At 35.4% G+C, this 144,179-nt stretch overlaps 1 protein-coding gene across 4 annotated transcripts; it reads left to right on the forward strand.

Annotated features, from left to right (window-relative positions):
* The first annotated feature begins 2,240 nt into the window (after window positions 1–2,240).
* On the forward strand, window positions 2,241–112,524 carry LOC145692940 (uncharacterized). Of its 4 annotated transcripts, none has more exons than XM_081768520.1 (4): window positions 2,241–2,777; window positions 88,953–89,137; window positions 93,547–93,728; window positions 104,835–112,524. In XM_081768520.1, the coding sequence occupies exons 1-4, from the start codon at window positions 2,699–2,701 to the stop codon at window positions 106,072–106,074; spliced, it is 1,686 nt and encodes a 561-aa protein (XP_081624646.1). In that variant the 5' UTR covers window positions 2,241–2,698; the 3' UTR covers window positions 106,075–112,524. The 4 variants fall into 4 exon arrangements, with proteins under 4 accessions (XP_081624646.1, XP_081624647.1, XP_081624650.1 ...); XM_081768521.1 differs by lacking the exon at window positions 2,241–2,777 and adding an exon at window positions 33,107–33,127; XM_081768524.1 differs by lacking the exon at window positions 2,241–2,777 and adding an exon at window positions 44,121–44,171.
* The last annotated feature ends 31,655 nt before the right edge of the window (window positions 112,525–144,179 follow it).

Consider the following 144,179-nt stretch of genomic DNA (forward strand, 5'->3'; position numbering starts at 1 on the left):
CGTCTCTTGTATACAAAAAAAAAAAAAAAAAAAATAGAGCTATCAATAGCAATAGTCTACGTTATTTTTATCTATTAAAACGCCAAAATTTGCACGTAAATCTGGAAACACGGGGGCATAACAAGGACGATTTTATTTATGTTTTCATACGTTAATTCCGCTATCCAGAGTTTTCCGAAAGCCTTTCTCACATTTCAGTTTGCTTTAAGTTTGTAAAGATCAGAGATTTCAGTAAAATAATGTTTGTATTCTACAGCACTCTTCAGTTTTACTGGAAACACTGCATGGTTGTCATCCTCATCGTCATTGCTTCAGTTGAACACCATTCACATTGATTTTCATCCTGAAACCCATGATAGCTTTAAGACACGGGCGTCTGTGGCGGGGGGACGAGAGGGACGCGTCCCCCTAAATATTTTGAAGTACAAAATATTCAATATTTTATTTTAATTTAATTTAGTTACTAACGACAGAATATCATATAAATAATAACTATTATATTTATTTGGAATATAATATTCAGGCTGTGAAATGATTGTAATCGAGTTCTTGATATACCTTAGGGGATCCGTGAACGTAAGCAGAAATATAACAAATGGAATCGAAGTTAATAAACAGGTTGGGCTAAGTAGTACCATTTAAACCACTTTCTTTGATGTCCCCCCTCCCCCCCAAAAAAAATTACATGTCATAGACGCCAGCGCTTTAAGATTATTAAAAGAAATCAATTTGCTTGTGCTTGGACAACCCTGCGGAAAAGTTGTGGCTGGCCTTTTACGATATAAATCGCTGGTAATGTCAGTATCGTGTTTCTAGGAGCAAATACGGAATTTAGCATAACGCGTTGATCAAACTCTAAGTAGACGGAACAACGACCCTGTATAGGGTTGTTAATGTTTCTGCTATAATATAATAATAAAATAGTCCAGTTTGATACATATCTAAAATATTTGTAATGATAGAATATTATAGATGACTTTTAATGTATTTTATACTGGAAGAATAGGTCTTATTAATACCTTTTTTATATAAATACAAGAAGTGATTTAATCTCTTGTCATTTGCTTTTTATTATTCCACTAAACTTATTTGTAGGCTTAGTTTACAGTAAGAAACTACAGTATAAAAACACTCCCTGAAGCTTTCAATTCGACTCAGAGAGGGGACCCAATATTTGACGTCACGCCAAACAACCTGTTTCTGTGACCGTGACGTAAGCAGCAACTTTTGCGTTGTTTGAAGCGTTATTTCCCCGTAACTAAGAAATGTTTTCTGAGATTTTTTGGTATGTGCTATGTTGAAGACTAGTTCTACACGACAGAATCATTAAAATTAAAACTTTTGGTCAGAATGGAAATGCCCATTGTTTGAATTCTAACATTATACCTTGTGTGAACAGGAGTTATAAAGTACTAGCCTACCTATAATAAAACACAAAAGGTTACGTTAGTTATTTACACCCATTTCCCAAAACTGTCTAATGCAGTGGTTCTCAACTGATGTGTCGCGACATACTGGTGTGTCATGAAGTCCCCTAAGGTGTGTCGCGAAATTTTAAAATTTAAAAATCATCAAGAATTTAATAATAATCAGTTAAAATTGAGACAGACTGTACCAGTCAACACCTCCAGCGGTAGCAATAATAAGAGTCATTACAAAAACTAATTAGTTTCATTATTATTATTATTATTATTATTATTATTATTATTATTATTATTAATATCAAACATAAGGTGTATCGCGAGTCCTGGACGTTCAGTAAGTGTGTCGTCAGTAAAAAAAGGTTGATAACCACTAGTTTAATAGATAACATATAGTTGGATGTATGATGGAAGCAAACAATATTTAAAGCTCTTCTGGTATATCTACCTTCGTAACATATTTGTTACATTATCTTCTCCTCTTGTAATGTTATTTATTTTAGATACTACAAAATATACACAAAAAGTGTCAATAAAACATATAAAATGTACATGAATGTTAATGTGGCAATTATCTATTTTTTTCATTTTTTTTAATAATGATGATGACAACTTGAGACTTCAACCGTTATCGAGAAAGTAAAGAGAAGAGATAAAATTACATACTCCTGCTGCGTCTTGTTCTTTTTATAAGTTTGTATACTGTTATCACTTGTGAACTATTTCCAATAGGCTAAGCAGTTGTCATATACTGGATGGCTCTTCTACGAACAGCATTGGACTGATACACATTTTGAAACAAAAAAACAAAGGTTAAAGTTTATGTCAATTGTAGATATAGTGAGTCGCAGTTCAGGAAAATGGTGCCTTAGCTGTCAGATGTGTTCAAATGGAATTCGGAAAGAAGGAAAATTGCTCTTGAAAAAAAGGTTAAACAAATTGTGATAAGTGTATTGCTGTGTCTTCCTTACGACACTTTGTTTTCAGTTTGTACTTTTTTAGTGTTGTATCATGCAAATGTTTCAAGTAAAAATGAAACACCATATTATCAATGAATTCAGAATTATATTTTTTTCTTCAAATTCAGCTACTAAAACAGTGAAAAGGCAATACTTTCTTTATGTTAAATGTTCATCTTGATTTTTTTCTTTTTTAAATTTCAAACTGACTACTCTTTGCTATTAGTGGTCCGAAGTGTTAGTGAATCGTTTTCTCCTTCGTTTGTTTGATTTCATTTTCAAAAATTTAGACAAGTATACTTCGATACTTTATTCAAGATGCAGCGACCATCAGTTAATCCAGGCCAGTTCGAGCAAGTCATCTATTATTATAATTCATCTCTCTCAGATGTTGATAGTAAGTAAATATTATCTATTATATTTGTAGTAAGTAATTTTATAACTATACGTTTTCTAATCTATCTTTTATTTGTTGCGTTGTGAAAAAGTAGTTCAAATATATTAAATGTGGGGAGTTTTTTTTTTTTTTTAGTGTACCAGCTTCTAAAATTGAAATAAGTGTTTGCAAATATGATATCTCAATGTGAGAATCGTATATAATTATAGGATCCCGATGGGATTGCCTAAATTTTGAGGTATTGATGGAAGTATTAATTTCCTATGTATTTAAAATATTTGTTACTACTAAACTAAGTTCTTCAAAAGTTAATACACACCATTTCACCTTTCGTATTTTTCATTTCTTTATTTTAAACTAGTAGAATGCTCTTTTTCGCACGGGGAGAACGAGTTTCATTTTGGATATAAAAGGCATCAAAACTGTCACCAATCAACTTAGGGACCCCAAAAACTATGAATTTGACACTAATATTGGTCATTTTCAATTATTTTTACATGTCACCATCCCCCAAAATGGAGCATGAATTTGGATTTACTCGGCATTGGAAGTGTCACTGTTCGTCTCAGCGACCCCGAAAGCTATGAATTCGACACGAATATCGGTCATTTTCGATCGTTTTTATGTACTTCCCCCTTCCCATTCCCCAAGTTGCGGGGATGAATTTGGATTTAAACGGCATCGGAAGTATCACTGTTCATCTCAGCGACCTGAAAACTACTGATTTGACACTAATATCAGTAATTTTTGATCATTATATATATATATATATATATATATATATATATATATATATATATATATATATATATATATATATATATATATATATATATATATACCCTCCCCCTCTCTATGTTGCACTGTCTAAGTAAAATGATAACCATCCTAGTCCCGAAACTCATCTATCTTGAAAATTTGATCGAGATCGGTCGGGTGGTTCAAAAGTTATTAATCACCGCTGTTTGGAGTTGTAATGGGATGAGTAATGGTGAATCCAGTACAGTGGTCCGTAGCTGCATAAAATTATTGGAAACCTTCGGGATCGCTGGGTATTAGCTTTCCCGCTAGGTCCAAAGAAAAGGTTTCAAATAGGCCTGACTGAGGAAAACGCTGAATTGTGGGGTTATTAGGCATGTAATTGCGTTTAAAGATGGCGCAGCCTTTACATGATTTAAGTTTCTGAGCTAGCCATGATTTTAGGCGCGGAAAGAAATACTTGTATCGCAACATCCAATACATCTTGGTGAAACCTATGTGAGTCATTGAGTCATGATACTCATCGAATAAAGCTGATTTAAGACTGTCGGGTACGCAGAGCAGTAATCGAGAGTTAGGTACTCGGTACAGTTTTTTGTAAAGTATGCCTTTCTGAATAACGTATTGTTTGTTGAGACGTTGGAATGAAGGACCTGTCTCGTCTCGTTTGTTAAGAGTCTCGATAATTTTAGAGAAGAATTTATCTTCACCCTGTAGGCGAGATAGGTCCAAGATGTTATCGATAGTTAGAAGTACAGAATCAGGCACAACTTCATTGTCCATGTCGATCGTGTCTTGCGTAAGAGGAGCAGGATGCCTACTAAGATAATCAGCTATGGGGTTCTGATGGCTTTTTGCATGTTTGATTGTAAAGTCAAATGTATTAATGTAATTTAACCATCTCAAAATTTTTGGGGATGGAACAATTGTTTTCCGAACAGCAAGAAGAGAAATATTGTCAGTAACTAGGGTGAAATGGTGGCCTAACAAATATTTTTCTAATTTCCGGAGAGAAAAGTACACTGCATATAATTCTTGATGGAAGATTGGAAGGGGGGAAACGGTTTTGGGATGTCTGGAAGAGACATAGCAAACAGGTTGCACAACGTTAGTAGTGAGATCTTTCTGTAATAACGCCGCCCCGACGCCTACTGATGCGGCGTCTGTCATGAGAATGTGGTGTGTATTGCGGGTGGAATATAGAGTAAGTACGGGGGGTGAGGTTAGAAGTTTCTGCATTGTCTCAAACGCTTGAACGCGCTCAGGAGTCCAGATGAGCTTTTTAGGATTGTTTGACAGAGCCTGATAAAGGGGTGCAAGAATGATGGAAAAATTTTTGAAAAAAAACGTCGGAAAAAATTTGCACTGGCTAACCAGCTTTTGAGGCTTTTGAGAGTGGCCGGTCTGGGTGCCTGAGCTAAAGCTGAAATCTTATCAGGGTCAGGTTGTAGAGTGTGATTGTCAATAATATGGCCTAAACATTTAATTCTTTTTGATCCGAAAACTGATTTTTTAATGTTAAAGAGCAGAGAATGTTTGGCGGCTTGCTGAAAGAAGGCACGAAGCACAATCATCATCTGATCGAATGAATCTGCGTGGACATACATGTCGTCAACGAATGATGTAATATTGTTGGGGAAGATGTCCCTATAAATGGTTTGAAGAGCTTGTTGAAGTAAAATGGAGGCATTTTTGAAACCCTGAGGAACAGATGTCAACTGAAGGTGATTGAAAGGGAGAGAAAGACCCTTAATGGAGAACGCAGTGGCCGGTCTGTCCTTGGGATCTAAGTCTAATTGATAGAAACTGGAGTGTAAATCAAAGGAGTTGAACCAAACTGAGTCAGAAAGAGACTCTAGAACGTCCTGTATATCTTCTAAAGGAGAAGCTATTGTTCTGGAACGGGAATTAAGGCCCCTGAGATCAAAAACGGCCCTTAGCTCAGTTTTGGAATTTGGTTTTAAAACAAATAATATGTTATTTCTATACTGAGAATCTGATTGTTCAAACACTCCTTGATTAATGAGGCGCAGGACGAGTTCTCTTGCTCGCGGTCTAAGTCTGTGTGGAATGACGAATTGGGGGGACTGAAAGGGAACGTCTGATTCTAAGTCTAACGTGGCCGAAAAGGTGGGTATTTTTGTAAAATCATTGTCGTGCCATTGAAAAAGAAAAGCATATTCAGAAAGTAGCGCCTTCATTTGAGCAGTTTGATGTTCGTTCATGTCAGGAGAAAAGTGAAATTTGTTAATGTCAATGAGATGACCGATTTCTTTAAAGCGTTGTGCTTTGTGTCGTGAAGCGTCCTCGTCCGTGGGAAAATGAACCTGTCTGATGGTGTAAGCGTTAGTGGTTTGTTCCGGTGGTGAAAATATGGAACCAATAACAATGGGAGCATTGGCCTTTATAATCTGGGGACGAGACGAGACGTTTGCAAGGGGCAAAACAAGGTTATCTATGGAAACAACAGCATGCGTCATATAGCAGTGACTTAAGTTTCGTAAGATAGGAGTATGTAGCCGGAAGGATGTATTTGGAAAGTGACCGTTAACCTTGAGAGGAACTGCTTTAGCTGAACGGGGTGGTATGACAAGTCTTCTACGTGCTTGAAAAACAATGTGAGGAGTGGGATGTTTTTTGAAAAAGTGAAATGTGTTTGTATTAACGCTGTGTATTGCATTATCGGCTGGAGGCATGCGACCTAGATGACGTAATGATAGGATGCCTTTGTCAAAATCAAGGGTTGCTTGATGGTCTTGAAGAAATTTACTGGAAAGGATAGCAGGAAAGTTTTTGAAAGGAACCAAACGAAAAAGTACAGAGTATTGATGACCATTAAAATTCAAGTTGAGAATGGTGGCACGGGAGAGATGTACCGGAGATGATGAAAGACCATTTAGAACCGTGTGAAGCTTAAAAGTACGAACCGAAGGGTCGAGCTGGTCGGCTGGAAAGAGACTGACTTCAGCACCAGAGTCAAGGCAAAAGAAAACATCCTTGGTCATGCAACGGGCTTTTACGTAAGGTAATTTGCCTTTGAAATGCAACGGTAATTGGAGGTAATCTGAGGAAGAGGGAGGGGAAGAAGGGGATGAGAAAGAATTAAGCGCGAGGAGACTGGTGCGCTCTCGCGCTAATTTTGGGCGTTTTTTGGTTTATTGGTACGAGAGTTTGTGGAGACAGGGGAAGGGGAGGGGAGGGAGGGTAGGTGGGTAGAGGTAGGATATTGAAAAAAGGGATGATAGAATGGATATGGGGGAATGGGTATGGTTGGCTGTTGTGTAGTATAGACGTTTTGGGGTTGGGAAGAATGCTTAGTATTAAAACGCTTATTGTTCTTGCCTTTACGAGAGCCGTTATTGTGATCATTTCGTGGAGTGTTACGGGTTGGGGGAGACTGAGGGACAGTTTGACAATGAGAGGAGGCGGTACATTGACAACAATGAGATGGGTGTGTGGAGCAATGAGTACACGAGTTAGAAGAAGAAGAGGTGGGATTGGTGGAATGAGAATGTTGGAGACAGGAGGACGGCGGATGGGGTGAGAGGGACCGTAGAAAGGGAAGGGATTTATGGTTAGGAGAGAGGGTGTTGTGATTGTGAGGACTAGGAGAACGAGAACGGGTAGGAGCGAAATGAACAGAGGTAGGTTGAGAATTTGAAAGGGTGTTGAGATGAAGCTGTAACTGTGAAACTTGATGAGTTAGTTCTTGAATGGCGCTAGAAGTTGGGACATCTGAAGTTTGGCGTGAAAAGGAAGAGTCGGTTTCTCGCTTTTGGGCCATGAGCTGAGTGCGTTCTAAGGTTGTAACCTCATCAATAAATGTGGGATAGTCAGATATGGTGCGAGTGCCAAACCAACATATGTTCTCGGGTGTCATACTCGACACGCATTCTAAAAGAAACTCCTGAAAATCTAATTGCGTGTATGCCTGATCTGCCAGAAATTTCTTTGCGAAAACGTAATGAGAAAGTGGTTCATTAGGGAGTTGAACTCGAGCCCTATACCGATGGATGCGAGATCGTGGAACCTGCTCGTCGCCAAATTGTTTTAGGAATTTTTGTTGGACGTTTGACCAGGGAAGGGTAGAGAGATTTTGGGTGGAGAACCAATGTTGAGCGGGTCCAGAAAGGGACTTTTCGAAAATCTTTATGCATTTTGAGTCATCCCAGTTATTGACCAGTGCGATCTTCAAAAAATTTTGTAAAAATAAATCCGCGCTTTGTTCCTTGGACGCACTGTATATATCGGGAATGATGGAAGAAATGCCTGCCATATTGTTGGAATTTTGAACTTGAGGTGTGTTTAAGGGAATGAAAGAAGCCTGACTGCGAGTCGTGGGCATGACAAGAGAATGTGAGAAATGAAATGACCACAATGGAGTTAACAAAGCAAAAAGTGCCTTATATGTGTGAAAAGAGGAACACAAACACTAAGAACCACACGAGAGAGATTCCTCTGGGGGAGCCATAATATGTTACTATATGTTGTTACTGAATATAGCAACAATCAATTGTCACGTTAAGTAATTAGAATACTAATTAAAAGGACAAGTGTCATACATTTGTGGTATTTATTAAAACCGTCACCATAAATGCAAACGATATAGATACAAACAATATTTACAAAATCATGATGTGAAATATAAGTAGTACAATGGTTGGGGTCTATCAAGGAGAAATCCCTGATACTCTCGTGTGTTTTTAATGTCACGTAGTCCTCCCTTCACGACATTTATGTCATGCAAAAGTTCATCAGCGCAAAGCTTATACTCACAAACACAGGTCTTCCATCACCGCTGTCAGTCCTGGGTGTTTCCTCTGGATGCAGAATGAATATACCATACACACTCTTAGCAGGTGTAGGTCGAATGATAATAATTTTTAAAAATGCCTGGTTTTATAGTATCACAAAAACTGTTTTAGTTTTAGCAAGGCACTGTTTATGCTGGAAAATATGTTTTTTCAATTTAAAATAGACACCTTGAAAGATTTTAACTTATATGTTTTGACACCATCACCTTGAATAAGCTTGATATTATCACTTTGAAGGTTTTTATGTTTTGATGCCACTGAAAAATCCGTTTGCGTAGGACGTGTTGTTTTTCGTGGTTGTATCGTATTGTTAATCTTGATCTTAAATAGAATTTTTACAAGGAGAAAACACGAAGTATATGAGTGTTTAATAATTTTAAACTTTTCATCGTTTAATGATTTTGGGAATATAATATATATATATATATATATATATATATATATATATATATATATATATATATATAACGGTAGTACAGTTTATAGTGGGTGCCTTTAATACAGGGGCACCATTTGGGGAAGGCAGGGGAGACCCCTGAGGTTAAGAAACACACACACACACACACACACACATATATATATATATATATATATATATATAGATAGATAGATAGATAGATAGATAGATAGATAGATAGATAGATAGATAGATAGATAGATAGATAGATAGATAGATATAGATATAGATATAGATATAGATAAGTTGTGTAGTAACATACTAATAAAAAAAAACGAAACTCATATCGGTAAACAATGTTGCCCCCGTCACATGGCAAAATCTAGAATAATGCTACTGCTTTAACACTCATACTTACCTCAAATATATTTTAAGGATCATATTATGCAAAATGTAAATTTTATACTGTTTACAGAAGTTATATTCATAACACAGATGGACTTTAGATATGGTTAATGGATCACTCTACTTGTATGAACAGTAAAAATGAAATGAAATCTTTGAGTTTTACGTCCCAGGGTATTGTATGAATAGTAGTTACCTTCTAAAGATATATGGGAACATACATCATTTTGCATAATATAATGATTAAAATGAATTTTTCAGCTTTACGTACCACGCTTGTGCCGTATAGGCTAAAGAAGGTGGAGATGATGAGAAATGAATGAAATGATGGAATGAACAAAGGAGGAAACGGGAGAACTCCGAGTAAACCAACACACACGGTGTTTGTTCACCACAAAGTTCACTTGGCTTGAGCGGGGATCGAACTAAGACCCCACGCACCAGAGGTGAACGTTCTACCACTTTTTTTTAATACGTTCCAAATGGGATATTGTTCGCCATGGGCATCTCACGTAGTTTCTATGTAATCCGAACACGACAGGAACACGAACACAGAAATAACAAGGGTAGTTAAAGGTCTGACCATGCTCTTCAGAGGGATTCAAACACCCAATGGGCTTCACCTCACAATCGTCAGACTAACGCCTCGCACTGCTCGGCTACAACCACCGGCTACCACTGAGCCACTGCAGCCCGATATAATGATTAAACAATGTAAAATATTCTGGCGTGCAAAACTTAAGGACGAACGTTAAGTTTCGCGTGCTGTGTCACGCCCAAGTGGTATAGATTGGTTAAACTTGAATCCTAAATAGAAAGTGGTCTACTCCTTTCGCCTAACCGGCATAGTCGTGGGACGTAAAACTTACAGATTTCATTTTTTCATTTTCTCCTCGTCTGTATATTGTTACAGTTACGAGCATTGTGCAGGAGCATTCTGACTTCTTTACAGTGTAAGAAATCAAGAGTATTTTATATCGGAAGAATATTAAGGCAAGTGTAATGGTTCGACTCTCACCAATAGATTGCACATCTTTCTAATGCATTACCAATCATTTCAAGAGAAATTCAAGCTTTATCCAAAGACAAGTTGAAAAAATAGTCAGAAATTAACCGTGTAGTGTTTTGATATTTTGTTTCTTTCATTGAGAGAATTTCATTTCTGAACAGTAAAATTATGTGCTCTCAATAATGAAAGAAACAAAATAGCCTCTTAAAATATTGCATGAATTATATTAAAGTTGTCTTTGGACAAAGTGTGAACATTTATCTCATGGATTTGATAGAAACTTTTTTTTTTTTTTTTTTGATATTGTTGCTCCCTACAAAATACAATGGAAAGATAAGGCGCACGTGCTGCCATCTATTCATTATTAGCGCTCCTTTAAACTCATCTTAATTGACATATACAAGCGACTAGCCTTGTAATGAAACAGTAATTACACTGTTCTCTAATGCTGATAAACTTATGTCTAATTGCCAATCTATTCCTCTACTCCAGCTCCTAATTATCCTAACAGTTTGCCATAACTCGTTTAAAAAAAACAAATAGGAAAGAAACTGGCAATCCTACTCCTGTCTAAAGATCTTAATGGCTCCGTCTAAATATGTTAGAATAATTGGGCTAGAACCAGGAACACCCGCAGGATATTTTCCAAGGAGGGGCAAAAGACCGATTTCAAGGAGAAGGGGAAAGCGATACACAAGCACAGTCGTGAATATACACACATAGTTTGATGCACACGAGGACATAATACGTGGTAGAAACAATTGAAAATGAAATGAAATGAAGTCTTTCAGTTTAACGTCCAAGGGTTATGTCATTTAGGCTAAGAGATAGAAAAAATGGTGGAATGAGAAAGTGGAAGGAAACAGAAGTATCCAGAGAAAATCCACGGACATGATGACTTACTTGGGCGGAGATCGAACCAAGGACCCCACGCACTAGATGTAAGCATTCTACCACTGAGCCACCGTGCCCCCTAGAAAACGACAATTATTTACCCATATATCCTTATTAGCTACAGTAAATAAACTATAGTACTGTATATTATTTAATATACGTAAATATATCAAGTACTGTAGCTGGGAAAGCAAATTAGTATGTTTTGACAGGTACTGTATTTCCAAGAACTGAATAACATTCGAAAATCCAGGGAGGGGATTTGCCTCCCCACTGCGGAAGGCTATTGCTAGTACCTACTTTTGAGAAGAGCCCAGAAACAAATGTCATGAATATGCGTTTCAAAAATGGCAGTAAAAGATATGTCAACAAGTTTCGCATTTTATTGTTTGACCTTTAACATTCACACACAAAAGAGAGAAAGACGAGAGAGAGAGAGAGAGAGAGAGAGAAAACAATGACGTGCCTCACTCAGTGGATGCAGTTCCTACAAATAGTTAGATATTCCTGTTATTCATTTTCGCAATTTAGAAGCATTCATGAGAAGTTGATAAGAATAACATTTTACTTAACTCATGAACTGTTTCTCATAACTGTTTTTTATACACAAAAATATGAATAGATTTAATTCCAAATAACTTATTAATTTTTAAATTAATTATACTTAGAAACAATTGCTTTTCCAACGCAAACCCTATTCTTCACTTTAAAAGACTAATAAAATCGCGAAAGTTTGCAAAGTTCGAAGTACAAGGTCTTCCGTTCGCATTGCTTTGTTTTACTGGCATCAACTTTTTTCCCCTTTTTTTCTTCTTTTTTTTCCATTTCTTCAAGGCGGAAGAGAAGCTTGTCAACAATTCTCAATATCATAAATTACAGAACCTCTGATATTTTTGTTTCTGATAACAAACAATTCTAGCCCGTCTTATATCCTTGGTCCTATGTACGTATACCAATTGTACATATACGTACTAGGGATGGCCAAAAATTTTCGGATCCGGATATCCCGGATCCAGTGAGATCCGGATCCGGATCTTGCCGGATCCGGACCTAGATCCGGATCTCGGATCCGAATCTCATATCCGGATCTCGGATCCGAATCTCAGATCCGGATCTCGGATCCGGATCCGAAATTGGATCTCGGATCTGCATCCGAAACTCGGATCTCGGATCTGGGTCCGGATCTCGGATCTGGGTCCGGATCTCGGATCTGGATCCGAAACTCGGATCTCGGATCTGGGTCCGGATCTCGGATCTCGGATCTGGGTCCGGATCTCGGATCTCGGATCTGGATCCGAAATTCGAATCTCAGATCTTGATTCGTACCCAAACCTGCATCTGAAATTGTGATGATAAAATTGAATATCTAAAATTCGTCAAAACTTTTTTCAGATTCACTAATGTAGTAGGTTGCTGTGCTTTTAAATGTTTCCATAACACGTTTGTGCTACCTTTGTTCTTTATTTTATTTTGACCTTGCAATATTTACATCGAAGTCTCTTTAGTAAAATATTTCCAAGTTTGCCTTCTTCCCATTTCAGAGTATACTGAATTGTCTGAAAACTGATCTAAATGGTAACAAATTCTTCTGTTTAGCTCCTCTTCGAAACTTAATGTTAACTTCACATTGAAAATATTTATTTTATTCTTAGAAAATAAACTTTCTTATTTTCTCATACACAAATGAAATATCTTTTAGATAGACCCTTCTAATCGCAGGAATACTGGACAAAACAAACTCTTTATTAATAGTAGTTTCTGACTCACTAGAGTCCATCAACAAATGTAATAATGAATGTCTTTCACTTCGAAGGTACAGCAAAAAATATAGACTGGTTGGCGTGGAACAACAGTAGATTTGTAAACATACACACGAGAATTTCAGAAGAGCGATATGGTTGTGTAGTATTATTAGTACTAATAAAAGTGTTCGTTGTATGACTTTATTACCTAACTTATCGCTTGCCCTTCTGAGGTCAGGAGTTTGTTGAAGGAGTAAATATAAAAGAGATTTCTGTTATTTTTTCTTTACCCTCCAGGTTTCTTTAATTATACATTGCAGGACGTTACCAAAACATATCCATGCATCGTATCATTGAATCATTTTGTGTTTTGTATATTAAAGTGTTCAAAAATATTTAACATATTCGTTTTCTTCATGTGATCTCAGGTTTAATTCTCGGTAGAACATACATGAGAAAATTGAAAGCAGAAACAATATGAAAATAGTATTTAAAAGTCAGGAAATTGATATTAAAACTTTAGCTATCTATTGGGACTGTAAGGCCGTAGTTAAATTAACCCACACGTTTCGTGAAGATATATTACGTCGTTATTGTTTATTTACTATAAGCTACCAGATACATCCTCAGAGGCCACTTTACACTGTAGTAATCAACAGATGAAAACATTGGAAAAGGAATGGAAGAAAGGTGTCCAGAGCCTTAGATCAAGGTACTAACCTAGCATTTGCCCAGTATAACTGAGGAACAACTCTGGAAAATCCTCAGTCAGATGGCTGGTCTCCGAATTCGAACCCGGTATTATCCAATTGCGAAGCAAGAATCCTAACAAGTAGCCTGAGCTCGCTCCGTATTATTATTATTATTATTTAATTAACGTGATGTTCTAAAATTAGTGCAAATTAAACCCCACTTTCTTTATTGCTGATGTTATAGTTAATAAGCCTACATGAGACATCAGTCCCCCATCAAGAAAGAATACTAGAACTGGAATTCAGGAAGCGGGGGTGAAGAGATTAATGAGGATGAGGAAACTATGTACGATGCAAAAACTGAGTAATTATGACTTCATTACAAATATATTCACTTACGTCAATTAATATTTCTCTGATACAGGGCACTCTTACTTTCTATAGTAGCAGGAAAGTGGCCCGCTCTTGTAAAGGAACACACTAAGCATGTGCATATAGGCTCAATGTCCGTGCAAAGAAACATAGGTAAAACTAAAAAAAAAGAAAGAAAAAAAAAGAATAGGGTAAGCGAGGGGAAATGATAAACCGCCCTTCAACTTGAAAAAAAAAAGAAAACTAAAAATAACTAAACTTAAAGCTATGAAAGACGCGAGGCGAATTTTATTGAAAAGATTGTTTTTCCTTAGTGATTAGTTGTGCTAACTATGAACAAGAATTAAAAGGAAAACAAGTAGCTAGCTCTGAATCTCCCAAACTAGTTGAAAAGAAAATATTGAATAAAATTTAATAATAAAGCAGGCATTTATGATAATTAAAAGAAACTAAATTCTTGGCACGACAGTCCTTTGGTTCCTACCAGCGGACTTACGTTCAAACTGGGAAGGTGTAGTCAACGCATCGACACCCAAAGTACCTAATGCCGGCTTTCTAGTCTGGAGTCCGCTACCTCTTACTTAAGATAACTCCTCAATTGTCCTCACGATGCTGGGTCAACATCGAAATTGTTGAGTGCCTCTCCGGAAATTGAACCCATGACCACGGGCACCGAAGGCACGCGCTAACCACTGTTTTTTTATATATAAAAAGGTAACAGCTTTTTATCAGATTATTTAACCTGTTGAACGCTTTGCACGGATTACACTGTAACCATTACGACACTACACAGACATAGAAGTAAACGAAGACAGTTAAAAACACCTATGCCCAAAGTGGGATTTGAATCCAAGACATTCACAGTAAACGATCCACAGCCTAATGCCGCAGACCACTCGACTATGGCTGTCGGGTTTTATCGGCTAATCTGTAGTACATTTAAAGTAACTGATTATTTTAAAAGTTGCTCCTAAACACTGACAATCTAAGTCTTATGTATCAAATATTTCCTGCGATAATACCATACACTCTCCGACTTTTATAGACGAAAAGCCATAGTTACCCATATTATCTAATACAGAAATAAGTTCTCATTCTCTAGTAGCTGCTGATGGTGATAGTCAAGGTTCACCGAAGCATGATCCCAAACCCAAACTGAGATATTGATGTCACTGGAATGCCTGAAAAGTCATTGTGGGTAAGTGAATTGCTCACTTGTCAGGATGAAGGGCGATGGTGATGTGAAATGCGGGGCTGTCAGAGGTACTACTTATGATAATTGGATTTATAATATTCTATGTTTCCGTAAACCCTCTTCAAGAAGATAACTGTTAATCTTAGCTTTGAAAATGTTACATAAAGAGTTTTATTGCTATCATTAGGTTGCATATAAATCTCTTTATTCTGGAATTATCGGATTTACTTTAACGCTTAACTTTCATATTTTTTCTGATTTACGAATATTTAAATCACGATTATCCCCTTAAGGTCAATTAGTGATATTTTAACTCATTTCGAACCAACTATATATATAGTTAGTCTTGTTATATAGGAATAATTGAGACCAGAAGCAGTCTACAGGCTAAGTTCAAATGAATCTTGGCCGACCTCCTGATAAACCACGTCTTTCAGCAAGGTGAATTGCGGCAATCCGATGCCCACATGAGGAAATCTTCCAGTTCAAGTGAAAGCTTCCATAAGAATCAGCACCCTAATTAGTGGAATGTGTCTTGCTAATTTTTCCCCAATGTGAAAGTACCTAACTTTATTGTTAAAAATGAAAAGGCCTTTATTTTAAACAAGTCGCCATTAGAGTTTTCATATTTGAACACAACACTCATGAAAAATCATGTTAAAGCGCGACTTACCCCTGAAAAAGAATATTTATCTGTTTTTAGTTTCTCGTGTTCCCCAAACTACAGCGGAATTATTGCATGTGCTTTCCGCTCGCATTACCTGGGTACAAACAGCTACGATCTTGGTACTAGCATATGTTTCGGTTTCCAAATCTCAAATATTTATATTTCAGCCTGATTCTATGTCTGAATCCGAAATTTCAAATCTAGATAAGGGGCACCAAAATTCATAGTTTATTCTCGGTGCTCATATTGTGATTTACTAAATAATTATTAAATCTAATTGTAAAATATACATTTGATATTTTGAGCAGACTGAGCAAGATAAATATACGTAAAAACTAGTCAATACTTGTCTTAACTGTTTATATTTTCTTAACTGTCAATGAAATAGGTGTATTGAGGAATTTTAAATATTAGAGTTTTGTACTCCGGTTTCAAATATATATATATATATATTTAAAGTAAGCCAAGCATTTGATCTTTAGAGTAGAACGAAGGAAACAAATAGACTTGCCAATATTCGTCTTAATTTTCTATTCTCTTCTTCACTGTAAGGACTTCGTGAAATTACTTTCGGCGAATTTTAGATATTCAAGTTTATCATAATTTGGGTGGGAAGTGGGTTTGGATAAGAATAAAAATCTGAGATCCGGATTTCGGATCCAGATCCGAATTTCGAACCCAGATCCAAGATCCGAATCCAGATTCGAGATTCGAGATTCGGATCCAGATCCGAGATTCGAGATCCGGATCCAGATCCGAGATTCGAGATCCGGATCCAGATCCGAGATTCAAGATCCGGATCCGGATCCAGATCCGAGATCCGGATCCAGATCCGAGATCCGGATCCAGATCCGAAATCTGAGATCCGGATCCAGATCAGAGATCCGGATCCAGATCCGAGATCCGGATCCAGATCCGAAATCCGAGATCCGGATCCAGATCCGAAATGTGAGATCCGGATCCAGATCCGGATCCAGATCCGAGATCCGGATCCGGATCCAAAGGATCCGGACCGAATCAGATCCGGATCTTCGGATCCGGCCAGATCCGGATCCGGCCATCCCTAATACGTACTAGCATATACGTACTTTCTGCCGATGACCGAACATGAGGATACGTGTAATGTTTTATTTACAACAGCAGTAGGGATTAAATAAACTGCATAAGTTTATTGTTTTTGTTATTATTATTATTGAACATTGATAAACGTTCCTTCTCCCAAATGACATATTACTTAACCCTTAACGGTTCACTATATTTTCTGTTTCCGGCACTGCTTGCAAAACAATATATCCACAGACTACCTTCCGCGTAAAATTTACCAGAGTTGTCACCAGGAAGCAATAGCTTCTCTGGATCGCGGAAAACATGTACACAAATAACCACAAGGAACAATACCTAAAAATAATAGTCTTCAAACGCAATAGGCAAGATCAAAACATGTGTAACCAAATGGTTACGAAAACTCGTTAAGGGTTAAACACATATACGCACAAAAGTTCTTTAATTCAATCAAGGAGTTTAGGATTAAGAACTCCTGCACGCGTCTCGTAAGAGATAGAGAGAAAAAATGGCCTTGTGGATTTAAGATAAAAGATAAAATTATGACAGTAGTAGTATTAGAGTAATGTAAGCATTATCCTCGTATCAGTCTTTAAAAAGCATCTAACAAAATTCAAATCAAGAGATACTGGTGGATTCTATTTGTAGGAATGAGCGACGCACAAATATACGAATATGTGTATATTTGAAATTAGAATGGAACAATGGTATCTCATAGCTAGATAAATATATATTTTTCAATCTACTTGTATAATCTGTGTGGTATGATTATCCCTTCTAAAGTATGAATTAATGTGTATCTCTAAGTGTTTAATTAATAAAATACAGATTTCATAAAAGTAACACTTTGCTTTTCATGGGAGTATACTCTATGAAATTAATACGAGTACTTTTCTTTTCAAAAATGAAATACTTTTGTATTTTCCATAAAGATATTCTATATTCTACCGAAAGTAATTCTTTTGCAGTTTCCGTAAACATATATTTTTTTAAAAGTACTGTAACTATACACTAAAATAATTGTACTGACATGTTCGTTCTACATTAAATATTATTCCTTTAAGAACTAATAATGCATTTTAGAACTCCTTATTTTATTTATCTCTTCATATGGCCGATACTTGTGTATAGTTTAGACACAAGAGCCATGGGGAACAGAAAAGGTATAACGAAAGAAATAAAATACTACTAAATTAACATGGTTATAAACTTGATAGTCCGTTGATAGATTAATATCTTAATGTTCAAAGAGATAGTTACAAGCAGTGTGTGCGTAAAGAGTGAGTGTGTGTTAGTGCTGTCGAAATCGGTTTTTGAAAAAACCGAAAACCGGTTTTTGAAAAAAGTGAAATTTCATAAAACCGAAATGTCGGTTTTGAAAATCGGTTTTGCGGTTTCGGTTTTGAAAACCGCATTTGCGGTTTCGGTTTTGAAAACCGCATTTGCGGTTTCGGTTTTGAAAACCGCATTTGCGGTTTCGGTTTTGAAAACCGCTTTTGCGGTTTCGGTTTTGAAAACCGCATTTGCGGTTTCGGTTTTGAAAACCGCTTTTGCGGTTTCGGTTTTGAAAACCGCATTTGCGGTTTTCGGTTTTCAGAAAACCGGTTTTCTCAAAAACCGAAAACCGCAAATGTCACAAAAATTCAACAGCACTAGTGTGTGTGTAACGATTAGGAAAAGATAACAATCTGCTAGTCAACAGTGTATTTTGCTATGTAGTATTATGGATAGTATGGATAATGTAAATACTTAATACTTTTCTGACCAAAGTATGTAGTTATTTATTAAGATTAAAATAAGTCGTAACAGTTTCAATAATTTAATGTTATCTTCATCAGAACGTCTGATGAACATAACGTTAATTTATTGAAACTGTTACGACTTATTTTGACTTTAATAAATAACTACATACTCTGGTCAGAAAAGTATTAAGTATTTAAGTAATAGTTTCAGTATCAAAATGGATGAAGTTAAAAGTATGGATAATAAATAATATCTTTTTTTTCGGCAAAATGAGAACTAACTATTATTATTGGCTACGAACAATATTTTTTTGGTATCACAAAAGATTTTTCTTTCTTCGATTTTCTCGAAAACTGCACATGATAATTTGCCCTCAAACATGCTATTTTATTCAAGTCGATGCGATCTATCGACTGACATTTCGTCGATCCAATGCCAAAACCGCGAAAGTGCTAACTATGACTGAGTTATAAGGATTTTAATATTCAAGTTACCCGGAAAAATCAGTATATACATTTAAGTACATGTTTTAGGAATTGACGATAACTTCTAATACACTCATATTTCACAAATGGGACTTTGGTATTGGGATCTGTGTGCCACAAATAACATTGTATTTGAACAAAGAATTAAAATTTAAGCGTTTACGGTAACTGAAGTCTCTATCTCATTAAGCATACTACGTACTGTCGTCTTGTTAATATCATAACAAAGACCTTAATGAAATATATTAGACTTCCAAACTATGCTATGCGTAAGTGTCGGAACTCTTATAGAACGGCCTTGTCCGTCCGTCCGTTGATAGATATCAAAGCAAGAACGGCTAGAGATGTGGTTTTATGTAATCGATTCATTATTCCAACAATAGGTTCCTACTTCTTAACTAACCCTCTATTAAAATCAGAAGTAGTTGAAATTGACTATTTATGATTTCAATGTTTATCGCCATAGAACAAAATGATATTAGATAGCGGCAAATGGTTTTCTGCAAACGGTTCGGGATCTCGACAGAACATACCATCCCAACTCGCAACATGCTACCAAAACCGGAAGTGGTTGAAAGTTACTACTTCCAGTTTCAATATTGATTTCTATAGAGCAAAAATGATAAGAGATATTGAAATGCGGGTTTTCTGCAATTGATTTTGCTTCCTAAGAATAGCTTTCATCTTCTCCATTAACCATCTATTTAAACCTGAAGTGGTTCAAATTAACGATTTCCGGTTTCGTCAACATACCATAGATCAAAATGCCATAAATATAATGAAAGCAATTTTCTACAATCGATTCAGGCTGTCGAGAGACCATACTATCACAACCCGCAACACTGTACCAAAAGTGAAAGTGGTTAAAATTTACTTTTAGTTCCGATTTGAATACTGATTTCCGTAGAACAAAACCAGTAAGAGATATCGAGATGCAGTTTTTTGGCAATCGATTCAGCTTCTCAAGAGAAAAACTCCATCTCTTTCATTCACCATCTATTCAATTCGGAATTGTTTCAAATTAACCATTTCCAGTTTCAACCTTTAGTACCATAGAACAAACAACAGTAAAACATAGCGAATAATGACTTTTTGATATGTGTTCAGCGTCCGAGGAACAGGTTCTATCTTCGATCTCATTAATCTATTGCAATCTGTAGTTTTAGATGCACTAGCCCACTTGAAATTTGAGTATTGAATTGAAAGTTTTACTGTAGTTTTACACTGTGAAACGAAACTCACGTGTTTTATTATCAATTTCATCTTAAAAATAGTGACATGGTTCTGGTGGGCCTACATCATCAATGTTTTAGATTTACAAATGTTTTTCTCTGTTTTCTCGAGAACTGCGCATGAGCTTTTTATACTCACATACATAATTTTGTTTAGATACGGCCTAACCAGAGCAGATAAAATTCCTTTAATGAAATTATCAATAATGGTCTTCTGAGGTCACTGCACTATACATTTCAACAAGGAGGAATCTTGTGTTTACTTTTGGACCAAGATGATAAGTAAATACATAATAATGATCCTATTTTAGTGACAATGCTCATATTTAATTTACCAGTTCAAAGCAAATTGTCTTTGTTTTTGATTGACACTATCTAACTAACGTGTTGCCAATTCTCTCCTTTAAACAAGGCAAATGATGATGATGTTTTATAGTATTGTTAAATAGTATTATCAGATTTGGTGATTCCTTATGAACTTGTATGGGTAAATACGTAATATATAGACCCTATATATATATTACCGAGCGAAGTAGCTCAAGTGGTAGAGCGTTGGCTTCGCATTCGGGAGGTCGCGGGTTCGAATCCCGCTGCCGACCATCCGACTGAGGCTTTCCAGGGTTTCCCTCAGTCCTACCAGGCAAATGCCGGGATGGTACCTACTAAACAGGCCCTGATCGATACCTTCCCAAATCCTTTCCATTGTTATTGTTGTTGTTGGATATCCAGTGTAAAATGGCCTCTGAGCTGTATCTGGTGATTGTTAAATAAATAAATAAATATAATATTTAAGAAAAGTGAATACCACGCGTTTTAACAATAATTAAACAAGTAGAATAACATGGGAGTACTTAGTATTGCAGCCCTAAAGTTTTCATACAGTTTTCATATTGTTTTGTGAATATCTATGATCAGCATAAACATATATAAGAACAGAGAAGTTATTTTTTATATGAATAATATAAAACGCATGTTATAATAATTTCAATAAAATATAAAGGGTATGATATTGTTTTATGGTCTGAAAGCATTTTATGCTGTTTTCTTGATGATAATCCTTAGTTAAATCACTTCCTTAATAAAATATGTGGATATTTGTACGCAAAAGGAACCAACCAACCAACCAAGGAACCAAGTAGAAAATACGAATATCATAAGCTTTCAACTGATCCACACAACAACTTGGATAAGAGACAGCGCTGATGTAATCTTTCCATTCTCTTTGGTGATTGCACAGTAGTCAGATTTCTTTTCTTTCTCTCTTTCTTTCTTTTCTTTTCTTTTTCTTTTTCTTTTCTTTTCTTTTTTTTTTTTTTGCATGATCGATGTACTTGAACAGAGGCTAAAAATAGAATAGAAAAGAAGGTAATACAGTGACTTTACCACTGGAGTCATGATTCAAATTAATAAGTAAACAAATATAAACGAAACAAAACCACTATACGCCTTGAAGCAGAAGATACAATGATCACGAAGTGAATTAGAGACACCTATCTAATACCGTCTAGCATCACTTTTTGCTCTGATAACGGCAGCTACCCGCCTCGGCATGGACTCCACGAGACGCCTGAAGTGTTATTGTGACATTTCAATCCATATATACTGCAAAGTCTCCCACAGAGCTCGCAGGTTAGTCGGAAGAGGGTCCACATCCCAAAGGCGTCGTTGCATGGCGTTCCAGATGTGTTCGATGGGATTGAGGTCCGGTGACCATGATTGCCAGGGAAGTGTTGTCACATCAAAGGAATGCTCATCAAACCAGTCTGCTGCCATCTTAGAGTGGTGGGCCGACGCATTATCCTGCTCAAAGATGAGATCACCATTCGGATGCTGCAGCCGAGCAAATGATAAACTTAGTACATGATCTTCTAGGAAATCGCGGTAGCAATTACCTGTGAGGAACCTGTCACAAGTGTTAGGGGACCCATTTCAGTTCACATAAACATGTTCCAGATGAGAATGCCACCACCACTGACCCGCACAGTTCCCTGCTGGCACAATGGATCAGTTGGCGACACACTCGTACCCGTCTATCGGCATGTACCAATGTGAAACGTGACTCATCTGTCCAGTGAACCTTTTTCCACATTTGCACAGTCAGTGTTTCTTTGCCCATGCTAGACGTTGTGTCCTGTGATGTACAGTTAGCAGGGATACTCACGTGGGCCGATGGCTTCTGTACCCCATGGCGAGTAGGTAGTTGTAGATCGTGTGGTTGCTAACATGGCGTTGTTGTCCTGAATTGAACCTCTCCGCGATTTGACCCAATATGGTCCGTCAGTCGATTGTTACGATGCGAGCCAGTCGGCTCCTACCCCGTCGTCGACACGCCCGTGACAGCGGCAGTTTGCCTGTGCGGGTGCCGTTTTACCAGAAGCCTGGTACACGTGATACACCCTTGATACAGTTCCCTTTGAAAATTCAAGTACCACAGTCCAGTACCGAGATCGATCCACCCAGTAGTCTGGTCCATATGACTTGACCACGATTAAATGTACTCAGGTCCTTCGTCTTGCCCACCACACACTACACTGACACGGATACTGAGAGAAAAAGCACTCGGCAGCCAGTACACGTGCGATGCGTTTCATGCACATGCACTGGTGGAGCTTCTGCAGAGTGCTTTCTGCAACTGTCCTACTGTCTCTAATTCAACTGATGATCAGTGTATACTCTAATAATTAATATTAAGCAGAGGGTGTGCGGTGTATACCCTCGACTACAATTCTAGAAATATTTGACTGTAATATCCTTAAAATCTTTATAATGGGTTTCATCATTGACGTATAAAGGTAACAAAGGAAGTTCTGTCGCTTTTTGTGGAGGTCTGTGTTCAATTGGTCCTCACACCGTGAGTTGAATGTGAATGGAGATGAGGCAAAAGTCAGTTGTTGATATGGGTATATCCTGGTTGTGGCAGTTCAGTTACACCGTGAACTTGCGTAAGGACAGAGTGAACATATGACCTCCTCAGAGCGCCATAAGGGCGTGTGTGCTGTATGAGTTCAAACTGGAGAAAGAAGCAGCGCTACGGTGTTCTTTCAATATATATTGTTAGTACTAATATACCCTATATTATTAGTAAAATCCCAGCTCGTGTAATGAACTAGTACTAATAATAGTATTATTCGTCAGTGATCAGTTAAACCTTTTATTTATTAAGAATAATGAGTTAGTAAAGGCATCACACTCTATTCAAAATCCTTCTTCTGTGTACCCATTGTATATTGTAATAAGCGTGCATTTTTTATCCGTCGTCTCGTCTAAATGGTTTTACCCTTTATTCGAATAAGTGCTTCATATCACAACTGAAATTAAGATTACATGCATGGGCGGCGATTAGGGGGGGGGGCAAAGGGGGACAGTTGCCCCCCACTTTTTTTGAAGTGACCCATTGATGTATTAGTTTCATTTGGAAATGTAAAGTTATTGTATATATATTATTGGTTCATAGAAGAGAATGATACCATATATTTGCCGTTGCGTGAGATGTATTGGTTATTTCTCTTCTGATGGTGTTAAGAAAGCTACAGGATGTTTTAATTACCAGGGAAAATGGTCCAAAATTTATCCTATTGGGATGCAATAATTCCAGCGTACTTTCAGTTCTTCGTACAATGTTAGTCAGCCGCTTTGAAACTAATTGAGATAACACTTCGAAAAAAAGTCTTTCACAAGTTATTCTTTAATTGCATAAAAATTGACAGTTCCTAAATGAATTTTCTTTTTTCCAATAGCAAGGAATATTGGTTAAAAAAAAGAGTAATAAGGAACAATTTCTACATTTTCCATTGTTTTACAATGTAATATACGAGTGAAGTGGTGTGTTTAGGGGTGTACTAGTGAATATGCAATTAAATTTAGTGAATTCAACATACAGTAATTCTAGATTTCAGGATTATTTTGTATAACTGGAGTGTGGAGTGATTCTAAGTATTGTTAAGTTTAGATGTCTTCCAAGAAAATGAAAACTGCACCTAATGGCAACGAACATGTTTCGGGAAGCTGCAAAAGGTTTACTTTTTTAAGATGTCGTAGCATTGCTCATAATATTTACTGTCTTTCTAAGAGTAATAACGTACATTTAATAGCATGTGTGGAATTAAAAATATGTTTTCAATAATCCTCGGTTTCAATGTAACTTTTGCAAAACAAACATCATTATTCATTATTATGATTAATATTATCCTTTCGATTTATTTGTTTTGCAAATTTGTTATTAAATAATCTAATCACACAATTTTCCAACAGAATTTTAAGATGTTCATGAGCAAGAAATCAAAACAAATCTTACACTTCTTACACGTTGCTAGTACCTACCTCCGTTGCTCTTGTCAATTTACTTAATAAAATATGAAATACGATATACGGTATTTTAACTGAAAAAAAAAAATAGTGCCTTGTTAGTTATACAACTTTTCGTTAAACATAGTGTTAGCATCAACCAGGTAAACTAATATTGATATACAAATATTCAGATCATGTCTTGCCCCCCACTTTTAACGTCCAATCGCCGCCACTGATTACATGTAAATGTAGATGGTCTTAGAGGCAAATTTTTCTTTATTAGTTGATTGCAATAAGCATACATACATTGAGGTGATGGTGAGAATAATGATGTTATATACTTGATAGTAAGCATATTATGATAGGAATCCACTAGGTTACAAATTAACAGGTCTAACATGCATGCGCGCCGAATACGTGGGTACTCCGGGGCTCAAGCACCCACACAAATAATCTTGTGAGTACGCCGCACCCACACAATTTAAAAAAAAATAAAATAAAATAAATATTTTTTACTTGTCATTATCAAAATTTAATAAGCAATTAAAACATTGAGATGGAAGTTAAAATTTCTAACTTTTAAAACATAAGTGTTTCAAAAGTGTTTGTGCAAAGGCAACCAAGCAATACGCTCCCTCTTTCCTTACCTATCTCTGGTGTAGTCAAAACCAGTCCCCGCAATAAAAAATAAAACTATTTGTGAATAGAATCGAGCATAACCCTTTGTGACAGTGTTCATAAAATATTTTAAGTAAAATGAAATCTTTAAGTTTTACGTCCTACGATTATGCCGGTTAGGCTAAAGGAGACGGTGATAATGAGTAATGAATGTTGGAATGAATGAAGTGGGAGGAAACGGGAGAACCCGAGAAAACCCACGAGCACGGTGTTTGTCCACCACAAAGTCCACACGGTGCGAGCTGGAATCGAACCAGAAACCCCAAGCACCGGAGGTGAACGCTCTACCACTGAGCCACCGCGCCCCCTAAAATACTTTAACTAAAAGGAAATCAATCAAAAAAATATCGAGACTCCCCTGCAAACATCCCTAACAGCACAAGATGTGCTAGACATGTGCCATTTATTGGGGACGCGGCAGAAGTCCTAAAAGGCACAAGACCTAAACGGCATTAGACCTGAAATGCACAAGTCCTAAATATTATTTCGCGGCATAAGTCCTAAAAGTCAGAAGTTCTAAAAGGCACAAGTCCTAAAAATCATATCACGGCACAAGTCCTAAACGGCAGAAGTCCTAAAAATCATTTCGCGGCACAAGTCCTAAACGGCAGAAGTCCTAAACTGCAGAAGTCCTAAAAATCTCTTGTGGCGCTACCATCGCGTCCGTAAGAAGAATACTGTCAATCTGTTAGTCAAAGTTTTAGATATACTGTTTCATATTACAGAACCTTAGTTCTTACAAGTTATTTCTATAAATACATATTCTATCGTTCTGAAATAATAAATAAATAAAGCCTATTGTCCTTTTCTTGCCCTTTCCATGATATATTTCTATGTTGACAAAATTTTAACTTCCTACCAAATGTGATTCCCAGATCTTTCATAATGTCTATTATTCTCTATTTCCACACCATTGACCTCATATTAGTAACATAATATTGTGTTTTAGTTATGTACGTCATAAATTTTGCTTTCCTTGTGTTGAAGTAAATTATTTTTACACATATATTTCTTGTACAGAAGTCTTTCTGTAGCAAATAATTGTCATACTCGTAATTAACTACTACTTACTCGTTATCATTATTAATAATAATTTTAGTATTACTAACATAGTTGTTACCGTTGGAATTAAATACGTTCATATTGGTATTGTGGCAACTACTTACTACTGAAATGCTTTATTGAATATTTAAGTCTGTAGTTTGTAGCAGGGTGGCCATAAAAGTTAATGGCTTATAGCCCATGGTGCGTCACTGAAATTTTAGAGGATCTTTGAAAAGCAACTTAATTGAAATTAATGAGAAAGATATATTTAAAATAAATTTATTTAATACAAGAACATTACTTTAATCAATTCCGCAACCATGGTTGAGGAAGGGATGTATTAAAGTACGAACCATTGAAATATTGCAGAAGCAATAGCTGAGTTTTATATATATATATATATATATATATATATATATATATATATATATATATATATAAATGAAAGTAACTATATTTGTAACTTAACAACACTTAAACCAACAGACTGATCTCGACAAAAACTTTCAACATAGATGAGGTTCGGGCCTGAGATGGTTTTATCATTTCACTTTGAAGGTACAACTTGGAGGAAGGAAGTGAAGTGCAGGTATATATTAAAAATTATCGATCTTAGTGTCGAACCCATACTTTTCGGGGTTGCTGAGATGAACACTGACATTTCCGCTGAAGCTTAAATTCTAATTCAGCACTGCAATTAGGGGAAGGAGAGGAAGATGTATAAAATGATCGTAAATGACCGCTATAAGTGCCATAGTTTTTGCGGTCACTGAGGTGAACAGTTTCGATGCCGTTTAAATTCAAATTTACTCCCGCAAATTGAGGGAGGTATATAAAAATGATGAAAAACATTTTTTTTATTTTTTATTTATTTATTTATTTTTGTTTTAGGTATTTGTCTTGGGATTCTCGTATCTCCATTCTAAAGAAACGAACTTCTTAACTAATTATGTAATTAATTCTTAGAACGAAATAGGTTGTATTATGTAATTCGTGTATAAGTGCAGAACAGATAGTGATAATAATAATCTTAGTAGTACAAATATAGCTGTTACTGTTGGAATTAGCTACGTTCGTAACATTATTGCCAACTAGTTGCTGCATCGTCGCAATTTCGTGTGGTGGTGGCGAATTTCAGAACTAAGGCAAGCGAATGAAAAAGGCACAAGACCTAAACGGTACAAGTACTAAAAGGCAGAAGTCCTAAACGCCAGAAATCCTAAAAGTAATATCGCGGCACAAGTCCTAAAAATCATACCGCGGCACAAGTCCTAAACGGCAGAAGTCCTAAGCTGCAGAAGTCCTAAAATTTAGGTCTAGTGCCTATATTATTAGGACTTCTGCCGTTTAGGACTTCTGGATGTCACCCCCATTTATGTGTCCCAGCTACTTTTTAGGTATTTGATACTTGGCACATATGATATTCATGAGCTAAGTATGCACTTCAGCTACCTACAGTTTTAGGTACTTGTTACACCTAATTGATATTTGCAAGTATATACCACAAATATAGCATTTATATACCTGGCTTAGTTTCGCACTCTAACAGTCATTTGTTTTTATGTCGTTACTTGGGATATATATCTGTCATGTTCTGGGTACGTCCTTTAGGTACACTGTTTCAGATACTCTAACAACACAAAATGTGCTAGCCATGCTACATTTAGGTGTTCTAAATTCATCTCCCACATTTGATGCATTTGTAGCTTCTTTTTCTAAGCGATTGTGTACTAGAAGCAAGAAACGCATCAACTTTATTAGATGGCAATTGTCGCTGATCATTCGAAAGTGAATATGGAAGAAACATGAAATAAAGTAAATAGACACTCGTCAATTTGTTATAAAATTACATGGCGAGCAGATTTTATCTGATCCCAAACAGTTATAGTCGAATATATGCGGTTAATGGAGCACACTGATTAGCCGAATACAAAAGACCTCAATAATTTCTCTCTCTACAAGCGACATTGTCTTCATCGCCTCTGTGGCCAAGTCAGAAGAGCACGCGGCTAGTAATCCAAAGTAGCATTCTTAGCCAATAGTAGCATTCTTGGCGTAAATATGATAATGAATTAGCAACATTTTTAGAGAGAGTAAATGGCGTATGGAACTAATTGCATGGCAGAAAGTCTTCGGGGCTTCGCACCAGAAAGGTCTAGATTAGTTAAGGCATCGTGTCCGAGTCAAAGTTCTAATTCCCCCAACTCTAGCGCAGCTATAACAGGGCCAACAAGATATGGTCTCTGACGTGTCTTTCCACATGCGGGGGGGGGGGGGGGGAGGGAATGCAGCCCCTACTTTGGTACTAATGCCACCAACCCCGGTCACTGTCTTACACCATTAATTAAGTTGCCATTATAGATGCACCGAAAAAAGGCTTGACACGTGAGTAGTGGCAACGTCACTGGGATCTGTCAGAGACCTCTTGCTGGCTCCCCTTTAGCGCTTGTCAAGGTAAGAAAAGAGAATGAAAATGGGAACTATGCAACCAAACTAGTGCCTGGTGCTTGAATGAAAATCGGACTTCATAGATTCGAATTCTCATGGAAATTTTTCTTCTTGCTTTTTTTTTTTTTTTTTTTTTTTTGCCACAATTCTCCACCGTATTGGAGATAAATATTAGTACGATATATACGTTATTATACTTGTAAAACACTCATCACAGTTTCAAGGGAATTGATACGGATATTTTGTCTTACGAACATAAGAAATTAGTGCTGACTTTATGCGGTAATTATTACTACACTGTTTCAGTAGTCAAGGCGTAGCAAGACGAGGAATCAATAGGACTTCCACTACTTCCAAAGCAAAATTTGTGATTAATTGCATTTACGAGCAATCGTAAAGTATCATTTTGGCACATTTACAGTTGTTATCTGTCTGATTATTTCTAAATAATACCTTTTTTATACCTAAATATTACTAATAAATTAAAAAGTATTTTTAATTAAGTATGTTGTGTCAAGAGCCATGATGTTATAAAATTTAAATTAACATGTCTTCTCGATCAATATTTAGGGCTATGAGCTCAACTGGTGCTTGAATGAAAATCCCGGAGTCAGGGCCGTCGCGTCAGGGGGGCGCCGGGACGACAAGTCAACAAAATTCAAGGAATTCAGATTATGTTGGTAAATGTTTTTTTAAAAGGAAAATAATGTTAAATTCAAATATTTTAATAATGATCAGGCAACGGCTAAGTAAAATTACTGATAATGTACAACATCGTCTGGGATTATTCAAATAGAACTCTCTCCAGCCTTCTGTGAGAAGAGTTTTTTTTTTTTTATCTTGGATAACTGACAGAGATCTGCTAGCACTTACTTCTTATCCGTATGAGTTTGGTTGAGTGGCGTAGCACACTTTTGCGGGCCCCTCCGCAAAGTATAGAGAAGGGGCCCTAGTTGTAAAGCCGATAGAAGTAAGGTTGAAGTTCTACTTCTTTAAATCTTTATTCATCGCAAGACTTCGGGGCCCCCCGCACTGCGGAGGTTGCGGGGGCAGCTGCTACGCCACTGGTTTGGTTCAAACTGAAGATACTTCAGTAGAATTCAATAACATTTCTTTATTCCTATTCTATCCAAGAAATGCTTAAGTAATACCACCATAACTGCATTACTACAATTATCTGCTTAGTTTGATACCACTTGATAGTAACCAGTTAATAGGCCTATCACAAATGCAACTTTGCATGTAGTTTCCAATCAATAACAGAATAAACTACTTTTGCAGTTCTTCAATTCTGTACTAGAGAGAACTCAACGGTTCCTCCCTACTAAATTTGAAAAAAATAATTACAATGCAATTTTAAGGTTTATTTTTTTAACAAAAAGTTTCGAGAGGTACCTCGGGTACTTGGAGGTGGGGTATTCCCAGACCCCCTTTTCCGGTGTGCCTGAGTCGATATACTGGCTACGTCCTTATCAACCATTACAATGTCAACAATACATATCGCTGTCGTGCCCAACAAACATTAAAAAAAATATATATATTTTCCATTCATTTTAAAATGTTGACATAATGTCAACTTCTTTTATCTTACGTTCCATATTTAAATCTAGGAGTACAGAATAAACTCGGGTTGTTTCTCATAACACACTGGGGGGGGGGGACGCCTGGGAATTTTCGCCCCGGGCGCCTACAACCCACGCGACGGCCCTGCCCGGAGTTCTCATGATTGAAAGTTTTGCTAGCTCTCTTCTTATAATATACACAGTGCAAATAATAATAATAATAATAATAAACTGGAAATTACAAACTTATTTGTCCAATTACAGTTTCTATAAAATAAAAATAAAAATACATACGAATGGTGAAAATAAAGGTAATGTAGAAATGGATACAATTAAGACACGCACAAAAAAGGATCACAGAAATCATATATAAATCAAATCTTATATAACAAAAGGAAGGTAATACTCTCACCCAGTACCGTGCCGTGAAGGGGCGAGCGGGGCGACGCACAGTGGTCGGAAACTTGTAAAAAGCGGACAAAAATAGTTTATTCCGAAATAATAGAAGTTGACGGACGTCTCTCTATCGTTCTATACGTAATTGTCCTTTCTAAATCGATTGCAACTACTGCGAAAGTGATTCGAAAAACTCCTGTTGCAATACGTGCAGTTATATATACAGGGTCATCCAAAAGTGTGGTAAGCCCTCGCATAAATGTCAAATACTGCAAAATATAATCAAAGGAACAATGTAGGGGAGTAATAAAGTTGAGGAAAAATTGGGGAGGATACAGAACAATGAAAGCCGCCATCTTTAAATCCACCATCGTGAATCATACATGCAGTTTATAAATTGAAAACGTAACATGTTGATGCCTTATGTGAATTGGACATCCTTAGCCAGTACCAAATTATGACAGATATTAATATGCATCCAAGAAGCGGTTACAGGTTGAATTTGCTCTCCCTCTAATTGTATGTGCAGCTAATAAAAAGACGATTTAAAATAAACGTGTGTTTGACCTTAGGATACAAAATTAAAGTTCGCGGTTTTTCACCCGCACCGTCTTCGAAGAAACACTAATACTTATTGGAATGTAATTTAGTTCAAGATTACGTTGTTTCGGTCAGATTAAAAGATTCAGTATAGAATCTTCTTATATACTACTGCACTGACGTGTAATATACAGCAGCTCCACATGACTAATAGTTCATCACTGCAATATGTATGATGCTTTCACTACACCTTTGACACAGGAACGAAGGGCAACCCAAATTACGTACAAAACAATATGCCTTTTCCCTTCGTAGGGCTCAGATAGCGGACTCGATTGTGACCACAACATTACTCATCACGCATTTCGAGTCAAATGGGGCTGAGTCCTTCAGCTGCTACTTCCGATGCCTAACCTTTGTACTACTCATGGTCAACTCAATAAACCTTATTTTGCAGATAAGCAAGGATAAGCTTAGACTGCAGAGCTACTAACATAAGCATATATGTAACTTTTCGGTAACACTAACAAGGCTATCATATAAATGATATCAGAATGGATAGCAAATAAAACTCTTCACAAAACACAGTATTTGAGTCCAATGTACTATTCAACCGCTTTCATCGACCTCAGAATTAGTTTATTTTTTACTTATTTTTCGGCGCTTTTATTTGTTCATGTTTACATGCATTTTATGGACAGCGAAAATATGTCCTGAAATTCCGGGTTTAGAAGCAGAAGAGATACTTGTAATCAAATATCAATACCAATTTCATAGGCGGTGAAGTTGACAAAATCAATTTTTGACCTCTTTTTCCCAGTTTTCGACCACTGTGTAATGGCCCCGAAAGAAGAAAGGGCATTGAAGAAAGGGGGCGGAAAATTCGGGATAAAAAAGGAAAAAGAGGAAAAATACTTGGAATATATGCATGGGGCGCCGTCGTATACTCTCGCCCCGGGCGCTGGTTTTCCACGGCATGGCACTGCTCTCAGCTGCTTATAAAATAAGAATACAAATGCCTTTAAATAATACTGAAATTCTGTTCAAAAATGTCAATAATATTAGCAAGATCATTAGCCGTTGACAGAGATTTATATATGGGTACGTCATTGAGCCAGTGAATGATTTAAAATTTTGGGATTTCTTATATGATAGCTAATTACATGCAAAGTTACCATTGACAATAAATTCAAATTATCATGAAGAATTGAGTGCAACATTTTGAAATCAACAACAATCCTTCTTTCGGACAACTTCAACATACCCAATGATAATCTAACTTCACTAATAATAATAATAATAATAATAATAATAATAATAATAATAATAATAATAATAATAATAATAATAATAATAATAATAATAATAGTGATCTATATACATTTGACGAATAATATCAAAAAGTAATATTAATAATAAACAACTTTAGTCTCTCTGTAATGACCCTTGTAAAGTTCATCGTTGTTTGTTATTAGCGTAAAATGGTCCGTCTATTTTAATAATTATTATTATTACTGTTTCCGGTACAATCACATGTAATATAAAACGGAAGACTACACTGATAGCCTGTGATCTCAAGGTTGTACTTTTCACGTGTTCACAAACCAACATATTATTGATTGTGTCCACTAAACTAACGAAATGTGCGAGACTTGCTTGTTAAAGTTTGTTTAACGTCTGCGAAGACGTAACTTAACCGCTTCAAGAAAATAGTTTTTCTTCTTCTTCTTCTTCTTCTTCTTTCTCAAGTATAATCTTCGCCTTCTTATCAGAAATGTGCTTTTAAATCTGAGATATCTATCATCAGGCACGCACTGAGTGATCGAAACAGCTCAATACAGTGTATTTATTTTTTTAGTGTTTTTGTGGGGTTTCCATAAAGATCAGGAGTACATAATGACGTTTACAACCCAATTACAACATGAAGGTAAGGGTGCATATTTTAAGGAGCACTAAGTGCGAAGGTTTTTGTTTCTTATCGAAATAAATTGTTTAGTAGACTCAGACACATGATATAATATAGAAATAGGTCACAGCTTTCACACACACAAACACACACACACACACACACACACACACACACACACACACACACACACACACACACACACACTTGTTGGTTACAGTTTTGTGCATGTGTGTCTGTTTGCGTGTGTGAAATGCTGGGCTCGTTTATATAATGTCTGGAGTAAGTAGGAAAACTGGTAAACAGTGGATTACTTTAGAGTCAATGTGTTTCATGATACATCATACGCCATTTTAGATATCTCAGCAGACTTCCACAAGTGTTCCGTATTTCTTTGATCTATTTTCAGCTTACGAGAATGTATAGCAGTTAATGTTGTAATTATCTTCTCTAAGAAATTCTCCAGAATCCAGAGCTCTGATTTTCACAACATATACTTCAGATTTCAAAATTCCCCATGATATTGGGCTCCCAGACTTTCCAGTTTAGGCTAGACAACCTCAGATTTACATATTTTGCCTCAAGGAATAGTTCTTAACCAGGGATAAAAGTGGATCTGAAAAAGTAAGGGGGCGCATGACGTCATGCCGTCCCCCGTGCCTATCTTTGTCCGTTGTAACTTTTTAGGAAGTGGGGACGCCATAGTTATTTTGGAAATTGGGGAACGACATTCTTCCCCCTTCCTCCCCACTTTACCCCTGTTCTTATCTCCAAATGTTTCGGTTTCTCTCCGAAATATAAGTCAATGTAATTTTTGTGATATTTAAAAAGATCCCACTTTTATTAGTCACCAATAGAAATAATCTACTTTCTGTCCTATTATTTAATTAATTCTGATTTTTTAGCAAGAAGTACATACACAATCACATATACAGCTCATATAACTGAAAATATACAGTGTGAGCCAAAAGTTAAGTGACAGTAATGTAACAGAAAAGTCTGTTGGGCATAGATGATGAGTGAGGGTGGTGAACATAACAAACACACGTGACCACGACCGCTGTCTTGAAGTCCACCATTTTGAATATAATTTTATTTATTTATTTTTTTTAATTGGAAGGTAGGGATGTGGCATATGTTGTAACACTGTAAGCTGACTTTTGGCTCGCCCTGTACTGTAAATTTTCATGGGGTGAGCCGGTCTTTTAGTCTAGGAAATATAAAAACCATACCGATATATCAAAATGCATGGGATTGAGGTTAGGTGACTGTAGTGACCATCCTGCGGGCCAATTTCTTTCCAATCTGCACCATTCGTTCAATCTTTAGGCTAGCCGTACATTAACCAGATGACAGGACGGCCAAACAGAAGTTCAGTACTATGAGTAATGCAACAAACCCTCGTATCACTTAGATTTGGCTAAGTCAGGTAGAGTAATAAAATATTAGAACTGTTCAAAGGAGTTTATACTGTAAAATATACGTTGGCAAGTGTCAAAAACATTTAAAAGAAAATATTCAACAATTTAAAATATCTTCAAAACAAAATACACATTAAAAAAAATATTATTACATATTGCGGAGTGAGACTCCGCGTGTGTGACTTGATGTTACAATTAAGTACGCGTGCGATGGAGGGTTAAAGTGAGATTTGAATCTGATGTTAAAGTGAGATTTGAGATTTAGTAGACTCTCGCATCGAGAGTCTACCCAGGGACCTTCTACATCAAAGGCAGACGAGTAGGTCAATAGATCAGCAAAAACATTTAATAGAATCTTCTATAATGATTAAGCGTACCTCCACTTTCTCTCAATGTTTTTTTAAATTATGTATTTATTTTATTTTATCATGACTTTTCCTCTATTTTTTTTTCAGTTGAGAGCGCTGTGATTGGAGTATTTCCTTTGAGTCTGAGTATCTTAATCTTATCATCTACAAACTCTACTATCACTACTTTTCTCGGATAGCCATCCAAAAATTAAAACCTCGCCCATCTTCCCCTCCGCCCTCATTATCTGTTTAAAACATCCTACATCTTATCCGTCGTTTTTTCCCCTTCTCACCTAAGTTCTCAAATTCCTACCAAATGTAGATTACTGTATATATTTTTGTTTCAGTACTTCCTTGAGATTTTCTAATTTTTTTTGACCGTGTAGCATATTCTTTATGTTATTCTTACTTTCCTTTCTGCCCTAGCTATCTTTCTTACATTGCTGTGCTTAGTCAATAGTTACTCGCAAGACATTCTCCTCCAAGATATCCAAATAGGGGGATATTTGAACACAGATTAAGGAATTGATCCTTAACACAAATTAAGGATCTGATCCTTCATCTATGATTCTAATTCCAGGATCTTATACCTTGCGAAAGGCCATCATGCTTTTTCTCTTTTCTTTTTCAGCAAACTAGGATAAACAATAGGTTAGTAGTTTGGCGTTGTTTTCAACATCGCAAGTTTCTAAGCGTTAAGTTATCCTGATCACGTCAGGAATTGATGTTGAGTTGCCATATAATCAGCAATATTTTGTTTTTTGCCAACTTGGCTGCAGGACGAACTGCTTTGTCTGGTAACTTGGTATACCCTTCTGGTATAATATATAATCAATACAGCTCTAAATGTTAGTATAAGAGGAAAATTACACGATAGAAGTGTCCACTTCTGCGGTTTCGGTTTCAGAAACCGCCTTTGCGGTTTCGGTTTTAAAAACCGCATTTGCGTTTTCGGTTCGGTTTTCTCAAAAACCGAAAACCGCAAATGTCACAAAAATTCGACAACACTGGAAAGAAAAAGGAGATGTTTAGAAGCTTTTAAAGTCGTATTTGTAGTAATTGTGATGAACACACCTTCATGTATTTGATGCTAATTTTATTGCTGCTTTAAATATCATTCCGCTTCGGGTGCTTACATGCTTTAGAATTGCAGTCTTAGTGTGAAGTTTTTTTTTCAATTTTTGTCGTAATGGCTACGCAAATATCATAACTCAATGAACATGTTATAATCAAATACAACACCTTCAAAATGTAAGTTTATAAACACCCTTTCTTGAAATTGCGATGGCTTTATATGATGGTTTTTTTATAGTCTGCTCATATTTCATTGTTATTTTCTGACATTTCCACTTCGTATGACGTCATCAATATGGATGCAATTAGTAACAAAATCAAAATGATTTTTTAGTACTTGCATAGCCTATAAGAATATCTTTATTTACGAAATTTTATTTTTTACCTCTCTCTCTCTCTCTCTCTCTCTCTCTCTCTATATATATATATATATATATATCCCTTTCCCCCCTCAGCATTGTTGAGCAACGATAGAAGCAAAAAAAAAATTTATACACTCTAATATACCCTCAATTTACTATAATTTAATATTATATCAAATTATAGCAAGAAAAATATAGGGTAAGTTTGGGTGAATCTAGACAGTTCTGATGTTTCTTTCTTTTACTACTACCCCTCTTAACGAAAATATCCAATACTTCGTCATATTATTTAATGATATGTTGGTATGCATGTACAACTGAAATAGTTTTCCTGGAATGGCATGTTAAGAAATAAAAAATAATTTTCTGAAAGTTGATGAAATCTTTGATTTGCAAATTTGGAAGGGTGAATCCGGACAGTAGGTTGGCGATTCCGGACACTGAACTTGGAAGGAAGATATATACATGATAGGTATATTTTAGCTTACTATCTTGCTACAATAACATTCTAACACGATAAGTACAGAATATATATACACATATATGATAAATACATACAAATTACGAAAATATAGTAATTTCTATACTAATTTCTTTAGTGTTGAAATTGTAAGCTAAACGCGCAGTAGTGTAACTAATAGCGTTTAATCATTAAACATAGTAATCACATTTGTTTCCATTAGAACTACATTGTACTACTATTTTTTTTTTTTTGCAAGTAACAACTAGATTATTACCAAAATGTATAATATGTGTGCACTGAGACTAGCATTTATTATTATTATTATTATTATTATTATTATTATTATTATTATTATTATTATTATTATTATTATTATTATTGCGTTAATGACGTCTGCCAGTTTCGTGAAGCACTAGTCATAATTCAGACACATCATCCACAGATAAAATACAGTTCCTTATCACCTGCAACACATCTTTCATGAAACCAGGTCTTACACACAGTACAGCACACCCAGGAACCGTATTTGCTTGATGATGGTGCATAATAATAATTCTTCCCACAAAATCCACAGTTGTTTTCATCCATACCTTCCATTGTGTTTGAGGATACAATTTGAAACAAACTGCAATTCGTGACACTTCATCTTTTTGCAACGTCTGGCCTTTCGGATGTGGGTTTCGAAGAAGCAATAGCAGGAAAAGATATGAATTGTTTAACTGAGGACTCTGAAGGCGATTGAGACGTGTTTGAGGATAAGTCTGATGACAGAAGAGGAATTGTTTCCAGCTACTGGCGGATCATGTTCATTCGACAAAAGAAATTCGTGTTTCCGAACTTGTTGCGAATCAAATGGGAATATACCTGATGATGTGGCCATTCAGTAGTGTAGAATTTTTAAGCACCTTATGATTAACATTTTGTAATTTACTTGTGTTTGTAGTTCCTAAGATAATTTTATAGCTTTTTCTGGTAATTCCTCGGAGTCCATTTATGGCAAAAATTAATAGACGCTACATATAAGCAATAGACCTCACGTACTATTTCACACTCATAAACGTGAAAAGCGAGAGAAGAGAGAGTGTTCTGAATCCTCTTAGTTCAATTAATCACATTGTCCGGATTCAGCTTACGTAATAAACATGTCCGAATTCACCCTTCACTAAACGTCCGGATTCGCCCGTTTTGAGCACTGTACACTTGAGCACGCGTTGAGCAGGCACTCGCAAAGTAATAGAATTCTTCCAATATGCAACGAGTAAAGTAGGGTCTTCGCTTCGATATATGTCTTACTTAACCATTTGCTGACAACCACTTCTGTGTAAAACCTTAACATATTCCATTAAAAAGTTACATCAGGTCAAAAAAACGTGCATGAACTTTTCTATTTCTTCTTCTTTCCCCCACCGCCGAAATTACGTATAACACTCTTTGCACTTCCTACTCAACACTGAACTGATGGAAGGTGCGGTGCTTCGAATAGGCATCACAACAAGTCTCCACATTACACATGAGAGGGGACAGTATTATCGTAAGCTTAGGATGTCCGGATTCAGCGACTGTCCGGAATTACTCAAACTTACTTTAAGTCGTCAGAAAAGGGTTAAAATCTTTCGACGATTAAAACTGTATGGAAATACTTTCGACGCGTCTTAGAATTTTGTTTTACATGGTGATAATAGTTAGAAAATTTTTCCGAGGTGGTAGAGTGTGAACTTGCCAGATGCCTACCAGTGGTGCCGATTAAACATTTTGTGTTCTACAATTTCATATTGTGTGTGTTCAATGTGAGTTTCGTACAAAACTTCGTAAATAACAACCATCAAAGGATAACAATTTACGATAACAGGATGCATTTGCAAGGGAAAACCGTCTAGTAGGCCTTCCACGTCTGAAGCAGATGTCGAGAAAATTCGACCTTGTTTTCACCGCAACCCTCTAAAGTCTGCAGCGAGAATTGGTCGAAAAAACTTCAAATATCTCGAACAACTGTGTAGTGCGCATACGTTTATAGATGTATCCCTGTCGAGCACAGTTATTACAACATGTAGCACAACCCCTTTCTTGGCAAGAAGACTTGCGATGTTCAGAAAAAAATACCGCATGTCAAATAGTTGTAAAATAAGACATAATTGCACATTTTAGTTACATGTTTTATTTAGACAAGGCTGTGATGTAATATATCCTATAGGATTCATTGCCAAGAATAGATAGTCACAAAGTAACAAAAATATTCAGAAAAATTATGTATCCCTAAGGATACATTGCCAATTGGAGGGTTAATGAGGATAGAAGTTTGTGAGTCATTCGAAGAGTTGTGCAGTGTCGATGATATTTTGAACAAACTGTGTTTCAGTGATAAGACTACTTCGCATATGATGGCAAGAGTAATCAAACAGTATCTGGGGGACTAAGAACTTTCATAAAATCGTAAGTTATGCGTAATTCACCAAAACCAAGTATGGTTTGCGTCATTTCAGCTTTCAAAGTGTACCGCCTGTGCTTCTTCACCGAAGAAACTGAGTTTTAGAGAAACATTTCTACATGTGCTTATTACGTGGCTTATGAAACAGCTTGAACATGACAGTATAAACTCTATCAAAACTGGATGGATCTCCTCGCCACTTTTACGAATTATCTTAATGAGAGACTGCCGCACCACTGAGTTGGGCGGGCTACTCACCGTGATCACAGCTTTTACTTTGGTCACCAAGATTGCTGGACTTAAATTCCTTGGATTTTTCTCTGTGAGACATCTCAAAGATATTGTGTACAAACCAACCTTAACCAGAGATATCCATAAACTCCAAGTGCAAACTCTTGATGAAAACATGCGGAAACGGATCTGAGAGGAATTGAATTACCGAATTAATGTATGTACGGTTGATGTATATATATATATATATATATATATATATATATATATATATATATATATATATATATATATATATATATACACCCAAATGCAAATATCCTCTGGAATTAGAAGAATACTCAAATCGTTATACATGTCCAACTATCTTTCATTTCAATAAAAAGACCCGCTCCATCTCCTCGCCTCGCCTGGATAAATATATGCTGCGGTCCATTTAGATTCTTATTATAAAAGCGAAATACTTCAGTCCGTTAGTCATGCTCCTAATAGTTCGCAAGCGTGCTAATAGATGTCACCAGCATGCAGATAATTTGCAGACTAGTCGAAGGCTTGAAGGAAGGAGAGCAATTAATTTTCTTTACATTTAAAAGTAATGTCTCCATGCCGTAAACGTCGCCAACACCTAGTGGTCCACTTGTCGGTAAATGTGGATCGACGCTATAGCGACGCGTTGAAGCATTGCCGCTAGTTTGCCACTGGTGGCAGGGTTTCGTCGAGTCGAAAGAGATATCTAGAGTCGGAATGTTGAAGTTGCCACCGCGTAGCACCCAGGACTTCATTTCGGACCGCACTCCTTCGATTCGTCTCAGGAAATCGCGAAGGGACCAACACGGACTATCGCCAGTCATGTACAAGCGGTTATTAATGTATATTATTTTTTCCTGACAAACTGTTCCTAAAATGAGCTCCAGGAATCAAGAGTAACCCCTGTGCCCTGTCTCTACATCATGAAGTGAAAAATCTTGAGATGAGTGCGTATAACTTTACGACTTTAGATGGCAACTGTCGCAGATCATTGGATAGTGAATATGGGAGAACAATGAAATAAAGTAAATAGACGCGCGTCATTTTGTTGTAAAATTACAAGGCGAGCGGATTTTATCTGATCCCAAGCGGTTATCGTCGAATATACACGGTTAGCCAAATTAGAAAGACGTCAACGGTTTATCTCTCTACAAGCTTCGTTTCCTTCGTTGCCTCCGTGGCCAAATCGAAAGAGCACGCACCTAGTTATCCAAAACTTAGTGGTTCGCGCCTATCTCGTGGTAATTTGTTTTTTACTTTTTGTTAGTGTTTTTTAGACTCACCTCAATGTAACAAATTACGCATATAGGCGATTTAACATATTTTGGGGGAGTAATTTTGTTGTTCATTGGCGTTTCGTCGCGCCTCTGCCGCTGGTGATATAATTTTCAAAACGGAAGTGGGACCACCGCGGATCGTCGCTGCTGGGCCGCCAATTTTTGGCGAGATATCGCTAGTTGCCCATCTGTGATCCACCTACGCTTACGGCATGGGGGTGATGCCATAGTATACAGGGTGGTTGTAAACTTAGTACTTATTTGTAACAATGAGTATTTCAAAAAGTACACAACCTATTACAGTTTTATTTTCGTTGGTTACATTATTAAGGTGTACCATTTATTTATTAAATTACATTCTAACATATGCATCCACATTTTCCACATACTTCTGGAATCTTTTAGGAACAGAACCCACGGCTCTTCTTAGCATGTCAACTGGATCATTTGCAAACACTTCACAGATATTTTGTTCAAGACTGTTAATATCCCTTTGTTTTAACTTGTACACTTGTTCCTATGCCCAACCCCAAAGGAAGAAGTCGCATGAGGTAGATCGGGACTGCATGCAGGCCATTCTTTCGGTCCCCGGCGGTCAATTCATCTGCCAGGGAAATTGTCATCAAGCCATTCTCTCACTGGAATTACGTAGTGGGGCGGAGCTCCATCTTGCATGAACAGCAGTTCCCTTCCACTTTTCCCATTCTTGAACCACAGGCCATATATACGTTCGAAGCATCTCTAAGTATCATTCACCATTCATGGTGTTGCGTAGCAAGTATGGACTAATGAATCTGGTAGACGTCATTCCAAACCAGACAGTTACCTTTGGTCTTGATTGCATTTTTTCCACCGTTACATTTGGATCGAAATGTGACCAATAATGACAATTGTGACGGTTCACAAAACCTGCGACGTGAAACACCGTTTCATCAGACCACAAGATATTGTAGTACAAATCTGGATAAACATCTCCCCAACCAAGCATAATCAGACAAAATTCCGTTCGCAGTCCTCATCAAAGTTCATGAACGTAATGTGGCTTCCAAGGTCGAAAATGTAATTTATTTTTTAAAATGGTCATTACCGTGTGATTTGACAATCCCGTTTCCCTATCAGCTTGTCTTGTGGACTTCGAAAGGCTACGCTCAGACATATCTTGAACAACATTCACATTGTCTTCCGATTTGGATATTGAGGGCCGTACAGATCGACTTGCATCTAACACATTGTCATTAATTTCTTATACTGTAATAGTTTTTTTTTTAATTATTATTTATTATTGCCTTAAGGTTAAGCGTTGCATTCTTACCTCGCTCTTGCCTTCTCCATCTCTCCACTTGCGCCACTGACCTCCAAACTTCATACGTGGCGGCAATTTTACTCTGTCTTCTACAGTGTATATACCAGCCATTTTGTGTTTTCCACTGGATCAACTTCTGATCATTTGCAAATGGTAAAGTTCACATTAGTAAACAGCCAGCTAGAGCTGATAGTTTCTAGGATATTCTAAATTAAAAATATGCATTGAATTTACAACCATCCTGTATATAACACTCCTCCACACAAAGAGTTGCTCAAGCTCCAAATTTTAAGAAAATAAAAATCCTTTCTATTACCTGAGTATATGAAAAACTGAGAGGGGGTTTCAGCCTCCACCAACCCATCTTCAATACGCTACTGCTCTCAAGTTATTCACTAGAAATTGAGAAGTTACCATTCACGATGCTTCTTCGCTGATCTCTTCATGTTTAATATAACAGATGAATAGGGTCCCTGGTTCACTCCCAGCTCGCGCCAAATGATTTTGTGATGGACAATTATCGTGTGCCTGGTTTTTTTCGGAGTTCTCCCGTCTCGTTCTACTTTCTCCATTTCATACAATATAATCACTGTCTCCTTTAGCCTCGTGCATAAAAATTAGGACGTTTCATCAGAAATTTCATTTCATTTTGATCCCCTACCATGCGAGCTTTTGGTGGATTATCTAGGGGTTCTCCCGTATCTTCCAACATTGTCATTCCATTAAAAATTTCATAACTTTTAAATGTAGTTACTTCTCTCTCCTTTAACATAAAGGGCATAAGTGTAAGACGTAAAACTATAAATTACATTTCGTCATTTTGGAAATGAAAAGGGACGCGTTAGTTGCATAGTCCTTGCGTTCATTGAAAGTTGTTTCTCGATTTGTGTCACCTTGTAACTCCAGCACCAGTAACTGTTTTATGTATACTATAAGGAAAGTAGTGTGGCGACTCTTTAGGTCACATCGGTAAAACTTAACAATTTATCAGCCCAAGCCAAGGGAAGAAAATTTAAAATATGTACTAATTGTTGTATACATCTTGCAGCACTAAAATGTGTACTAATATCCGTAATTTGTAGCAATAAAATGTTAATTTTTACTGATATGACTTCCCTCAAGAGCCGACACTGGCGTTGATTTTTTTGGATAATGAGCTCGCGGATTGCTTTTTTTATTGATTAAGTGATAATTAATTTACGCCTTTTTTAATGCAGCAGTAGTACATGACAAGATCTACAACTGAAATACGGATCTGAACAACTGGAGCGCGTTCGATTCGAAGCTCTCCCACTTGGATTCGAATCGAGATCTTACGCACCAAAACCAAGCGAGGTTAAACATATAGATATAAATGATAAGAAAGAAAGAAAGAAAAAAAGAAGAAGAATTTAGATTAAATCAGAGTAGCTTTCAACTGTGAGGGTATATGAAACGTAAATCTACAGCTTAACGTGGGATCCCTACTACATGAGCTCCCACTAGGAATCGAACCCAGGTCTCAGTAGCATAACTAAAGATGCGTGCATCATCCCCCCGCGAAAATATCAAAAGGCTTTCCTCTTCTCCCATTCATGAAGGCACTAAAATGTATACAGCTATAGAAAACTTTACTTTGGGTGTTCCATCTAGTCAGTATATTCTCATACCGGTACTATACAGAAATTTCATTTTACTGTATGGTTTCCAGCTTGAGTTTGTTCTCATTGTTACCCAGCAACCAAGTAAAATTTAATTCACTCTCAGTTGAAAATTCTTGAATAATGTCAAATCCTTTCTATGTATTATTCAAGAAGATACAGTGTGTCAGCATTGCAACTAATCTTTGAAGCTGAAATAGGCCCCGCTTTGGCCTGGGGTCCCTGCAGTGCGGGCCCGCTAGTTACCCCAAAGGCGCACTCGCTAACTGTAAACCTATAGAAACGAGAGAGCTCTAAAGAAGAAAAAAAGCAGATTTAAATGGGTTATCAGTTTATTTAAATTAAAACTGTGACTGATAATAGAAAACTATTTTTTGAATGAACTGGCACCACGTAAGCGTGAATGACTCAATCTTGATACTAACTTACGCAATGCAACCATTGAGTTCTTGCTTGAGTGATGTTAAAATTTGTTTTCCTCTCTGGTTTCAGGTAAAATTTTCTTTATTTTTTGTGTCAATTTCGATACATTAACAAATGTACTCATTAAATTGGTCTTATAAGCTTGTAACTTGTTATTCGATAGAATAGTTAATCTGGCTAACCAACCTAAATCTCACAGGACCTTGGATACTGTTCACATGCGAAGTAGATGTGTGTATTCAACCAGTTAGCACTGGCCTGAATCATGTCAATCGCTGAAGGTCAAACGAAAATTATGTGTGCTGTACGCATATACAGTACATCTAAAGCTCATATTCATTTGGTGACATATGATTTGTTCAGAAACTGGAAATTGATAGTTATACTTTATTACATTTGATAACTTAGACACTTATTTTCCAATCTTAAATTATTTTATTTACTTAGAATAAATATGAATCTTTAATTTTTTGTAAAGAAAATGCTGTGAAAACAACAATAAAATCAAGGCCGTATTAGAAAGGTGTCTTCCCACTTGCGACAGTCCTATAAGCGACAGGAACTGTTAACTGTCCTATGAGCGACCGATTCGATCTATTAACTGCCCTATGAGTCACCGATTCGTTCATACTAAGATAATGGAAGAAGATAAGGTTCTCTCTTCTTTAACTTGTTTTATGCTAATGTGATTTAGAACCTAATGAAATGTACTATGAAAAATGTCGCTCTACCTCAATTTAATACGTTAGAATGCTCTCATTATATTAACAATCTTTTATACATTTTTCCTAATATTATATTTTTGAATTAATTTATATGAATACATTGACTCTATCAAGGGGAAAATTGACTAAATATTTAGAGTAGCTTCGCCTTTGTCTATGATTCTAATATAATTAAAAATGCCATGTTAAAATGATACGGAGCATAAGTTTAGATTGAATATGTTTATGGCATAAAAAAGAAATCAGAAAGAGGTATGGGCGCCCGAAGAAAATTTTCTAGGGAGGGGCATCTCCAAGGTTGCTATCACGTCTGGTATATCTGGTATTTAATATACGTGGTTTGCTATATTACGTATACATTTTTGTGAGCCAGGGGGGGCGACCCTGCATTCCCATCGGGTGCCCATGGAAAAAGGTGTTCACCATTTGAGGATATCAAAGAAATCTAAAAACACGGTGCATTCGAAGAAATTATTACACAAGTTACAAATCTCTCGCAGGACTTAACAGTTCATCTAGTTATAAGGGATTATTTCAGATTGCTTCACGACAAGCTTTTATGTATAAGTCAAAACAAGGGAGGAAGGCAAAGTAAGTAATTAGTTTACGTTTTAGTAGCTTACAATAGGGAGAGGGGGTAGTTTAAAGAGTTTGTGTACCTTTTGCATTGTTTTACCTTTAGGAATATACTTTTCATGGAAATATCCCTGTTGTTTCGTTAAGTTATTTGATATGTTTATGTCAAATCTAACTCAAAATTAAAATAAGTTTTATTTGCGCTCACAGTAGAGGAAAAATATATTTGACGAACAGTATCGCTGGCACTATATTTCATACCAAGGTTGTTCGGGCGCTAATAACGCCAGAGGCAAACATATTTTGCGAGATGGAATCATATCATCTTCCATCATCTCAATGTAAATGAATCGGTCGCTCATAGAACAGATAACAGTTCCTGTCGCTAATAGGACTGTCGCTTCTGGGACTAATTCTCTTATATTGGATAAAATAATATTTGAATTCATCTTGAAGTTCCTCTAAGAGTTTTTTTTTCCTTAGACAAACTCCCTCCAGTTATTTTTTTCTGAGTAGGCTAGGGCTACAACTTTGTCCATTAGTTTTTGCTGATAAGATAAAGTACTGGGGATACTCTAAAAATTTGCAGCCTTTGGACATAAAATGTTACCAATATAGAAGTTTAAACATGTAGTTTCATTTCGATGTAAGAAATACCTTTAAATAACAACGGAATGCTTGTAATTATAAATAGTCGTTTGTGTAAAAGAAAAGTCAGAAAGATGTTTTCAAAATAAGGCAATACGTAAAACTCATTAAGACGGTAGAGTTTATCTCTGATCTGAGAACTTAATACATAAAAATTAATGGAAACGAAAGAATTTGTTAGAAACTGTATTCTTCACGTGCTTCTCTTGCCATTGTACTGTTTTGTGAGATAAATAAAATGTTACAAGCTTCTTAATAATAATAGATGTATAAAAAATATTGGCTTCTATATCTGTATGAGTGATATTCATCTGGTACAGACACCTTTGAAAATGGATCTTTCTAACACCACTACAGTTGTGAAATAGATATAAATAACTAAAAAAAAAAAAAAACTAACGGCGTTTCTAACAGGTGTTTCAGCAGCTTTGGAGACCTAGTGACCTTCAAGTTTCTTATTCACATAACTCCCCAGTTTGCTGGTTGGACGCCGAAAATTAGGAAGCCCTGGCCGATTTCTTGGGAAACGTCGGCCGGAAATCGAACCTGGGACCATGTGGATGTGGGTTCAACGCTCTAACCACTAGTACGGAGTCTTCTTATGTAAATGATTCTCAAGCATTATTTTTTTAAAACGAATACAGGATTTAGGATTTATACAGCATACTTATCTAATAATAAAATACGAGAATTAATAAAAATTTGTTTCCACCCCGTTGAAGTCACAATACCTCAACTACTTCATCAGTGTGTCTAACAAAATAAAACTTTAGCTGGTATGAAGGTCTAAACCTGGTACCAGCTTACATAAGCAAATAGGGATGCGCACGAGTCGAGACATGTCTCGAATCTCGATTCGAGTCGAGATTCGAGTCGAGACACACTTTGTAAAATTCGAGACGAGTCGAGAAAAACGTATTTCTCGACTCGAATTTTCGAGTCGAGACATGAGTCGATTCGAGACAGCTCGTAAAAATCTCAACTCGACTCGAATGTCTCGAAAATCTTTCTATAGTTTTTAATATTATTTTGAAGAAAGTACTCATATTCAGAAACACTCGGCACGAGAATTTCGGAAACTGCAGGACTTGTCAGGTGTTCGAGGAGTGCTGTGGTGAGTGTCTTCAACAAGTGGTGAAACCAAGGGGAAACGACTCCAAACGTCGAGGTGTTGAGAGCCCCCACCTCATTACACAATGTCGGACGTTGTAGGCTGAGCAGACTGGTAAAACAGGACAGGCAGCGAACTGCGTCGGAACTAACATCAGAGTTTAATGCTGGGCCAAGTACAAGTGTGTCTGAATTAGTGTTGTAAAATTTCCGGAAATTTTGAACCTGTTGGTAAAAACCCGTTTTTTCTATTTCTTTCCGGAAAAATTGGAAACATTGAAAAATTTTTTTAAATGTTTGTATTTGGTTAATTTTACTAGTTATATCATCTTTTTTTTTCAAACGCGTGAAAAATATAAGTTCAAAAATTTCAATATTGCGCCAGTTTGGGGTCCCTCGTTCGATCCCAGCTAGCGCCGTGTGGGCTTTGTGGTGGAAAAACACCTCGCTCGTGAGTTTTCTCGGGATTCTCCCGTTTCCCTCCATTTTCTTCATTCCACTATTTCATTCATTTCTCATCACCGTCTCCTTTAGCCTAACCAGCATAGACGTGGGACGTAAAACTTAAAGATTTTGTTTAATTTTTCTTCCGAAAAAATTGCTGCGTACGTGCATATATTTCAATTATCTTTTATGAAAATGCTGTTCTACTCAAAAGTGTAGGGTTTGAAGTCTGAACATTGGGAGCTAATTGTGCTTGTGCTCATTATTATTATTATTAAAAAAACTATATATATACAGGGGTGTAGCCAGCAGGTTTGTGTAGGGGGGCCCGTCATTTTTGAGGGAGGGCTAGCTACAATGTACGAAGCCAAAAAAAAAAAGTGTTGCTGCTAGTGTTTTTGAGGTCTGAAAGAAAGGAAAATTTTGGTTTTCTTCTGGAAAACTAAAAACACTATTTTAGCTTTTATTATTATTATTATTATTATTATTATTATTATTATTATTATTATTATTATCCATAAATTATATTCAAGATAATTTTTATTATGCTTGATTAAAAACTACTGCCCGGGACCAAACGCTATACTTTTGTGCATAACTATAAAGGTAACCAAGAAAGTTATGTCCCTTTTCGTGGAAGTCTGTGTTCAATTGGACCTCACACCGTGAGTTGAATGCGAGTGGAGATAAGGCGAACGTCAGTTGTGGTGTGGGTATATCCAACATACTACCTGGTTGTGGCAATTCAGACACACCGTGAACTTGCGTAAAGACAGAGGGAACATGGGACATCCACAGAGCGTCATAAGAGCATGTATGCTGAACGAGTTCAAATGGAGGTCAAACGCCGCTGTAGCCGGACAGACGATATGCCAGGCCTTTGGTGAGGGTGTCGTGACGACGGGGACATTGCAGCGATGGTTTAACAAGTTTAAGGACGATGACGAAACACCCGAAAACACCACGTGCCAGAAGACCAATACATGTACAAAGAGGAACTGGGACTACAATTCAGTGTGCGGAGAAACCATTCGGCAGCAATCCATCAACTTGTGAAGCACTACAAGTTGGGTCAATGGGTCTCACTCCGGGCGAGAAGGCAACGCGGCAGTCGCCTGTGTTTATTTACTGTTTCGGAGCCATTTCTGGACAGGGCGTTGACATGTGATAAAAAGTGTCCTATAGGAAGCTCCACGGCGCCGTCATCATTGGTTAGCATCCCATGAACCGATTTCAAAACAGCCGAAACCAGCACTGTACCAGAATAAGGTCCTTCTGTGTGTTTGGTATATCGTGCATCGGGAACTGCTACCAGCTGGTCAGAGTATCAATGCAACTGTGTAGTGTCAGCAGTTGAGCTGTGCTCAACAAAAACTCAAAACTCTGGAGCCATCGCTTCTGAATTGCAAATGGGTCCTCGTTAGTAGGAAAGCCGCTTCTTCTACACTCGAAAGGAAGAATGTTAACGGTACATTTCGTAATAATTATGTTCTTACATCCTCCTTTAATGGATGTTGTCAGAGGGTTGTGATGTATGTCATTATGGGTTGATGACCTGCTTACGTGTGTTTGGAAAGTTCTTATGTTTCTTTTTTTAGTTGTGCTGACATGGAAAGGTCATGTGGTCTTTTTCGAGTCTGTATGCGTGTCTGTACAGACTTTATACTGGATATTTTTAAAAATAATAATGGAAATTTGAATTAAATCTGTTGATATGATGATACGTCATTCTGTATCACTTACTTCCGTAGTAGTGATTAAATTAATAATATTGAGTGTATTGACATTGATATATATATATATATATATATATATATATATATATATATATATATATATATATATATATAATTTGTTCGTTTGTTTTACAAACTCGTTGTTAAAAATAAGGTGTTGAATCTCATATTATACAAATGGATTTGACTAATAGAAACTTACATTGAGAAATATATAATTTGGGAAAATGAAATATTTGAGTCCCACCATTATGCCTGTTTTTTATTTTTATATTCTCCTAATAAATTAGTCGTAGCAACTTGCAAAATAAATCGTTTGCTGTGCAAACTCGTTGTTAAAAATAAGAAGCTCAGAACACTTGTAGTGTGTGAACCTACAAATAATTTCGAAAATATTTTAAAATAAGAAGCTGAGAACACTTATAATGTGTAAAAGTATATGTGATACGTACTGGGATCGAACCCGGGACCCTTAACACCATTAGTGAACGCTGCATTGTACTGAAAATGAACCTGGTACCCTTAACACCAGAGGTGAACGTTGTATTGTACGGGGATTGAACCTGGGACCCCCAAGCACCAGAGGTGAATGCTGTATTGTACTGAGAATTATTGCAATCCTCACATGTAAATTGGTGAGAAAAAAAACATGGGAAATAGGAAGTGTGTGTGTGTGTATGATTTGAATAGTTTATTTATTTATTTATTTTGTTAATATTCATCGTTTTATTGATTTGTTTATTCCTTATAGTTAACTCCGTGTTTACAGCCATGTTTTAACTTTGAAATACGGAGTGACTGAATTGTTCTTCCGTCTCTCACAGAAGGCTGTCTTAGAATGAACAGAGTTTTATTTTTGTAAATGCCATTACTTCCGGGTATACGCGTTTCCCTTTTGCTTACGTTAGAAGTTTGAGTGCTGACACAGATATAGTGTGTCAATGCACTTTTTAATTTTATTTCTGCTTGTCAATATGTACTGAAATATCCTTAGACGCTTTCCCCTTGACCGTGAGAACTCTGACTGGTGACATACTGAAATATTTTTCCATTAACTATGATTGTCACTGCGATACTTATCGGTAGTGATGAAGACAGATAGAAATTTTATGTTTCTTCCCTTTTACAAGATATTTTGGGACAAACACGAAAATGTATTTTTGTGGCAATATCTGATTTTGGCAGAATATCTAATATCTGATGAAAGTGTTACATGTAAGCATTTTCCTTAATTAGATGAGAACCGCACATTGCTACATGGGGACCAATGTTGATACCCTGTCTGAATGAGATTTCTCCAGAGGTTGATGAACTTGTAAATAAGAAATTTTTAGATTTTTTGGTGTAGCAATGAATAAACGATGTTAGCGGACATGATGACTTTATTTATAATTAATGAAATCGGGTTGAAAACCTGATGAAAACATGATGCTTGGGGGAGGGACACATTGAAATCCTTATATATATATATATATATATATATATATATATATATATATATATATATATATATACTATTGAAATAAAGTTTATTATTATTGTTCTTTACACAGTGCCATAGTGTGTGTGTTGAAAAACTTTATTTGTGTGTTTATTGAACTTTTTTCGTCAGTGATTTTAACAGAACGAACTCTGATTTTTAAGGTGAGAACTTTTTAAATGCTAAACTGATATGTATTATTCACTTAATTATAATGAAAGTTTTTTGAATAATTATTGGTAAACTACACGATTTGCTTTTGAGAAACATTGTTGGGAAATAAACCTACGACCATTTTGTAATCATGCAAGAGGGACAAGATTTCAAGTGTTTGCAATCTATTACTAAAGTTATTGTTATTATTATTATTATTATTATTATTATTATTTCATTCTTTCGCTTCATTAGAAGCTCATTGTAAAAAAATATCATTTTCGAATAATATGTGTGTGCACTAAAATAAGCTTGCTGTAAAAATGAATATACGGATATGTTTCCCTTAAGAACCGCGATTATGATTTACCAAAGGGCTAAAGACGGACCATTTACTTGTAGAGTTTTATTTGCTTAATTATAGTATGCTTAATTACAATATGTTTGATTCATTTGTTACGATTTTTAACTGTTATACCGATTGTGTACTGAAACATGATCACTTTAAAATCAGTTATACCTAATATATATATATGTACGATGTACAGAGGGGACTTGAACTGTTTAAGTAAGCCCATTTGCCAATAGATGGCATACTACTACTGCGCTTTGGCAACACAGCTGATAATCTTTTAGGAAGGCAAATGTTTGAACTAAGACTAGTATTTCCAGAAAGAAAGAAAGAAAGAAATGTTTTAGTCTTGGGGAGGGGAGGGAGCGCTTTTCCCCTACATTATTGTGTTTTAATAGTAAATATTACTGAATGTTAGTTATTGCGGGGTTTGGTAGCCACATAACACATACAATAGCTTTAATGTTAAGAAAGAAAATTTTACGAACCCCCTAAATACATTGGTTATTGAACACTGTCTTTTGATTTGAAAATTTGTTGTGTATTCTTGAAGCAAAATGAAATGGCCCTCTAACTAACTGGCTTTTGCATGTCAGATAGATTGCCTAGATTTTACCAGTATTATAGCAAAAGAGAATTACGTACGACTATTGTAGAACGTAGCTATAACTGGGTCCCTTAGTTATAGGCGACCCTAGATTTAAACAGTATTGTATTACAAGGAAGCAAAATGAAATTATGTAGTCCTATTTGTAGCATATCCCTCTAACTAAGTGGTATTTGCCTCTCAGATAGACATCCATAGATTTTAACAGTATTGTATTATAGCAAAAGGAAATTATGTACGGCTATTTCTACCATATACGTTGACATGCGTTAAAGTTTCCCATTAGTTAGTCCCTACAATTGCTGTTTTTTCTGAATAGGTAATAACATGATGATAATTATGTTCAACTGAAGGGCCATATGTGTTGGTGGGTCCCCCTTAGGGATTTGTAATATAATGAACGTTTGGTGGTTTACTGAAAGAAGAAGAATCAACTATGCCCTCACAAATTATGTTTTATTAACAGAACACAACTGCGAGAAGGGTTCATGCCTTTTATTTAATGCTATCAGTAATATTTAATGGATAAAAAGAAATATATATCATACTGTACCTTTAAAATATAAATATATATATATATTCAGGACTAATAATAAATACGCCAACACGGCGCACGGAGGTAAACTAAACTAAAGTTAATTTAAAATTTCTCCGACAGATGGCATAGAACCACAACTTTCTATTATAGTTGATTTTGTATTAAAGTAATGAAAACAAATGATTGAAGAGAATTATATAATAATTAGTACGGGGTTATTCGATGAAAGAAAGAAAAAGAAATAAGTATAGAAGAAGAAATGTAATTTTACTGTTTTAATATGGTTATTGAAAACACATACACAATCTTATTTTTGTTTCTTGTTGAAAGAATATTTATAAGTTTAAAATTGATATAGAGATGCATAAGAAAACTGATATACATTTCGTTTGTTCATTTATGACCGATTCAAGGTTTGAACTAGAGACAATGCTTATATGAAGCGAACTTAATTATATATTTTATTTTTAATAATCACTTTGTTTGAGTTTGTCCGGGTGGAAATTTGATTTATATACAGTGAAAAAATAACTTAATTTGTTTAGTCCGTCAGATTTTGAGGGAAATGGCGTGAAAGATATATTCAAATATTGCAGAATACATTTGAATGTGGGAGAATATTTTATAGCTAACTGGATTGGAGTGACATTGAATAAAACCCGAGATTAAATATAATACTTATTATTGAAAATTAATTTCCAAACCTTTGCAGCGTTGTTGCTGTAGGGCATTTAAGGCTGATTGCTTATACGCGTATGCACACCCGGGATTTGAACCAGCACGCCGCTGTTAAGGTAACTTTGCTTTTACGTGTAAGCGCACCAGGAATTTGAACCCGTACGCTGCTGTTAAGGCGACTTTGCTTATACGCGTAAGCACACCCGAAATTTGAACCTGCACACTAGTGTTAGGTACACGCGGAAATTAAATCCGCACGCCGCTGTTAAGGTGTCTTTCTTTATACGCGTAGGCCCGCCCGGGATTTGAACCCACCCACCAGTGTTAGATTTATGCGGGAATTAAATCCGCACACCGGTGTTAAGGTGACTTTGTTTATGCGGATAGGCTTGCCCGGAAATTAAAATTGTACGCCTTAGCACGAAAGGCAATAACATTAAAAAATATGACATGCGAAATTTGTAGATGAGATGGCAAATATGTTTGCAGTAAAGATGGTAGCCTTAGTGAATACGGTACCATGGTTTTGTTTGCACCAAAGGCAAAAGCATTAGCGCTTAGAACATGTCGAACCATTGCAAATTAAATTGTGATTCACTTTAACAAAATGCGTCAGCCTTAACGTGGAACTTTTAGGATACAACCGGAAATTGAATTCGGGTACGTTAGCACCGTTTATTAAAATATACGAACATACTGTGAGATTTAATAATAGTAGCTTAATTTCAGTTAACCAAGGCGTTCAGCAACATTGATGTATGAGACATGAACCTATTAACTAACAATTATTGGAAAATGAACTTGAAAACTTCGAGACGTATGCTATCGCTTAAGTTAAATTGATTTTAAGTTGCTATCCCGTTTAGTAGTATGGGCATATGAGACGTATACCTACATAAAGTAAATTGATTTTAAGTTGCTATCCCGTTCAGTAGTATGGGCATATGAGACGTATACCTACATAAAGTGAATTGATTTTAAGTTGCTATCCCGTTCAGTAGTATGGGTATATGAGACGTGTACCTACATAAAGTGAATTGATTTTAAGTTTATTGTTTTGTTCAGTAGCATGGCTATATGAAACTAGTATTTTACCACCACCGGAAATTAAATCCGGGACAGTTTGTACGAATAGCGTGATTATTAGCGTTAATCACTATGTTAGGCTACACAGGAACACTAGACATGATTTAAGAGTGATATTTTTTTATAGGTTTTTCAGAACAAAAACTGAAAATTAAACATATATCTCACACAGATTTAAAACTTTGACCCATAAAATTCCCATCGAAAACCAAACATAACTCTTTACATAGCGGTCAAATCTTTGTGAAGTTAACCCCTTTAAAATTATATATATAAATTGTTCAAGTTAAACAATGTAATTGAGTTTGTGATTAGAGCAATATAATTTTATTAGTGCTGATTATAATTGATTCCATTCTGCTGAAAATAATTTGTACTAATAATACTTTTCTTTATTTTATTTTATAAAGATGGAAGCACAATCAGAAGCAACTACTTCCGGCACCTCCTCCTCATCCCTCTCTTCGTACCGCCACATCCAGTGGTTTAATAAGATGGAGGAATTATTGGATGTGGCCGAAGGGAGGAAAAGAAGAAGAAGAGAGGAACAGAGGAGAAAAAGATACAACCCGGTGGTGGTGGTGGAAGAACAAGTACCCCAAGAAGTAATAGTGGTGGAAGAAAAAGTGGAGCCAATAACATCATCACTGGTGAAAGAAGTGATGTCAGTGGAGGAAGACGAAGTGGCATTGGTGGAAGAAGTGATGACAGTGGGACTAATATCACCACCATTGGGGGAGGGGGTAAATGACAATGATTTGGATTTATTAAATGACGGGGAAGACGACTTGTTTATAAAAGCATGGGAGAAATATGAAAGAATGGAAAAAATAAAAAAACTGAAACAAAAATACTTGTAAAAAGAAAAAAACTGTAAATAAATGTGTATTTTTGGGTGAATGGGAAAATTTGAGTTTCCTTTCCTTTTGAATTTTAAACCTGTCTAACAAAGGTCATAAAATGTCTAACTTTTTTTCTTTCCGGGTTATATTGAACTTATAGATACCTTTTATTAACAGTAACGTTTCGAAGCATAGAAAAGACATTTTCAGAATAAGAATTGTTGTTAGAATTTTTAAAAGCAGGAAAAAATCTTTATGCTTTTCAGTACGCGGCACTATTCAGTTATTAGTTTCAATTGAAAAGATTTTAATTATGCTATTATAACTAATTTGATTTCCCTTCAATATCAAATTGTACTTGAGTTTTCCTTTTATTTTATTATTTTTTTAATCAATATACATAGTTGTAGGGTGAAACAAGTTTAATGAGATATTTGCTGGTGTCCATAAATAAGAATTAAATCAACAACATTTTCGTTTACTAATTAGTTGTTGCTATTAAATGATAGTATACTGAAAGAAAGGTCTGAATTTTACTTTTTGATTAAATCCGTTTAAGATGAGTGAATGAATTTGCATTGTTTCGTTTTATAAAAGCTCTTGAAAAGAGTATATGATGAGAGTGGGAAAAAACGGGTGAATTTTGAGAATTTTTATGCAGACAAGATAGAGAATTTGAATACTTTTTTTCTTCTGTGAACACTAAAATGTACTTGGTAGCAGGGAACATACAATGAAATCATTTTTTATTCCTTGAATAATTAACTAGGTATTTCTTTTGGGTTTGAAGCTGTGGTTTGCGAGCCACGGCATTTTATATGAAATTTTGTGGAAAAACACGATAATGTCCAACTATCTAAGGTAAATATAGATAAAGGGTTTCAGTGTAGAATGACATGTATGTTAATTGGCATACCATTATCTACTTGGATGAAAGAAAAAATGAATTGGAGTCCCCTACACTTAGGCTATGGTGATTTGTTGTATAAAAACTCTTAGACACTATAAAAAGCGACCCTGAGAAACACATATACACAGTGTTTACCCATTACATAATTCAAAACTTGATACTTGTGATGAAAATGTTCAAATAATTGGAGTATCCTAGGATCGACCCCAAACACCAAAGGTGAGCGCTTTACCACTAAGCCACCTCAATCCCCAAAGAAGAAGAAGAACTTCAGTTCAGTTCAGTTCAGTTCAGTTTAGATACTTTGTGCAGCATGGAATCGAACTCTGAATAAATGTAAAGATTAAATAGCAAATTGTCTCTTAGAAATAAAAATTACTTACTTACTTACTTACTTACTATGGTATCTGTGTACGCTTAATTATGAAATTATTTTGAATAATAAATGAAATCTGTGAGTCCCACGATTATGTCGGATCACTTTAGAAAGGTTATGAAATTGGTGGAATGAAGAAGAAGTCGGAGAACACGTTGTTTGTTCAGCACAATTTATAAGAAATAAATCCAAACTTAATGTTTGTCATAAAAATGTTGAAATAATTGATGCAAGCGGTAATCGAACTAGGGACCCTAAGCAGTGGAAATGAACGCTTTACCACTGAGCCCTTATGGTCCCGCTATGACAAATGAAATAATTGATGCAAACGGTATTCGAACCAAGGACCCTAAGCAGTGGAAATGAACGCTTTACCATTGAGCCATTATGATCTTATAATGATAAATGAATACCTAATGAAGAAAAGTCTAACTGTAGGAACCAACTAGCACCGAAAAACTAAACATTGAAACTTTGTCAGCATAGTAATCCTTATAATTTTATTTTATTGGATGCTCAAGGAAATTGTATTTCAAAAGTGTTAAAATTGAATGTGAATCATGGGACTGACCTGTTATGAAAGAATAAAAGTTTGATCTCAATAAGAAAACAATAGTGAACTATTGCTAACGTACTTATAGATTTATCATCAAATCTTTGAAAAACTTTGAACAAATCTTTTCTGTTTTGAACAGTACATAAGTAAAATTAACGAATAACTGTGTGTCAAATAAGTAAGATTAATACATACTAAAAGATGGTTGTTTTCAAGAACTTGAACTGAAAATTGTTTCTACTGGCCTTCTTTTTAAAAACAAATGGTTAAATGAAATGATAGGAAAAGGTGGAAGATTAAGTTTAGTTGACCTCCCCTATGAACAGCAATGGGGTATTATATATATATATATATATATATATATATATATAATCTCACAAAGTTATTGTTCATGAAGAAAAGTGTAAATAAAATGATTTCCCACAGGACTATCGTCTGCCACCCCGATAGCATGTACGCTATCCGCTTAGCAAAGAGGAGGAGGGTCATGTGGGAGATTGAATCTAATTCAATATAATAGAGATGTATAACCTAACGCATCGACATAAAAACCTGTTTGAGTAAGTAAATGATCTTTGAATATATGTCATATAGACATGAAAAAAGAATACAGATAAATAGGAAATAAATCAATGATTACTTGTACAAATAAATTTTACTTTCATGAAACTTCAGACATAAGAAGTTTGTGAAATAGTTTATTCTCCTTTGCCATTGCAAATTCATTGTTAGTTTTTTTCTTTCCAAAGCTTTTAACATATAGCATACCTAATGAAAATTCACAGGAATTTCTAGCACTGATCAAATACATAATGTAGGCTTCAGTTTTAGCATATATTCACAACTTACTACATGGATTGTCTACAAGAATCCTTAACATTTGGCGAGTTTTCGATAGCATTTGTTCCTCCCTATTGTACGCGATACTTTACCTGTAAACATATTTAGCGAAAGTTCAATAACTATTGTCTTATGATAACAACTGTAATAAATTTTTCAAGTGTGGAGTATTCTGTAGATAAGATAGCACCACTCATTGCTAAAAGTTGTCACAAAAGGAAGTAATCCACCATGTCTTAAATGTAAAATAACCAAAAGTATATTTTAAAAAAGGATTTAAAAGCATTATTTATCGATACGTTGGAATCCAACAGGCTAATTAAAAAAAACAAGCAAATACAAAGGAGCTATTGGGGTTCAGGTATCGTGATTTCTAATTATTGCTTTCAATGTCAATATATAGAAATTCAAACACGCGCAGTAAACGGTCTGGGTGACTTTGTCGGTTGTAAAACTGATGCAAAGATGAAATATTCAAGTTAATTTGGATAAAAAAAGAATAGTATCTAAAACTAATAGGGGGTGGGAACTATGAGTTTCAGGTCTACCTTAAACTTGTTCAAACCTGTTTTCATTACATCCCACGGTGAAAAGTATAAATACCGCGGTTAAGAAAGCTACATAAGAATATTGTTGTACTGGTTGTAGTCGATGAAAAGATTTCTTCTTCGTATGGTGGTCAATGAAGATATTTGTGCCTAGTGTTTTTTTATTTTATTTTAGTTTGATTGCTTCTTATTAATTTAACCTCTCGTAATAAATTACTCGAACACTTACAGTGTGATTATTTTATTCGTTCGTTCGTGTTATTTTATTTTATTGGTTCATTTGCTTAGCAAATTCAACTTATTTATTGGATCGTATGCTAAAACATACTCCTAAGAACAGCTACCCTGTGAACCTACAAATAATTTCGAAAATACTAAGCTCGTTTTATAATTAGAAAGTCGTAAAAGCAACTACGCTGTGAACTATTATATAATTCGTTTACTTTGTCGAACTGAAAAATGTCTAATGCTGAAAACGTATTGGTCTGTTTCTGCGATAATATTCACATAACCAATCAGTGCTTATTAAATGCTTTTCAAATGTGGGAATCTAAAAGAAGAAGTATGCTTCTTTGCAGTGGATGTGCACGGGGATTGAAAGACGCAAAAAACCATGACTGTATTCTGTTACATAAAAATATATTGAAAACAAAAGTACTAAGTATTATTACGGATATGAATATACAAGATGAAATTTGGTATACGTTTCAAAAAATGCACGACAATACTTTTAATAAATTAGAACAGTTTTTTCATATATATGATGATGCCATTCATAATGATACATTTGTTAATCAACTGATAGAACTATTTTTGCAGAAAGATTTTAAGAAATTCTTAATCTGGAATAAAAACCAAAGTGATAGTGATAGTGTTTGTGATTGAAAAATATGAAGAAATAATAGACGTATGGATGAAAATGTTACTCTTCTGTAGGTATATTACATGTACAAACTGTAAAAAGGTACAATTTGCCATGATTTTTTTTCTGTGAACGTTACAACTAAATCTTACTCAAGTAAATATCTAAGAAAAAATAGTTATTGTGTAGTGCAGTGCTGTGCTGTGCTATCATACTAAACATTTCTTCAAATATTTATGTGAATGAGTTGAAAACTAATTAACACAATACAAATTTTTAAAAAATCGTGTAAAAAAACCAATATAAACTAATGAAAGATGTTTCATATTGCTGAATAAATGAAGACTTTATACAAGCTTCATATTGCTGAATAAATGAAGACTTTATACTAATAATAATAATAAATCGATTTTTTATTGTACTTTTTGCAACAACAATAATCGCAAAAGCTCTCAGCTACCAAAAGTTTACGGACACTAGTTACCACTTGGTAGTTATTATCTTTATACAATAAATATATTTGCTTACCACCCTTTATTCCAGGATACATTCCATGAAATTCATGACTATTAAGTTTCTTTCATATACAATGATTTGGTACTTGGGTACCAGGTATTGTTGAAATTTTTTTCACATCATTAATAGTACATTCATTTTGATATTCAATAGTAACATTAGCATCAACACACAAATCCTTGGCTTGTTTTTTAACTTGTATACTTGAGATCGATTTTGATCGACCCTAGCCTTCCCGAGGATGATAGCCTTAGGAAGACAATAGACATTTCTTTCCATAGGGATGATACACCTTTCCAAAAGAGTTGTATATTTCTCATATTTGGCCGATCCACGGGTTCGACCCCTTCCCTTACATGAATTAACAATATGAATCTTAAAACCCACCTTTTTTCCCAAAAAGAAAATGTTCATTACTATTTAAAACATTTTCAACTGTATGGAACAATATATCGGGGGTTTAATTCCTTTTTAGGACGCCATGTTATGTACATTGTTTTAACTTTGAGGTAGTGCTCTCGATAGTTATTCCTATATAGGTGTTCTTGTCAACATCCTTTATTGTATGGGTCATTACGAAATCAAACAGATCTCGTATATATTTTTCCGGGTCTTCGATTCCATTTGAGCCCATACACTTAATGGTTATTTCTGTCCCTTTTAACCCAAAGTAAGCATATGTTTATGATATACTCTTTACTATTTCAAATTCTGATGCACCCATACCATCCATTATCTTACGTACTTCTTGAAAACCCGGTTAAGTTCTTAGGTTCCCCAGAACTAGCAGAACTTGATCGTGGTAAGCTTACCTAGTAGTAGTTTAGCATTGTCCTTAACAAATAAGTCAGCTGTTTTACCTGCTGCTTGAACTTTTTACAATCCTGATTTTTTTTTCACCTACTCAAAAGAACCCTGTTCGATATAAATCAGAAATATCAGCAGCGGTTTCACAGGTTGCCAAAATAACATCCTGTCTTCCTTTAAATTGTTTTAATAACTCTGTTAACATTTGATAATACTTTTCATTGGGTACACGCACACCCTTAGAATGATAACTATCCACCAAACGCTTCCAAAAATCGTTTCTACTCAAAACTACGTACATGCACCCAATGCTATGAAATTTATCTACTATCATTTTCCATCTGTAGTAAACAACTTCGGATGCCTCATATCCGAAGCGTTTTGCCATAATTAACAATTGAGTTAGTTCGTTTTCACTTGTAGAAGTCATCTGTAATCGAAATAATGCATTCTTCTTCTTCTTCTTCTAATGAAATAATAATAATAATAATAATAATAATAAAACCCATAAATTTGTCTATTTCCCACCCATCTTTTACTTCGTCGGTTAGTTCACCCAAGTAGGGCCCTAATGTAAGCGGAGATTTCTCATCACGGTGTTGTACAAACATGATGCTATTAGTATCACAATACAACACCTTATCGCGACCTACACTTGTCATCAAGTCATAAAGTCGAAGCCTTCGCCATGACGTAATGAACGCCGCAAAAACAACGTTTGAAAATTTTCATGGTTTGTTCTTATTCTCCGTATTGTGATACGTAAGAATAAGATGTTTATCTCCAGTGGTTAATACGCTTTGTACTTCGTATTGTGGTGCCCATAGATAATACAAAAAATTTTCCAGTGTGTCAACAATCACGAATTGCAACAAGTCCGTTCTTTGTCCCCATTTCCCATAAAGCGAATTGAGGAATATTTTGGAGATATACCTCAATCCCGGGTTCGATTTAATATTTTTTCGTCTAACTGTATGCCTTCGTGGGCATGATACTCTTTAATGTATTTATTTTCGTCTCCTTGGGTTTTGCACCAAACAGGAAATCCTGAAGATTCCTGCTTCATTTGAAGGAAAGGATTCACATAGTCTTTAAACAAACTATCTGAATTACTAAGTTTATAAGCACATGAATTACAATCCAATCTTGTTTTCTCTGATATCATAATTTATTTATTTATTTATTTATTTTTCAATATATATCGTTTGTTCCAAGATTGCTTTAGCAAACACTAAGTGTTAGTAAATGAGTTACAAAGTATGAAATTGTTAATATTATTAATTTCATCCCTAACAAATCACGTACATGTCTATTATTACATATAAATGTTCTGATATAATAATGCTATGAAAAAACTTTATATAATCACACCTGTTTCTTTTCACGATGTATTTAGACATAACTATAAATTCTATGCGTGCGCATACTCGTACTAGATTTTCGCGCATGTCAGATGTGTGTGTATACTTGTACTTGGTCTTCGCGCATGTCAGATGCGTATGTATACTTGTACTTGTTTTTCGCGCATGTCACAATATAATATAAAAGCACGCATGCGTATAGCTGTAGTAAATCATATAAAGGGGCTGATACGCTGTTACAATGTACAGTCAAAAGCAATCTGTTTTCACAGGTAAAAAGCAAAAAACAAATTCTGGTTCTTCATCTCATAATAAGAAACGAAAAGGTGAAATTGAAACCAATCTTTCTTTATTGCAAAGTAAATGTGTAAAATCTAAATACATTTCACCACGTGAAAAACGTTTTCAACTTGAAAAACAAAAGAAAATTATTCTTGTACATCCAAATGATCCTGACATTCCTGAAGAAGACGCTGAAAGATATAGGATTATTTATCCAACACAGGAAATTACCATAGACGATGCTGTGTATAGACGAAATTTCAGATACCCAAATGAAATACCCTTTGAAGAGGAAGTTGTAATAGTAGTAAATCAAAATACAATTTCTAATGATATTCTAATATTCAATGCTGTGAAGTGTGGTTGTACTCCTAATGAAGTAAATGAAGTTTGTGTAAAACAGTTACTAGAAAAATATAAACTTTCTGAACCACTACTTTGTGAAGGCTGTGCGAATCGTAGTGAGAAAGAAACTGAGCATAAATGTGTGAGTGAAAGTGATGAAGAATTAAATACTATTGTGTGGAATTTCCTAATTAAGAAATCAACACGTGATCAAATATTAAAACAATATCTAAAGATTCATGTGAAATATATATAGATGTAAACATTATTCCCCATCTTATAAACAAATTTAATTATTCATATCAAGAAATCACGTTTAATGATTATCATATTTCTGACTTAAGCATATCTTGAGCACGATAAAGATGTGTATCAACAATCCAGACTGTGAGTAGCAATGTCGTTTCCTAAATACGTACGACAATTGCGAATATCAATGTTCTTCTTTTTCTATAAAAGAACAATGTGTATTAATGTGTATTGACCGTTGGAAACCACCGCGAGAACTTTTGTGTTATGGGTGTTTTCAAAACAAGAGCAAAATAGAAGAACACGATTGTACTTTAGACTATGATATGTTATGCTATAATGCATGGCGTACAATGGTAAGCACACAAACTTTTGATGACTTATATGAGAATTTGCAAGAGTGCATTCTGATACTGAAATTGATGATTGGGAATTTACATGTACATTATATAACATTTTATTAAACAAAGATAACATTCAGTTAATTACAGAGTTATTCTTACAAAAAGATTTACATTATAATATGCATAAGAAATAGTAATAATGGAAAATAAAAACTCTTCTGTTAATCAATTACAAAATAATAATAAAAACAATGTGTATAAATTAACAAAAGCACGTGATAAAAGACTTTCAGCAATAAATTGGCCAGTATGTAATTGTGCATATACTAATATAAATATAGATTGTATTAAACAATATATCAAGGAATGTATCTGTATGTAAACTATATATATATTATTGAAATTTGTAAATATTTTTTTTCATTTTATATTACATGTTTTATTTATTTCCTTACACATCTTATATATTTTACTTCAGCGCGAAAAATTTCAATACACTTACAGTGTACGAGTAAACTATGTTTCAAATATGATTTACAATTTATACGTAGGGAAAATTTTTTTCATGAAATTAGAACTTTAACATGTGCATATAACAAAAAATCTGTATGTTATGATTCGCCTACATAAAATTTGTTTGTACATTTTATATTGCATGCATGTGAAAAAAACTTTTCACATTTTTTTTAGTTTACGGTTCTGCATTTTTTAGTTTGCATTTTCATTTTTGTAACTTGCATTTCTAAAAATTTTTTGAAAATTACATTTTCGTAACGCAGTTTTTCCTTTGACAAGTTGCATTTTCATTTTGAAAATTACATTTTCAATTTCGTACGTTACATTTTTCTTATTTTATCAACTTATTTTATTGTTTTTCGTTTAACAAGTTGCATTTTTTTAAATTTTGAAAATTACATTTTTCGTTTAACAAGTTACATTTTCACTTTTAATTTTGTTCAATCACTTCATATTTTTTACGGATCGTATCTTTTTTTCATTGGTTCGCTTCTTATTTTTTTCATTGGTTCGTATGCCAGAGCATACTCGTAAGAGCAGCTACGCTGTGATTATTTTATTCGTTCGTGTTATTTAAAATAACACTCGTTTTTAAAATTAGAAAGTCGTAAGAGCAGCTACGCTGCGAACATTTAAATTCTTATAGAAAGTCGTAAGAGTAGTTACGCTGCGAACATTTAAATTCCTATGGAAACTCGTAATTTTAATAATGGATCGCTTCCATAAGAAGCTCAGAGGAATTACATTCCGAAATATTAATTATTTATTCTCTTGTCTGTTACACAAACTCGTTTTTTAAAATTGTAAAGGTCAAATTTCATTTGAGAACTTGTAAATCAGTCAAACACTTTGTGTGATCATTTTATTCGTTCGTTTGCTGTGCAAACTCTGTTAACTTTAATTTGATCGCTTCATATTTTTATTGGTTCGTATGTTATTTTTTTCATTGGTTCGTATGTTATTTTTATATTCTCCTTTCTTATAGAAAGTCGTAAGAGCAGCTACGCTGCGAACATTTAAATTCTTATAGAAAGTCGTAAGAGCAGCTACGCTGCGAACATTTAAATTCCTATGGAAACTCGTAAGAGCAGCTACGCTGTGAACTTGTAAATAATTCGTTTGCTGTGCAAACTCATTGTTAACTTTAATTTGATCGCTTGCTAAGCAAGCTCAGAGGAATTACATTTCGAAATATTAATTATTTATTCTCTCGTCTGTTACACAAACTCGTTTTTTAAAATTGGTGGTAATTATTTGTTTTTGAAAAAAACACTTTTCGACATTTATATCACGTGTATGTGAAAAACTTTCTGCATGTTATGATTCGCGTTTGTAAAATTAGTTTCTGCATGTTATATTGCATGTATGTGAAAACTTTTTGCATTTTGTAAGATAAGTATATAAATCATACTATAATATTACTGAGTTTTTTTAAATTCGTTATTAAATCAGTTTCTGTTTTATATATATATATATATATATATATATATATATATATATATATATATATATATATATATTCTCCTCTGCCATTGCAAAGTCGAAATTTTTTATTCTGAATATATTAAAAATTTGTATGGAACTCTGAACAATCTATGATTGTGAATATTTTATTCGTTCATTTGCTACACAATTTCTGGTGTACTAGAGCAGCTACGCTGCGAACATTTAAATTCCTATGGAAACTCTTCTTATTCAAGCTATGTTTGTTACACAAACTTTGAGGAACTGTTTTCAAAAATCGCAAACTTGTCAATGTAAAATACTCATCAAACTTTTAAATACTTCAAAGTATTAGTAAAAATAAAAAAAAATATAAAACAGTCATCAAATACCAATTTTAAACGATTTTCCAAAAAAAGTAAACGATAGAAAGCATAAAGGAGTTTCACCTTATAAAAAAATGTCAATGATACCTTTTATTTAGGAAAGTTTTAATATTAAATAAGAATCAAGAAATGAAATTCGTATATATATTTATTTCGGTAATATTATATATATATATATATATATATATATATATATATATATATACAAGCAAAATAATAATAATAATATACAAGCAAATATACAAGGAAAATAATAATAATAATATATACAATCAAAATAATATACAAGCAAAATAATAATATTACATAAAAGTTAGACAATATATACAGAATCAGCGAAAATTAATATTTCTTATTATTTGATAGTAGAATATCTAGTAATTCATTCAAATATCTTGGGTTTCTTATTAATTTAAAATATTCTTCTTCAAATATGTTTGTATTCACATACATTCTATGTGAGTTCCGAAATATGTTATAAAGTTTTTTTCTCACATTTTCTTTAATAAAAATTAACCATGTCTCGGTTTCTAAAGCTTCAATGTCCATAAAAATGCAGCGGTGGGACATTTGTTGCGGACAGTCAAAAAAACAACCCTCACACAATAACACACAATTAGGGTTCCAATTTAAAATAGTGTTTTTAATGCACTTTTCATCCACACACTTGTGTACACTTACACTTTTAGGTCCGTGAACTTGGCCCCCCACTTTGAGCACTAACGACAAAATTAGTGTCAATCGTTAGTGCATCGTTAGTGCTTCTTAGTGCACCAACCCTAACATTAGTGCTTTATTAGTACAGGAACTACAAGTAAAAAACCCTTTGGGCCTAGCGTGAACTTGCCCCCCCCCACTTTGAGCACTAACGTAAAGATTAGTGCCATTTGTTAGTATATCGTTAGTGCTTCCAGAAAATACTAATAGTTTCGTTAGTGCTTCATTATTAGTGTAGATATAGCCAATTGTAAGTCACGAAACTCCCATAAGAAATGCATGGGAAATTTTTCATTGCGTTAAATTACCGCCAAATTCAAAAGCACTAATGATCTCTTTTAGTGCTATCGTTAGTGCGTCGTTAGTACTTCTTAGTGCACGAACTCTAACGTTAGTGCTTGATTAGTGTAGGAACTACAAGTGAAAAACCATTTGGGCCTAGCGTGAACTTGGCCCCCCTCTTTGAGCACTATCGAAAAGATTAGTGCCATTCGTTAGTATATCGTTAGTGCTCTCAGAAAATACTAATAGTTTCGTTAGTGCTTCATTATTAGTGTAGATATAGCCAATTGTAAGTCACGAAACTCCCATAAGAAATGCATGGGGAATTTTTCATTGCGTCAAATTACCGCCAAATTCAAAGTACGAATGTCTTCTTGTAGTGCAATTGTTAGTGCTTCTTAGTGCACCAACCCTAACGTTAGTGCTTCATTAGTGTAGGAACTTCAAGTAAAAAACACCCTGTGAGCCTAGCGTGAACTTGGCCCCCCAGCTTGAGCACTAATGAAAATATTAGTGCCTTTCGTTATTGCATTGTTAATGCTTATGGAAAATACTAATAGTTTCGTTAGTGCTTCACTATTAGTGTAGATATAGGCAATTATAAGTGACGAAACTCCCATAAGAAAAACATTGGAATTTTTTCATTAGGTCAAATTCTCACGAAATTCAAATGCAGTAGTTGTCTCTTCTAGTGGCATCGTTAGTGTTTCGTTATTGCTTGCAAGTGCACCAAGTCCGAACATTAATGCTTCTCATCGTGAATGCTTTTATTGGCTAGCGTATAGTTAGCTCCCCTTAAGTTTTATTTTCTACCGTCCATACTGTTGATGCACTAATGTTTGGAGATCTGCAATAAGAGGTACTAACACTACACTATACTGTAACCATTATATTATATGTGGTTATTAATGCTTTTAAATATGTGGGAAATTTACAAAATGAAAAATGCTGTGTCTAAATTTAGTCCTTCACGATTCTCAAGTGCTAGTAAAACTATTTACATGGTTAGTGCTAAGTAATTTCACATTAGTGCACTAAACAGTAACGATAGCACTATCATACTTTAGTAGTTATTAATGAATAACTCGTTCGGGGCTAACTTTAGATTTTTCAACTTTTACACATTTTTTTAGTAATTGTGCCACAAAAGTGGGACTAACACCAGTGGGTAGTGCATTAATAGAGCCCTATTAAACACTGATTGCTGTCATAGTTTGGGAGTTATAAGTGAATAACACATTCCGGGCTAAATTTAAATTTATCGAAGTTTACAATAATTGTTTCACAAAGGTGGAATAATCGTCAAAGGTTAGTGCAGCGTTAATACTCCAAAAAGCTCTAACGTTAGTGAAATTGTAGTTTGGGAATTATTAATGAATAACTCGGACGAGACTGAATTTAAAAGTATCGAAAAACCTCTAATTTTCTCACAAAGGTAGGACAAACTTTAAAGGATAGTTCATCCTTAACGCTTCAAAAAACAATAAGTACTAACGTTAGTTCTATCATATTTTTGGACTTATTAATGAAACCTCAACCCGATCTAACTTTAGGTTTTTCAACTTAAACCGTTTTACACTAATTGTAACAAAAAAAGTAGGACAAACACAAGCGCTTACTGCATTGCTAGAGCTATAAAACATTAAGCATTCTCGTTAGTGCTTTCATGAATAGTCTGGATAGGATTGAATTTAAATTTTCGAACTTCACACTAATTGTCCCACAAAGGTAAGATAACCGCCGAAGGTTAGTGACTGTTAGTGCTTCATGAAACACTAATCACTTAACGTCAGTGCCGACACAGTTTAGGAGTTTTACCAAATAACTCGAGCGGGGCTAACTTCAGGTTTTTCAATTTTTACACAATTATTGTAAAATTCGATAAATTTTAATTGAGTTCCGTCCGAGTGATTCACTGATAACTCCTAAACTGTGATAGCACTATCGTCAATGCTTAGTATTTTTGAAGCACTAAAAAAGCACGATCCTTTAGCGATTATCCTACCTTTGGATTGACAATTATTGTAAAATTCGACAAATTTGAATTTAGGCTCGTGCGTGTTATTCGTTAATAACACTTAAATTATGATAACACTAGCATTAGTGCTCATTCAGCGGAGGACTAAACGCTGGTTTGGTCCATTTCTGTCAGACAATTAGCGTAAAATTGTACAGAATTTAAAGATCTAAAGTAGCCCTTCCCCCGAGTTATTCATTTTTAACCCCTAAACTATGATAGCAGTAATATTAATTCTTAGTGTCTTTCGGAGCACTAACGATGTACTAATCTTTGACGTTTATTCAACCTTTGTGGGACAATTATTGTAAAATTTGCTAAAATTAAATTTAGCACAGAGTGAGTTATTCACTTATAACTTAAACTATAATCGCGCTAACACTAATGCTTCGTGTTTCGGGAAGCAATAAGGATGCACTAACTTTTGACGTCTATCTCACCTTTGTAGGACAATAATTGTAGAATTAGAAAAAATTCAATTTAGTCTTGCAAATAATGTTCACTAACATAGAGTTGAATCAAAGCACTAACGTTAGAGTTTAGTGTACTAATGGGTACTAACGATGCACTAACCATGTCAAACGTTTTTTTTAGTATTTGAGATGCGTGTGGGGCTAAATTTAGACACGTAGCATTTTCCATTTTGTAAAATTCTTCCACCAAATTTAAAAGCACTAATAACCATATATTAGTGTAATGGTTACTATTACGTTCGGGAATTTAACACAATGAAAAATACCAGATGTATTTCTTATGGGAGTTTCGTGACTTATAATTGGCTATATCTACACTAATAATGAAGCACTAACGAGACTATTAGTATTTTCTACAAACACTAACGATGCACTATCGAATGGTAATAACCTTTTCGTTACTGCTCAAACTGGGGGGCCAAGTTCACGTTAGGCTCAAAAGTTCTTTTTACTTGTATTTCCTACACTAATGAAGCACTAACGTTAGGGTTGGTGGACTGAAAAGCACTAACGATGCACTAAGGATTGCACTAAAACAGATCATTAGTGCTTTTGAATTTGACAGTAATTTAACGCAATGAAAAATTCTCCATGCATTTCTTCTGGGCGTTTCGTGATTTACAATTGGCTATATCTACACTAATAGTGAAGCACTAACAAAACTATTAGTATTTTCTGGAAGCACTAACGATATACTAACGAATGGCACTAATCTTTTCGTTAGTGCTCAAAGTGGGGGGACCAAGTTCACGCTAGGCCCAAAGGGTTTTTTACTTGTAGTTCCTACACTAATGAAGCACTAACGTTAAGGCTCGTGCACTAAGAAGTACTAACAATGCACTAACGATAGCACTAAAAGAGATCATTAGTGCTTTTGAATTTGGCGGTAATTTGACGCAATAAAAATTTCCCATGCATTTCTTATGGGAGTTTCGTGACTTACAATTGGCTATATCTACACTAATAGTGAAGCACTAACGAAACTATTAGTATTTTCTGGAAGCACTAACGATATACTAACGAATGACACTAATCTTTTCGTTAGTGCTCAAAGTGGGGGGGCAAGTTCACGCTAGGCCCAAAGGATTTTTTACTTGTAGTTCCTACACTAATGAAGCACTAACGTTAGCGGTTTTTGCAGTAAGAAGCGCTAACGATGCACTAACGATTGCACTAGAAGAGGTCAATAGTGCTTTTGAATTTGGCGGTAATTTGACGCAATGAAAAATTCCCCATGCATTTCTTATGGGAGTTTCGTGACTTATAATTGGCTATATCTACACTAATACTGAAGCACTAACGAAACTTTTAGTATTTTCTGGAAGCACCAACGATGCACTAACGAACGGCACTATTCCTTTTCTTATTGCTTGAAGTGGGGGGGCAGTGTGTACCATTGTTTTAGCTCTAGAGCATACACTAATGAAGCACTAACGTCACGGATTGGTGCAATAGGAAGCACTAACGATGCACTAACGAATGGCACTAGTTATTTCGTTAGTGCTTGAAGTTGGGGGGCAGCGTGAAGTTGGCCCCCCCAAAGGTTTTTTGCTTTTAGCTCCTACACTAATTAAGCACTAACGTTAGGGGTTGGTGCACTAAGAAGCACTAACGATGCACTAACGATTGACACTAATTTTATCGTTAGTGCTCAAAGTGGGGGGGCCAAGTTCACGGACCTTACACTTTTCTTCTTCGTTCTTCTTCTTCTTCATTGATAAGTCTAAGGGCGCCGTTTGTGGTGGTGGTGGTGATGCTTCTGGTGCTGGTAAAGGTGTAACACTTACATGTGGTGTGTCGGGTTTACACTCGTCCAGTTCATCAAATAAGCGCAAAATTTCTTCTTCCTCCCCTTCACTAAATAAGTCAGGTGAGGGTGCTCTTTCTTCTTCTTCTCCATCCTCCTTCTCGTCTTCTTCAATAAATAAATCAGGTGATGGTGTTCTTTCTTCTTCTTTACTATCTAGTGTCCACTTTAAAGATGGTGGTTGAATGTTTTTTGATGTTCTTACTTTTAATAATGACGGGGATGTTGGAAGTACTGATAAAGATGTCCTCACTCCAACAGGCGATAATGGGATTAATACTGGGTCTTCTCTTAAGTCAATGATTTCTTCCTCTATAATAATCTCTGAGGATACTGGCGAAGCTGGAGAAAAATACTGAGTTTCCTCGTCAATAAATATATCTGGTAAATCTCTCGCAGTTTTAAACTTTTTCCTTGGAGATTCTACAAAGTCAAACGAAGAATCCCAATCTAACTCTTCGCACAAGTCAATTTCTCGCTGTACTTGACTCTGAATCGACTCCATGATGATACTATACCAGTCTTCTCTTCATACCCAATATATAAGGAAAACTTTACCGATAACATCATATCACGTGATACTTTAAACATTTTTCAAACAGTCCTACCACGCCAATTAAAATATTTTCACATGTACTTTTCCAATTCTCTATAGAATTTTTATAAATATAGAAATAGCAAAACATGTTCTCATATAATCTTTTAAAATATCAACATTTGGTATTTTCACTTTGGTAAAATCATTCCCCACATTTTAGAACGGAATTCATAAGGCGTACTATTTAATCATCTGTCATCTATGTGCAAAGAATAAATCTAGATAAATCACGTGTAAATAAATAGTTTACATGCTTTTAAAATAAAATCTGTTATTTACAACTTCTATTATTATTCATGTAAACAAGACATCGACCCTACATTAGGGATGGCCAAAATTTTTCGGATCCGGATATCCCGGATCCAGTGAGATCCGGATCCGGATCTTGCCGGATCCGGACCTAGATCCGGATCTCGGATCCGAATCTCAGATCCGGATCCCGGATCCGAACCTGGATCTTGATTCGTATCCAAACCTGCATCTGAAATTGTGATGATAAAATTGAATATATAAAATTCGTCAAAACTTTTTTTCAGATTCACTAATATAGTAGGTTGCTGTGCTTTTAAATGTTTCCATAACACGTTTGTGCTACCTTTGTTCTTTATTTTATTTTAACCTTGCAATATTTACATCGAAGTCTCTTTAGTAAAATATTTCCAAGTTTGCCTTCTTCCCATTTCATAGTATACTGAATTGTCTGAAAACTGATGTAAATGGTAACAAATTCTTCTGTTTAGCTCCTCTTCGAAACTTAATGTTAACTTCACATTGAAAATGTTTATTTTATTCTTAGGAAATAAACTTTCTTATTTTCTCATTTACAAATGAAATATCTTTTAGATAAGACCCTTCTAATCGCAGGAATACTGGACAAAACAAACTCTTTATTAATAGTAGTTTCTGACTTACTAGAGTCCAACCATCAACAAATGTAATAATGAATATCTTTCACTTCGAAGGTACAGCAAAAAATATAGACTGGTTGGCGTGGAACAACAGTAGATTTGTAAACATACACACGAGAATTTCAGAAGAGCGATATAGTTGTGTAGTTGTAGTATTATTAGTATTAATAAAAGTGTTCGTTGTATGACTTTATTACCTAACTTATGGCTTGCCCTTCTGAGGTCAGGAGTTTGTTGAAGGAATAAATATAAAAGAGATTTCTGTTATTTTTTCTTCACCCTCCAGGTTTCTTTAATCGTACATTGCAGGACGTAACCAAAACATATCCATGCATCGTATCATTGAAGCGTTTTGTGTTTTGTATATTAAAGTGTTCAAAAATATTTAATATATTCGCATTTGTTCATGTGATCTCAGGTTTAATTCTCGGTGGAACATACATGAGAAAATTGAAAGCTGAAAAAATATGAAAATAGTATTTAAAAGTTAGGAAATTGATATTAAAACTTTAGCTATCTATTGGGACTGTAAGGCTGTAGTTAAATTAACCCACACGTTTCGTGAAGATATATTACGTCGTTATTGTTTATTTACTATAAGCTACCAGATACATCCTCAGAGGCCACTTTACACTGTAGTAATCAACAGATGAAAACATTGGAAAAGGAATGGAAGGAAGGTCTCCAGAGCCTTAGATCAAGGTACTAACCTAGCATTTGCCCAGTATAACTGAGGAACAACCCTGGAAAATCTTCAGTCAGGATGGCTGGTCTCCGAATTCAAACCCGGTATTATCCAATTGCGAAGCAAGAATCCTAACAAGTAGCCTGAGCTCGCTCCGTATTATTATTATTATTATTATTATTATTATTATTATTTAATTAACGTGATGTTCTAAAATTAGTGCAAATTAAACCCCACTTTCTTTATTGCTGATGTTATAGTTAATAAGCCTACACGAGACATCAGTCCCCCATCAAGAAAGAATACTAGAACTGGAATTCAGGAAGCGGGGGTAAAGAGATTAATGAGGATGAGGAAACTATGTACGATGCAAAAACTGATAAATTATGACTTCATCACAGATATATTCACTTACGTCAATTAATATTTCTCTGATACAGGGCACTCTTACTTTCTATAGTGGCAGGAAAATGGCCCGCTCTTGTAAACGAACACACTAAGCATGTGCATATAGGCGCAATGTCCGTGCAAAAGAAACATAGGTAAAACCAGAAAAAAAATAGGGAAAGCAAGGGGAAAGTGATAAAACGCCATTCAGCTTTAAAAAAAAGCTAAAAATAACTAAACTTAGAGCTACGAAAGACGCGAGGCGAATTTTATCGAAAAGATTGCTTTTCCTTGTGATTAGTTGTGCTAACTATGAACATGAATTAAAAAGAAAACAAGTAGCTAGCTCTGAATTTCGCAAACTGGTTGAAAAGAAAATATTGGAAAAAATTAATAATAAAGAAGGCATTTATGATGATTAAAACAAACTAAATTCTTGGCACCCAGTTCCTTGGTTCCTACCAGCGGACTTACGTTCAAAGTGGGAAGGTGTAGTCAACGCATCGACACCCGAAGTCCCTAATGCCGGCTTTCTAGACTGGAGTCCGCTATCTTTTACTTAAGATAACTCCCCAATTGTCCTCACGATGCTGGGTCAACATCGAAATTGTTGAGTGCCTCTCCGGAAATTGAACCCATGACCACGGGCACCGAAGGCACGCGCTAACCTCTGTTTTTTATATATAAAAAGGTAACAGCTTTTTATCAGATTATTGAACCTGTTGAACGCTTTGCACGGATTACACTGTAACCATTACGACACCACACAGACATAGAAGTAAACTAGGACAGTTAAAAACACCTATGCCCGAAGTGGGATTTGAATCCAAGACATTCACAGTAAACGATCCACAGCCTAATGCCGCAGACCACTCGACTATGGCTGTCGGGTTTTATCGGCTAATCTGTAGTACATTTAAAGTAACTGATTATTTTAAAAGTTGCTCCTAAATACTGACAATCTAAGTCTTATGTATCAAATATTTCCTGCGATAATACCATACACTCTCCGACTTCTATAGACGAAAAGCCATAGTTACCCACATTATCTAATACAGAAATAAGTTCTGATTCTCTAGTAGCTGCTGATGGTGATAGTCAAGGTTCACCGAAGCATGATCCCAAACCCAAACTGAGATATTAATGTCACTGAAACGCCTGAAAAGCCATTGTGGGTAAGTGACTTGCCCACTTGTCAGGATGAAGTGCGATGGTGATGTGAAATGCGGGGCTGTCAGAGGTACAATAATTGGATTTATAATATTCTAGGTTTCCGTAAACCCTCTTCAAGAAGATAACTGTTAATCTTAGCTTTGAAAATGTTACATAAAGAGTTTTATTGCTATCATTAGGTTGCATATAAATCTTTTTATTCCGGAATTATCCGATTTACTTTAACGCTTAACTTTCACATCTTTTCTGATTTACGAATATTTAAATCACGATTATCCCCTTAAGGTCAATTAGTGATATTTTAACTCATTTCGAACCAACTATATATATAGTTAGTCTTGTTATATGGGAATAATTGAGACCAGAAGCAGTCTACAGGCTAAGTTCAAATGAATCTTGGCCGACCTCCTGATAAACCACGTCTTTCAGCAAGGTGAATTGCGGCAATCCGATACCCACATGAGGAAATCTTCCGGTTCAAGTGAAAGCTTCCATAAGAATCAGCACCCTAATCAGTGGAATGTTTCTTGCTAATTTTTCCCCAATGTGAAAGTACCTAACTTTATTGTTAAAAATGAAAAAGCCTTTATTTCAAACAAGTCGCCATTAGAGTTTTCATATTTGAACACAACACTCATGAAAAGTCATGTTAAAGCGCGACTTACCCCTGAAAAAGAATATTTATCTGTTTTTAGTTTCTCGTGTTCCCCAAACTACATGCGGAATTATTGCATGTGCCTTCCGCTCGCATTACCTGGGTACAAACAGCTATGATCTTGGTACTAGCATATGTTTCGGTTTCCAGATCTCAAATATTTATATTTCAGCCTGATTCTATGTCTGAATCCGAAATTTCAAATCTAGATAAGGGGCACTAAAATTCATAGTTTATTCTCGGTGCTCATATTGTGATTTACTAAATAATTATTAAATCTAATTGTAAAATATACATTTGATATTTTGAGCAGACTAAGCAAGATAAATATACGCAAAAACTAGTCAATACTTGTCTTAACTGCTTATATTTTCTTAACTGTCAATGAAATAGGCGTATTGAGGAATTTTAAATATTCGAGTTTTGTACTCCGGTTTCAAATATATATATATATATGCATGTATTTCATCTCGGTCCTGCAACCGAGTGGACCTAGATTCGACATTGGAACTCTCATCCGATTTTTTTTTTTTTTTAAGTAAGCCAAGCATTTGATCTTTAGAGTAGAATGAAGGAAACAAATAGACTTGCCAATATTCGTCTTAATGTTCTATTCTCTTCTTCACTGTGAGGACTTCGTGAAATTACTTTCGGCGAATTTTAGATATTCAAGTTTATCATAATTTGGGTGGGATATGGGTTTGGATAAGAATCAAAATCTGAGATTCGGATTTCGGATCCAGATCCGAATTTCAAACCCAGATCCGAGATACGAATCCAGATTCGAGATTAGAGATCCGGATCCAGATCCGAGATTCGAGATCCGGACCCAGATCCGAGATCCGGATCCAGATCCGAAATCCGAGATCCGGATCCAGATCCGAGATCCGGACCCAGATCCGAAATCCGAGATCCGGATCCAGATCCGAAATCCGAGATCCGGATCCAGATCCGAGATTCGAGATCCGGATCCAGATCCGAAATCCGGATCCAGATCCGAGATCCGGATCCAAAGGATCCGGACCCAATCAGATCCGGATCTTCGGATCCGGCCAGATCCGGATCCGGCCATCCCTACCCTACATACACCAGCATATTGTCCACGTAAAATAACGGATGCCACAAACTATCTTTGTATTTGCATTCATTCATTCATTATTATTACGTTAATATAACAATCTTCTATTGCAATCGTATTTAACATCCCTTCATGTTTCAACATGATCATCATTCAATAGGTGAATGTTCTTTTGCATTCGCGTTCAATGACCTCATATGTTCTACCATTCGTAATGTAAAACTTTCTTTGTATTCATTATTAACAAACTATCATAAAACTTGATTTTTTTATTAGTCTGTCTCCACCTGTGATGTTTATCTTCCGCGTCCCCAATCTTTCTTTTATGTTTTCGCCGACAATGTCTTTTGTTCACATCGCCAAAGTTATTGCTATTAGTTTGTTCCCAATTTCTGATGTTTATCTTCTACGTGTGCAATCTTTCTTTTGTTCACCTAACGTGGTACCAAAGTTATTTTTATTAGTCTGTCCCCAATTTGTGATGTTTATCTCCCACGTCCGCAATCTTCCTTTTGTTCACCTACCGCGGCGCCAAAGTTATTTCTATCAGTCTGGCGGTATTCTGTAATGTTTACCAAACGTGTCAACGGTCTTCCTTTGTATTAGAATTCAAGTTTTTAGCAACGCCCTGCAAGCACACATCATCACTCTTACTCAACCGGTTTTCCAAAAGCGCGCGAAAAGTTCAGTTCATGTCTCAAGTTCACCAGCAAAAGACGTACGGAAACCACGCTCTGTATATGTACCATCATAGTGTATCGTACCGTACACGAGCTTTTACAACGTTCACCGAGTATAATCACACAGTGTTCGAGTAATAATTACAATCCGACAAATTAAAAAGTCCCGCATGAATAAATATTTCCCTCCCATCATACAGTGTTCACCTCTGGTGCTAAGGGTACCAGGTTCATTTTCAGTACAATGCAGCGTTCACCAATGGTGTTAAGGGTCCCGGGTTCGATCCCAGTACGTATCACATAAACTTTTACACATTATAAGTGTTCTCAGCTTCTTATTTTAAAATATTTTCGAAATTATTTGTAGGTTCACACACTACAAGTGTTCTGAGCTTCTTATTTTTAACAACGAGTTTGCACAGCAAACGATTTATTTTGCAAGTTGCTACGACTAATTTATTAGGAGAATATAAAAATAAAAAACAGGCATAATGGTGGGACTCAAATATTTCATTTTTCCAAATTATATATTTCTCAATGTAAGTTTCTATTAGTCAAATCCATTTGTATAATATGAGATTCAACACCTTATTTTTAACAACGAGTTTGTAAAACAAACGAACAAATTATATATATATATATATATATATATATATATATATATATATATATATATATATCAATGTCAATACACTCAATATTATTAATTTAATCACTACTACGGAAGTAAGTGATACAGAATGACGTATCATCATATCAACAGATTTAATTCAAATTTCCATTATTATTTTTAAAAATATCCAGTATAAAGTCTGTACAGACACGCATACAGACTCGAAAAAGACCACATGACCTTTCCATGTCAGCACAACTAAAAAAAGAAACATAAGAACTTTCCAAACACACGTAAGCAGGTCATCAACCCATAATGACATACATCACAACCCTCTGACAACATCCATTAAAGGAGGATGTAAGAACATAATTATTACGAAATGTACCGTTAACATTCTTCCTTTCGGGTGTAGAAGAAGCGGCTTTCCTACTCTCGTTTACGGGACAACGCTAAGATGACTCAGGACACCATTTTCCGCCATGGATGGGAAACAATATTGCAACCACTATATTCCCCGGATATTGCACCGTCCGATTATCACCAGTTCCATTCTTTAAACAATCACCTTAGAGGATGCCAGTTCAAATCCCTAGTAAAAGTCCAAAATGCACCTGATACTTTCTTCGTTTCACGGCCCACCAAGTTCTACCGCGATGGATTCCATGGCCTTCCAGAACGTTTTCAGAAGGTCGTCGATTCTGATGGGGACTATTTTTGATCTTCCAGGTTAGGTGACATACCAATGTTCGAAGGTAGTGGGTGAAAAAACAACAAAACTTTTCTTGGTTACCTTTATATTTAAGACCTTGTATACAGAACCTATCTACACAGGATTGATTTTCTTTGAAATTTCACTTAATTTCTTTACGGTTTCCTGACAAAAATGTTTATTATTCGTGACTAAAAAAACATAATTATTTTATTACACTGAGTAGAAATAAAAGAGAGAGCGAATGAAATCCAAATTGAATAAAAGCATTGTTTCTCGCCAAATTTTCCATCCTCTATGTCTTTTAAAACACTTGTTAAAGCATATAAAAATATACTGTACTTACAAATCAGTTTAATACCTTTGTTTTATGGCTGTATTCGTAATACCTTGTTAAAACGTTTGTCTTCAAACTGTCAAATATAAATCGCAGTAAATTGTGTAATCTGCTGTCACAAAAAAAAAGTATCCTATTTTTCAATCGGTATAAAGAAGAGATACTATACTATTTTTCGATCAGTATAAAAAAAAAACAATATTTCTCCTTACTATTTTACCATAAATTATTAATTGTCAATAAACTTTATTACTTTTAAATGAATGAAGCAAGATAATTTTACTATGATGTTTTGAAAGCTGGTCATTTGGGGGGCCCGGCCCCGATAGGCCCCCCTTGGCTACACCCCTGTATATATATATATATATATATATATATATATATATATATAGAGAGAGAGAGAGAGAGAGAGAGAGAGAGAGAGAGGAATATAGATATACCTGATCGAAAATAGCCGTCGAATTCATACTTTTCGGGGTTCTTGAGATGAACAGAAGATGCCGTTTAAATCCACAAATTCAGTCCCATTTAGTACTCCTATGAGGGGACGGGAACAGGTAAAGGTAATTGAAAATTACCAACATTAGTGTCGAATTAATAGTTTTGGGGCTCGATAAGTTCATTGGTGACAGTTTTGGTTCCCTTTATGTCCAAAATAAAACGTATTCTCCCCGTGCAAGGTATTCGGTTAGTCTGTAATAATAACGAACGGAAGCTTCACATATTCAACCTTTTATTATATTTCTCGCTGCTAAAATTTACTCACTTGTGCGGTATATTTGTGTATGTGTAAATAAGATCATATCTCTTTTTGAATTATTCGAAAAACATACAAATAATAAAGAGGGATGATTTTTACCAGAAATCCGATAACTAAAAATGTAAAATTAAAACCTGTTGCTTTAAGTATTTTTCCTGTTAGCAAAATACATTTTATAATGCTGCAAACATGTTACAGCAAATAAGATTACTAGCATCAGACGAAGAAATAGTTTTTAAATTGTATTTTCCGGTTTTTGCTAATATTTCCGAACAAATTATTTTTTATTAATGGCTTCAAAATTTTTGGAAATTTTACTGAGCTCGATAAAATTTTCAACATAGATGAGGTTCGGGATGGTTTTTATTATTTCACTTTGAAGGTGCAGCTTGAGGGAAAGGGAGAGGGGAAAATGACAGATATTAGTGTCGAATCGATAGTTTTCGGGGTCGCTGAGATTAACAGTGACACTTCCGGCCGTTTAAATCCAAATTCAGTTCCATTAGTACTGTAAGGGGGAATAGTGACATGTAAAGATAATTGAAAATTACGGATATTTATGTCGAATACATAGTTTTGGGGCTCCATAAGTTCATTGGTAACAGTTTTAGTGCCCTTTGTGCCCAAAGTGAAACGTATTCTCCCCGTGCGAAAAACGGGTATCCTGCTAGTCTGTAATAATAACGAACGGAAGTTTCACGTACTCAACCCTTTAATATATTTCTCGCTGCTCAAATTTACTCACTTGTGCGGTATATGTGTGTATATGTAAATAAGATCATCTCTCTTTTTGAGTTATTCAAAAAATATATTTTAATAAAAAAAATAAAAGAATAAAGAGGGATTTTACCAGAAATCAGAAAACTAAAAAGTAGATTAAATCTTGTTGCTTTAAGTATTTTTCCGTTAGCGAAATACATTGTATATACAGTAGGACGTTGATAATCCGAACGTCAAAAATTTGAACGCCGTCCCTAGAAGCTTTTTACATTTTGTTTTAATATAACGCTAGCGATAAACAAACAATAGTGTGTCCGTGGATGTTATGTGAAGTCAGTGTTTTACAGAAGTTTCTTCATACGTAATTGTTTGTTATACATACATATATATATATATATATATATATATATATATATATATATATATATATATATATATATATATATATATTACTTTCTTTTAGGCCTTTAAGTTTTAAGTGTGACTTACAAGATCAGTGTAATTTAGTGTACGAGCAAGTTCTTCAGAAACATTAAAAATAAGTAGCCTTTCGTATGGTATTGTTATTACTGTATGTACTGAATAACCACTGTATCGATAGAAGAACATACCGTACAGTAGATGTAAGCCTAAATGGCATTTTCTTGGTCATTTTCGAAAATCCGAACTACCTGTGGTCCCAATTAGTTCGGATTTTCGACTTCCTACTGTATATGCTGCAGACATGTTACAGCAAGTAAGATGACTAGCATCAGGCCAAGATATAGTTTTTAAATTATATTTTCCTGTTTTTACCAATATTTCCAGACATTTTTTTTAATGGATTCCAAATTTCCGGAAATTTTACATAGAACAAGGAAGACATCTCTATAAAATACATGTTTGATTTAACGTATTAACTAAAATGATTCTGGCCCTGTTATTTTAACACTTTCCTGCCATCAAGGGAAAACTTCATAAGATTGCTCGAGATAATTTTAATGCGTCTATACTAATTAAGCTAACTAGGATTATATTTTAGTTTCTTTTGTAGCCATAACTTCGTTCTATCACGGTGCTAACTTTGAAGTGTTTGGATGAGTTGTGCACACAATTTCCCTATTCCAATACAAGAAACATGAGTACTCAATTATCTTAACTCTAAACTAGGAAATATAAAATAGTTTTCATTTTGAAAACATAATATAATAAAATATTCGAAAATTTCAATTTTACCCAAATTTTCCATTTTTTTCAAGTTCGGGAAAACCGTAAAAATGTTTTTTTTTAAACCCAAAATATCCGTTTTTTCCCAGGCCTTCACAACACTACTCTGAACACATAGTGTACCGAACACTCCTAACAATGGGTCTCCGCAGCCGACGACTCATTCATGTGCGAATGTTAACACCACGATATCGGCAACTACGACTGAAATGAATACGTGACCATCCCCATTGGACCTTAGTATAGTGGGAGAGCGTTGCATTGTCTGATGAATCCCGATACGATGGGAGGGTGCGAATCCGTCCTATTCCAAGGGAACAGCTCCTTGACACCTGTACTGCGGGACGGAGACAAGCTGGCTGCGGCTTAATTATTATATGAGGAACATTTACGTGAGCCTCGATGTGTCTAGTGGAGCTCGAGCAAGGCACCATGACGGCCGAGGCGTATTGCACACTGCTTGCAGACTACGCACACCCCTTCATGACGACCATGTTTCCCAACGGTAATAGCATTTTTCAACAAGATAATGCGCCATGTCACAAGGCCAGGAGTGTGATGGGGTGGTTTGAGGAGCGCAGAAGCGAGTTCCAAGTGATTCTGGGGCCCCAACTCGCCGGATCTGAACCCAATAGAACACATCTGGAATGTGATTGAACGTGACGTCAGGGCGCATCATCCCCCTCCCCGGAATTTACGGGATTTAGGTGACCTGTGTGTGCATATGTGGTGTCAACTCTCTCCAGCGACCTACCAAGGATCATTGTGTGCATGCCAAGACGTGTCGCCGATGTTATCCATGCCAAAGGTCGACATACTGACAATTAGGTAGGTAGTCATAATGGTCTGGCTGATGTATGCGTATATTTTAACTCGTATATTTTGTCTCGACTCGAATTTCGAGACGTCTCGACTCGAATTCGAGTCGAGTCGAGACTGTCGAGTCAAGACACGAGTCGAGACAACGTTTTCTCGAGACGAGTTGAGACAGGCTTAAATCTCGACTCGACTCTACTCGTGCGCATCCCTAGCAAAAGTCTTCACTTTGGCTATGAAACTATAGTTCAACCTTGAAATGACGTCATCCCTGCTGTTAAAATGGCGTCCTCTGAGTGGACGCTTCATTTCTGGGAAGAGAAAGAAGTTACTTGGTGCTAGGTCCGATGAATATGGGTGTGGGGCAATATTTCATATTCTAATCCCACTGCCTTCATCATGGATGCATGGGTGGAATCAGCTGCTGCAGTGTCTACCAACAGTAGCATCCCTTTTGTGACCAATTAATGATATGTTTCTCGTAACTCAGAAGATGGGAATAATAGATATTAGTAATAGTTTGCCCTTGTGGTAGGAAATCTATCATGATACCTTTTTACAGTCGCAGAAAACGGAAAGTGTCGCCTTGGCGACAGACTTCTGCACTCGTGCCTTTTAGGGGAAGAGGAGGAGGTTTTCCATTGTTCAGTCATTTCCGTTGTTTCTGGTTCATAAATATAAACCCAACTTTCATCCATTATCACTCAAAAAAGTCCTCTTTATCCACTTCAACGATCCAACATTTCTCTTGTAGTGTCCTGGCGATTTATCTTCCGGAAAGGTGTGAGCAGTCGTGGCATCCACCGTGCTGACACTTTCTGAAGATGCAGATGGTTGTGAATCATAGTTGTTGTGGCAGATTCATAACTCATATCTATTGCACAAATAACACTTTCAATAGTCATCCTACTGTCTTCCATTATGATCTTCTTAACTTTTCTCCGTCAAAGCGGCATCATCAGTGAAAGCCCAAGTAGCATTTTGGGTTGGCGAATGGTTAGTTGGTTGGCCAACGGTGATTTTGGCGGTACTGCAAATCGTTATGCTAACAATCATTTACAACATTGGGCCACCAGAAGATTCTGTACAGCTGGACAAGCAATCAATGGACGACAGTGTGCCAACCATTAAGGAGTTAGGCCAATGAAACTCCAACAAAATGCCAACGAGAAAGCCAAAGTTGGCCAACGATCGTTACCCTACAATCTTCCAACTATGGTGTGTTTGGGCCAATGGAATGCCAACAAAACACCGACGTGAAAAAAACAGTTGGCCAACGATCGTTATCCTACGGAACGCCAACATTGTGACAACAAAATAGAACATCGTCTTTTGATGCGTTGCCGAAACAACGATGCACCTACGTTGAACCACTGTTTTGTTTTCGCTTGTTGGCATCGATGGTTGATGGATTGTCGAATTTGCCGTTGATAGTGGCTTTGCCAACGATGCCTACAAATAGACAACCGTTGGCACACCGTTTGACAACGAAAATGTTACTTGGGATATGCTCTTCCAGATCTAGAGGCGTCCGCGGTAGTCATGTGTCTAGTTTGGGATTGCCGTTTCCACTTGGATACCATCTCGTAGGATGGCATTCATGCCCATATACTTTTTTCATCTCTTCGTGGTTTGCTGATTTTCCCTGAAGATGGAGGAACTTAATGACACTGTGTGCTTCAAACTTGTCAATCATCGCACCTTCAGTGATTTACAAAAAAAAAAAAAAAAAAAGTCCAGACTTTACAGATGAGTAATTTACATGGTTAACATACAAGGACCAGACCTAACTATAAAATGCAAGGCCGAGGGGTTCGTAGTTCGTCACGAACTTTTTGATACCACCTCGTATAGTTTTCGAGCTATTTAAGAAAAACTACCTGCAAATCTCCTGCTGAGCCGATCCCATACCCTCGTGAGCTTTTAGTAGCGTATAATGTTTGGGGCATCCCCCCTACTATTATGGCAAATTTCAATAATAAGCAACAAAATGCTACTGAATCGCTTGTGGAACTTTGTAAAGAGGGATTTGTCCTGTGATCAGAATGTTTGTATTATTGCCTTGTGAGCAGTATTCTGTACCTGTAGTTTGTGTTTCTAGAACACGCTCACGCTGACACAGATTATTTACGCAATCTCAGTACAGGGACGATAGATAATGGGTGGGAACAATAAAAGACTGCAATGTAGTGCGCACTTTATTTACATGCAATAAATTACGTTCTAAAATAAGTACTAGTTGTTGTAGTGAAGGAGCATGTGAGATCCATTTGGTGAAGTGAATAGAAGTATAATTAGCATTTAGGTGTTTCGTTTAGAGTCTATTTTTATAAGCGATGAGGTAAGAAACACTTCGCATATATATTTAATTCTGTTTATTTTAATATGTTCTATAAATTTGCTATTGTTCTTTATTCGTAATTTGAATGTTAGAAAATTTCCATACTTTATATGTAAAATTTGAAAACTGTCAATAGCATTAAATTATAGTACACTTGCACTCTGTAAGTATGCTGGCAATTTGACGCGAATGGTGCAGTATATGCAAACACATTTGAGTCATTCGTGAATTATAATTTACACTTTTGATCTCATTACTAATGAAGATAAGTATGAATGTTAAATGTAGTTAAAATGTAAACAAACTAGACAAAGCCTAAAATTATTACTACTTGAAAATGAACAAGGAAGCACAGTGGCTCAGTGATAGAGCGCTTACCTCTGGTGTGTAGGGTCCTAGGTTCGATGCCGGTCAAGTATGTGGTGGACAACATCGTTTCCGTGGGTTTTCACGGGGTACTCCCGTTTCCTCCAACATCTCCATTGCATCAATTCTTCCATTGGTGCTGCTGTAGTTTTGGCGCACTACATTTTGAAAGATTTACAGGTAAAATTCTATACTTTGCATGAAAAGGCATGTTATATAAGGAACAAATTTCTGCAGGCGACAGTTAAATTCAAAGTACCTAATACAACTATAATTTGGGTTTACAAGTGTTTGGTTACTAGTGTAAAATCATTACAAGTGCTTTACGACGAATGAAATAAGTGAGTTCATATAAAGAATTTCCATTAAATACTATTTTCCACCGTCAGTATATTTCTGCACAGTGTACAGAACTGTATTTTACGTTTACAAGTGGAGCGTTACTAATATGAAATCATAACAACTGCTATTGAAACTCGTGTCATTGCCAAAAGCCACTTCTTTTTATAACTTGCTTACGCGTATACCCACTATCACTGATGTTCCTGCTCCCTTCGGGCGCACCCAGCGCTACCGCATAGCCCCTCCAGTTTCGCCCTGCCCTGACTCAGATAGAATTAGTTTTCTAGTGGCCACCTAGCACCGGTTGGTTTGTGTTTATGCACTAGTTCTTATGCCACACAAATGGAAGGTATATTTCAATATAAAAATTGCAAATTTTCTACAATTCTTGTGGTACCTTTGAATTTTATCTATGCCGCCCAGGGGAAGCCTTTTAATGAACAGAAAGAAGGAAACTAATGAAAGAGTTATAATTTGTCAAAAATTCTTTCTAGTGGTACGCCAAAAGTAAACCTCTACACTTCCGTGAATATTTACTTTTCTTAATCACATCTGCACCTTACCCTAAAGAGCATAATCTTGGTAGAGTGTTCATCTCTGCTGTGTGGGGAACCTGGTTTGGTCCTCGCTCACGCCAGGTGAACTTTGTGGTGGGCAAACGCCGTGTCCGTGGGTTTTTTCGGGGTTGTGCCATTTCCTTCCACTTGCTTCATTCCATATTCTTTTCTCATAATCACCCTTTAGTCCACACGGCATATCGTGAAACGTAAAACTGAAAGACGCCATTTCAGTACTCCGAAGTTGGTCGCCCGCCTGGTTTTCGACCAAGAGCGTAATAAATGCTACGAAAATTTAAAAATCATAAATTTTTACTTTAAGTTTACTTTCGCGGCCCTATCTATGTCATTTAACCAGGGCTAAGTACAAGGTTGGCTGGTTTAAGACAGCTGGTTTTTTTCAAAATAACCAACTGGTTTAAACCAAAAAACGAAAAATGTTCGTAAAAGTGTAAGTGTTCGTAAAATCTTGATGAACACACATTAGTGGGTTATCACGTTCACTCCCGCATATTATTCGTATTATATTCAGACCTAAATTCCCCATTCATTACTCAAAGAGATTATACCACAAAAGCAACTCTTTTATAAGTTTATGAATGTTTCTTTTGTGATTTTTTTTATAGTTTATTATTATTGTTATGCAATTGCAATCAAAGAAAAATTCTAAATATTGTTTCGTTTAAATAATATTTACTATTGATAAAATTCATCGAAATACCGTACTTTTTTTAGGGGGGGGGGAGTCATTTGCTGAAATCAGAAATATCTTTGGTATCTATTTATGTATAAATGGGCCAGAGCCAAAGTGGACTCAAATAATGCTTATCTTTATTCACTTTTCTTACTGATATGCAAATTAAGCCGTCGTATTTCTTTAACTTGGACTATAACAAAAGTCGTAGTGAGCTAACTTGACTTAATTAGTTCTTCTGTACTCTGAAGTATTTTCAAATTGTCCATCTGTAATATTTATAATGGTTTCACTTGTGCTACTGTTTATCTTTTTGTTCTTCTCAAATGACTCTTGACAATTAGACAATTATATTATAAGTATGTAAAGATCAATACAACGTATCAGGAGTCCTTTAAGAGTGAGTAGGCAGATGTGTCTCATTTGTGGCCAAGTAGTCCCGGTTTCGAGTTCAAATGGAGGACAATTTATTTCGGATGTAAGTCGAGAAACGGTTTGGACTCCGCTTTAAGCTTATGTAACCCCTTATAACACCAAGGTGAAACAAACTTATTTCTGCCCATATGTGATATAAATACATAGAGCAAATTATTTAAACCAAAAAAACCTGGCTCAAAAAAAGGGTTTAAACAAAAAAAAAAAAAAAAACGGTTTTTTTGTTTTTATCAATAAAAACTATGGTTTTTGCAAACCCAGGCTAAGTGTAAGTACTGTGTGGACGTATGGCATAAAAACTACAGTGGATAAAACACTAATCAACTTGTGCTAGGATGTCACTAAAAATTACGAATACTATCTAATCGAGTCAGGGCAGGAGCGTAGCAGGGAGCCCGAGTGTTAGCGGGGGGAAGATGCGTCCGTAGGAAGCAGACTATCAGCGAAACTGGGTATACAATACGCATAAACAAGGTTAGTGAGAAAACACTATATGATACAAAATACATGTCTTTTAAGTTGAACAGCTTTGCGATGTTTGTACGATTACTTAGTGGTTCTGTCTTGTCATAGCACTTCACTTCATCGTGTATTTCTTATGGCACTATGTGGTAAAGAACATATGTTCAAAATACAAGTGCTCGTTACTTTCCCGCAATCCAACGTTGCTGTGAGTAGTTCCGTCCGCGTGCCAAATAGTTCCATGTTTATAACCGCTTATAAAAATAATAAATACAACTTTCGCCCTAATTGCTAACCTAAGTACAGAGCTCCAGAAGTCACGTTTTCGGTTCGAAACAACACGTGTGCTAGGTAAAGAAAGTTTTGGCAGGTGTGTGTTTCATTATATTTTCATGCGAATTTCTTTCCTTACCTTTCGTATTTTTGATCCATGCGCGCTTTCAAGTTTCTTCTTTCAGAAATTTACACAAAAAACTAGTTCTGCTTTTTATTGTAATGTGTATCAGTCAATTCAAAATAAAATTATATAATTTCCAAATTTATCTGTTGTGTTTAAAACTCACCGAAAGCAAAGGATGCCAAAAAGACTGGCGGAAATACGTCATGCTTGATCCATCCAGTGAAATAAGTTTCGTTCAGATTAATTGATACCGCTTGGAAGAGGTGTTAACCAACCGTAACTTAGGTTTTAGGCTAATGATAAGTCTTTACTTTAGGTAATTCATTCAGTGAATCGATTCCTAAGGAACTGATTCCTTGGAACAATTTCTTAAATGTTCCAAAGAATCAGTTCCTTAGGAGTCTAGTCAGTTAGAAATCAGGGTGGTTCCAGTTGTAATTTTTAAAATTGAAATTCTCAAATTTAGCACTATGTCAACTACTTCCTTTCTTCGCGTATTCCTAAATTAATCAAAACTTCAAATATGCTATGTTTAAAATAATAATAAGAAAAATTATACCAGGGACTATCATATTTCTGGTTCCTGAAAAACATACTACTTCTTCAACAACAAAATTTATAAAAACCTAAAACTAACCATTATACCGCATTTCTTGTAACAAAAGCAAGTGAAGTAATGCGCAAAAGCTAGACTACAAAAACTCACAAAGAAGAACACCTAATATATAATAGAAACTGCATGTTAAATTATACAGGTTGTTGTAACATGTGAGTTTGAGAATTTAACTGAGTATAAGTCACACCCAATTACTCTCACCTAAATACTCCCAATAAAACTAGTGTATTAAAGTACGGATTCATAAATATATGACCAAAACCGATATTAGTTTTAATGGAGATTTTGGTCCTTTATTTTTGTCCCGTACTTTATAAGGTGTGCTTGTACATTTATGCTTGGTTATATCTATAACCAAGGCCCGCCTCATACAATTTCTTGAACCATACAAAGAGACACTTGTACGATATACACAATAAAAATGATTGAAATTGACGAATTCTATGTTTGTTTATGTCCTTGTAAAGGAAATTTCTTGAAAGCGAAAATCAAAACTTCCCTTCTCAGTATCTACGGTTAGAATTTTCATTCGTTTTAGTGTTCATTGTTGCTACATTAAATGAAATATGAACATATACTTAAGTACAAAATAATTCTGTCAGATATTTTAAGTGAAATTTTAACAAATATATGGAGAATGATGTGAATATAGTAATGTATTTAGTTTCTAATTTATATATTTTTTTCTTTTCTTTAGGATTTGGGAGAATGCATGGACCACGCCGTGTGATAACATTTTGCATTTTAACTGCTGTTCTTCCTACAATTTTACTTATAATACCCTTGTACCTCAGGCATAGTGTTTTTGCAGACGTTACTTATTCAGTAGCTGAATCAGATGTTATTGATGTTAGTGATGGAATATCAAGTATATTTTGCCAGGTAAAATTTATTATATATATATCATTTGCGTTTACTTGTTGCTTCTTGAATAGCAAACTGCTGAACAAATTTTAAAAATTTACGTGGCAATTTAAAAGCTTTGTATTCGTAGTATTTTCAGCAGTGAAGGAAACTAGTTATTCTACTAAATTTATGAAGTAGAAGTCGAAACAAATTCATAAATATACAATTCGAGTCTCTCATTTTACGTGTGTATGAAGTAGTAAAAATGCAAATTGTACGTGAGCATGAAGTATTAATTATGTAATTTAAAGGTATGCTCAAAAAACTTAATAACTTTCATTGCATTCAAAATATTTTGATCAGTACAGGGTAGTACTTGAAGGTCTTTGAAGTATAGGGCCTTATCAGTAGTAGAGGGTCTTTGAATAAAGAACAGTTAAAAAGGGACTTTTGAACAGGTGGCTAGAAGATACCATTTCACGCACAAATTTGTACTTCACATGTCTTTATCGAACATTTCGGTTAACTTTTTCGACTACACTTCTCAGTTCATGTATATCATGCATTTAATTTATGTGTATAATTTTTCTGTTTTATTTTTCATCATAAAAGTTATTTAACAAGTTCAATAATGAAAGTTAAAGAAGTAAAAATATGAAGGAAAAAATTCCAACCGTATCATTCTAGAGATAGTCTTGGAGTTAGTCTTCAATACATAGTCTTGTTAAAAAGAAAGAAAAAGAGAAACTGGCCACCTACTTGTTGGGAAAGCCCTGTATACTTATTCACTTGAAATTAAATCAAATAAGTGTGAATCTTCTTTGACCAATGCTATCTAGATTTCAAGCCAATAACATTTCCCAAGCACCTTGCAAATATTAGATTGTCTAAAAAGTATTGAGCCTGTGGAAGTCAAATTTAAGATATTTATTATCATTTGAAAATAACATTATGAAATCACATGTGCACCACTTTGTTCGATGACGACCTGTCATTTGTCCGGCAACACCATAATTTCGTCGCTATAGAACTTTGTGGTTTCTGGTCAAAAAAAATTGTGACACGAGGTTTAAACAGACCTTTTTTGAAACTAATTCAACATTATTCAGGAGTTCTGCAGAGATCTAAGTAAGTGATAGTCTGACAACGCCACGTGCGGGCTATACGGTAGATACATTAAAACTTTTCAGCCAAGTTCTTTAAATTTCTTACGAGTCATTAAAGATGTATGAAGTCTGGGATTCTCACCGTGGAATATGACGTTCTTTCTGTTGAAGGTTCCGACCTTTCTTCTGAATTGCTATGTTCACCTACGCTAATTGTCGACAGTACAAGTCCGAGTCTATCGTTTTGTCCGCTGGCAGCAGCTCGTCACCCACGTTCTACCTTCAATCCCACCAAATGCACAACATTACCGTCCTGGATGTCAGTGTGAGTTTTGCCACAGATGGAGATTTTTCTCTTCGATAACGATCTTTTTCGTACATTGTTGTTGTAGGTTATCCACTTTTCACTACACATGATTAACAGTTTCAGAAACGTCTTGAGTTAAGATTCGAAGATGGAAATTTGATTGAGTAAATATTTTTGAGTCAAAGCATGTGGCACTCAAACTTCGAGGTTCTTTTTTAACCAGCTTTCTCCAAATGCTTTGACACTGTTTAGGTCATTGGCAAGGTCATTACTAAACAGTAACAGTAGGTTCTGCCTCACTTAGTTAAACTCAATCCAATCGAAAATATGTATGTCATTCATAAATTCATCACTGTAGCTTGAAAGAACTATCCCTGTTAGAGTTTTTTGCTCGTATTAGATTTCACGGAAGAAGTTTTCCCGTGCACTTTTCTCGCATGACACCCGACAGAAGCTTGCGATATTCTCAGGACACCTGCGACTATAGTTGCGCATCAACTAAATAGGTCTCAGAAGACAGTCTGTTTAGGAAGTCTGTAAGGTCAGATACAATAACGACAAACATAATACCACGACAGTCACGAATGAACTCGTTAGCGTTAGAGTTTGAACAGAGTCCACTTAGTAGTGAGGAAAAAAGTCTATCGCAAACCACAGCGACCGACGTAGAGATAATGATTGTGACTCAAAGATGGTTTTACATGACATCACGATTATTTACATTATTTTGCCCACCGGATGGATCAATAGAAGTATAGGAGAACGAAGAATAATTAACAGATAAACACAAATTAATGAAAAAATTAAACAAATATTACAATATGGTGCTTGCTTGGATGCTTCTGAAGCTTTTCTCTGTTCTTTATTTCTTTTCCATTTCTCTGTACTCCTCTTTCTACCTAATGAACCATTTTAACGAAAGTGCTTTTAGAGATCTGATAGTTTTAACTATTTACTGATAATTCATTCATCTCCTTTTCTTGTTTACTCTTCGGAACTCCATTGTTCCAATAGCCATCCCCACATGCACACAGGATTCCGGGTTCGATTACCGGTGGGAAAGCCTTGAGATTTAAACTAGGGATGGGCAAAACCGGTTTTTATAAAAACCGAAAACCGGTTTCTATAAAAATCGAAACCCGAAAAACCGACATTTCGGTTTTCTCCAAAAACCGGTTCGGTTTTTCACCGAAACCTGGTTTCGGTGAAAACATTTCGAAAACACACAAAACTATTTCTGTGGAAATGGATTCGGTTTCCGGAGAACAACGAAACACCATTCTGGTCAGAAATAGAACAAATTTTGGAAAAAAAAACGGAATCGGTTTTGAAGAAAACCGAAACCGGAGCAGGTGAAAAACCGAACCGGTTTTGGAGAAAACCGATAACCGGTTTCGGTTAAAACCGAATCGATTTTGAAGAAAACCGAAAACCTAAAAACCGGTTTTTGTGGCCACCACTAATTTAAACTCATTACGGTGGTTCAGATTATACCTTAAACTATAAGGCCACGTCTCATATAGCCCCAGTGCTAAAAACGAACGTTAAACTGCAACCTATATTCCAACTATATTTAAAAAATAATCATTTATTAATAATACTAAGATATTGAAAATAATGCAAAATGAAAAGTAGGTAGAGAACAAATTATAGTGATAAAATTAAGTGTATGGAAAATGGAGGGTATAGTAAAATGGTAAACGGCTAAGATCAGTGAGTGCTTCGCGGATAAGATAATAGTGTAAGTGGCTTGCCAACGAACATTGAAAAGCCTGGGGAGGGGCGGATATGTCAAATGCACAGTTGTGAAAAATTGTGTGCTCTGAGACAGGTAAATGGGAAATGTAAGTGATGTAAAATATCCAGGGTCCCCACTGACCTTGAAAGTGTGGGAAGGTCAGTGAAAGTCAGAGAAATACTTCAAAATGCGCCGAAAGTCAGGGAAATTGCTGTATTTCACTGAAGTCAGGTTTTTACTTCTCTTTCTAAACTACGAAGGGCACCTGAAAGAATCAAAACATTTAAAAGGGGCTGTAAAATAAAATTATATTTACAAATAGAAAAGCTTAAGGAGCACCGAAAGAAGGACAAATTAAAAAAAAAAAAAAAAAAAAAAACAATTCGAATGCTGGGGAAGGCAAAAATAAATTTGGTTGGTTGTAGACAATCAAAGAGATCAGAATGCCGAGATATTAAAGATATATTAAGTTATTATTGTTTGGTGCTAGCGTTCTGATGCATTACAAAAGTTTGATTCATAATAAGTATTTACAGTAAGAAAATAATCTTGTATTGTATTTCAGAAATAAAAAGGAGAGCGTTGCACGCCTATGGGAATAGTGAAGATCGATTAAAAAAGTTATTTTTTTTTTTCTAAACTTAACTGTAAATGTTAAGTGTTCGCAGTGTCAGGGGTCAAGAAGAATTTAGTTTGCTTGGTCAAGAAAATTTGGGGAGTTCAGTGTCAAAATTTCAGTGTGAATCCTGTTACCTGAGTTTTAACGTTAAGAATTGGCATCTGTAATATCATCCGTCAGTTGCAATCAAGATAATTTTCTTCCTTTACATTATGCCGTTTCTACAGTTACACCCCTCAGACCAAATTTTCCACTGAAACAATGCTAAACTATAATTAAAAAGTTAAAATTTTGGTGTTCCATTTGTGTTTTGTTTATTTTATTTTCAGAGTCACAAGAGAAGTCAGCATTATTGTATCCTGCATTAAAACAACGGCATAAAGTTTGTTTCGAATTGCGCTGGTTATAAGATGATCCACTCACAGATATATATATATAAAAAAAAAAAAAGAGTATTGAAAGAAGCAATGGAAATAAAATTACGTGATACAGAGAGGAAGGTTTGAAATTGAGTGATATTTGGGATATTTTATTACAATTTATTCATTTCACTAGCTAATTTTCTTCATATCCACATTTCAAATGCTGTCATTTGTTTCTGATCCTATTTCGTAATATCTATGTTTTTGCTTATATGTGTAATATTCTCTACCTCGTTGTTTGATTGTTCTGTAGGAACATGGTTTGAAAATGAACATGACTTTCACTGCCTATCAACTACAGCATGAACTTATATTTAGCAATAACCGAAAACATGTTCAGTTGAAGAAGCACATGGTGATACCTGATGACACGATAGAATATTGGGGATTTTATCTTCTCAAAGGTTCCACTGTCGACTTAACAGTATGTTCCAGGTTAGTGCTAGTTTAGTAAAGTTTTGAATATTTTATCTTAGTTTTGCAGAATGATGGCAGTTCTAATGTAATGCCTGCTATTACCTTTTTTGCAAAACTTAAATTGTAGGATGTAAGAATACAGTGGCTAATAAAAGTGATGGGAAACTTTTTTTTTTTTTTTTTTTTAATTTTACTGAAGAAGATTAGTATTTATTGAGAATTTATAACATTGGAAAGACAGAGAGAGAACATAATTTTATACTCAGTTCATATGAAGACATTCTCAAGAGTTTCATTAATCATATTTTTAGTTTTAATTACTGTATATTCTCCGTACTGTTTAACTTGCGGCTCTCCCATAAATCCTTGTTAACTGTAGAACGAATAACAATACAATCAAGGAATAAAAAAGAAACATATTCAGAGAAGCAATAATACAACGAATAATTCATTGGATTCAGTAATCAGATTGCATGATATAGAATATGTCAAATAATAATAATAATAATAATAATAATAATATTTGGTCTAGGAATTAATTCGTGCGGGTGGACAAGAGATGGCGCAACGAACGGAGCGTCCCACAGTTCCGTGTATCCACACATGTGTTGCAAACCCCTGTCATCGCGTATCGTTCGTAGTATAGGGCAGTGGATTAAAGCGTCAACAACACCAGTTTGTAGTTAAGTGAACATGGCGCAATTTGTGCCTGATAAAGTGTTTTTGCGGGGTGTCCTGCTGCATTACTTTAACATGCAGAAAAGTGCGACTGAAAGTCATCGTATTTTGGTGGAAGTGTATGGTGACCATGCTCTAGCTGAGCGAACGTGTCAGAAGTGGTTTGCACGGTTTAGAAGTGGTGATTTCGGCTTGGCAGACCAAGAGCGAGCTGGACAGCCAAAAAAATTTCAAGACGAAGAATTGACAGCATTGCTCGAGCAGGATTCGTGTCAAACGCAGGAACAACTTGCAGCAGCAGTAGGCGTTGATCAAACAACAGTCTCCAAACGCTTGAAAGGCATGGGAATGATTCAAAAGATGTCACATTGGGTACCACATGAATTGAAAGACAGAGACGTTGAAAGACGAAAAACCATTTGCGAATTGCTGCTTCAACGACAGAGCAGAAAGGGGTTTCTGCATCGAATTATTACGGGTGATGGGAAGTGGATCCATTACGAGAACCCTAAACGAAAAATGGCCTGGGTGAAACCAGGTGAACCAGGTCCATCACAACCAAAACGAGATATTCACTGTGCAAAGGTTATGCTGTGCATATGGTGGGATATGAAAGGTGTGGTGTACTATGAGCTGCTGCAACCGGGTGAAACTATGAATGGAGAACGTTATCGACGACAATTAATGCGTTTGAAGCAAGCTCTGGCCAGAACACGACCAGAATGGGAGAACAGACATGATAAACTTATTGTTCAACATGATAACGCTCGCCCACATGTCGCAAAACCGGTCAAAACCTATTTAGAAAATGTCGGATGGGAAGTTTTACCCCACCCGCCGTATTCACCAGACGTTGCTCCTTCGGACTACTACTTGTTCGATTGCATGAACAACGATTTGATTGGACAGCGGTTTACTTCTTCAGAAGATATCGAAACATGGGTCTCTGACTGGATCGCTTCCAAGGATGAGGACTTCTTTCGCCACGGAATCCGTACATTGCCTGACAGATGGGCGAAAGTGGTGGCTAGCGATGGACAATATTTTTCTTAAGGTATTTATGTATTTTGTGTTTGTACTACAGCTTCAATGTGTGCGTACCAACCGCACGAATTAATTCCTAGACCAAATAATAATAATAATAATAATAATAATAATAATAATAATAATAATAATAAATGCAATTTCGTTAAGAACAAGTTTCCAGTACGTAAAATATGTAAGGTAGTAACATGGAGGATGAATGTGGACCGCCTGCACGTTGTTAAAGGTATGTTAAGTGAGGTCTGTAGTATGTCAGATTGACTAATGCGATGGCGTGTGCTGAAACAGACAGTCGGTGGTAATGCAAAATGAGAGACCTTTTTAGTTTCAGAGGCCAAATTGTAGATGAGCAGTTAGTTGATGCAAATGTTTCTTAAGGTGGCCATTGTGTTACGTATAACATGAGGAACAGAGTCCAAGGTGATGATGGCGTATATAACTCAAGGTAAAACAATACTTGGGATCCCAGTTCGCGCCAAGTGGACTTTTTGGTGAACAAATACCTTATGTTGGTGACTCCCATTTTCTCCTATTTCCTTCGTTCCATCGTCATTGCCTTTTCCATTAACCCTTGGCATAATCGTGGTATGTTAAAGTTAAGAAAAATACTTGGGTATTACTTAGGGTTGTTGGAGTTTTCGTCACCTCAGAAATACGTTTTTTTGGGGGGAGAGGTTAAATCTCACAGTAAAATTCAAAACACCCATCTCCAACAATATATTTCAAACTTGGATTAAAACTATAATCTTTATGTGATTATAGTTTGTTTCTTCAATTGTATTTCTACTACAGAAAAATATATGTATAGAAATTTTATTCGCGCTCGGTCAGTTGAAAGATGTTAAACTATAATCTGGAATACAAAGCAATGGGACCATATTGCCTTTGTTTTTGTAGTACATACTCACGTATTAGTACAAACACATACTAAAGGACACCGTACAAAAAGAAGTGCATTTCTCGTCTGTCCGATGTAGGCGATTTTTGGATGTGTTGCAGCTGAGGACCCCCCGGTCAATTGTTTATATGGTGCCAACTCCCTATGATAAACCCTGTGACCTCCAAAGGTCACACCTTACGAACAGCATTGCATTTCCTCGTCTGTCCGATTTGGGAGAGTTTTGAATATGTTGTAGCTGAGGACCTCTGGTCAATTGTTTATGTGGGACCAACTCCCTATGATCAACCCTGTGCCCTCCAAAGATCACCAAAGCTCACACAACGGGTGTTGATAGAACTGGTTCAAATTTGGTATGCAAAAAATAGTTGTGTGTTACACTGGACTACGGCAAATGAGGATAGTTCACGTAACGGTGACTTTTAGTGATTTCTGGAGGTCACAGGGTTGGTCATAGGGAGTTGGCCCCATATAATCAATTAACCAGGGGGTCCTCGGCTACAGCATATCCAAAAATCACCCAAATCGGACAGACGAGGAAATGTAATACTTTTGGTGACCTCTGGAGGTCACAGGGTTGGTCATATGGAGTTGGCTCCATTTAAACAATTGACCAGGGTGTCCTCAGCTACAACATATCCAGAAGTCACCCAAATCGGACAGACGAGGAAATGCAATGCTTTTTGTACGGTGTCCTTTCACATTATTGCGAGCGGTGATAATATTTGGCAAGAAATAAAAACCAAAGACTAGTACTCACAGCAAAAATCCTAAGCGCTTTCGGAGAATTCTATTCCATCTTCACCCTAGACACAGTTCGAGGAGGATTTAAAATACGGGGGAGAAATTTGGATAGGTAAAAACTGGTTAAAAGAATTTTAAAAATGAAAAAACACAAATCTTCATATCGGAAATAAATTAATATTAATGGCCATTCACTTGCCGGATTTAATCTTTCCACTCTGATGTTTTAATTTGGCAACTGATTGTGTCAGCAGAGAGAGGAATTTTAAATTTGACTAGTAGCTTTCCAGAGATACTTTCACCATCTCTTTACGAACAATTTCTAACAATGTTTCAGCCATGTGTGTATGCGAGTTTCGCATTACAGGAAGTTAGGCTTTCATACAACTAGCTTTCTGTAGATTTTCCGAAGCACATGCTATAGAAGTTCTTAATTTTTGTTTTATTTTGTTTCGTTTCATCAACCGACAAAAATTCAGTGCACGGAATAAAATACAGCAGAGAATAAAATATTATAAAGGATATAAAGCATAATAATAAGAACAAATTCATAATAAAAACTTAATTAATTTCTTAGAATGGATAGAAGTTTGCGTCACACCTTTTATCCTGCATTCACCGCGGAACACTGGCTGCAAACATTGTAATAAAGGATTTTGTTTCTGTTCTGTATCATATTATATGAATTACCCTCCACTTTGTTACTCTAAAAATTGTCCACATATTGATTACCCGCCTTGCTGTTATTCTACGGAATTGTCTTAGAGAGAGAGAGAGAGAGAGAGTGAGAAAGAAAGAAAGAGAAAGAAAGAAATGGGAATAAGCGAGTGTCAGTGGTGCAACGTGTATCGCACACAAACCGCTTATAGGGCTTCACGGATTCCGTTTGTGCAACAGGAGAGTTCCATAGTTTTACCGAATGCGTAAGTGGTATTTTAAATAGAAAAAATGGATTTAAATTACGTACAAAATGTAATGAAACCCAATTTTATTCAGTGAAGTCCACCAGCCTTTTTCTCTTTCTTTCTTTCTTTTTAAGAAAACTTTTTTTTTTTCACAACCCTGTTCAATGCAGCGTTTACAAAAGCTCTCCATTGGCTTCTGTCCTTAGCTAATTGAATCCAGTTTCTATTTTGTAGTCCTATTTCAGTAAGTTCCATCTTAATATTGTCCGTCCTTGCATCTGCGCCTAAGTCTTGCTAATGGTCGTTTTCCAATTGGATTTGCAGTTAAAATTTTAATAGCGTTCCTACTTTCTTCCATTTTGGCTACATGACTTGCCAATCTGAGCCCTCTAGATTTAATGACCGTAACAATGTTAGATAAACGGTATATTATTCAGTTCCTTGTTCCACTATTTCCATTCCCCTCCCTCTTGGGTCCGAATATACGTCTCAGGATTTTATCCTCAGATACTTTCAATCTGTGCTCGTCCCTCAAAGTAAGCGACCATGCTTTCAAATTTTTCTACAGAATTCGCAGACAAGACAAGCAAATAAATAAATAAATAAATAAATAAATAATAATAATAATAATAATAATAATAATTTACTTCTCTTTCAATCGACATTTAATTTCTTCGTCGATATGGTTTTGTCTGTTAATGTTACACAGTATCATTTTTTGGAAATAGTATTAAAAATACGTGAGTTACTTCCGTTTAATAAACAATCTTAAGTAGTTGATGGAAAGCTGTACAGCAAAGTTATTAAAAATTTTATATTGAAATTGCAGGAAATTCTTAATACCTCACATTGAACTTCACCTTTAGTTAAGGATGAAATTGTTGTATGCTCCGATGAAAACAATAAAATGATGGTTTTATTTGAGTGCTAGATTATTTTTAAAGAAATTGTAGACTAATAGTGGGAAACGTCTGCTAATCAAATAAAAAGACCTTACCTTTCATCTAAGAGCAAAATACTTTTCCGTACAGTTTCGATGTTCTGTGGCATCTTTTTCAGTATCTTCAACTGCACTGCTAAACTAGTAATATGAAGTGGGTTTCTTCCTTTTGTGGAAACCCTCTTTTAAGACAAATAGGTAAGTTCAATCCCGATTTCCAGAAAACTAATAAACGTAATTTTTGGAAGAGAGAAGAAAAGAACATTATAAGGTGGAAATGCCTTTCACCTTTTTGAGGGTGGCGTTGTATTTTTGTGCGTACTCTTAACTGATGACCTTGTCTTCCTGTTAAGGCATCGATGCGAAGTTGATAACATCGAAAATGATGCCAGAGAGCATGATGGAAATGTATTTTGTTTGCTTCCCGGATGCAAGGTAAAGTCTTTATTCAAGTTATTGATGGGACGTTCAAGAAGAGAAAACCCAGAAGCATAAAATACATCAAATAGATAGAAAAAAAATAGCGTACTAGAAATAAATTTAAGAGATCTAAACGAAATACCAGTACAAGAAAAGTGGAACAAACGTAAACAAGAGCTTCTCAAGATAGGGACAATTTATGGCCAAACGAAACAACAAGGAAGGCAGTGCAGAAAAAAAAAAAGCCTGGAGAAGATGAGTGAAGGGAAGATGGAAGATTGAGAAAGTCAATACATAAAAGAAAAAAAAGTAAAGAAACTGTCAGAAAGCAAAAGAATAAAACATGGAGTGAATTATTAGGAAGGAACGAAAAATTGGAAGTAAATGATTAAGAAATTAAAAAGTGGGACGACGGAGGTAACAGAGGACAAAGGAAGTAATAAAAGTGGAAAAGAAGAAAGAAAGTAGCAGAAACACAGGAAGAAATAAAGGCAACATGAAAGTAATTTAAAATATTACTAGATGGGGAAGTAGAACAGGAAGAAACATAATGTAAGGAAAATTGTAATAAAAATGCACACCAAGAAATAGCTCTATAACAACGAAAGAGATATCAAGAGCAATGAAGAAAGAGAAAATAATAATTAGCTGGACCTGGTGAAATGAGTATAGAAATGATGAAAGTGGTAGGACCATAAGGAATGCAGTGAAGGAATAGGGTTTATTGACGAATATGCGATGAGAAGAACGTACCAACAGATTGGGCAAAAGAATACATAATACTGCTGTTTTTTTTTTTTTTTTTTTTTTTTTTTTGTAAGCCATAGAAAATACAAACAAAAGAGTGATGATGACAACAAATCAAATAACACAAATATTTGAAAAAACAGTTCTGAAGAGGAAAATTGAAGAAGAAAAGAATAGTTTGAATATGGAAGTCGATTGAGGGAAGGAAAGATACGCTATGGCTCTAATCTTTGCAAGACAAATAATAGAAAAAAATAGAAATTCGGCAAAGATACAATAATAGTATTCATATATATACACAGTATATTGAAAAAGCTTAATATACGTTTAAGAACAAAATTGCGGGAGGATGTAAGGAATGTAGGAAGAATGCATAAATACATAAATTGGATCAGAGAAATATACGAAAAACACTGAATAGGAACGAGAGTAGAAGCAACAGGAGTGTTAAAGAAGAAAGTGAACGGCCTCATCTTTTGTTTAATGAGATGAGAAAGGATTTATTATATATGTCTTTATGCAACACCAAGGTTATGTAGGACACAACCTACTATTAATGTGGTCTCCAAACCACGACCAGGACCTAATCCGGTGCAGTTGTGTGTACGCAGACCATCATCCAAGATCAATCTTCACACAATAGGCTGTTCCCTACCACAGTATATAGCCTCCAAGAGAGAAAAGGATAAAAAGAAAGGGGACAAAAGAAGTAAAACGTATAATTGAATATATGGAAAATTAATACAATACTCAAGATTAGCAAAGAAAAGGCAAGTGCTACAAAGAACAAGGAAAGAAATAGAACTAGCGAAGGAAGTAATGGAAGAGGTGGACAAGTACTTCGGAACGGAAATATGTAATAGTAGACAGTATAATACACTGCATAAAGAGCTAATGAACAAATAAAATTGAGAGTCATTGTAGCAAGTGAAACCTTTCTTTTAAATAAAGATACAGTACATACCTTGTCACAGTGTATGGGACAGAAACATATGTATTGACAAAGAGTGGTTGAAAGATTATAAGCGTGCTGATTGGTTAAATAAAAATTTAACGTTCTTCTTCAGCACTGAAACTGTATGATATGCGATTTATTGTATTTAAAATGAGAACCCCACGTGGAATCTGGACCGTACGAACAAGAAGCAATTAGTTGAAAATATGAGAGAAAGAATAAGAATAATTAGATTTAAGTAGTCTGGACACGTAAAGATGATTTTAAACCGACTGAACCCTCCTCCCTCCCCCGTTAAAGATGAAAGGCGGTGGTGTATAAAAAAGAAGAAAAACTAGTAAACGGAAGGCAACGAACAAGATTGAAGTATGAGATCAAGGAAGACATGGCAAAACGAGGAATGAAATGGAAAGAGCCTTGTTCATATGTAGACCTGGCACTAGCTGATGGGAGCAGGATAGAAAGAAATATGCTTTCACGAGAATATTACTCTTTTAATTGGTGTTCTGTGGATTTGATTTTCCTGGTTTCTTTTTAGTTACTATGTCATTGTGTACTTAAAGCTAAATTCTATTTTTGGTAGATGCCGTGTAGGCTAAAGGAGACTATAATGTTGAGAACGAATGAAGTGATGGAATGAAGAAAGTGGTAGGACACGGAAGAACTCAGAGGAAATCCACTCACATCGTGTTTGTCCACCAGAGAGCCAAACTTGGTGCAAGCTGGGATCGAACCAGGGACCCCACGCATCAAAGGTTAACGCTCTACCACTGAGCCACCGCGGCATCTTGCTTGGATCTAGTTCAGAAATGTATGGTACAATTTTAAAACTGCTTTTGTAATTAGACGAGGGCGCAGCTAAAATAAGATCTAATCTAGAACCTGATTCACCATAAGTAGAGCTCTGCTTCTTTTTCTAAATTTTTTTTTTTTTTTTTTTTTTTTAGGATATATGTTACAACATTCTTGGTATTACTATAAATCAATAATAATAATAAAACATATCTATCAAAAATACAGCTATTGTTTTTACAGTCGTTAGCAAAAGATACTTATTGAATGGTATCGTTGTCGTAACTTAGGATCTCCCACGCAGCTATGTGAATAGCGTACTAGCCTTTGGCGCAGGAGACTCTGGTTCAACTCCTGGCAGGAGTGAATATGGTTCGGATCCCACGTTAAGCTTTAAGTTCACGTTTCACATAGTCTCACTGCTACAAGGGACGCTGAACAGAAATCAGGTTAATAACTTAGGAATCAGTGAAGCAATTTAAGCCAAGTTTTCAACAACTTGCAAACCATAACGTTCTTTTTACGTCGGAGTAAATTGAACTGTAAGAGATGTATTCGATATGAAGATACAAACCAGCAACAAAACTATGTAATGTGTATATTCCTTCGTACATTGGTATAAATATCTAACGTCTATGATGTGCTGCTATGGGTGCGTGTTAATTAAAAGGTTACGTGCTTGTAAATACCACGCGAAAAATTAGTGTTAGTTTTGTCTATACGTTTATTTTACATAGAACCTGAAGTAGGTGTAAAGTTGTGAATCTGATTTATATATATATATATATATATATATAAATGATATAATGCGAGTTCTTATAATTTATTCCTATCTTTTATTGAATTGCCTTTTACGTCTTGTATTATTTTTTGTCATGCATAATATTTATGATTGTTTTAGACAACTATGCATGAAAAATTATAACTAAACAGTATAGTTACTATTGTATCTTTCTTTGTATTCGAGAAGTAAAATAATCGTTTTTATAGGAACGAAATAAAATCTTAAATTGAACCATTCCCTCAACATGCCTTTTCCGCTAAAGATGTAAATAATAATGAATTGATAAGAGCTCCTTCGTGGCTAAGCGGTTAGTGTATGCGCCTTTGACGTGGGAGACCCGGGTTCGATTTCCGGCGCGAGCTCATGTGGTTCGAATTTCACGTTAATCAGTAGGCCCACGTCTTACATAGCCTCGCTGCTGAACGGGACGTTAAACTCAACTCAACAACCAACAACAATAATGAATTGATAAGTTTCGGAAATAGGAGTGAACCAGAAAACTTGGCATTTGTCGACCACACAGTTCATAATCTAACAAAATAAGTTTCGAATACGCGATTCAAAAGTATGCCTCTGAGTAGCACCTGTTTTTATCGAGTGTGCGGGTGACCTGAACTCGAATTCCCATGGAAACTCAAGGGTGGTTCAGATCCCAAGTTAAGGTGTAGGTCCACGTCCCATATAGCTTCGGTTATAGTCAACCAAGCAAACTTCTGTTAAATCTCCTTACTGAACATTCAGAATATTATGTAGATTCTGAACATTATGTAGATAATTTGAAAGATGCTGTGAAGAAGAGATTCCAAATGTGATCCGAACCGCGGTGGCCCAGTGGTAGGCGTTCACCTCCAGTGCTTGGGATTCCTGGCTTGATCCCAGCTCGCGCCGAGTGAACTTTGCGGTGAACAAATACTGTGTGCGTCGGGTTTCTCGGGGTTGTCCTGTTTCCTCCCGCTTTCTTCATTCCACCATTTCATTACCGTCTCCTTTAGTCTAGCCGGCATAACCGTGGAACGTATAATTGAAAGATTTCATTTCATTTTTCCAAATGTGATCCATAAAAGCAATTCATCAAAGGAGGGTGCTATGTATGTAAGTAAAGTACTAATAAAATGACAAGTCAAAGAGTGAAACAATGCGACTAACCGAGAGTCAACCTTGTGTCTTTGTTGAACCAAGTAACGTAATTTTTATCTCCGTTATTGATTTTATTTTTCATTTAAAATTATCAGGAATTTCTTCTTCAGACAAGTAGAAACATTGTACAGATTGTAACTATATTAGACACACATTTAGTAAACAGTAGTTCCTGAACTTATATTCTAGCATAGCGTGAATATTCAGCTGCTTTCGAACTGATAATAGCAACAATAATTTATTTTAATGTATGTATTCTTTTACTTTATTACTTCATTGCTACATTGCCATAAACTTTCCAACAGTTTGCTGGTGCGCTAAACATTGCACTTCCCATTGACACAAGATTAGTTACTTACCAATATATCCTTCCATGGGAAAACTAAATATTCTCCGGATGTATCTGAACAACAAACTAGTTCCGTCTTCAGTGGTGAAGTTCAGGATAGGTGATGTGTGATAGGTTCCCCCGGCTTTAAATCTTGATTCTGGCAACAGTGACATAGCATAGACACCGCGCTTCTTCCAAACTCAACTCTTCCTTTCTTTCGTTCACTATGCTCTGCTCGCCGTTTTTGGTACCCATCTCTTACATTATATTTATTTGATGGTATGTATTCCTTTTCCCATACCATATTTCTTTTATCCATTTTTATTCTTGTTACCTTACCACTGAAAACGGAATTAGCTTGTTATTCCAATATGTCTGGATAATATTTAGTTTTCGCACGGGAAGTAACCAACCTTTGGTACATTGATGAGTAACCAATTTTTTGTTAACTTGAATCCTCTCGTACGCCTACATAATTTTAATTACACTTCTCAGTCCTTTTCCTGATCAGCCGTACATTTGTATTCAATCCCAAGAACAGCAGGAGTTTTGACACAGTCCATGTGACCTAAATGTCTGTGTTAATAGTCGTCTTTTACTAATTCGTACAACTTCCATTTACATATGCTGAATTCTAAACATTCTTTTGTCCTGTTTCTTTGTCCCATTTATTTAACATACATTTAGAAGTTAATCATTTTTTTTAAAATTTAATTTAATTTATTATTTTATTTTATTTTATTTTTAAGGTTCGAGGGTGGTCGTCTAATGATTGTGAAAGGTGAGAAAAATTTAAGAACGTGTGCTTTATTTGATCATAGTCATACCACAAAGAAAGATATCAGGAAAGGCGGTGGTTTACCGACCGAAGAGGGAGTTTCTATACTGTTCGAGGCCACCGGAAAACCAGTCAAGAACCCTTTGAATGGGAGTAAGTATACTGGTACGGAATCCATTGAAACCAGTGAAATTTTGAAGATCTTGAAAGAATATAACGTTGCTAATGGAAACAAACATAATGATGATTATGATGATGAAATTGAAAATCATGGAATGGAAGATATGGATGACGACGATGATGATGAGGATGATGATGATGACGTTGAGGATGAAGAAGACGATGAGGACGATGGTGAAGAAAATATACATGCGACACCTGCAGCAGATGTTGTGTTAGACGCAAATGGGCATAAGTTGAGGCATCTGAGAAAAAAACAGCTGAACATCAACCACAGGAGTGAAGCGCATCATACAGAACACAAGGGCGGAGAGAAACACCAACGAGAAAGGCAAAAGGAGAAACTGGAAAGAAACCTGCATAAACGCGATAGAGGCAGAAAGCGGAGGAAACATACCGACAGTAATTCTGATAATTTGGAAAATGTAGGATTGGAAAAGGAACGCGCACACAAAGATGCAAGGCATTCTCGACGTCGCAGGAGTGTGGATGGTGCTCAAAAATTAGATGGTGCTATTGAACATGGTGGCACTGCAATTAACTATACAGATCCAGGTGAGGATGAAATGTCATCAGAATCTAGCTTTGAGAAAAGCTTGCACGAGTGTTATGATGGTGATGTATTGTTCATACATTCATTCTCACCGTCGCATCTATGTAAAGACAACAGAAACTTAACCCGAGAGAGATCTAGTATGATCACTGAACAGAACATATCCGAGAGCGGTTATTATTACTATATATTTTACAGTGATAATGATCTGGAAAGTAATGACATAATCGCAGTGTTTGATATCGACAAAGTAACATATGAATATTCAAATTTCTCTGATAGTTGTGTTAATCAAACGGAATGTGTTTTCCCAATTTCATTTCTTACGGAAGAACATGTGATAGTTGTAGCACCTACCCATCTCAGAGATAATATTACTACTGCATTCCTTACATCCAGTTGTCATCCACGAATGGCTGTGTATATTATATTTCCAGTTGCTGTGCTCTTTCTCATTTTAGCATGTGCGTTTTTGTAGAACTAAAGTGCTTTATTTTCCAGTGGTTGTGATATAGTTTTCATGTTTCTTTTTTTTGTGTTTATGAATTATAATGCTAAAAAAATGTATGTGTATCATCGCTTGCTCTTTGTTCATTATTTTGTTTCTATGTATTTGTTAAGAAAAAGTCATATTTTTTTATATTAAGTATAAATAATATGTTACATGTGTTAACTTTGACACTTTCTATGTACAGTGTGTAGAAAATGCGAGGAAAACTGGGAGTTGAATTCCTATACCAAATGGACGAAAAAAGTTATAGTAGAATAAGTCAAAAATGTATTTGTTTAGAAATGAGATTAAGGGAAAGATTTCGAAAACTTATAACTTCAGAATGAATCTTAAACGAGAATCTTGCCCATAAAATATGTTTTTGTTAAGAACTTTCCGTAGAATAGTGACTTAGATTGCATCCAAAATGGTCTTTACCTCTTTGAGTATCCTCGATAATGCACTTTTACAAATTCGATTTGCTAACTTCTTGAATTCTCAAAATTAATTAATATTAAGCTTTTAAATTACTATGGAGCTAGAGTAAAACTAGGTGGACAGCGATAGGGATCTTTTTGAACATTGCCGTACAAGCTATTCATAAAAAATAATTACCAAGTTTTCACAGTAAGCTTGTAAGATTCAAGAGTTGCGTATGGATACCTAGTACGGGAAAATTTCAACGCGAACTACTACTACGAATCGAGATCTCTCCGTTTTGGAGTTTAACATACCTTAGTATGTGAATATTTATTTTTTTTAAAAAATCTTGATAATTCTGAAAATTGGTGTTACCTAATTTACACTATCGTGGAAAGTATTTTTCTTTCATTCACTTATGTTATTTTCCACCATATTTAACAAAGAATTCCTTTTCGAAGTTTTCCTGCATTTTATTTACATCCTGTACAAGATTTAATGACTAAAGAATTTGTTTCGTATGTATTCTGTAGTATATATATATATATATATATATATATATATATTACAGAATACATACGAAACAAGAATACGTAAGACTAAGAAAGTTCATATCTATCTTTCAGTTTTTTAAACTCTTACCCCTTTATATATATAAAGGTACATTAACCCTTATGAAAACTATGAAGTTACTCCTAAAAGTGTTTTCAGGTTTGAGTACACCTTTTGTATTCGAATGTACAGGGATTGTTAATTGGCTTCCAAATGGGCATCAAATTGTGAATACCGTTGCTCAGATTTTAGGTATAGTATTTTGTGTAAATAATACAGTTAATCTAGATAGAAATACTCCTTGCCTTATCTTTTGGTGGTTGTTATATGCTGCTGAGCTGTAATGTATTCGAATTCTCAGATATCTGTCGATTGTCTGTCTATGTTTCGAATACAGTCGCCAGCAAAAATAGATGAACTACCTACACAATTTATATTAGATTGTGATATAAATACTCATAAACATTTTTTCATATAAGTCATATGTATATGTTATACATTAACTATAAATAATTCATTACATGTGTAACTTGACACTCCTATATGCATAATGTATAGAAAAGAGAAAGTTAGGAGGCAGATAAGTCGATTGAGTAGATTGTGCAGTAATAGTTATCTGTATTTCAAAGTTACTAACACAAAAATGTGCATAGGTGGTCATCTGTTTTGCTGACATGGTTTCTGGGGAGCTTATACTTTGAATTTCCGCATGTAACCCCAATAAACTTTTCAGTTTGATTGTACAATATATGATTTTTCTCATTGTACGCATGTCATTGATTTTTTTTACTACTATTAATGTAGCAAAGATAATGTCTTTTAAAGGAGGAAAATGCTGCTATTGGTATAATGCCACAGAGTTCTTTTTAAAGAATAGTTATTTAAGAATGGCTGCAATTGGACATAAAATAACTATCCCCACCTCAGACTTATTTTATTCTATAATAACAAAAATGTTAATGTTGATAACATTTCAATAATAAATTTAGGATTATATCCAAGAAATTGGGGATATTCGTAAAATCTTCGTATATTTTTGAGTTAGCCAGGAAGTTGCTGTAATGGCTAATGAATTTAATCCATAAAATTGGTGTTAAAGTAAGAAATAAAATAAGTTCTAGGTAGAGATAGTTATTCACACTTCTTTGTATTTATGCTTTGGATAATTTAAACAAAAACTGGGAAAATTGCCTTACTTGACATTGAAAATCAAGAACTGTTTATTCATGGATTTAATGTCACTTTTGCGTATTATTGTTGTTGATTTAAAGATTTATTCACGTTAAACAGGGATTAAATTCAGGGAATCCAAGGTCCCCCATTAGATCGCTTAATTTAAACTAAACACCATCGGTCTCAAATATATACATAGTATTCAATATCTAATGCATTAAGGTCCATTACTGAGATCACACTTTCTACCAGAAAATTTTGTCCGAGGGAGGGGATAAAATGTAATTTTGTAATTTTTTGGCATATATTGAAAATTTGCGCTTGGGCACTTAAACAGATTTGGCCGAAGGCAGAACGAGGGCATACCCTGCACGGGAGTGATACTTAATTTATCGTAACTCCGCGGGAAAGGGAGTGGCTATAACTCTGAGGAGTAAAGCTTTTTGAAAGTATGCCTGGAAAAGCACTGATTGGAATAAAGCTACATGATTGAAGGTGCCCTCTCGATCAAGTTAAAATTTGGTCAGGGCATCTCACCGATGACATCTGAATTTAATCCCTGACGTTAGAGAAATATATGACCTTGACATTTTCTGATTGCTTATTGTTTTGCGTGGTGTAAACTTCACATTTCTTTTCGAAACTTAATAAAAACATCTTCACGAAACTTTCTATTTGAATAATCTAAATACGAAAGCATTTAGTGTAACTACACGGTGAACAATAATAAAACTAATAAAGTAGTTACTTGCTCAAAAAATTTATTTGTGGCAAATGTAAGTTTTCTTCTGATTATAGCCACAAATAGGTTATACTTTCTTTCGCTCGGTTGACATTGTAAAGTGATAGTAGTTGCATACCATATTTGCCTTAAAATTATCTTCGTACTAGAAAGTTTTACATGTTTGAACGCAGATAAGTATAAATTATCAGTATTTGGGTAATAAAATTTGATGTGTGTGAGATGACTATGCTTGTAGCGAAAGTGCTAATTTCAGTATTTCTTTTATGAGAACAAGCCTTATTCGTCACAAGGACTGCTGTATGCTTTAGAATGTAATTATAAAATACAGTTAGATATTATTATTGCCAATTTAAACCTTGTTAAGGCGATTCTAGTATGAAAAAGGTTGAAAGTTCAAGAGTAACTAAAGAAGAATTAATCTTTTAATTTTTGTGTAATAAATTAGTTAAAATGTGGATTAGATTGGAAACAAAGAAACATGGTATTGCACTAATAATACTTGTAGTGTTACATCCATTTTAAAAAAATATATATTGTTATATATGAATTACATTGACGTTTCAATGTTTACTTGAAGTAATACAGTTTTGTTAAAAGACAAAATGGATGTGAAGTAGCAATATATGTAGCAGGCGCTAATTGTTTAATTGCTCACATAGTTTTGAATTCATCAAAGTACAAGAATATATCAAGGTGGAAAGGCATTTATGTGATATACATATTGTCTTATATAGTTCCTTTGGTGTTATTTTTTGTATTAACAGTGAAATGTATATATACATAAGTTACATCTGTAATTACGATGACTGTTAGGAAAATAATTCTTCAGTTTAATTCCACTGCGCTGTCCTTGTAAATGTTATTGACAAACACAGTTTTGTTGGCTATTCATTTTCGCATATTACACTGTATATAAAGCAACATTAGTAGAAACCAAAAGTAAATAGTCGTTGACTTGGAATCTAACTTCATTCTCCTGCTTGCCGGGCAGATGCACTATAACTGAGTTCATAACAACACAATCAACTGTAATCTCTGCTTAGTTGCAAGTATGTTCCAGGGTAATTAGGTAATGCAGAAAACTGATCTCGCCGCTGGAGTGACTGTTTGCAAAGCTTCCTCCTATCAAGCAGACCGTGATTCGATTCCCTTCAGCCTAAAGATTTTTTCGTCTTTTTCTAACAAACAAGAAAAATCTTAATATCTGCGTTTGGTATACTTCCATTTACTATAGGACACAGTTCGAACCTACATTGAGAACTTGTGTATCAAGTACATTCAGCCTAAAGTGGGGAAAGTGTTGGTGGTCATAAATCAGTCAATGAAACAGATTCTGCTTTTGTCTTTACCAGAGTAGTATGGAAAAATATTATACAGAATATTTTTATACTGTAAAATAGTTAATATTAATACTCCAATTCTACACTGTAATTGATACTAATTTTCCTTGCTGACAGCTAGCTGCGCGCACATGGTGCTCAGTGCTGTGTTGCCAGCTTTTACGTCGGGTATTGAAACACGAAATTATTCGCTGCAAGTAAATCTCAGTTTTATAAAATTAAATGACACAAAAGAGAATTAAAAAGAATGCTCGTGCTTTCAATAACCACGAGGCCCACTACTCGAAGTTGACATTCGACTAAAACAATGTGCATTTGTTTATATTCAAATTGGCAACGTCTGGAGAGGGTGGAATGTTTATCATTGCAGAGCGAGAGAAATGAGCCACTATAATTGGCTGAACGTGCTGTTGCCATAGAAACAGTTCTTCTTGCCTGATTGTTATGACCACGTGCAGGAAGGAAAAAAAAAAAAGAAAGAAAGAAAGCAACTGTCAGAAAGAAGTTGTATCAAATGAAGTGAACTATAGCATACCTTTTATATGGGCTAAGGTGTTAGTTACGGAATAACAGAAAATCCTGACAGATAATTATCAAGAAATCGAACCGCCATCTCACATCTGACAAATGCTGTTTTCTGCTATGCTGGCAGCAACACCACCGGTTTTGTGTGTTTTTGGAGCTTTATTCTTTTTTTTGAAGTCTGCACTGACCAGCTATGTATTGGCAATTTGGAAAAACAGTTTTGCGTTAGGCCATCTTTGGTCTTCATCTAGTGGTGTTTAATACAGATACATAGTTCAAATGAGTTAACAAAAACAGTGGAACTTATCTTTGATTTTTCGTTATTTTTTATTTTGTTTTTAATTTGGCAACTAATATGTGATATATCGTAACAATGCGCTAAAGTGGTTTGTAATCATACGTATATCCAATTTTTATGTCTCTCTAGTATATGCTTCTAGTGCTATCATAGAACATTGTCTCTTCATATCCCCCATAGTATTTTTGATAAATTCATTTATATCACTCGTAGAAGATTTGATATTCAGATAATAGCTAGTTATATAAAACTAAGATGGTATAATCTTTTACTGAGGTTGTGGGATGAGTGAAATCCGAAGCTGTAATTATATACATTCTATTGAGAATTACTTGAAAAATATATTAATCACAAAGTACCCACGGTGAGGTGTATGAGACCCCTTATATTTAATATATATATATATATATAATAGTATATCCTTATTGCTATTATTCTTTAGTTCAGATACTTACATTTTAACTTTATATCAGTACTTTTGCAAGAAAATATTCCCAGTACTATTAAGCATAACCGGTGAAACTCAATAGACCGAGTGGGTACGTGCAGGCTTAATAGAAGTAATATTAACACTGTACTGTAGATTGTAATTGAAATGAAACAACAGTAGCATACACCACATTATGATGAAAATGCATAATCATGGTAACTGTTTTGGTCGTTATGTTTCTTTTTTAATATTATAGAAAATAGTAAACTTTTGTATATTTGAATGCATTTGGGCTTTTCTGAACACCTTTGATTTATTATTAGGTTGTCTGCGTTAAGTGCGGGGGTTCATTCGTAAGACTTGAAAACCAAACGAATCAAAATCATCAGTTATTTTCAAAATAACTGTTGCCATTATCCATTAACTGGTTGCTGTATTTTTTGTTTTGTATATTTTATTTTATTTTTTCCTCAAACTTGTAATAATTCCATTATTTTTTTGTACCATTCAGTCTCATTTGTGTATTCAAAAGCCATACCTACATGTATGGAATGTACTGATGTATTTTTATATATATATGTATATAGTATGCCATAATGGCAGTATTTTCGTATTGTGATTTCATAGTACTTTCGTGACTGAAATGTTGACATATACTTGGCAATATTTTTTTTCATGTATACATTTGTTATTCGTTGTCATGAAACCGACAGTTATGTGTTTAAATATGTATTGTTGATTTTGAAGTTTTATAACGCTCAAGGTGTATATATACAGGCATACCTATTTTACATCACAGCAGAACACTTGCATTCAGTTTTCATTATTATCAATCTAGTCATTTAGTTTAAGGTTCCGTCACTGTAAAATTGTATTCATAAATTCATAATTAACCCATATATAATACATATACATGCATAAAGTAATTAAATACTTTTGTTTATTTTTCAACGTTTTTGTTTATTTTCTTTTAAGTTTTTCCTTTTTAGTTCGTTATATTTTCCTGTTACACTAATTAGAAGAATATCCTGTCATGAGAAATCCTCCAATAAAAGCGCAAATAGCTGTGAAAAAGAAGTAATTTTTCTGCAGTGCTGTATATAATATACACATTGCTAGTAAACACGAAATACAGTGTGACCACAAAAACACTCCTCGATTTTACTTGGTTATAAAATGAAAACCTTGAAGAATATTGTGTTCATTTTTTGGGTAGACGTGTAACAACTCATAAAGTTTCATGCGATATATGTTCATTACAGGCACTCAGTGTGTGCACCACCTGTCACATGGCAAACATCTAGGCAATAATCAAGCTTATTCCTTACTCTGGAAAGTATATCTGGCGTGATTGTGTTTACAGCTTCTGTGATTCTGTCGTGCACAAAGTATGGAATGAGCTCGATTATCGCATAGATGTTTGCCGTGTGACAAATGGGGCACACATTGAGTGCCTGTAATGAATATGAGTTGTTACACAGCTACCCAAAAAATGAACACAATATTTCCCAAGGTTTTCATTTTATAACCGAATAAAGTCGAGGAGTGTTTTTGTGGACACACTGTACAGTATGAGGCTTGCATGTTCGCCCGTTTTTTCTTTGTAAAATCTTTTATTATTATTATTATTATTATTATTATTATTGCTGCTGCTGCTGTTCAATTCCATCTCATCGCGCCGCGTAACTTCTACTGCTGAAGAATTATTGACATAGATGCAAAATTTCACAAAACTCCCAAAAGAAAAGTCGTATAGTCTTAGATCGCACAATTTCGATGGACATTTCTGTTCACAACGCAATTCTCAAAATATTCCCGCACAATCTTCCCATATATATATATATATATATATATTGCAGTGTGTCTACATGATAGCTATGGAATTTTCAGCATTGATGAAAGAACAGAATGAAAATAGTTCGCATTTGAAATCTTATTCTTTTTATTACATTATCCTTTATGTACAGAAACAGCTCTTTTTTCAATTGTTTTTTGTTTATTTTCTTTGTCAGCGCTACTGAAATTAAACAATAGCACATCTGCTCCTCCTCGGTAAATTTCTGAAGTCATGAAGGTATCTTTGGTTTCCCTTAACTTAGTCTAAGAAAAGGGTTCGTATATAATTTATTAATTTTTTTCTCAATAAGTATGATAGAACTATGCATTTTATTCGCATGCTTGCTTTTTTTTAATTTCATCAATTCTTGAGAGTATCATTTATACATGATTTGAATCAAAACCTATGAGCCACTTTATGTATCTCATTCTCTCTTACACACACATACACACAAATTTTCGTAGACAGTTCCTTTGCTTATTGCACAAAATGATTGGTTGTTCACGCGCAAAAATCAACATTCTCTCACCCTCTAGAATATACAGTTTATGAATCGTTGTTTCAATATAGAATGTTCTATTCTGTTTTTCATTAATATATTCCTATGATGCCTTGATTATTAAGAATTTTACATAAAGCACACCAACACCAATCTTCGGGAGGTGATAGTTTCGATTAAAAGAGGGGGAGGGGAGTTCTAATAAAAATGAAACCAAAGCTTCCTTAGGGTTATAAACTTCCAGAAGTCCGACAAATGTGGGCATGCAGTAGCTTGCAAACGACGACTTCTTGAAACGGTTTAGTGATTATAGACAAGTGCATGTCAATCGTACCGCACTGATTTTAAGAGAGAGAGTTGAGTAACCACTGGAAATTTTTAGCGCTCAACCTTATCGTCTAAAATACAGATACAGTGCAGTTTCCAACCGTTGGTAGATATAACTGACACTGGCTCTGTATTTGTCAATCGTTCGAGTTGTCTTACATGTGTTTCAAAGATTTTTTTTTTTTTTTTTTTTTTATATATATATAAAGTTTTGGCAGTTTGTAACTTAAAGAAGATATCTTCACACCCATGTTTATGAGAACTTTTGTTCCTTCTTTCATTTAACGTCAAATACACCTTTTGAAATTTGGTAGTGGCATTTCCATCGTAGGCTATATGTGAGTCGTCCAGTTCCAAAACGGCTCTTGCCCATTTACAGAGAATTCCAGAAAACTTAGAAAATGTAGGAACTGCTTGTTTTGTAGAACTGGGAGTACTTCAGCATGTTAATGTGAAAAACTTGAACCTCTTCAAATATTTCCAGTTCTACAGAACACATCGGTCCTACAGTTTTTCTCGGTTTTCTGGGATTTTCTGTAGATGGACGTGCCAGTAATTTAATGATTAAAATAATTACATGCATGAAATCAAAATACTATTAATCATGGTTAGAAAATTGTTTTGTAAAGTTCAAGTTTACGAGGATTCGGCAGCCGCATGTTCCCAGTATAATAAGTCACTAGTATGTATTGCAGCTATGGAACCATGCCTGCATTAAAATTGAATTTTATTCAACTAGCGTTTCTCACAAAAGGTACCCTGTAGCAAAAATGGCGGAGTAGACGGCGAAGAAATTAGCTTATGCAAGTCCAGGCATTTACCATTGACTGGAAAATCTCGACTTCAAGTAAGCATTTATAAGGGTTTCGCTGTAAATGAGCGATATGAAAAGAGACAGAAGTTCGCTGAACTTTCAAAGAAACGTCACCTTCAATTATGCATTTTAAGAAAATGTGTGTTTAGAAGCAGGTAAAATAGTATATAGTAATGCACATAATTTCGTTAGTTTAAAAGATGTAGAAGATAATTTTGTTTTATCTCCTCTGTATCAGTTAAGGTTGGCAGTAGTTAACTCAGTATATTGCTTAGTATTACTAAAAGTTCGTGAACTAGTTTCAGCTGAATGAGCGAGCAATATGATTTCTAAGTTATGCAGCTGATTAAGAAGTTACATCACTTAAACCTTTTCTGATACATAGAAAAGTATGTGTACTATTTACAACTTCTCATTTGTTTAGAAGTCTTTTCCTAAATTGTGATTTCACCTATAGCCTCTGATATCCAGTGAGTCTCAAATACAGTTCTAATATGGGAAACTGGCTGTGTGTGTCACTGAAAATGCAGAAAATTACAGCATCTAGCTTGATAACTATATCATTTGAGTAAAACGGTACCACAAGTATTAAATAAACTAGTATAAGCTCTTAACTATATAACGTATTTGAAGGCAAGACAATAATATTTGCACAAAACTATTTGGAGAAACCTAGCTTTGTCGCTGGTAACTCGGTTATAGCAAGCGAGAGATTGGAGTCTATCAAGCTTCTAAATTTTTTGTGTGCTTACATAGAATAAGTTCTGATATTCATTGTTTAGATTACCCCAGTACCTACTCAGTGATTTTTAGAAGATTAAGTTGGTATTCTAATTCTCATCCTGACTATTCACTCTTCTCAAATTAGTTGTCGGATACTTGTATCGTTCTGAACAAATAATATGGTCACGAGTTTCTGTATATACCGCTTTTAGGTAGATTCCATAGTTCTCGAATTTGAATGTATTCAAAGCTGTTTCATTTCATGCAGCTTATAACTAGAAAAATGTCTCTTTTCGATCCATGTTTATTAACATTTATTTATTTTGGTGAGAACTTTGGTCACTAAAATATCTTTTAAAAAGTATGTTTACTCTGTATGTACTTCCCTTCTAGCTTATACGTTTGAAAAAAAAAATACTGTAAAATGCGTATAGTTGTAGAAACACTGCTATCAGCTAAAAAAAAAAATCATAATTAGGAGTTGGTTTCATAGAACTAACAAGCAGTAAAATATTTTGGAGAAATACTTATATAATAATAATAATAATAAAATAGTTATTTCTATTTTGAAAAGAAAACTCTATTATATACTATATAAAATTTATTACAATTTTGTAAGACTATTGCATTTTATTATATAGCCCACAGGAAGCTTATTTCATAAAAAGTCTACTAGTGATTCATACAAGTCATGGAGCAGAAACAATAATTGTAAAAGTCTTTTGTAACAGCGCCATTACCATATGTTAGATACAATTTAAAAAATAATACATTTCTATCGGTTCTGCGGGAGCAATACTTCCGTGAAACGCGCTCTATAAGGAGTTCGTTTAAGTGTCTTTACTGCCTGAATCCATATGCTCTTTCCAACTGCTCTCCTGACTGTAATAAACCTACATAACATTGATTTTTCGTTGCATTTTTCCAGGTCTTAAATTGTATAGTTTACGGAAGAGAGAGTACGAAATGCTGGCCTTCAAATGAAATCAAAAATCAATGTTAAGTATAATACTTTCAGAGTAATGTAGAGTAAGACCATACGTCTATTGAATTCAAATATTCCATATAGAGCCCCATCACATTTTATATCCAATCTTCGGTGTGCTCGAAATACAGAACTTTTGAGTACAAAATGGAAGTTCTTATTTTGCTTGTAATATGCTTCGTTTATTTAATTACTGACATGTTTAATCTTGTAATAAAGTAGAAGTTTAATAATAGCATGGTAGGTTATATAATGTAAGTAAGAATACACATATTTTCTGTATACATTTTTAATGAGTGTAGTTTAGACATGCGTTAAATATTCATCGATAGTAATATAATGTTGAGATATTTTATTGTATAAATTTTACCTTCGAAGTGACTAGAAATAAGTAAAGAGGTTTTTTGGTCAATATTTAAGTATGACTTAAAGCTGTTCATTGAATTTTGCAGCATGTTTTTTTCAAAAAATAAACTTTTACAATGGAAGTGGAAATACTCAGCAAATAAGCTAATATTTCAAAAATGTCCTTACTACTACATAATATATCATCAAAGCATTGACTCAGAACTTAAATGCTCGAGAGTGAGAATTGTTAAAAAATATTATAAGCATTTAACGAAAAAAAAGAAATGTCCGAAGATGGGACATAAACAAATAGATACATTTTCACTAAGCTGAATAAAATGATAGTTATCTAATGATAAATGGGTGAGCGTGAAACTTCATTGCTAGTTTTGGAGAAAACCAAGAAAAACAAATTTGTTTTTAAATCTAGAAATGAATACTGTACGAGCATCACCTATTAAGGTGAACCTGATACTGACGTATACTTTGATCCAGGGGGGGTGCGATCGCCCCCCCAGAAGAGGAAACTTTCTTATTTTTTATATATAAATAAAACCCATCCCAAAGTTTGGAGCCCTTAAAAGTAGCAGTATGACAACCCACCGCCCCCCCCCCAGAAGTCGGTCCTGGATCCGCCCCTGCTTTGATCACGCTCTTCATTATGTTACTAGCACGATCACCTACATAATATTGTTAATGAGATATCGCTCGAAATTGCCGTTGATTCTTAAACTTTGATTTCAATTTAGTCGATAAATGACATTGAACTGAATAAATTGATATACCTGGGGGTAAATTCCCATGCGTAGTTTTCGATAAAGACAAAGAAAAAATATTTTTATGGCGCTAAAGTGTGTGTTCGTTGCCGATAATAATAATAATTACAATTTGAAGTCTTATAGTACATATACATGCATATTTCAAAGATTAGAGCATATATTAGTGCTTAAGAGCATATTCAACACATTCTATAAGTTTCAGTTGTATGCTTATAGCAAGGAATAAATTCAGTTTTAGTTTGTATCTTCAATGCATCTACTGTATATGTCTATGGAACAAAACAACTTTTTGCATGGGAGGATGGAAAAATGCCTAGTGTATGGAGGACTAATAATGGTAACAACCGATCACCAGAGCAAAGACCAAAGATATCTGATAATGATAAAGACAGTATAATATCATGTCGATATCAATTCAGAAACAAGAGACACGAGGAATGCTGCTCAGTGAATGCTTAGCTCTAGTTGAAGCAGCTCGGCATGAACTCCAGTCATTTCCTGATGAATTCGGACGCTCTGTGGAAGAGAAATTGACGGATGTTATTGCCAGAAACTCAGACTAGAAAACAATTGAAGAAATGGGAAAATATCTTCAAGGGTTAAATTTCAACTTGCCAGAAAATATAGATACTATACTTGCTCCTCTAAATAAATATTGTTATTGTCCATGGCATCTATTGATGTTAAGGGGTCATTTTCTGACTGTAAATGTCAGAAACTGACACAAAAAAAATGCAAAAAAAAAAAAGCATTTTGTGATATACTGTAAGGCTAATTACGGGAAGAAGTAAACCCTTAAAAACTTTTTTTTTTCGGTGGAGACTTGTAGAAAAGTAGGCTCGTCTTTGTAGAAAGTAAATGCAGTATAAAACAAATGGAAAGAAAAGTTAGAGAAGGTCTTTCTCATATCACTGTATTTATTTTCATCTCATAATTTGTATGTGTTTTAAAAAGTTAGGAGTATATAAACTGTAATTGTCATAAAAATAAATTCTGAAGAGAAGTCCCTGAAAGGTAAAGCACACTTTCGAAGTTATATTTCGCCTACAAAATTTTGTCACAACTTTGCTGCATGTTTGAAAATGCTCTTTTATTGCATTGTTAGAGCATATTTTAACACATTTAACAACATAGTTGCATGCATATTTAATGAATTTTGAGTACATAAACATCCTGGGCCTTATGCAGAGTTGTTCTTATGCGTGATTAGTGCCATACTAAAGAGTTCGATTAACATATGTTTCCTGCAGTAATCAGGCCTTTAATATGACGCTAATCATACGTCAAAATAACTCAGCATATGTAACTAGTTTAGGTTTAGTATTTTATAAGTGTTTTTGTTAAGTATCAAAAACAATTAAATTCAACGAACAGCTTTAATATTACAAAACAGCATTAAAAAAATCTAGTCATACAATACCATATACAGGACAATAATAAGTGTCTGATTGAAATTTTCCTATACAAATTGTTCAAGTAAAAGTTGATAAATATCAAGTTTTATGAAGTATACGCACGTTTACATGTTACTCGGTAATTTCAGGAAAAGATTTATGTATTGTATTCTATTTGAATAGATGTATAGATACACAGGTCGTAGTGTTTATTTTTAAACTATTGATATCAAGTATGATTTGTAATAAATTAATACATATAAACAAGTAAGTAATTTGTAAATTATTGACTATATTAATTATGTACAGATAAAACTATAGAAGTATTCTAATATTACTTCTAGGATGTTAATATGACTATAAAATAGTAAATATTCTCATTCCAGTCAGTATATGATTTCTGTTATTTGCAAACAGAAACTATAATTATCAAACCTTTCATTGCAAATTCCTTTTCTCCTCAAAATTATAATTCCTTTTAATTACTTACCAAGGAAGTTCGGGAGAAAACACCCGCCTGCAGAGAAATTAAGCATGCCATTTGAAGGACTAATTCATGCTGATTACAGTAAGCTAATAAAATTCCTGTACGGTTGAGAACTTTTCGAGAGATCCAACTTGGAAGTTTATATGAAAAAAATGAGTATATGCGCATTTAAACGCGTTAAGTACAACATTATTAGCAACGAATATTGACATACGAATTTAAATCTATCGGAGATAACAGAAAAAACTGTTTTCCAATAACTAGCGGATTTGTTAGTTAAAATTAGTCATTATACTGTTCATCATAATGATAGGTTAGAGATGCAAATTGATCACTGTTGTTCTTCTGTTCTATAAAAAAAAATGACGCAGGCAAAATACGTCCTTGCACCATGAACATTTTATACGTGCAATTGCGTCGCATCCGTCAAGGAAACAGTTCGCATAACCAAAGCGAAAAGGTATATAATTTGTTCGGTAACCTGTCTTGTGGAATGCAAACTGAAACAAGCCAATGTATAGTTGTGATCAGAACTGATTCATTAGCATGGACACGAACTTTGTTTCATTGTTTCGTCGGTACATCATAACGTCCGGATGAAGAAGTTTCGTACTGTGTACAAATCTGCCATAATCTTTGATTAATCGGAATCCAAACACTTCAAATGGTTGTACAAATCGTGTGCATTTAACGTTGAATCTCTCGAACAGGAATTTTGTTAGCTTGTTGTAATCAGCATGAATTGGTCCTTCAAATGGCATGCTTAGTTTCTCTGCAGGCGAGTGCTTTCGCCCGAACTTTCCTTGTTGATAGACTACGCTAGACTTCGAGACTAGATGATCCCATTATTCTAACCAGAAGTAATAAACAGATAAATAGACAGACAGATGGCTACAGTGAGAGAATAATGGTGGATATGGAATTTTCTTTTGAGACGCTGAGTCGATATCAAAAAATAATTTATATTTCTTACAGTTTTTACTTTATGAAAAAAATAATAATGAACTGGAAGAGAGATTTCTACAACTTTCGGCTTCACTAGATGGATTAAGGCTAAGATTAAGCCTTTTCTTGGGATATTAAATTCATATAGGAAGTTCGGGTATTATGGAATACCATTTTTGTTTCGCTTGTAACAGTTAAGAATTGAACATTGAAACAAAAAGGAAAACAAATATACTCCTTACATATTTGGCTTTATTTATGCGTATCTTGATAAAGAAGTTTCAGTACAGGGGTGGGCAAAACTTATAATTTGTAAAGAAACCACTTTGGAGAGTAATATGAAATAGTCGGGTAATATGGAATGCAAATGCTATATAGAAAAGAAATTAGTTTTCTGTTGAACATACAATGAATACAGTGACAATATATAAAAATTCTGAATGCCAAGCCATAACTGAATGTGATTACTTGCAAAAGTCACAAATGTAATACTCTGCTTCAGGATCCGCACAGTCATTGTGTGCTCACATTAAACATGATGAATGCTGGACCCAAACTCACCCCTTGATCATCAGAAAATTTGCTGTAATAAAAAATACGCTTAGCATTGTTGTCATCATAAATGTATGTTTAATTGCCCAATACCGATAGATATTTTTGTAATCGAAATACGGAATACCATGTTTTTCTTGCGGGTATTCCATATTGCCCTCCACGCCAACTTGGAAACGAAAGAGCTATTAAACGAATTCGAAGGCTTATAGGATAATGACTCTTATCAAACTACCACTCTGTATATCCAACGTCATAGTAAACAAAGAATTGTTGTTCTATTACATTTCAAGGTTGTAAAACATTTACCTGTAAAAGTTTTCAGGAATAAGAAATCAGATTTTCACGTTTAGAGCATCATGGGAACGTGAGGTAGTAGTTTCTTTCCTCTCCGCTTGGATGAAACACATTACAGGTGAGATAATGAGGTATTTCATATTACCCGACTATTCCATAATACCCAAACTTCCCCCCTCTCTCTCTCTCTCTCTCTCTCTCTCTCTCTCTCTCTATATATATATATATATATATATATATATATATATATATATATATATATATATATATATATATATATATAAACTATTTTTCTCTTACAATTTTTGTTCTGTAGTTATAAATATTGAACCGGAAATGCTCCTTCAATACAGGCATTAGAGCTGAGATTGAATTTATTATTGAGACACTATATTTACAGGGTTGCCCATAATTGAGTATATAATGTTTCAAAGACAGCGGTAAAGAAACAAGCAACATGACATGAATATAAAATTGAACATAAACACGTTACTCTCATACCTTTCCTTACAAGAATTTTAATCTCTGTTTATAACGATATGGATAGACATAAACTTTTAAATCAACCCTCGTATTTCCTCAACTCCGATTCTTAGAAATGAAACGCAACCAGTTAACATTTGGAGGAGAACAATGCTCAGGAATTTGTCACCCAAAAGGTGCCTCACTTTTCCAGACAGCCCTGCTTCTCCCGTCAGTCCAAACAAGGTAAAATATTTTGCTACCCTTGTGCTGAACGCCCACGCAGCAAAACTCATGTGATGATGACAGATTTTACGTGACAATGTAAAATTTAGTTGTAATCAGTAATTTCATGATTTATTGAAATTATCAGTGCCTTTATAGTGATTTTTACTAACCTATGGATTATCCATTATACATTATTAGTAAAATAAAGAAGCAAAAACTTAATGTTTTCTACGAACTATATTTTAGTCTGCTAGTGTATTCTTACGCTGTTTAACTGGCAACTATGTGACGCGGGAAGAGACGCGCCAGAGCATATCCAGGGGGTTGGCAAGATGGCGTAGAATGTTCTACACAATGGAGCGTCATGCTCTTCAATTATTTCAATTTCATTTTTAACAACAATTTCAATTTCGGACATAATTTAGTGCATTACAATTTTTATAGTGATTTACATAATTTTTTGTATGTTCTACGCTTCTGCCTTCCTTTTTAATTCACAAACTAGTGTGGAAACAGAACTATTTGAAACAGGCCAATTCGTCCATTTTGGAACGGGCCATCTTCTACAATTATAATAACAACAAAAATATTTAAAACAATTCTAGTGAAGCAGTCAACTTGGCCTTAGTGCTGTGACTTTTAATTATAAAATCTCCCGCGAGGGAGATGAATAGAATAGAATAGAGCATATCCAGAACTCCGTAAAGCAAAAGGTTGAGGAGTCTTGCTCTCATGTGAAATTAGTCAATTCAATTGAATACTCTTTCTAACAGTGCTACGCCAAATTCGTATACTTAACAGTTGTGATATTGTGAAATCAATAATGTCTTTTATCGTATCATTGTAATGAACATCTTTGCATTTGAAATGAATGAAGAAACTCCTCATCGAGGTTTCATGCATTCCAGAAATGAAATAATCTAACAAAGTCATCTTCAGTCAGCAGTGGAAATGAAATCTTCCTTATAAACATTTATCGCTGTTCACATCATTACGTCCGCCGATCGCAAATATCGTGCGCGTTAACGGTATCGTCTTGTAAATAATTGGGCCACCGAATAAGAAAAGAAAATTATGATGATAAATCAAAAGTGTTCTGTGTTGGTGCTTACATGTAAATATTTCAGTGTCAGTGATGATAAATCAAAATATAAATGTCTTACGATATATTTCTTTTCTTTTTAAAATTCGTAGAGAGTAAAATCCAAATTGAGTGTAATTTTACATTTCCTTTCATAGTGAATCAAGGATGCTAAAGTTTCAAAACGTATGCAGTCTAAAGTAGTATGTCACAAGGTAAGGTATTTTTAAGCAGTGAGCTACAAACGTTTACTTTCGTCTCCCACTACTCGTCTGGTGTTAACCACACATACCTGTCCCACCTTGTATTCTTTTACAGGTAGTAAGGCGTATACCTTTGGGTTGACGCAACAGCGACGGTGGGCATACGGCATATGCTTCTGGTATGTGTAACGCCCGAATCCCAGGACCGTGGGAGTGAGGTTATTTGTTTTGTTACCAGTTTCCTACTATAATTCATTAATTTGTGCAATTGAATGATGTTATAAAGAAGATTTTTAAAGAGACCCAAGGTTCGGATCCCGATAGTATTATGTTGGTCTTCTCGAACTGGAACAAGCAAGTATAGAATCCGCCTCCCATTATATCCGGCTTTCCGTCACTGGAACAGATAATGAACGAACACGGCACCCTTATATCTGACGTCCTGAACAGCAACATACTAGGATTAATAGTAAAATGTGTTCCGACCTCCCAAACTCCCATTATATGTTCTCCATGGCATGGTCCACCAATGCGCAATCCAAATCAATATATGCCTGGAGACGAAAAGCAACGTTGTCACAAGCAACTTGACAGACCCATATTGGTATCCTGTGAAAATCTGTGATAGCTTCCCGTAGTTCGACCAAACTACGTATGTGATGTTGGTACACTTTATCCTTTAAAACACCCGATAAGAAAAAGTCAAGTAGGTAAAAAAAATTCGGGAGATGAGCTCCTTCTCACGTCCGCGTAATTGTTTGTTGTAGAATACAAATGCACACGTTGTTACAGTGACAAACGTTCCGCCATCCTGTCTGACATACATTAACGGTTCTAAGTCCACTGACTGTTATCCGCACTCTCAGGATAGACAACGTTGCCGTTGTCATATCGGAACTTTTTGTTCAGAATTACAAGTACTACAGTCACTTAAACGTCATATACATAATTTGGGTCACACTGTATATCGAACTAACCGTTTAAAGCTATTGTAGTTTTTTATTGCTTGGAGATCAATAGTGAAACCGGGTGTTGCACGCATCTATCATTACCAGTTGTAAATATCTACTATTACCAGTTTCATCACAGAGTTAGGGATGGAGATACAGAAGGATGCCCATTATTAAAATAATTAATTTTTACTGGTCCTCGTGAGAGATGCATTTAACCGTTGTTATGTTCCAAAACATTAATGGTTATATTGGGGCCTGTACTTGACAGTTTCTGTGGAGCACGATCCTTGGAAGGTAAAGGTAAAAGTCACAGCTTCTTCGAAGGATTTCATTTATGGATTTTCTGCTTCCCATTGTATGCACTCAGCAATAGTGAAACGGTGCAAAGAAGAGAGTTTGGTCGTCAGTAAAGATGATATGAGTCTCATCATCCTGCAATATGCCCAACAGGCCCCTGTGGTACGTAGTCGACTGAAAATTATGATAAGAAGACTGCCTGAGCCCGATCGAACCCCTAACGCACAGAAATTTGGCCATATGACACGGTATCTCAAAAGGCAAAATTTCCACCTTCATGCGGAAGAAGCTCGCATTCAAAATCACATTGTCTCTCTAAAGCACCATATCCAAGAGAGGTTCACAAGTGGCAGAAATCTGTAAGTGAAAATGGGTGTATTCTGGTTGAAGGGTGGCTCTACGTAGATGAGACCAACTCAGTTCGATACATTCTCTACCGTCAAACAGACCATAAGAGCAGTTCTGATTTTGTATTGTAGTACAAGGAAAGGTCTTCCCAAGGATTTCAGGTGGTAGCCGCTTTTGCAATTGAGGAACGCTGCACTCGTCGAAGTGCCTTCCAACACTAAAGTCAACACAACTTACTTCCAGGAGAATATCGTGGATACTGTGTATGACATACGTACTCCCACCTGTACAGTGAAAGACCTCAAGTGTATGGATTCCCATGGACAAGGCCTCCAGCTATAACGTTCATGGATTCCTCAAACATTCATTTGCTGTATGACGTCCACGAACCTGTAGAATCTTCGAAAAGTTACCAAAGTGGTATGGTAACACATTCCCCTTTACATTTTACGTAAGAAACTGCTGCAGCGGACACTACGCTGCCAGGTAGTTATTCGAGCTAGTCGCCATCACATCGAACACAATTAGTGGGAGAGAAAGGGGATTTACTAGCCAGGTAAGGTTCAAAATTGAAACTTTTTTTTTTTTATCATGACAACATTCTGTAGTTTCACACTAGCCAATAGTGCATGACCTTTGTTTTATCGGGCAAAAATTGACATTGGATTTCGTAATGGGCGATATGGAAGCTAATATAGAAAAATAGGTGGGGAAAGTTAAACAGATTCTACTTGACACACCACAATAACGTTGGCAGAATGGAAAAAGCACCGAGAAAACCATGAATAACTGAAGCGATGCTTAAGGTGGAGAAATACAAAAGGGCGAAAATCTAGGGGCGTCATTTCAGACTTTGCTTGGGAAGGGCAAGAGCACCACCGACATAAAAAATTTACGTTTTGTACTAGTATATTAGTAGGCAATCGATTAAAAAATATGCATTTCTCAAACTCTTGGGGGGGGCAATTGCCCCCTCCTTTCCTCCCTAAATGACGCCCCTGCGAAGATCACGGACATAAAGAATACAGAAGGTTGAATAATGAATTGAAAAGAGAGACGGACAAAGCCAATGGAACAGGTATGTGAAGAAATAATGGAACTTTAACCCGCGCGGCAAATATAATCTGATATCAGAAAGCGCAAGTAGTAGGTGTGAAAACTAACAAAATTATACGCATGTTTGGAATCGAAGATCAACAAGGTCATGTACTCACTGATCATCAAAAAATTCTTAGAATTTGGGAGGAATACATAAAATATCTGTATGGTCAGAAGAAGCGCCCCAAAGATACGGTGATCGAAACAGACGAAGAAGTGGATGATGAAGAAAAAGGACCCAACATATTAAAAAGTGAAGTAGTACAGGCTTTAAAGACATCCAGAGGAGGAAGGTCACTGTAGGCGACGACATACCAGCAGACATGCTCAAGGGATTAGGAAACAATGCGATGAAAGTACTGACTTCACTTACAAGATGGAGAATGAGCAAAGGATTTTCTTGATGTTACAATAGTTGTATCGCCCAAGAAAAAGCAAGCAAATAAGTGTAGCGATCACAACCATTACCTTTATTTCCAACACTGGAAAGATTATTGCGCGTATACTGAACAGGCGGCTGGAAAGAACATAGATAAGATCTTGGAGGAAGATCAATTTGGATTCCGGAAAGGAAAAGTCACCAGAGACGCTATTGGGTTGATGAGAATTATATTAAAACGAGTTATTGACGTAAAGGAAGTGTTGCGTTTGTGCTTCATTGACTGGCAAAAAGCTTTCGACTGGGTCAATTGGACAAAACTTCTGTAAATACTTAAAATAAATCAGGATCAGCTAGAGAGACCGACAACTCATTCGCAACCTGCACGTAGGACAACGAGTGAGGTACTACAGGAGATGGTGGATAAAATAGTTGACACTGGGAAACTATATGGAATGGAAATCAACATCGAAAAATCGAAAGTCATGAGAATATCCTATGGAAACTCGCCCTTAAGGATCAGAGTAGAATAAATAGAACTTGAAGAGGTCGAGAATTTCAAATATCTGGGAAGTATTTTGACGAGAGACTTACTGCATCAAAGAGATCAGGTCAAGAATTGCCGTAGCCAAAGATGTATTTAACAAGAAAAGATCACTCTTAACTAGCAAGCTTAGTACTGGACGAAGGAAGAAGTTGATAAAGTGCCATATACGGAGTATTGGACTGTATGGTTCAGAGACTTGAACATTACGGAAATTAGAGAGATTCGGAATGTGGTGTTGGAGGAAGATGGAGAAGATAAATGGACAGAGAGAGTAACAAACGAAGGTGTTTTAAAATGGATAGGGGAGAAGAGAAATGTTTTAGCCAGCATCCTTCGTAGAAAGTTCTATTGGATTGGGTATATCTTGCGAAGAAATTGTTTTCTGCACACTGTCATAGAAGGAAAGATGAAGGAAAACGAGGAATAGGAAAAAAAACTGAATTCGAAAAATAAAAGAAAATATTGGGAGTAAAAAGGATGCTGAAGATCGAGAAGCGTGCAAGAAACATTTCTAGGGGCAAACCTAAAAGAATAATAATAATAATAATAATAATAATAATAATAATAATAATAATAATAATAATAATAACTCATTAGTTCCAGGAACTGCCAAAATGTAGAATACTTTAATAATAACAACAATATAATAATAAATAGACTGATTGGATGCCAAGTATACTAACTCTAAAAAAAATTAAAAATGAACTAATGTTTGCATTCAGTTCTATAGATGGGTGCCTTTTTAAAAATATATTTGTAAACGATAAATTATAAAACTATAAATTACTAGTTAAACACAAAATAAATAAAAATTGTTCATGAGATACCGAGATATTCAATTTTGGAGTTAGGGCACGTGGCATCCAACCGGTGTACTGTAAGATAAAAGCCCACCTCGCTTTACTCTAATATCATAGTTTGTTCAGAAGTCTGGGGATGTTACATCCTCTCAAATGAAAGCTGAAGATAGCTTGGTCCATTCTTTCATAGGAGTGTTCTCTGAAGCTGAAATAGTGTTAGATTTTTTTTAGCTTTATCTCGTGCGCATCTGTATTTACATCACTAACAAATGTATTATATAACTTTTCATTACTATGAATTTGTGTAGACTTCTTTCCTTATTGACATGACAACGATTTCTCTGTGTTATTACAGAGGTGTCTTTATTGGCTAGGCATACTGTACTGTAGATTCCGTGAATCGCTGAAGGAGGAATGGGTTATCATTTTTCAATTACCAAAATCCAAGTGTTTAATTAATTTACTAATCTGAATGCTCCAGTTTTTCCTTTTTTCTCTTCATGACAATTCCAGCCAGTTTTTAAAAAGTCAATTTAACTCATTCTTTACAAATCCTAACCCTTTACAATATAGCTAAACATAGAATACAATACAAATTATACACAAAAAATACAATGACACAATAAAACCCATAAAAATAATTTATTTTCAATCTTCATATGGATAAGTTTCGGTTACATAAATGTACTCACCTGCTCACCAGAACCGTTCGTCTTGCAAGTCAACACACATAATTTCGAACTACTTCTAATCTACAATAACTTCTCAGGTATGTCTCGTTTGATTTATTTGTGCGTGCGGCAAAGTTGCGCCTTGTTTATTGGTTTAATTTGATTTGATTTTAGCGTCCCTTTCAGCAGCAGGCATATATGATATGTGGGCCTACAGTTTAACGTTGAATCCGAATCACATGAGTTCCCACCGAGAAACGAACTCGGGTCTCCCACTCCAAAGGCGCGCACGCTAACCGCTTAGCCATGAAGGAGCTCCCTTGTTTATAAGTGACGTTAGACCCATGCTAAGGTTGCCAGAGGTACTGGTTTCACTTGAGATTTCTTTCATATTTGTATTTCAAGAAAATCTAAAGGATGTCCTGAACCAAATTAAGGTTAATGGAATCAGTCATGTACATACTTCAAGTTGTTGTGCGCTGAATACGTAGAGCTACTTAACATGGGCTGAAACACTAAAGTACGTAAATGGTTGCAAACTTAAATTTCTCATTTGAAAATACAACTTAAAGGATATCAAAATATCTAGTACCGATTTAATTCGTTACTATAAAACTGAAATGAACTTCTTGTGTATTAAAACAAATGTAAAAGTGTCCTTTCTTAATATTAAATGGTGTTTTATTAATAGGTTTAGCGCTTAGGATATGATTTTACTTTTTTTTTTAAATCAACACTTCCAGTGTAACCCTTGAAAAATGTAATAAAGAAATAATGGCCATGTGTTTTAAATATTCAATTAGAACTGGTCAATTTACACAAAATTTGGAATCGATCTGAGAAAACGGCACGTTTCTAGCACTTGTTGTTTCCGAGATCTCATTGTCGAAAAGATTGGAGACAAACATATAGACTTTTCTTGACAACAATCATATAAACCTAGCATTTAAATTGATAGCTTAAATAATATCGAATTATGAGGGATATTAGAGATATAGGAGTGTTACATATATTAATCTAATCTCCCCCATCTGGAGCAATTTGTGATTGACACAGTTAAATTACTGGTAATTTTGCTTCTATTGTACTGTAACAATGTTGCATGTTTAGTACATGTATTGTTCGATCTGCATGCACTGCATCAAAATCGAGTTTGTTATTAATGGAGTTGCGTGTGTGTGTGTGTGTGTGTAAGTTTGTTATTATGGTTACTGATGGAGATACAGTTTTGCATCTAAATTATATTCTTACTTAAATTTTGTAGACTAGTTTTGAAATGGAGATTTAAATTCTGTGCAATTATTTTATCTTTTCCACAATTTAAATATTCAATATTATTAGCGTTGAACGAAAAAAAATGTCCAAAGATGAAACAATATATAAAAAAATAGATCTAATTAAATTCCACAAAATGATATGAATGAGAGTATGATGTTGCACCTATTAATATGAAATTAATACTAAAGTAATATATTAATCACGTTTATCGTTATGACACTAACAAGATAACATACAAAATAGTTAATGAAATAAAACCCAAAACTATGATTAAGTCTTAAGATTTAAGTTTTGTTTAACTATGACATTATTCAAAGCTAAGACACATATCAATCAATAGATGACATCAAGGTTAACAAAATAAGGTGCTTCCGAGTAAATTCTGATGCGCAGTTTTCGAAAAAAAAAACTAATTTCTATTGCACTGAAAAGCACCTCGTTCTTTGGCAACCCGGTGGAGTTTATAGTTTTCATTCTGAAGAACATATTATTTATTTATTTATTTATTACTGTGGTATGTATGAAAACGATATGAAAAATTCCATCCGTACTATTCTTAACCTTCTGAATTAAACTTGTTGAAGTATGACTTTCTTAAAACTTTCCAATCTACTTTGTTCAGGAACCTATTTTAATTACAAAGCATGTTTCCTATATACAACCAACTTGAAAAAGTTCATTACTGAATTATCTATGTATGTGTGTGTGTATGTGTCTGTTATTTGTGAAATTTTCAATTTTCAGTCCTCCATTCCATAGAGCATCAACAACTACAGGAATTTTTCGCGTCACTCTTATTGTTCGGATATATTGTCCAAAAAATTTACGATTTCGGAAGATTTAAGAAGCCATTTCTCGGGAACCGTTAGTCATAGAGAGATAATATTGGTGTTGATTAGTATCTAAGAGCATGGTGAACATTTTGGTACCAATTAGTAACCGGTGACCACTGGTTATATCTGTATTTTCAGTATATATACAGTGATAAAATGTGACAGCTCAATATAGCTAATTCAATAGATCCCCTAATACACAGGTTCCAACTATGTAAGTGTATTATCTATTGAATTTAGTCATATAAATTTAATATACAATTTCATATAAATTTCGAAAAAAAAAATTAATTCTTTCGTTCGTTTTGGCAATTCTCTTCGGCCATTCTTAACTGGTTTGTTTTGATACCTCAGAAATGGAGTCAAATTTCAAATTTTCTTTACTTAAAAATTCTGTCGTAATGTGTTGTTTAATTTGAGAAGGAGAGATGCTGTCCTAGGTAGTGCTGCATGATGTGTATTGTGTAAAGGATGGTTGAATTCGGTGGTATCTTGGATGGGTAATTAAATTTCTTTGTCGGTAGAGAGAAAAGCTAGTAGATTAGTCTTAGATGGTGCAAAAATTATTTTATTGTTCTTTTAACAAAAGAGACACTGACCAAAGCTTAAAACCCACTTTATTTTAAATTATAATTTGTCACTGTTTCGGATATCTAGCATATCCTTCTTCAGACACTATCGAAAATAAATGAAAATACAGACATATATATATAAATATTGTTATGACAAAGTTTAAATTATTTAACCATGTCTCTTTTGTTAAAATAATCAATCCAAAGCCATGAATAGTCTTACTATTTTATTATTCTTATTTAAAGTTGTCTCGAGAGAAGATTTTAGTATGGATTATTTTTATTAAGATGTCTGCTGAAATCCTGTATTGGTTTTGGATTGATACAATTTCTCTGTGATTTTAATATTTCTCACTTTGCATTGGTTCGTGATTTATTTTATCGCAATCGTACTCAAGAAAATAATTCACTGGATATTCCTAGTCCCAGTGACTTACTACTAGGAATATTTTTACATAAAAGTTATGACTTACTACGAACTTTTTTTTACATAAAGAAAATAACTTCCTTTTCTATACTTTTTTTTAAATCTTCCTTATTCATTCCAATGAAATACAAAATTATCTTAGCGTGCAGCACAAAATTCCTCTTTCTTTTTAAACTCTCAAAGTCTTCTAATAAGTAAAACATTTTCCACTGAAATCATTATTATTCCATTCAACTGAGAAGTTTTCATGGAAACTGAGACTTCAGTCTCAAATAAAGCTATGTCTAATGAATTTCCTCAATTATTCTTAGGTCATATTATATTATAAATGATTTCTTCTTTCACTAGCTAACTCTATGGCCTATGGAACCAGAAAGTTCAGTGCCGCATTCACAAAAGTGCCGCGGACTATTGACTTCTGTCTTAGCCAACTGGATTCAGGTTCTACTTTGTATTCCCATTTCTACTAAATCCATCTGAATATTGTCCTTCCATTTTGCGTCTAGGGCTTCCTAATGGTATTTTTCCGGTTGGATTTCCAGTTAAAATTTTGAAAGCGTTCTCTCTTTCTTCCATTCTGGCTACATGTCCTCCCCACCTGAGCCTCCTAGACTTAATGACCCTAATAATGTTAGGTAAGCCGTATTAATTATGTAGTTCCTCATTATGAAGTTTCTGGCATTCCCCCCTTTTTTTTATCATACTTGATTCAATATTATAAATCAAATGTTTAAAATATAGGAATTTGTTCAGATCTGGTTAGTTACTTCGACTGTACTTTGTTTAATTAACATTTGTACTCACAACATGTACATTTACAACATTAGTGCATAGGTCCATCATGTTTACCCGTATTTTTCGGTGTATATATAACACCATACCGGTATCTCATAATGGAAACATTCTTGACAGTTATATAGACGGGTTAAAGTGACAATGGCTTAAGTCATTGTTTCAAAGAGGAAAGACTTAGACGCTGATATCAGACCTAGATCAGTCAATAAGTTAACATTAAACGTAAGTCAGAACTTCATTCAACTGCCAGCAGATAGCAGTAAAATTTCTAATGAAATTGGAAAGAGCTGTTTTCTTCCCGAATTTATTATAGTACCTTTTACATTAATTTCTGAAAAAACAAAGAAAATATGTACCACCACTCTAACTCATTCACGTTGGGAAATCAGATCTTAAATAACAGTGTATAAGGGAAGTGTAAACTAATTAATAGCAGCATGCCTCCATCCATCTTGTTTTGTATGAATCTAGTCCATTCCAGGCGGGTTCTAGTCCATTTATCCTACCATAGCTAAGTGGGACACTAAGCCAATAGAACAAGAGCATAGTGGCCAGTTTTTTTAAATCTCCTGTGGTTAAAAAAAAAAGCTTTTGCTAAACTAGAATTACGAGTTGGAGAAAAGGAATAAATTGAGAATTAAGGATTAGGGATACACTATGTACTAGGGTGGATTGAAAAAAAATCAAAAGTTGTCCAATTAAATAGCACTAGGTGTCAAAAGTTGTGTATTGACTAGTATAACATTCGTGATTTTTAAAATAATTTTTGTACTTCATCTTTATTCCCCGCAAGGGCCTCAAAATGTTACAATTTTTATGAAAATTTGAATTTTTTGAAAATATTGAATTTTTTTAAGCTACCCAATGAAATCTAACTAGTTGTCAAAAGCTGGATAATGACTAGATTGATTACACCATTCATGATTTTAAAAATAATTTGCATCTTCATTCCCCGCAAAGGCCTGAAATTTTGCAGTTTTTATGGTAAATTTTGAAAGTCCACTTAAAATATTAAAAAAAAAGTTTTAAAATCCGTCAAATCACTTCACACTTGCTTAAGAAAGAGTTATGTTCGCTACCATAATGGTTTTGAAATAATTTTTGTGCTTTATCTTATCACCTGCAGAGGCCTTAAAATTTTGGAATTTAAACAGTAAATCTCAAAATTCATTGAAGGGGCCGCGGTGGTAGAGCGTTAACCTCTGGTGCTTGGGGTCCCGGGTTCGATCCCAGCCCCGCCAAGTGAACTTTGTGGTAGACAAACACCGTGAGCGTGGGTTTCCTCGGGGTTCTCCCGTTTCCTCCCACTTTCTTCATTCCACCATTTCATTCATTACTCATCATCACCGTCTCCTTTAGCCTAACCGGCATAACCGTCGGACGTAAAACTTAAAGATTTCTTTCATTTTCATTTAATTTTCAAAATTCATTGAAGTCACTGACAATTTTCAAGAATTGTCAAATAATATCGCATTAGATTTCAAGCCTTGTGCGTGACTAGCATAATTTCGATAATTTTTAAAAATATTTTTCCTTCATCTTCGTTACCTCCAACAAATTTTAAGATGCAGTTTTACAGTAATATCTAAAAATACATTGAGCATAATATTAAGATACATTATGTAAATTTAATAATTTTGCATTGAAATTATTTTTGATATGCACCTCTTCGCTGAGTCCCAGAAACACCTAGAACTCAGCACGAGGAGGTAGCTGCGTATAAATTCCGCCCATCCTCCCATTTCATCCATCCTGCCTTTGGAAATTATCTCTTTAACTCGTTGGTTTGTATTCAGATTTTGTTTCGAATGTGGGCATAATTGACATAATGAAGAGTCTTGCTCTGATAAATCCATCTCGAGCTAAGACACTATACAGTTCAAACAAAGCTTCGGTAACAGTTTTAACGCACCTCTTGACTGTTTGCGTATGATATGGCAAGTGGAAAACAGGCGGAAGGACATATGAATCTTCTGTTACACATTTCTGTAGATCTTCCTCCGACAAATGTCTCGTCAGCTTTGGCTCGGTTACTTCGCGTTCCTGCCAGTTGATTATAGTGCGGGAGCAAGTGGTCATCCGTGGGCTTTTGATGGTACAATTGTGAGGCATGGTTTTTCTGATTTGTTGTATCTTGGTTGTGACAAATTTAGACGTTGCCAAGTGAAAAAAATTCCGCAGGCCAATATGACGACCATTTCAAAATGGCGGCCAAGTTATATATAAAAGTGTTCTATCTCGACTATTTTTCATCCAATTTAGATTATCTTTTTTAAAAAAAGAAAATGCAAGTCTATATTGGAATAATATTTTTAGTTATTACACTTATTGTGTTATCTGTAGTGGTTTTCCAGTTTTAAAAGAAAAACATTATTTTTACTCCCAAAAATGTGGATGGTGCTATGTAATGTGCTCCAAGTCATTGATGATTTAAAATATAATAACGAACATTTACATTATATTGTTTTTTTAATTGTTTAAAAGAATATTAGCAGATGTAATATTTAAGTTAATTCATATTTATAATCTTGTGTGTATAAACGCTTCCTAAATCATTGTTACTGTAGTGACTTAAGATTAAAGTCCTTGAAAAAGTGCAGTGCAGTGTAGTGCACTGTCCAGCGAGAAAGTGTAGAGAAGTGCACAATGTGAGAGAGTTTCCAATAGGAGAAAGTTGCTGAGCCTCAAAACTGTGAATAAAGGTAAACACCAAGAACGTTCATCGTTGGGGCATCCAAAGAAGTGGATCTCAAAATCAAGAAAATTACGATGGATCAAGAGACACCTCCTTTAAAACTTCCGAAGTTATACACTGACTATATTTGTGCATAATTTGCCAAACCAGTATCAACGAAAAATTAGTTGAAAATCCAACCTCACATGAACAAGTGCTAAAATATATCAGAGAACGCGCTCAGTACTGTAACGATCAGTGTGTAGCTGCAGCTGGAAGGTTCCGAGGAATCACATCTGACATGCTAAATGGGCGGAAGGCTTCATGGCCTAGGTGTTGCTAGCAAGCCATCACCATCCTAAGTAAACTTTACCGTTTAAAGCAAATGTTTGAAAAACAGAACCTGTCTTCCTGTTTGACCAATGGAATTAGACAAACCAGCACTTCCAGGTTGACACGTTCTCAGTGTGTTCCATTCAGTAAAAGTAAGTATTTCTTTTGCAATGAACCCCACACCCAAGAAAATCCTCTCAGAAAACTATCATGTGATTAGTCTCAGATAAACGTCAGTGATGCAATAAAGAAAACTAGGAAGAAAACACTACAAATAAAAATTAATAAGCCATCAACCAAAAAAGATTGGCATGCCATAGATGTGCGATATCAACTCCCATGTTGCACGAAGAAAGTAAGCCATTTGTTAAGAACAGCATCGGGTTCAACTTGTCCAAATTCATCAACCGCAGAAGCTGCCTCAGAAACTGAATTCATTAGTCTCGTAAGGGATTTTCTAAGAAGTGGTCCTCCCAACATGGCTGTCATCCGAACAACGTATGAAAATATCCGACCTATAAATAGTGTTTACAATCCTTCTGTATCTCGGAAAAGAGTTGAAGAACTGTTAACTGAAAACAAAAGTGTAATTGAATTCCATCAACCATCTCGTCGAAATGAGGCAGCGTTAGTATCTCTAAAGGTGTCCCGAGACAGTTATATTAATTCAGCTTACCAAGTTAGTGATGAAGATGTCGATGCCAAGATACGATGTCTCTATGATGCAGCACAAATTCTCTGAAAGTATATCAGCAGCGTCGAAAAGTGTGATTTTACAAGAACTACAGATGCAGCAGATGATCATATTCCCAGAGAAATATACACTTTCTTCAGATGGCTCGTGTGTGGAAGGTAAGACAATATGTCGTCGGAGAAGAAAGAGGTATCAGCCTGTAAAGCTACCCTAAGTTTGTCCCAAACAGCTCTGGCATTATCCTTGAGTCACAGACAAGTGTGACGTTCTTCTACAGGCATGCAGCAGACACGTGTTATGCCTCAACAGGTTGCTGTGGGTTTAGCTATTCATCAGACTACTCAAAACAAGGAAATCATCCGGTTACTTCATGGACTGGGAATGTCGGTTGAATACAATCGGCTTCTTCGCTATGAAATGCAAATAGCAGAGAATATAATCCGCGAAACATTGAAAAACAATGGAATATACGTTCCTTCTGGTATTGTCAGAAATCGATACATTTTCTTCGCTGCAGATAATGTGGACTTCTTGGAAGACACTTGAGATAGTAAAAACATAACCCATGCCACAGTCGTTGCAATCTACCTGTGTAAGGAGCCTAATGATGCTTTTCCACCTGCCAATGCAATGACTCCATCCAACTACCGTACATTGGTCAATCTTCCAGACAGTGGCGGATCCAGGGAGGCGATCAGGGCGATCCCCCCCAGAAGAGGAAACTTTTATTTTATATATAAATAAAGCCCATTTCAGAGTTTGGAGCTCTTAAAAGTATCCGACCCTGCTTCCAGAATGCTTCGATAACCTCAAAGATTGCAGCATGCCATCAAAGATTGCAGCATGCCTAAGTGTCCAAATTATCCAGATTTCACTCCATCACCTCTCAGAATTGGACCACGAAGACTTGGATATTATCAAAAGCACTGCCTAAAACTGACCATAGTTTGTTAAACACAAGTACGGAGGAACACCCAACGGTAATGGTTCCTGGAAGTCGAAACATTTCAACGTGGCCAGCCTTGAACTCACGCGCAAGACCTGTTTTGCCCTCTACAGATGTTAATGTTCTCCCGCTAATTCCAGCACCACCAACAAATTGGTCAACACTATTTACAGTTCTCCTATTTGCAAAGAACATAAACCAAATTGTAATGGGATCTGGAAAAGAAACTGTATTAACTTTGCATATGCCATTAGCAGTAGCGGTTCGTAGTCTGTAGAAGCACCGGTTGCAATATCAAAGGTATGTAGATGCGCGCAAGTGTTTCCCTCCCCCAGCGTTCTTGAGTTTTATCCAAAAAATATTCAGGAAATATGAAGAGGAAAGTCTTTTTAAGCTATATTTGTATATTTATTGATTGAAGTGTATTCTCTAATATTGATTTAATATATAAGCTATTTTCTTTATTTGAAACAACCACTATAAATGTACGTTCATAAACTATTTATATACCCAGGTACAAAACTTATACACTCGTGTTATTGAACAAGAGATAAATTGAATATATAGTATGTGCTGTAAGCCATGAATGATGGCGTTAACCCAAAAGAAGAAAAAAGCAAGGAAATTGCATATATTCAAACAAGCAGTTAAACAAATTATTTAATTAAATAAGCTATGCATTATTTTAAAATAAAAGGTCTTTCTTCGTTCTTTTCGAACTTCAAATTTTTATATGACTTCATTGAAATCTGAAATGCTGCTCGCCAAGTTTTTCTGAATAAAAAGCATCGCAACCGCAAATATTTTCCGTTTTATTTTCTTTAGGGTTCAGAAATACGTCTCTCCGACAATACGCATTTTGTTAGCATTTCTTTGTATGAATATAAGGGACAAAAAGTCCATTTTCAGTAACCACGTATTTTTGTCTGCTGTTCTGCTATAAAGAAGCATGAAATCTAAGATGTTTTCCTTCGAAAATAATAATTAAAAATAGTTTAACATTCCAACAAATTAGGGTAAAGAAGACAGATGATTATTGGAAGTGAATGATTTGATATTAATTTTTTATGCTTTCCGCCGGAAATCGAACAGGGGAACATGTGCATGAAAGACACAGAGCTAGGAATTAGACAATGATAGGACTTTTTCTCCTTCGAGACATGATTTACTAAATATTAATATTTGGAATGATTTGTTAGTTTTCAATCGATGGGAATGAACCGTGAATTCGAAATCACTGAATTTGATGCTGAAAATATCTTGAATATAGGAATTTCTCTATTGGGAATGGTAGGTCTATATCTCAAAGTAGAAAAAAAGAACGAACTGTGATTGCAAGGACTAGATATTTCTGCTATTATCAATGTTCATTTGATTTGATTTGGTACCACTCATTCTGTACATCATATTATATGTATATTTGACTATTGTGTCTTCTTTATTTCAGTTCTTAACTGTAACGATGTTTTAAATTGGAGAAATTTTGTGAAAACAAAATCAAGCAACCTCTTAAACACAAAAATAATATGTATACTTCTGTGCATAGTAAGATTATTATTCCTTTAGTGTCACAAATTATTTCCTATATTGTAAATTACTTGCGGCCCCTGTTCGATCCCAGGTTTCATCTAGTGAGCTTCGTGTTGGACGAACACCGTATACGTGTGTTTCCTCCCACTTTCTTCATTCCAACATTTCATTCATTCCCATCATCTTCTTTAGTATATGGCCATAAAAAGTATTGATGAAAAAATAATTACAAATTACTTAACTGGGTGGAGTATTAATTCCCGTTGACTACATTTATACATACTTCCTGGTGTTCCATGTTGGAATCTCTTGATTCCATGGCTGGTAATATGACAATAACCCCCCCCCCTCCCCAGAAAAAAGGAAAACATCTTGCTTGAAAGAGAACCGATAGGGACAGTTCTTGAGGCAGTAAACATTCTTAAAAACTGCACCGATACAAGCACAAAATTAAAATACAGAATTATTTTATATTTTGATAATTCCTCTGTTTTAATCATAATGAATACTTAGGACCACAACCGCCCAACTTTGGGAGGGCAAAACTCCCCCGATATTAAGAAAGAAAGAAACAATACTACCACTAGACGCGTATTTGTTCTTTGCGAGTTTGTTTTGTGAATAACTTCTTTCTTCCAAGCGTCTGTATGTTACCCTATCAATTGAGTCAAGCGCTGCCAAGCGGAGGAATTCGTAACTATTACAGAAGCTGACAATACACCAGTTGCGCAACGAGCTGCAACTGCAAACAGGCACCTCGAGATAGGCGCTCGCCGCTATATGCTCAACGTTACTGCTTCCAGTGGCAACTCTCGCTGCAACTGGAAACGTAAATCTCTCTCTTTCTTTCAGTTTTTTTTTTTAATTCAATTTTTTAGAAATGCATCAATACTGTCTTGCGCCCAAGAGCAAAGGTATATTTTTTACTGATACACTACTTTAATACCTAAAAATATAATATCTAATACCTAATACTTATTTTAATACCTAATATCTTTAGTATTAAAAAAATATCCGGTTGCACAACCATGCAACATATAGTACCAGCCGCCACTGGCCATTAATATATACAAAGGCGGAACAGTTACAAATGTATAGGTCGGATCTGAATCACCTTATACTTCGTCCAGGTGAACTACACATAACAATGGCAGTGCTTAGTTGTATTGGTGTTTTCATAGAAGGCAATGGACTGGTTATGACATGCATTGAAAGTAATTTGTATGGTGCTAATGCCACCAGTTCCATACTCGCAGGGAAACACGTTCGAAGAGAAATATAAAAACATTTTTCAATAGTCCAGGCATTTTAGTCACTTTGTACTTAGCAGCATTTATCATTAGAAAATGCTGCTACCGTTAAAGTGAAATTGCAAATATGTTTTCAGATCCGAACCTCATGTATCTTGAAAATTTGATTGAGATCGGTCGGATAGTTCAAGAGTTATTAAGTTACAAAAATAGTCACTTTCAGTTTTATATAAATTGATATTTATATATCTCCTTCCTCCCCTCCCCTAGATTGCACCGTAAAAGTAAAATGGCGAAAACATCCCAGGCCCGAACCCTATCTATGATGAAAGTTTGATCAAGATCGGTCAGGTGGTTCAAGAGTAGGGATGCGCACGAGTCGAGTCGAGTCGAGATTTAAGCCTGTCTCGACTCGACTCGAGAAAATGTTGTCTCGACTCGTGTCTCGACTCGAAAATATGTTGCTGTCTCGATTCGTGTCTCGACTCGACAGTCTCTGTCTCGACTCGACTCGAATTCGAGTCGAGACAAAATATACGAGTTAAAATATACACACACATCACTCAGACCATTATGACTACCTACCTAATTGTTAGTATGTCCACCTTTTGGCACGAATAACAGCGGCAACGCGTCTTGGCATGGTCGCAATGTTCCTCGGTGGGTCGCTGGAGAGAGTTGGCACCACATATGCACACACAGGTCATCTAATTCCCGTAAATTCCGGGGAGGGGGTGATGCGCCCTCAGGTCATGTTCAATCACATCCCAGATGTGATCAATTGGGTTCAGATCCGGAGAGTTTGGGGGCCAGCACATCACTTGGAATTCGCTCCTGTGTTCCTCAAACAACTCCATCACACTCCTGGCCTTGTGACATGGTGTATTATCTTGTCGAAAAATGCCACTACCGATGAGAAACATGGCCGTCATGAATTGATATACGTAGTCTGCAAGCAGCGTGCGACGCCTCGGCCGATATGGTGCCTTGCTCGAGCTCCAATAGACACATGGATGCTCACCTGAATGTTCCCCAGATAATAATTAAGCCGCAGCCAGTTTGTCTCCGCCCCCCAGTACAGATGTCAAGGAGCTGTTCCCTTGGAACACGACGGATTCGCACCCTCACATCGTCATGATGAAGATGATATCGGGATTCATCAGATAATGCAACGCTCTGCCATTGTGCCAATCTCTAGTGGCGATGGTAACGTGTTCATTTCAGTTGTAGTTGCCGATGTCGTGGTGTTAATATTCGCCATCGTTAGGAATGTTCGGTGCACTGTGTGTTCAGACTAGTGTTGTGAAGGTCTGTGAAAAAAAAACAGAAATTTTGGGTAAGAAAACAGCTTTTTTACGGTTTTCCGAGCTGGGGAAAAAACGGAAAATTTGGGTATTATCAGAATCATCATTTTTGTTAATCACAGAATCATTTTAGTTAATATGTTAAATCAAACATATTTCATAGAGATATCTTCATTGTTCTATGTAAAATTCCGGAAATTTTGAAACCATTAGAAAAAAATCATTTGTTCGGAAATATTGGCAAAAACAGGAAAATATAGTTTAAAAACTATTTGTTGGTCTGATGCTAGTAATCTTACTTGCTGTAACATGTCTGCAACATATTCAGTGGGAAGTCGAAAATTCGAACTAATTGGGACCACAGGTAGTTCGGATTTTCAAATTGTTGAAAATGACCAAGAAAATGCCATTTAGGCTTACATATACTGTACGGTATGTTCTTCTATCGATACAGTGGTTATTGCGAAATTGTGTACCTCCAGACATGGACGGCCGAAGAAAATTTTCTAGGGGGGCATCTTCAATGTTTGCTATATTAGTCTGTCATTTAATGTGCATGGTTTGTTATATTACGTATACATTTTCGTGAGCCAGGGAGGTTCATTCTTATCAAACACGGAGATTATGTAGGAGCAGATCTAGTGTACAAAATATAATAAAAACATCTCTTTCGGATTTCTATCATCCCGCAGTCCAACCCCGAGACGGAAACATAAGAGATGGGCTTTTTGTTTTTAAACAAGATAACGTGTCTTGCGAATGCTTTACATTGTGAAGATTATATTAGTGAAAATTAAACGAATATAATTTTACAACTTAATATACATATTACTAAATGTTTAGCTCCTCGTTGCTATGTTGTTAGCGATGCGCCTTTCTCGAACGAGGTTTGATTCATGGTAGGAGCTCATGTGTTTCAAATCCGACATTAAACTGTACGTTCACGTCTTGTAGAGCTTTGTTCCTAAAAACGACGCTAAACTATAATCTAATTTAATATTACTAAATATTAAAAAAATAATGACTTACCAATGTGACGTCAATTTGGCAGTCATCAAATCCATTTTATACTTTCACTTAATCCAGTGGATATTAACATAACAATCACAAGACACACGCGCATATAAATACTCAGAAACAAGCACATACACACGTACACATACATAAATATGAACACTTCAAATCTATTTACATGTGGTGGACTGCACTGCATCAAGCACTGTTATCTTCGTCATCTACTCATGTATCTGCATTTTCTGATTCATCCACAGATTTGTTATTTGTACGCATCAATCATTTTAGAATTTTCGGGAAGGTTCAGGGTTCGTTCTTCATTTAAAGAGTCGGTTCTCTGTATTGGAAAGAGAATGAGGGGAGGGAGGAGGAATTTATACTTTATGAATGGATAACATTTTAAGAAATATATACAAAACATGCCGCTTCCGACGCAGCACTAAAGCATTTCTTTTAGCGGTGTACTACTAGTGGTACCCTGATGATAATACCCCCTCCCCTCTCAAGTTGTAAAGTGAGAAGGGACAAAAATATCCCAGACACTCAGGGTTCAGTTGACGATAATAAAACTATGGGTAAGTAAACATCTTGTGCAGAGGCACGTTTTGCTTATTTTTGAACATTTCTGTGAAATCAACAATACAACAGCGGAAATACTAACTGGTTTTATTACTCCAACCATCGCTTCAACTAAGGGATAATTCCCAACGGTCAGTGAGCCATCTAAACTTTCGTTCTTTTTCTGTTTATTTTTCTGTTTTTGTTCTCTTTCTCTTTTCCTGTCCTCGTTCTTATTCTCCACATCTTTATTGAAGTAGGGGGCGCCCAACCCCTCGACATTTAGACGTCTTTTCCTCTTGGTTTCGCCACTTGTTGAAGACAAACACCACAGCACTCCTCGAACACCTGGCAAGTTCTGCAGTTTCCGAAATTCTCGTGCCGAGTGTTTCTGAGCGAGTACTTTCTTCAACATAATATTAAAAATTATAGAAAGATTTTCGAGACATTCGAGTCGAGTCGAGATTTTTACCAGCTGTCTCGACTCGACTCGAGTCTCGACTCGAAAATTCGAGTCGAGAAATACGTTTGTCTCGACTCGTCTCGAATTTTACAAAGAATGTCTCGACTCGAATCTCGACTCGAATTCGAGTCGAGTCGAGTCGAGATTCGAGACATGTCTCGACTCGAGCGCATCCCTATTCAAGAGTTATTAAGTTTAATTTATTTTCATGGATTTATCCCCTCCCCTCCCCCAACCCCTGAGTTCTACAGTTAAAGTGATATGATAAAAACCACCGCAGGTCCGAACCTCATCTATGTTGATTTTTTAAAAGATCGGTCGGGTGGTTTAAGGGTGATGAAGTCACAAAGATAGTCACTTTTATTTTTACATTTTTTACATATATCTTCCCCCTCCCTCTCCCCTTCGTTGCACTGTAAAAGTGGAATGAAGAAAACATCCCACGCCCGAACTTTATCTATGTTGAAAGTTTGATCGAGATCGGTTGGGTGGTTCAAGAGTTATTAAGTTTTATTTATTTTTATACATCTGTCCTCTCTCCTCCCCATCCCCTAAGTTCTACAGTTAAAGTGATATGATGAAAACCACCTCAAGTCTGAACTTCATCTATGTTGAAAATTTGGTTAAGATCGGCTGGGTGGTTTAAGCGTGATGAAGTCACAAAGACAGTCAGTTTTATTTTTACTTTTTTGACATATATATCTCCCCCTCCCCCTCCCTTTCGGTGTACTGTAAAACTGAAATGAAGAAAGCATTCCAGGCTCAAACCTTATCTATGTTGAAAATTAGATCGAGATCGGTAGGGTAGTTCAAGAGTTATTAAGTTTTATTCATTTTCATATATTTCCCCTTCTCCCCTGCCCCTCTCCTAAAACCTACTGTCAA

Source organism: Thermobia domestica, chromosome 8 (genome assembly GCF_964235325.1).
Source record: "Thermobia domestica chromosome 8, izTheDome1.hap1.1, whole genome shotgun sequence".
Taxonomy (NCBI): Eukaryota; Metazoa; Arthropoda; class Insecta; order Zygentoma; family Lepismatidae; genus Thermobia; species Thermobia domestica.

What these genes read in the sequence shown, in the direction of transcription:
- LOC145692940 (XM_081768520.1), top strand. Translation starts at nt 2,699, where the DNA reads ATGCAGCGACCATCAGTTAATCCAGGCCAGTTCGAGCAAGTCATCTAT. An exon ending in TATCAAGTATATTTTGCCAG is followed by an intron (nt 89,138 to 93,546) that starts GTAAAATTTATT and finishes ATTGTTCTGTAG; the next exon opens with GAACATGGTTTGAAAATGAA. An exon ending in GACTTAACAGTATGTTCCAG is followed by an intron (nt 93,729 to 104,834) that starts GTTAGTGCTAGT and finishes TTTATTTTTAAG; the next exon opens with GTTCGAGGGTGGTCGTCTAA.